The sequence below is a fragment of the Cinclus cinclus genome, chromosome Z (assembly GCF_963662255.1).
Source record: "Cinclus cinclus chromosome Z, bCinCin1.1, whole genome shotgun sequence".
Lineage (NCBI taxonomy): Eukaryota > Metazoa > Chordata > Aves > Passeriformes > Cinclidae > Cinclus > Cinclus cinclus.
Window position 1 is genome coordinate 720,422 of NC_085084.1, and position 121,896 is coordinate 842,317.

General features: G+C 42.1%; 1 protein-coding gene across 2 annotated transcripts; it reads left to right on the forward strand.

Annotated features, from left to right (window-relative positions):
• The first annotated feature begins 7,016 nt into the window (after positions 1-7,016).
• On the forward strand, positions 7,017-119,814 carry RASGRF2 (Ras protein specific guanine nucleotide releasing factor 2). 2 transcript variants are annotated; one of them, XM_062513113.1, is made up of 27 exons: positions 7,017-7,301; positions 42,433-42,539; positions 52,254-52,401; positions 53,421-53,510; positions 54,688-54,941; positions 55,824-55,903; positions 56,353-56,546; positions 57,729-57,838; positions 60,842-60,960; positions 65,563-65,723; positions 66,699-66,765; positions 67,590-67,726; positions 70,491-70,573; positions 72,974-73,222; positions 74,309-74,697; positions 81,378-81,506; positions 82,771-82,860; positions 98,139-98,245; positions 107,732-107,844; positions 112,604-112,664; positions 113,170-113,273; positions 114,330-114,414; positions 115,028-115,225; positions 116,782-116,861; positions 117,856-117,973; positions 118,986-119,054; positions 119,722-119,814. In XM_062513113.1, exons 1-27 carry the CDS (start codon positions 7,017-7,019, stop codon positions 119,812-119,814), a joined length of 3,720 nt encoding a protein of 1,239 aa, XP_062369097.1. The 2 variants fall into 2 exon arrangements, with proteins under 2 accessions (XP_062369097.1, XP_062369098.1); XM_062513114.1 differs by having other exon boundaries at positions 81,381-81,506.
• Positions 119,815-121,896: the final 2,082 nt, after the last annotated feature.

The following is a 121,896-nucleotide window of genomic DNA, read 5'->3' on the forward strand; positions in this document are numbered from 1 at the left end:
GTCAACATTTGAAACAGTACATGCAACCCAAATCTTAAAAAAACCCATAACAATAAAGGGGTGAAGATAATTTTTTTAAAATTTTCTGGTAAAATTATTTTTATTTTATATTCTTACTGTCCATTCTGTGGGAACCTACTTGTAAAACAAACTCTATTTATGCATTAAAAGGACCAAGTGTACTTTGATGTGGACTCAGGCCTTTGCTCATTTTAGAATGTAGCAGCAGTGGCTTTGTGACAAGTAGAATAAATGTTTAGTTTTGCATTCTGTTTAAAATAGATGTATGCATGAATTTGAAGTACAATTATTACACCTACCCCCAGGAAATCATTCCACTACAAAGTTTATGGAAGTTGCTGATACATTTGCAGATGGGTATTGTTGATTTTATTTTTTTCAAATTATATTTCTCTCAGCCATTTTTTTTTCACTTTTTTCGTGGTTTTTTTCCTTCCCCCACAGAAAATTACAACCCACACCTCCCAAGCAGTTACCAAACTTCCCAGCTGAGAATGTGAACAGAAACATGGACCAGGAGGAATGCACATTATCAAGAGTGGGTCAGCAATTACAGACACCTGCTGTGCACTTCCCACCTGCCCAAAAATCCCCAAATAAGCAGCAGGGACTGATGTTCAGCTCAATGTCTTTGCTCTTGTTTTACAAGATGTTGTTTGGTGTATCTTTTCTTGCATGTGAGGGGTGAAAACATTGGCTCAGATCACTGTTGTCAGGGCTGCTCTGCCTACAGCCTTTTAAGATTATTTTTTTCCCTGCTGTTACACACATTTTCTCCAGGCGTTTGTACAGTCCCAGCTGCATTTGAACAGATTCATTAAAATGATTTTCAGTATATTGCATCTGTACCAAGACCAAAAAGCAGAGTTATCCTGTGAGGGCATTGTCTCAGAATGCTCACACCACCCTGGGAGGATGTGGGTGCCCTGCAGGGTTTGGCTTCTGTGGCTCCCATTTGCCACAAACCCATTTTTAGGGTCTGTGGGTCTGCCTGCCCTCCAAGCTGGGTGCAGGGAGAAGCTGCTCAGCTGCACAAGACATTAAATATCTCTTCCAAGGCTCCTGCAGGGAATGCAACTTGTAGATTATCAAACCTGCTTCTATGGAATTATGCACCCCTGTGGCAGATTATTTGCAGGCTTCATGCCAGATGGAGAGAATTCTCAGTATCAGCATCAGGCCTTGTAAACATCACCATTTCTTCCCAGGGCTACTTACTTATTCCAGATGGCACCCGCTGCACTCTCTGTATCTTTCTTCCAATCTGTGGGGCTTACTTTTTCCCAAGAAACGAAAGTGCTTTAATATTTTACACATTTTTCCTATTTCTGTGCCAATATCTGAGAGTATCTTGACAGAATAAGCAGAGAGTGATTTGCATTTGTACTTGGTTCACATGGAATAAGGGAGAAAAAAAAAAAAAAACACCCAAAAAAAAAAAAAAAAAAAAAAAAAAGAAAGGAAATGTTATCCTGCTATGCCTTTTAAATCCTGAAGTCATTTTCCCAGTTACCAAGAGCTTTCTGAAAGTGAGAGCAATCACAGCCCAGTGTCTGCTGATCCCCTTGCTCTCAGGGGCTCAGCCCTCACATTCCCTCTCCCGACTCACATTTGGAGAACGTTGTGAAATCTGTGTTAGGACACGCCAAAGCCTTTGGAACACTGAGAGCACTAATTTGAGATATCTCCCCAGAACGTCGGGACAGTTTCATACTTTAGCAATTTGTGAGCTGTAGGACAATACCCTTCTTAAGGACACCACACTAATCACAGGGTCTGTGAAATTCTCATTACACAGCTCCCAGAGCAGGGGAAAAGGGAGTAATCTCTACCAGCTTTAAAAGTCAGGGCTCAGCTCTGACAGTCATATTTCCAACGAGTGAGTGTGTGTCTCTGTATGAAAATTATAGGCATGTGAAGAAAGTTTTGCAGTAGTGTTGTCACTATATTTTGCATTTTGTGCTTAGCTAATGGTCATTGCATCTGTATTAAATAAAATAGTCCTGGAACTGTTAATTAACACGTCTGGTCAACAAGCTGAATCCTGGCTCTTCCCTTTTAATCCCAGCTGGCAAACCTTTGCTGAAAAGGAACCAGTTGAAAACAGGCTTAAGGAGAAAAGCTGCTGTCTTTTCTTCCCCACGTGATTATTTTAGTGCTGATTTGGACTATCAGCATTTCCACATTTGAAATGCCACTTTCTTTCCCAGCATTACCCTCGACCTAATCCTTTCACTCGATTCACTGTGCTGCCCTGACCCTACACGACCCTCCTGTTTCTCCCCCACCGACCTCTCCTTTGCCCAGGTGTTGGCCTCTTCTTGTCCTGTCCAGAGTCCTGCTCTCACCCCCAGAAATCCCAGGGGGTTTTCCAGCTCTTTCTTACCCCTGCTCCAGCCCTGCCAAGCACCCAGCACTCTCCTGGCATTGCTGCTTTGTTTTCTCCACGACTCCCAGCCCACCTTTCCAGTTCCCCCCTGCCCTGCCCTGGTTCTGTCTCCAGCTCACTCCGTTTCCTTTCCCTCTGCTCTTTGCCCACCACTCATTCCCATCCCTCTGCCAGCCAGGCTCAATTCTCCCTCAGCCCACTTGCCTTTGCCTCCTGCCTAACTAGTGCTATTTCTCCAGTTTAATTGAGTCCCTTGATTCCACCTTTTCTCTCTTTTTTTTTTTCTCCTGCTTTTGATTTTCTCCAGCCTGTGAGACACCTTCTGCCATGCATTTATTTTTCTCATTTCTTTTCAGCAGTCCTTTGTATTTTCTCATGCTGTCCTTGACCACAGGCTAGAACTCACCAATGGATTCTGCAGACACACCAAACTGTTTCTTTCAAAAGTTGCTCTACAACCTTATTTAGCTATTCTTCTCCCAAAATACCAGCAGGGAATCTGCCAGCTGCGTGCTGGGGATGCTGCCTGTCACAAAGGGCAGCACTTAGTCACTGTGCTTCTTTTTTAGCCTCTAGGCTTCTGACCTTGTGCTTAGACTAAGGGGCTCCTGGCTTGGATGGTTTTCCTGTGGTTTTGCAACATTTTTGCACTAAGAGGTTAAGGCATGATCTTTAAAAAACAAAGATGATGTTGTTGATGATGATGATGATATCCTCACCTGCACACCAGGTGATTTTCAGGTGTCTGCCTTCTGCTGGAGCTCCCACTGAGAACTGGCCTGAGATTCCTGAAGGAGGGAATGTCATGGACACCTGTGCTCACACCACTGAGCAACCACAAGCAAACCCATGACGAATGAATTACCACTGTGGTATACAAAGTGACTTAAAATTGATTTAACCAGAAAACTCCCCCCAAAAATATCTCCACACAACAGGAGTAGTAACTCTCAAACGACATCATCAGCTGTATTTAAACCCAAAATTGTTTGCAAGAGATTCAGGACTTGGAATGGAAATGATGTTTAGTGTGTATTTCAAAACTTCCCTGCTTTATCAGATGACTGAATCTTAGCTGAATATTACAAATACCTTTCAAGTAGCCAAGTTATGCTCTGTGCCTCGAAGAGTAAACAATTAGATCACCAAAAGTGAGTAAAATCACAGAGAAGAGACTGGTTCAGTTGTGCCTCTCAAACAATTTGCAAGAGGAGACACGGAGGTGCATTCTCAGTGAAACTGGGTTTTTCTTCCCATAAGTTATTGCAGCAGTTCTTCAACAGCTTTACTAAATTGCTTTGTGTTTGATACGTTACCTTGATATGAAAACAGAAATAGTGATTTAGTGACAAATAAACATATAACAGCATGGAGCATGTGTATAGAAACAGACATAAAAACATTAGTGTAACAACTTCTCCTCCATTGCTTTAGTCAGCTTTTATTACCTTTACACTGACAGTACTTTTCCTGAAGTGTTCTTTAGAGCAGAGGCCTAAATTTTGCATGATTTCTAAGATGGATTTCCCAGAGGGTTGACAGCTCACTGCCCTGGCTCCCAAATCCCCAGGGATCACTTCTGGGTCTGGGATTCAGCAATCCCACTGCTGTGGGACACAACACTTGGTATTTCCCCCCTTAGGACATCTTTGAACTCCTTGCACTGGACTGGTTCCCAAAGGAAAATTCAGGTTAAATGTAGGCTAATTGGGTCAATTTATCACTTTAGGCCCACCACTTTCCACTGCAGATCTACAGCAAGGTCCTCAGAGCCTGTCCTGGCAACACTTGGCCATGTGCTTTTATAAATGAGTCCCCCAGAACTGAGATACAATAAAATGAAGGTTAGGATATAAAATAAAGTAAAACATTGTGCTTATCTGTATGTTCTTTTCCTCAGAGTCCTATGGAATAAATTACATCCATGTATTCCTTTACATCTGTTTGCACATATAACTTGATCGTGTTCATACATATGAATTTGGCCTAGAATTCCTTTTTTTTAAAACGCACAAACAAGCCTGTCTTTACTGTCAATAATTCAGAATTTTTAAAAATAATCCCATGCAGATAGATACATTTAGATGTATTAGATAGTATACACATTCATATGTACACTGTTGACATTTAAAGCAAAAAAAAATAGTTTGTCCTTGTAGAAGAATGGTCAAGTAATAAAGATAATATCATGGAGAGAATTAAATCATGCTTGAACAATAAAGGACAAACTGATGGTTACACAAATAGCATTCACTGCAGTGAACAGGAATATTAGACTCCTTTTAGTTCCTATAGATTGCTGTGCAATGACATATTCAACATTTTCAACTTAGGAAAAAGGCCTGCATGTCTAAGAGAAAATGATGTAGTCAAAAGAAAATATTTTCTTTCTTTCTTTCTTTCTTTCTTTCTTTCCTTCTTTCTTTCTTTCTTTCTTTCTTTCTTTCTTTCTTTCTTTCTTTCTTTCTTTCTTTCTTTCTTTCTTTCTTTCTTCTTTCTTTCCTTTCTTTCTTTTCTTTCTTTCTTTCTTTCTTTTTCTTTCTTTCTTTCTTTCTTTCTTTCTTTCTTTCTTTCTTTCTTTCTTTCTTTCTTTCTTTCTTTCTTTCTTTCTTTCTTTCTTTCTTTCTTTCTTTCTTTCTTTCTTTCTTTCTTTCTTTCTTTCTTTCTTTCTTTCTTTCTTTCTCCCTTTCTTTCTTTCTTTCTTTCTCCCTTTCTTTCTCCCTTTCTTTCCTTTCTTTCCCCTGTAATTTTATTTTTTTCCCTGTGTGTCTCAGGTGACCTGGTGGAACAGATGATGTATGAAGGTTCGTGATTTATGCAAAAGCTTTATTAAAATCACGTAAGCTGGGACAAGAGCCTGTAACTTTATCTTGGCAAAGAGGGGTCCTTGCTGTAGGATTTCACAGTGATGTATGATGTGCTTGTTCTGGAAAGCTCCAGCTCCTCACTGAGTGGCAGGCTGCTCTTCTCCCTGCCTTGCCTTTCTTTTGCTTCCACCCAAGGACACAAGATTCCAGGGAATTTTACACACGGAGCTGATTCCCTGAGCCAGCACTGGGCTGGGAGGGACCCAGGCAAGGACAGGGGCAGGTGAGGATGGCTGGACACGAGTCCTGCCACATTCTGCAGCCACCCAGGTGCTGTCCAAGCCCTGCCCAAAGCCTGGAATTCCCTGGGTGATGTGCTGGGCTCAGATTTCACTGTGTGGAGACTCAAACGATTCCAGTCACAGCAGGATTTGTGTATCTATTTGTTTTTTTTTTTTTTTTCTAATACAAAACTGTCTGTTGACAAGATGAGAGCCTTGCAGCCCTGCACGGGCCCATAGTTCCTGCAAATAATATGCAAAACCACAGGTGCTGACACAGATCACACGGGAAATATTTTCTAACTTGTTCTGTGCATTATACTGCAGTACTGAATATTGTAACTTCCACATTTCTATTCTTCTTTTTTTCCTTTTCTACTCATGAGACGCAGTAAAGCAAGAGAGAGAGAGCTGTACATGCAAAATACGTTTTCAAATGAAAGAATTCCAAGGCTTTTCCTGAAAGAGCCCTAAGAGGAAGTTTAAGTTGCTAAATTAAAGGCATAGCGTGGTATGAAATTTGGTAGTTGGTAGAAATTTCCATACTGGTGTGCTTCATGTAAAACAATTCTGGACGCCAGCTCCCTCGCCAAAGTTTATGTGCTGTAACTAAGGTGTGCGGGCTCCACTGTGCCAGGGGCAGGAACCAGACCGCACCTGCTGCCATCCTCGCTGCCCCGGTGTGAGAACACACCTGGCAGGTTTTCTTTTCGGCAGGTGCGAGCCTCCCCGTGCTGCGGCCGCCAGTGGGGGTGTGTGAATGGTCCGAGTTTGGGATGTGTGAATGGTCCCATTTGGGGTCTGTGAATGGTCCCGTTCGCGGCAGCGCAGCCCCACATCTCCCCGCACCTCCCTGCACTGCCCAAGGTCAATGCGGGGCTGGGGTGACACCTGGGACGCTCCCCCGCGCCTTTATCGGCGTGAACATCGGGTTACAAGTAACGGGTTTTTTGGTGATTCTCCCGGGTTTCTCTGCTGCCTTTTGCTTTAATTCTTTCGGCACAGCTCGAGAGCGAAGTTACCGGCTCCGGGGCAGCGCTCGCCCGGCCCTGCCGCTTTCCAAGGTTTTCGCTCCAAGAATGGAAAAGGCAGAAACTATCGAGAAACCACGGGGCAGACCCACATCTCCCCGCGGATCCCGGCCCGGCCCGGCCCGGCCCGGCCCGGGATGGAGGGGATGGAGGGGAATGGAGGGGATTGGGGGATGGAGGGGATGGGGGGAAGGGTGCGGGGGGGGGGCAGGGACCCGGGCGCTGCGGCGGCGGCGACTTTGCTCTTTAAATCGCTCTCCAAAGCGGATTTACGGCTGATCCCCCACGTCAGCGCCCGGGGGCCCGCTCGCCGCCGCCGGCGGGGCCTGGGGCGGTGGGAGGCGGCGCGGGGCGGGGCGGGGCGGGGGCCGGGGGACACTCGGGCGGGGCGCGGGGCCGGGGCCGCCCCGTCCGTGCGTGCCGGAGCCCATGAATTGCTCCGTGAGCGCCCGGCGAGGCTGCGCCGCGGCCGCGGGCTCCGGGCACGATGCAGAAGAGCGTGCGGTACAACGAGGGGCACGCCCTGTACCTGGCGCTGCTGGCCCGCAAGGAGGGCACCAAGCGCGGCTACCTCAGCAAGAAGACGGCGGAGACCAACCGCTGGCACGAGAAGTGGTTCGCCCTCTACCAAAACGTGCTCTTCTACTTCGAGGGCGAGCAGAGCGCCCGCCCCGCCGGCATGTACATGCTGGAGGGATGCAACTGCGAGCGGGTGGCCGCTCCCAAGGGATGCGCGGCGGGCAGCGCCAGGGATGCGGCGCTGGACAAGCAGGTACCGCCCCACGCGTGCAGGGTGGAGGGCAGCGGGGAGGGACGGCCGGGCCCTCGGGCCGCCCCCTCGCACCCCCGGGGGCGCCGCCCCCGGCCCGGCCCCTCCAGGAGCTCCCGGGGAGCTGCAGGCGCTCGCCAGGTGGCCCAGCCGCTGGTTTTTGAGTCCTCGCCGAGGAGTCCTCGTTGCTCCCTGACTCTTTGCGTTTGCACACACACCCCCACCCCCCCCAACCCCCCCGTGACGGCCGGATTTCGGGGAGGTGCCCGCAGAGTAGCATCTCACCGAGCAGGTGCCCGGTCACCCCGCCGGGCAGCGAGCTGCTCGTTCCTCAGCAAACTCAGCGCAGGGGCAGGGTGTGGAGAGCCCCAGTCCCCCGGAACAGCTCGGGGACGCTCTGAGCCCTTCCCTGTGGGGCTGGCATCTCCCAGGGATGCTCTGGGGAAAACAGGCTCTCCGCTCGCCCTCGGTGTGGCAGCCCAGAACTGCAGCCCGCGGCATCCCAGGGCGGTGGGGAGCTCCTGGCCAGCCAGGTGCTGCCAGGGATGGGGATGTGGTGGTCCAGAGCCCGAGCCGGGTCCCGCCGTGGGGCGAGCAGCGCTGGAGGCTCCGGTGGGATTCCTCCCCCACTGACAGCCCGGGAATGCCAAATTCCTGCTGGCCCTGCCCTGGCGGCCCGGCTGATCCTGCCCGAGGCTGATGTGTTCGACGCAGAGCTTGTGTCAGAGCACAGGGTGGTTAAATGCTCCCGTGGATTGCATAACCGAGGAGCAAAGGGCGCTCGAGTTGCTCGGCGTGCGCTGAGATCGCAAATCTTCAACCGCACACCTCCGGCTGCCTCCGCCGAGTTCTTGGTCCGGTTCGAAACGTGTTCGGGTCCGGCCCTGGCGTGCCCTGGTGCTGTTCTCCCCGGCGGTGTCGGGCAGGTTTGGGAAGTTCGGGTGGCTGTAGTAGCCAGGTTTTGGGCTGGCTGCAGGTGTTTCCTCACGCCTGTGTGAGAAAGTGACACGGACCACAGCCAGGTTCTGAAACCCAGCACATCCCCTGGGGTGGTGAACTTTGCAAGGAGAGCTCAGAGCCGGGTTTTCTATTTTTTTTTTAGATTTTATTTTTATTTTTTTTCCTCCACCTATAAATAATCCTGGTGTGCCCAGGCAGGCTCTGGATGTTTTGTGGTTGAGCAGGTGAATTTTGGGGAGCTGGGATGTTGTAGCTATGCCATGTTCACCCTCCAGTCCTTGCACATTGCTCTCAGGTAGGATTTTACAGCGTTATGAACGGAGTACTGGAGGATCCCCAGATGATGTTGAACATGGAATGTTGCCCTGCCTTCTTTACATTGGTTTACTACTCTTGTTTATCAGTGGTGGTGTTAAATTACAGTTTGACTAACAGAACCGCCTGAAAATAAATCCCTTCCCTGCCTGTTCTTCGGGAGCCCTAAGTTGTGCTTTTATAGTGATGAATGAGTTGTTCATAATTACATCTAGTAATAATTACAGGGCAGGAAGCTGAGCTTTTATTGCTTCACACATCAACTATTTGGGTGTTTTAAAGATTAGCAGACTGCTAGGAAAGAGGCAGAAGAACGCTTTGGGTTTTTGTTTTCTTTTTTTTTTTCATGGGATGCTAGTTTGAATTTTCAGGAGAGATCATCATGAAATATCCTTTCCTGCTCACCTTTTGCTTGATCCCAGTCTTTATTCAAAGCTTTTGTGCATTAGTAGCTTTCACAGATGTTTGCTCATTAAAGTGCACCCTTGTTTGTAAATACACATAGAGACACAAATCTTTGCTAGAGTGTACAGGAAATTCCCTGAGTGACTGAAACTGATCCATCACAAGGAAAAAAAAAATCAAAAATTAAGCAGTCTTTTTCATTTAAAAAATGTGTTCATGTTCTTAAAGGTGTAAAGCAATTAACCATGAACCTTCAGTCTGTTAACAGAGGCAGGCAAACTAACTTCAATCAGATGATAATGAAAAGTCAATATTGCACATTCTGACTCCTGGCAGTGAAAAAATACTGCATAGATTTAATTTGCTTTGATTTCACCACACAGATGTATTAATGGAATAGGAAAACCAAAACCAAAATCAAACAAACAAAACAAGAGGGGCTCTATGGCAGTTTCTGAAGAATCAGATCTCCCTTCTGCAAAGGAAGGGCAAAAAGCAAGAGTTATCTCCTTTAGTCTGGGTTTTATTTACCTGAGTAACTTAGACATTAGACTGATAAGGGCTATAGAATTACACAAATGAAGGAGGGAAAGAAGAATTATAATCACATGAGAAAGCTTCATCAGCATACCTTCAGTGGATATTTGAAAAAGCAATGCATTTTCTCCAAGTTACGTAATAAAGATTATGGAAAGTGCTTGTGGGACAAATAGATTTGTTTTCCTCAGCTTGCAGACCTTTTCAGTGTCAGTTTTCAGTGTTTTTGGGCATTGATTGTCAGGTCGTGCGCCAGGTGAAACTCTCTGTTGTCAGAGCTGAGTGGGACAAGTGCTGGGCTGTGCTGTCCTGCACAGGACACAGAATTTTGGGCACCAGATGTGTCCAGGTGTGCTGCCCATGTCCCACAGCCATCCCAGGGTGACCTGTTTCCCCTCTGCTGGGGACATTGAAGAGTTACAGGAGCCACCATTCCTTGGAAGATGCCAAATGCCTTCATGAGATTTGTTCCAATGTTGCAGCATTAAGGGTTTGAAAAACAATTGCCACAGCAGAATGCACTTATTTAGCCTTTTCCATTTACACTTCAGTCTGTTTTTTTTTTTTTTTTTCTTCTTTTCAGAGGGGTATTTGCTACAAAGTAAAATCAGTTGAAAGTACAGAACCTGTCCTAACAATGAGTGTATAAAGAGTGAATCAACTGATATTCTGGAAATGTGTGGTCAGGTTGAGTATGCTGCATGTACTAAATTATCTGCAGAGGGAATTCTTGTTTTTAAAGAAAAGTGTGTTGATCTCCCTCAGATTTTGGAGGAGTTTTCATAGACACCAAACAGGTGTTGCTGTACACTCTGATTTAACATTTCAGGAAAAAAAAAAAAAACCCAACAAAAAACCCCACAGATTTATTGAAGGAATAGCAGTGTGGAATATGCTGAGTTTCTAAACAGCAAATTAGGACATGTAAATACCACATGCAGAATAGTTTCTGGTTTTAGTTAAACTGCTTCTACCCAGGGGAACTGGGGGTTGTAAACAAGTGCAGCTCCCAGCGAGTCCTCTGCTGTGGCACTAAGAGTCCTGATGAAAATACAGTTCAGCTTTTCTTTCAAACCCTCTGGAAAGAGAATGGCTGGCTCTATCTCAGTGAGGGGTCAGTCTCTCTCAAAAATAAAGCAAAATGCCCCAAATCTTGATTTTTGCAGTGCCTCACAGAAGGCTGGCTCTTGTTTTCCAGCAAGTTTACAGATAACATTTTTTTTTTTTTAATAATAGTGGAAGCAGGTGATTAGAGGAATGTAAATATTAACATTATTGTTATTATCCACATTGGGAGGAGGCCCATGTGTTTAGTTTCTTTCATAACTGTGCATTGAATACATGGAAATGTTCTGATACTGTTATTAATAACTTTCTCAGAGTATTTGAGGTTGTAGATATCACATGATTGGAGAAGAGATATTCTTTGTGTCTTGCCTGGAATAATCTTCCTCCCACTTAGCAATATTAAATGCAGTATTAGGTACATCTCCCCACAGATTAACAGAATCCAATCATTTGAATTTTTTTTTCTGCCTACTGCACTTCTGGTTTTATTGTTTTGTGGTGTTTCTGTGGTGTAAAACTCCCTTTTTTACACTTATTCCTTGGCACATGGCACCAACAGCTTGGCTGTACCTCTCAGCTACTTTAACATTTGTTTAGCAACAGCACGTACAGGGTGGTTTTTAATGAAGATGAAACTAATTAAAAGTTACTAATTTTTTTTTTTTTTTTTGGCGAACACCCCCCCGCCCCCCCCTGCGTTGCTCAGTACCCTGTGCCTGTTTGGTGCTGTACATGGCTGAGGAGCTTTTTTGGGTTTTTTTGGCACCTTCAGGATTAGTATTTCCATAAATCTTACTGCTTGCACGTGGGCAGGGAGCTCCCTGTGATGTTCCAGTGAAAGGTAGCCCAGAGACCACCATGTTTGAGAAACTTCCAGGAGAAATTAAAAAATACCAGATGAGTTTTTCTTCTCTGCATCTCACGAGAAATAAAAGGATGTGTTGTGCTTCTGTTTTCTCCATTTATTTATTTTTTTTTTTAATGGATTACCTTCAACAGAAGTGAATTTACAGTGTCCCCTGTGACCTAAGGCAACAGTGGGAAATAAATAGTAATAATTAAAAAAACAAAAAACAAAAAAACCCCCCAAATCCACAAACTAAAGAGAGCCCAACCCAAAATTCAACCACACAGACAAACACAAACTCCCCTGAGATCTATCCAGGGAATGATCTCTGCTCTTTGATAAATGTTTTGTGTTTTCTTACTAGTGAGCACAATTTGTAAACAAAGAGAAGAACAGGAAAATCTCACAGCCATATTTGTTGCAGTTTTGCCGAAATTTAGGCATTTCCTCCTAACTCCTGAGAATGTATTTTTTTTTTCTGTTGTGCTGCTGTTTGTAACTGTGCCCGTGTGGGGAACCTACAGAGCTGATAACTGAGTTACAGGTAGGGTGTGGTTTATTTTTTACATGCCTTCCTCCTGAAAGGCCAGTGGAATCCACGCAGACATGGATTGGAGAGTACTGATGACATTTAATATTTTATTATTAAACTTTTCATCCACATCAAATGGGTTTGGGCAGGAACCTGGCCCCCATGCATTTTGCTTTCTGTTTTTGACTTTTGGTCACCCTTGAGGGTGAAAGGCAGCAAGAGACCCCACCTGAATGTCTGAGAGTAATTGAAAGGACTGATGGTAATAAGACCAGATTTTGGTGAGACGAGGTTTTATTGGATAGAAACCATGGATTGAAGCCCTCAGATTTTCCCTGCAAGGCATTGCAAGGTCCTGAAATATTGCAACGGGCTCTAACAGAAGTGCAGAATCTGTAATTAAATTATTGGATGATAATTAGATCCCAAGGCAAATGACATTTGGCAGGGGTTTGTTTGTGGAGCTGCTGGGAGATGCTTTTAGCCAGCAGGTGAAATGTCAGACTGGGTGACTGCAAGCACAGGTCAGACCTCGCTGGAAATGCAAAAATCCCAGAGCCCAAAGACCAAAAATGTTCCCAGTCACGGAGTGGGAGTGATGTGTGCCACAGTCCCCAGCTCGTGGTGGGGATGAGAACACCAAAATAAACCCCAAATACAGCACTCCTACCTGTTCAACACAAATCCCATTCTTCCACCTTCCTTACAGCCAGTGCTGCTGCTCATTCCACTCTGTCTCCTTTATTGATGGAGCTGCATCTACTTGACCTTACCTGTTTGGTCCCTCAGATGTACCAGGATATCTGTGGAAAGCAAACTCTGAGCACAAGAACAGCAACTCAGTCCCTAAATTACTGAATAATTGTACTTCATTTACCTTCATTCACTCTGATTTGACTTTTAAACTTGATTTTTTTTTTCTTTTTCCCTGCTGTTTTTTTTTTTTTTTTGGCAGGGTTTGTCCAGGTGGAGAGCAGTGCTGGGTCAGCAGCTCCCTGTCCCTGCAGGATCAGGAGATTTTAGGCAGCACCTCTTCCCAGCTCTTTCTGTGTACCAGTCATTACTGACTGAGGGATGGGATTTTTTAACACTGTGCCTCTGCACTAAATGTGTAGGAACATATGCTTCCATTTGAATTTCCAGGGTTTTTTTTTTTGGTTTTTTTTTTTTTTTTGGTTTGCCAATCCCATAAGGTCTTCTGTTTGAGATACAGAATCAGTATTTATAGAAGCAGAGGCTTCCCCAAGTCAGTCCAGCCATTTCAGTATCTTTTGGTGTTTGCCATGAGCTCAGAACCAACTGAGTTTTTTTGGGAAGTGTTTATAAGCTGCCAATTCTGAACTGAGCTATGTTATAATTTTTAATTTTTCTTCTGGAAGTGTTTTTTTTTTTTTTTTTTTTTTTGGTAGATCTGATCAGCTCCACCACACACATGGAAAAAAAAAAGGATTGTGTTTTAAGAGGTAAATGCTATAACTATTGGAAAAAAAAAAAAAGGAATTTAGTCTCTCCTTTTGTTCTCATGGTGCTGTGGAACTGTCCATTTTGTGGGTTCTGAGATTTTTAAGTGTGATAAAATGTCTGAGTGACAGAAATTATCTGAATAATTATTCTGCAGGCTCCAACTAGTGTGACTCAAGTTGTTGAATTACTGCAACATTTCCATTGCACTGCAGTGTGCCCTTTGCAATTGCTCAAGCTCAGCAAGCTCATTGAATTGCTGTAATTCATTGTACTTATTTCACTATGTTGCATTTTTAAGATGCTGTGCCTCTATTTGGCAATCTGCATTAGGGGCTTTATATATTATTTATTCTGTATTATGAGCTGTCTGTAGGTGTCTTCACCTGTGCAGATGGGAGATGCAGGACAGGTGCTGCTGGCAGGATTTTGGGAGCCCCACCTGAGCTGGATCCTGGGGCAGACAGAAAAGTCCTGGCCAGTGGGGGAATTGGTCACCCCATGCCAAAGTGGATGTTTGCATCTGCTCTGACATTTCCCATGCTTTTTCCCCATGTCTCAAACACAGCTCACTGTTGGTGTTTTCCCTCTGGTGCCTCAGGACTAGGCTGGCTCCTCCCCTCTTGGACATTGAGGATGGCTGCAGGTGATCCCTGGGTCTGTTCCATTCTGATTTCTCCTCACTTCCTCTGCCTTGCTCAGGTTGTTTCTCCTGTTTCAGCAAACGCTGAAGATTTTATATGAGGACTTTATACTCTTCTCTGAAGTTGTGGGGATCATGGGGACCTTTGGCAGGACGTCTCTGACATCCTCCAGAAGGGAATCACAATTTGTAATTAACCCTCTGCATTCATGGAGGATCAGGCATGGCAAGAAGACTGCAACCTTCTTTTCCACCAGTCAGGTTCTCTTCGATCTGGTGCTCAGAACAATTCTAGTGAACTATGAAAAATGCTTCCTCCTAATAGATCTGTTGGGTGTAGACGAAATGCAGAGCTCTCCTGAGAGAATGGGGGGAGAGGAAGTGATGGAGGGTTCCAGCAGGGAAACCTGTGCAGCATCACCACTGCCATGCAGGTGTTGTGTGTGCAGGTGAAGGGGACAGCAGTGCTCCTGGCCCTGGGGTGATACCCCATGGATAATCAGTTGCATGTGAAACCTGATATCTGATTTGATATCTGACCTGTTTGCTGTTCTGAGAGCTTGATCAGGAACATCTGGCAAAGGCAGATGGGGTGGAGCTGAGCCCTGAGTGTGATCTTCCAGATTTTTGTGTTGATTTTGTGTCACTGAGGTCTTGCAGTTGTGCTTTCCTGGCCCAACAAGTATGTGATGGCTGAGAGAAGTAGCAGGGCTTCCTTTCTTGTGAAGTACTCAGAAAAGATTTGTGACTGTGAGTAATAATGGTAAATAATCCTTGTTTTGGGGACCCAGCTTGGCTCTGGAGGTAGGCTTGCTGGGAGGCAGAGCAATCTCTGTGAATGTAGTGGTTAAAATACAAAAGTGCCACTCAGACAACAAAGATCATTGGTTTTATCTCACCAGGCATCCAAACTGAGTTCCATCAGACCTGCTGGGGTTTGTGCTGACCATTGCTGCAGTAATTCCTTCTTACCCCACTGTGAAAATAAATGTGTTAATTGTAGGGGAGCATCTGGATGATGCAAGGAGAGGGTCACAGGACATGGGGTGAGGAGTTTCTGAGCTCTGCTGGTCAGTGTGCAGGAGATGTGCATGCAAGCATCAGATCATGTCTCACCTGTGGCTGAGCCAGGATCTGCTGAGAGGGGCATGCTCTGAAAAATGCTCTGCAGTTTGAAAAAGGCGTGTGTTTGCACACCTGGGACTGAATTCACACACAGTGCTGTTCCTCACCTCTCTGTACCTGGCTTTGCAGCCTAAAGCCAAAAACTAAAAAAAAAAAAAAAACAAACAAAAAAAACCAAACCATAAAAAAAAGAAAACCAAAACCACAACCCAGTGAAAACCCCAAGTCAACATGAAACTGCCATACTAAACCTGAAATGGAGCTCTTTGACTCATGACTTCAGCTGTGGAAACAGCCACACAGAGGCAATCCAGGTGCAGAGATCCTGCTGTGAAGGGTGCCAGCTTGCAGGACTTGAGTGAGGGATTTTTGCTCCTTTCTTTGCTGCCTGATGCAGATGGGAGTTTGATCAGAGCATCACTTGCTGCCCCAAGAGCAGCCCTGGGTCACTGGTGTCCAATGATTCCAGCCCCAAATGTGCAGTGACCTGAGAGAGCTCTGCTGCCAGCAGGGCCAGAGGGGCTGCACACCTGCCAGAGCTCTGGGATGGTGCTGAAATGATTTAGAGAGAAGGATCCTGCTTGGATGCTGCTCTGCATCCCTGTGGCTGAGGCACGGCAGCCACTCTGAGACACCTTGATGCACTGGGATTTTAGCTTTTTATATTGTCCATACATTTGTAACCCTGCAATTCTTTGGTGTGTAAGTCTAAACTCCACAGCCAGTGTGAGCTCTGCTCTCCCAGTTTGGGCACACACAACAATTCCTCTCCAGGCTGGGAATCAAGGACCCCTCACTGCCTCAGCCCTGAGATGGAAACTAAAGTGAGCTGGGGGAGCAGGCTGGGGGTAAATGACTTCATTACCTGAAGCTGTCATTGGGAGATTAACCCCAACCTGCAAATGGAGCAAACTTGTAAAAGTGTGAAACCCTGTGAGCCATTGTCCATTTTGGGTGCAGCCCCAAGGGGTTTTGTCTGCCCGAAATATATCTGAATATTTTCAATAAATAGAACTGCTTTTTGTTCTCTTAATGTTGTCTGGCCTCTCTTTTTAGGTATCCCAAAAAGTCATCAACCTAACAAACTGACAGTGATTCCAGGTGGTTCTGCATGAGGTCAATAAAGATATTTACCTCCCATGGAAAGGAGGGGGGAAAAAAATAAAGTATCTTCCCAGCACTGATTTCAAGCATGTTTTCCTAAAGCTCAGTGATTTTTCTGCAAACGTGTCTTGGATTATTTCATTTTGCTTTTACCTTTTTTGAGGGTGTTTGAATGTGTTTCTTACATGTGTTCATTACCGGGGTGACACGGAGCAGCAGGATGCTTGTCTGGGCTATCTGTGTCCTGGGCTACTTGCCTCTTGAGCCCCTCTCACCCTGTGGCCTCCTGGTGAACCAGTTTCCTGTCTGCTGTGACTTCTGCAGGCACAAACCAGCCTAATGGGTGGATTTCCATCCCATCTGCTGGCACCTGTGTGCCACCATCTGCATGGGGAGGTTTGTTTACCCTTGCAGCCTTCCCAGCCGTGGCTGCACTGGTGGCACTGGAGGGGATCCCACCAGGTGTCACCTGCAACTTTCATTACACAGCACGGCCTGAGAGGTGCCAGGTCCCCAGTCCTGTGTCTGGGCTGTTCCTCCTCTAATTCATGGCTTCATTTCCCTCTGGCACCTGTTGGGTGCATCTTGCAGGTTTGTCCTTCCAGGCAGATCCTGCTGATCCCAGTTGTGCCACGTTCCTTCAGGCAGATGGGTTCTGATGCACTTGGCTGAAAATGGAAAGAGTTTCTATTCCTAGTATTTCTTTTGTGAGCAAGTTATTTGTAATTGCAGCAAGTCCCCTTAATACCACTTGCATTAGAAGGGTGAATCTATGAGTTTTTAAATAAATGACATTCATTACCAGTGAAATATCACATTTTGCTCCCTCTTTGTGGAGTCTCCCTCTTTGACCCTTTCCCTCCAGCATTTGTTTTGCCTCATGTAAATTTAAATCTGCTTTTGATTTATGTTTCTACCCCACAGATGTTAGTGGTGGTGCTTCCAGGCTGCCTCATGTGCAGTGCTGGGAGCTCTGGGGGAGCTTGGTCAGTCCAAGCTGACTGAAAATGACAGAAAGTTACTCCAGGTGTGAGCAGGAACAGAGCAAGAACCTGTGCAGGACTGAGTTCATCATTTGTGTCCTTTCCTGTGGGTTCTCCAGCTCACTGTGTCCCACCTGTGCAGCTGCTCCAGCAGCTTCCAGGGCAACCACATTTTATTTCTTGCTGTGAACATCTCTTCCTCTCCTGGCTGAGACATCCTGACTTTCTGCTGCAGTTTTTAAGGTGGGGGAGAATTGTAAGCAACCAAGTCCTCTTATTCTGAGCAGTGTAAGGCATTTCATCTTTGTGAATTGTGTTTCTTCATCTTTCCTAATACATTTTGATATTTATACTTTCCCACTTCACAATAATGTCAGCATTTGACAGTTAAAATTTTTCTACAAATTACTGTGCTGTAATACAGAAATTTGTAATTTTTGACCTTCTTGAGTGACTCAGGACCACAGACCCGTTGGGCTTTGAGTCCATCCACATTCTTCAGTGGTTTCCTGATGCAGTCCAGTGGCACCCAGACTTTTTGCTTGAGTGAACCTTGAGTGGTCACAGTGACTGGGAGAAGTTCCTGAGGACTGGGAGAGAGCAGATATCCCTCATATCTTCAGGGGCACCAGCACACTGTTAGCTTAAAACAATTTTCTTATACACTTTTAATTGCATCGGTTTAATGCATATTAATGAGGGTTATACATATCCAAAAAGTCCTGTAGGTTTATGTGTTCTGGGAATTCTTTTGCTTGGTTTTAACCATTGACTCCTCTGTGTGCCACCCTGTAGATTAAATCAATACATTTAATTTCTTCTCCATGCTCCATTCTGTTGTTTTGACACTACCTGATAAGCAGAGAGTCAGTAATACAATTTTCTCTTGGTGTCGTGGTTCTTGTCACTGCCATCAATCAGACAAGCTGATCCACAAATGCATTGAATCCACATAGCTGTTCCACACCATTATCTGAATCAGTTACACAAATCAAAGTATTTAGCAGCACATAGTCTCTATTTTAATATTATGCCAAGATCTAAGCTCTGTTTATCACACTACTATTTATGTATGGTAAATGGTGCATACAGAAGCTGACAGGTTATATAGGTTATACTATATCAAAAGGCAGTTAAAAGGGATTGCAAACTGTATTAGATCAGAATCTTTGTGATCAATAATATCTGGCAAAAGCCAGTATATAAAGGGGAATGCCAATAACTATTTATAACAGTCATGTTATAAATATATATATAAATATACTAAATAAATGTAAATAATAAATATAAAATAAATAATAAAAATAAATAAATAAATACATAACAAGCCATTTGTAGCAGTCCTCCTGGAAAGCCTTTCCAAACCCATGAGGGTGGGGAGGTGATTTTGGGGTGCCCAGTGGGGATCCACAGAGGGGAAATCACCCTTGACCATCAGTGCCTTCAGCAGTGATGTGGATTGAAGCTCCCTGAAGGGCCAGCCCTGAGGACTAGTGAAAGATGATACTGAACCTTCACCCAGGACATTTAGTTCTAAGATGGGACTCCTGGCACAAATAGTAGGAATTTCTTTAATAAGGAAAACCAGCAAGGCTTCTCACTCTGCTTTCTTAAATTTTCCTCTCTGCTTGTTGTCAGGAAGTGGAGTCACGTGTGAAAAGAAATATATATGCCAGGACATTGTTTCAAGTTGCTGTACAGTGATCAGTGTTGTCTTCTTTCTGGAAGAAATTTGCTATTGGCTCAGAACCATAAGAAAGAAAAATCAGAATTCTTAAGAGTTTACTGCGAAATAAAAAGATAAAAACTCTTTCTGTCTTTTTGTGCTTTTGATGTGTTTTTTTTTTTTCCTTTAATGCATGTGTTAGTGCACCATGTATGTGGCATGTATTTTCTATTTAATTTTTGTTTGTTTGTTCGTTTTTGTTTTTATTTTTTTTTTCTGGGGTAGTGAAAGAGGTTGTTTTCTTTTTAATCGCTTCCCATCTGATTTAAATTTGAAGTAGTCATTCTGGTTTGGATCACGTTTAAGTTGTGGCAGGAAAAAATTGTGCAACTACAATAAACCTAACTTTAAACTTCTTTTGTGCTAATGAATAGAATGTGATATAACTGCTGCTAACTCAAGCTGAAGCCTTTTTTCCCCTTGTCTTGAGTTTCTTGGAATATATCTGTAATTTGGTGGTTTTCTGCCTTTTGTGTTCTCCTTGTGCTGAGCAGTAACAGCGTTTTCAAAAATACTTAGTTTTGCTGCCCTGGGAAATGTACAATAAATTATTTGGGCTGTGTTTTAACAGGTAAAGCACAGAGAGGGACATGGTTCTGCTTCATGATGTTCCAGAGCAGTCAGGACTCACCTTGGCTCCAGTGTGTGTCACTTACTTCTTTACCCATTTTTCAGATTTTCCCCTTGCTCTTTCCTTCTTCCTGTTGTTCACTCAGGTGGGTTTTTTTTTATTTAATCTCCTCCCCCTGGGGTATATTTGGGGAATCTCTGCCTGGCACTGCAGGTGCATCACAAATAAGCCTGGGATACCCCCTAGCACAGCCCAGCATTGTGAGGGTTCATTTATTCCTACTCCACTTAGTGCCATAAAAATACATAAATGCTACTTCTTGCATCAAAGACATAAATTAAATGTCTGTCCTTTGCCTGATGTAATTTCACAGCAGTGGATTATTTAATCTAAGTGTCGTCAGTAGACTTTTCTAAATATATCAAGTGGGACCAGGTGCCTGATCTGCTTTAATACCATGTACCTTTTATTAAGGGTTGATCAGCTGCCATTTCCATTTATATTTCCTGGTGTTCTTTCTTGATTCAAAGTTATTTTTAAGTCACCCAGGTCAGGAAGGATATGAGTGGGGTGGAGTGCTGAGGGAAGTGTGGATAATTAATGGGAAACATATTTAAAAGGGAGTTTTGAGAGCTTCCAAAGAGCAGTATTCAAACGTAATTGACTCATTTGATTAAAAACACTTATTAGATTCAGGTTGCTCCCTTTGCCCTCTTAACACCCCCTGAATCATGAGCCCATCAAATTAATTATTACTGAATAATACTTACATCAGTAGCAGTACCCAGTTCTGCTTGTATTTTATGTATAACCTGCAGCTTCTATTGTAGATTACTCATGTAGTGAAAATATCGGTGTGTGTTCATTTTTAGTTGTTGTTTGGGAAACTGGAGTGTGTTAAATGTGCTTAGAGCACCAGCAGTTTCCATGAACTATTTGAGGCAAGCACAGGGCTGCTGAGATAAAATTATGGAAAGTTTCAGCCTGGAATTATTGGCACCCTGTTTTGTTTTCAACAGGATTTCAATGGGATTGCAATGTGGCACAATGGAGTATGTCATAACATTGTTTTTGGGGTTGGTTTTTTTTTTTTTTCCTCCTTTTTTTTTTAAAGAAAGTACTTAAAGGAGAACAACTAATTTAGTGAGATACTGGAAACTCACTTTGTCAGTGAGGGTGGGCTTAGTTGTTGGCAGTGGTGATACTGAGCAGGAGCTGTCTCCTGGAATAAATTCTTATGGCTATAACTGTCAGTAGGCTACAGTCTCCTCCTCTACCAGCAAAGAGTCCCAAAGCCTCTCCTATTTTCTTTGTATGCCCCTTGTCCTCTGTCAGGTGGCCGTGCTGGAAATCTTTGGTCTCTCCCTGCCTTCATAAAGTTCTCCTTCACAGGAGGAGCTGCAGGTGGGTGTGCAGTTTTTTGGCTTTTTTTTTTTTTTTAATTGTGCAGCTGGGTGTTCCTGCAGCTGCCTGGATTGGTGAGAGAGGAAATTTGGGATGTTGTAAAGTCCCTGCAGTGCGTGGGTCACAGCTGTGCCACCCTGTGCTGCTCTGGTGTCCCTTTGGGCACCCGTGGGCTCAGCCCTGCTGCTGGCCACCAAAACCACCCTGGGCCACCAAAACCAGGAGCAGCAAATCCCTGCAGCAGGCTGGGTGTGCTCAAACCCCCACCTGGGAGCACAGACAGGCTCAGCCCATCTCCGTGCCCCCTGCTCAGCCCTCGGGGAGGCGAATTTGGGAGATGCTGCTCGTGCAGCAGCTGGTGGAGGAGGCAGAGCCGTGTGGCTGTGGGTGTCTGGGAGCTGGGCACGCTGAGCTTGCCATACATAGGCACAGGGAGATGCAGCAGACATTCCAGATTGGATCAAGTGGAAGTGTTGGCACCTGCTAGCATAACAAACACGGAGCAGACAGCACGAGTCCTGTGATCCCCAGCATGGAATACCCAGCATGGGCTCAGGGGGATGCAGAGATGCACGTTTTCTCTTGTTGGTGTTGGTGCTGAAATCTGCTCTGAGGGTGTCCTTAAGCCTAGCAGTTGAAATGTTTGTTTTAAAAACTCATGTTGGGTTTTTTTTCTTATGTACTGGTTAGGCAGCATGGGCTTCATTTCTGGAAAGGTTTGTTGATGCTCACCTGTGGGGCCCATAGGGGAGGTATTCACTCACAAAAAATGGTATTTTTTATCTTATTAAATATTACATAACATTTTATATATTTTGTATTATTAAATATTATATTTATTAACTTCAAGAGTGTGGCAGAGTATCCCAAATCTCTGGAAAATTTGTAAGTTAAGTTTCCAAAGTAAGCCCATTTAACCCTCTGTCATCACCTGGAAGAGCTCCTTCTTGCAGTCCTGAAATTGTACTAATTGTACTAAGTACTAATTGTACTTAGTTAAATGTATTTTATGAAGTGTGTCTACATAACTCCTATCATCAAGGTCCACCAAATGTGGCAGGAATAATTCTTTCCTACTGTACTTGGCACCCATCACACACTTAGTGTTGCCCTGTGTTTTTTAAATTTTTGTGTAACTTCCACGTCCCTAACATGGGCTGTATTTTTAAAAATAATGCTTGCACATCTCCTGTAGGGTTACCCAGATCAACAGGCCCAGAATTTCTGGTTTTCCAGAATCAGTTGACAACCAGCAGGAATATTTTTGTTTTAAGTATATGCTGTCATCTCCTCTATTTAAAAAAAAAAAAAAAAAAAGGAAAAATACTATTGAAAACTAGCACTAGAATTGGTCTCCTAGCCAGGCACCCAAACTCAGATCTGGAAACTGATGATGGTGTCAGGTCTGAGCTGTTCTGATGGCTGCAGAACATGAGATCACTGACAGTGACAGTGCTGTTGCCAGGCCCACCATTTCACCTTGAAGAACAAATCTCTGATTTATTCTTTTTGTTTCCCAGTGGCTGTGTTCCACTGCTTGTCTTTGCATGGAGGAGCTCTGCTGCCTTCTCCTAGCTCATGGCTGTTTCCTTGGGGCAGTGCTGATGTCCAGGACGTTGAGGTTTGGAGCCTGCAATTTGTTTGAGAGCCTCTCAACACTTTCATATGGCTGGAGACCTTTCATTTAGGGCATTTTTCAGGCTGAATAAAAAAAAAAGGGATTTTGCAGTGCTCCTGCAGTGATGCCATGCCTTGCAGCTTCTTTCTTAGCAGACAGTGTTTGCCTCCTGACATCCTGCCCTGAAAGATGAGTGAGGCCAAAAATACCTCAGTTTTGGAGGCCAAAAAAGCTCATTTGTGTTTGCACAGCCCCAGGCAGGGCTGTGGGAGGGTGTGGTGGGGCACAGAGCAGCTCTGAGAGGATGTTCAGGGGCACAGAGCACCAGACAGCTCCTGCAGAGCTGGCACAAGCACTGGGAGTGCCAGCCCTGAGCTACTGTAAGTCATTAATTAGTGCCATTCATAATTGTTGTGTAATTCGTGTGGGATGATTCCAGCCTGGTTCTTGCAGCAGATTGTGGATTATGTGAAAGCGAGCTTCACCACCACATACCAAGGGTTTGGTTTTCACTCTCTCCTGGGCTCAGCAACTGATGGCTGGGTAGGGTTTTCCAGGGAATTACATGAATTGGAGACATTGCATGCCATGGAAATTTGCCAAAAAAAGAGAAAATTTGTAAGCAATTATTGTCCCACAGCACGCCTTAATCATACACAATAATTTCACAGCAAAAGAGGACAATAATTTTCGAGGAAAATCAGTTTCTCTGGGTGTGTGTACAATACATTTAGCCTTTCTTTTACTTAAGAAAATCTATGGGAAACTACATGGTAGCAGCTTTCCTATTTAGCAGTGAGAGCTTTCTTTTGTGGTTCAGGAAATGTTCACATTGGACTTCTGCCAAATTTTGTTGTATGCCTTAAGTACATGAGGTATATGGAATGGCCACCTGTAATAAAAGTAGGCAAGTATAAATTGGCAATGAATGACTTCCCAGGCAGTTAAGTCACACAAAATCCAGTGAATTTTTTGACTGGATTGCCACCTGAGCTGGAATTAGCAGAAGTCAGGAGAAGGGCTCGAGGTCACCTGGTGCTGTGGGAGTAGGGCACAGGTTATGGGAAGAAGGGAAGAGCTTTCAGGGCTGCACAGGACTTGCTGTGGGAACCTAAGGCAGGGAAAGGGATGAGTACACGTGGAAAAATAATGGAATAAGCTAATTAAAGAGACCAGTCTGGCATGTACACCTGCCTGTCCAGGTGTGTGCTCACCACAGTGGGTCCTGTCCTTGCCCTGAGCTCCAAGGTGCAGGACACTGATCAGCCCTGAGTAGCACAGCACTGAGGTGCTGATCCAAAACCAAAAGGTGTTTCTTTCTGGTAGTGTTTCCTTGGGATTTTAGTTTTTTATATTTTCCATACACCTGCAATTCTTTGGTGTGTAAGTCTAAACTCCACAGCCAGTGTGAGCTCTGCTCTCCCAGTTTGGGCACACACAACAATTCCTCTCCAGGCTGGGAATCAAGGACCCCTCACTGCCTCAGCCCTGAGATGGAAACTAAAGTGAGCTGGGGGAGCAGGCTGGGGGTAAATGACTTCATTACCTGAAGCTGTCATTGGGAGATTAACCCCAACCTGCAAATGGAGCAAACTTGTAAAAGTGTGAAACCCTGTGAGCCATTGTCCATTTTGGGTGCAGCCCCAAGGGGTTTTGTCTGCCTGAAATATATCTGAATATTTTCAATAAATAGAACTGCTTTTTGTTCTCTTAATGTTGTCTGGCCTCTGTTTTATGTGGCCCAAAAAGGCATCAATGGCCTGTAGTGAGCTGGGAACAGCCACTGGGGACTTCTGAAATTGGTAGGTAGGGATGCAAAAACAAAAAAACCCAACCAACCAAAAAACCCCCAACCAACAACAACAACAACAAAAAAACAAAACCAAAAACAACAAAAACAAAACAAAACAAAACAAACAAAAAAAACAAACAAAAAAACACCAAAAAACCAAAAAAAACACAAAAAAACCCCCACAAACAAACAAAAAAACCACCAAAAAAACAACAACACAAACCAACACCCAAAAAAGCCACAAAAAATAAGCCAAAACCAAACCAAAAAGCATTTGGCAAGGTCTGAGGAGGAAAATGGCTATGGACAGCTCTTTAAAAGTGTATCTGAATTGTGCCTACAAAAATCTTCCCAAAGGGACGCTAAACTTTTTTTCCAACTCTTTGATTTGTTTTATGTGATCCTGCTTGATATGTAGTATATGGTGTTTATTTTCTTTAATATTAAAGGATGGAAAAGAGTTAGGATAGCAGACAGAAAATGCAAATTTTCTATTCCTCAGGTACCTGCATCATAATGGTAACGTTTGCTGGTCTGTGTTTGCATCTGTTTTATGCTTTGTGGTTTCTTTTTTTTTTTTTCAGAGGTAATTGATAAAAAGTTTAGTACATTGTAATAAGGTTCCTTTCTCTTCCTTGTACTGAATGAACAAGGTCTGGTAGGTTTTGGTTGTCTCTGTTGAGTTTTTGCGAGGTGCAGGTGATGTGAACTGCTGCTCCTCACTCCTGCACAGAGGACAGTGAAAAATCTGAAGTGAGGGCAGTGAGCAGTGGGGATGGAACACAGGAGGGGCTGAGCAAAAAGAACCAGGAATTTCTGCATGTGGTGTGTTTTCAGTGCCTAGAAACTTGGCTGGGAGACAGTGCAGGAGGGAAAAGCAGTGGGAGTACTGGGTTGGAATTGGATTTGCACCTTTTTAACCTCAGTGAGGTCAGTCAGAGTCCTCTGCATTTAGGTGAAGCCTTGCATTTATTTTGTTGATTAGAAGGTTCCAGCGTGGTGGTCCCAATTCAGCCAGCTAAATGAGAGGACACATTGCTGGGAGTTAAACACCCACTATCCTTAATTATTGTGGTGGTGCTGGTTGACAGAAGCACATTGAAAATCTTCATCCCAGCTCTCCACCCAGCAGTGTAAATAGCTGTATTTGGATGACTGACCTTCTTAGCAGGACATGGTATTTCTCCTGCACACAGGCCCCAAATTATATGGGGACATCTGTCACTTTGCTAGGCTGCAGAATTGCCTGCAGCTGGCTTTATTAGGACTCTGCTGCATAACCCCTTTAGCTGAATGACATTGTCACTGCACTGCACAGAAGAATTGTGAGCAAGTTGCTGTTCAGTGTGTCACATTTAAATGGTAGTCATTTAGCTGGAGCAGTGGCATAGATCAGCACTTGGGGAAATTTAAAGAATTATCTGATATAAATATTTACAAGATACGGGTTTCCCTGGTAACTTGAAATATCTAAAAGGCAAACCTGTAAAAATGTAGGGAGCTGTGGCACGTCTCTTAGTGTTAAGATTTGTTCAAGATGGTGTTGTACTAGAAAACCATCATTTTTTTGGAGAAGTAAACTTGGTTAGTTTACTGCAAGACAAAATTTGGTTGATACCTCTTACAAAAAGAATAAGCTCCTTGCAGCACTGGCAGTGCAAGTAAAGCATTTGCCTGCTGTGTTCTATAATAGCAGCACGTGGCTTCATTTTAAAATCATTAGAAAGAGAATAACCCTGGCATCTCAGTCACACAGTAGCTGCTGAGAGCAGCCCCTAAAAGTTGTGGTTTGGAGATTTTATGGCCCGTCATTGGGAACACTCTGCTCTTACCCTGTTCTCTGGATCATTTAAGGACTAGCAAGTGGCTGTGGCCACAGAGAGCATAGCTGGTGGCTAATTTGTACACATTAAAATATTTTATAACATATAAATGGTATAAATTATTTTATAACTCTGTTATATATGTGGTTCTACTCAGCAGCTCTCGAGACACCTGTAGCTCGTGTTCATGGAGCTAACAATCTTCTGTTGTAAAGAAAAGGTGTGGGAGGATATTAAAAACAATCCCGTGGGTCTTGTCAGCTGAGTTTACAATGGCTTTTGTGCTTTTTGGAGTTCCTCTGAGGTGGAGGATGAGAAAGAAGCCCTGACATGTCAGAGTGGCACTGGAGCTGTTTGCCTGGAGCACCTCGTTCCCAGGGTCACACAAAGCCTGGGGCTCTGGCTCTGCACCAGAGTTTGGGTTGAAGGTTGGGACTGATGGTCCTGGGGGCATTTCCAGCCCTGTTGGGTCTGTGGTTCTCTGTGTAACAGCCCTGCCTCCTCCACAGCAGCCAGGGTCTGATGCACATCTAAAGGTTTCACTCCCAAATTGCCAAAATCAGAGCATCACCTTTGCTGTGGGTTGGTTCTCTGTGGCTGGATCCCACAGAGCTCCCCCCACAAACTTCCTGGTGGAAATTTGTCTGCATATGATGACAGTGATGGCAATGCCACTTCACAGCTAGAACTTGGTTAAACAGTATTCTTCTTCTTCTCATTTTTCTCCCTTATTGCATCTGGCTACATCAGTTGTGTTTTAGAGCAGGCAAGTAAATTAATGTGCTACATATATATATTTTATTATTATTGTTATTATTATTTTTTTTTTTTTTTTTTTTTACCATGGGGATACACAACTGGGATGTTGCAAGGCAGTTTGTTTGCCCAGTTCTGTTCAAAGCGTGAACTTTGAAACTTCTTCTTTAGTTATCAAAAGTACTTCTGCATTGCTTTGTCTTTGGTAAAGATAATTTTAAGGGCTTGATAGGGATTGCTTTGTGGGTTTCTTTTTCCTCTCTAAGAAGCCTGAATGAGGTTATCTTTCTGACACCATGTCAAGCAGTAGGATGGCAATCTCCATAATTACTACAACTCCTGCAGTAGTAGTAGTAGTATCTCATTTTATGGAACTGCTAGAACAAAGAAGTTTATTAATGTTTTACATTACAAAAGTTAGGGAGGAGGTGTCAGAAATAGAATTCTAAGAATGAAGGCAAAACAGGGGGAATCCAGGGAGGGTGTCCCTGCTTGCTGCTCTTCACCTTCTTGTTAGAATTACTTTGCATGAAAATGGCAGTTTCAAAAGACCTGGGGGAGGAAAGGTCATCGAATTCACTGCCTTTTTTTTTCCTGTCCCGTGTGTGGTTGAGTACTTGGTGTGATGAACACACCTGGAGCTGCATCACCATCCATCCCCCTGAGGCACACACAGCTCCTGGTGGGACAGGTTGGTCCTCACAATTGGTTCAATCAACACAAAGTGCTTTGTTTTTTGATTTGATTTTGTATTTCCAAACAATTGTTGATACAGAGAAGCATTTAAATTTACTTTGGGATAGAAAGGTGTGGGGTTTTTAACCTCTTGCCACCACTCAACCTTTCCCTTGCCCAACTTTGGTGTAAGTCAAAGCAGAAGATTTCAGTAGAATTTTTCCTCTTGTTAGAAATAGTCTTCAAGAAAAGGAATATTTAATCTGTTGCTGCAGAAAAAACCCATGTTTCCAGCAGGAAAGTGATCGAGGCATTTAACTGACCTGAAAGCTGCAGCTGAATTCTACTGTATTTTTTACATTATTCCCTGTATGTCTGCTAATGCAAAAAAATTATGTTCTCTATGGTTTCCCTTTCTTGTTATCAGCAGCAAAACTGGGTAGCTTTTCCATCCTTACACACTGCTGTGTGGTTCTCTGCCTTTGAAAAGGGTAATATTCACGTGGGCTACAAAGCCCTGAAAAATGAGAGGATTTTGAGAAGAGAAATTGAATTTCTGACATAGTCTTCCCACAATACATTCCAGTGAGTTAAGAACAAAAAGCAACAGAAACTGTTTGTATTTAGATGCAGCTGTGAGTAATAAATTGCTTCTCAGATGTTTTGATGGAAGCTGATGGCTTAAGGATGGGGTGTTCTTCTGTATTTAACAACAACAACAACAACAAAAGATCAATTTTGCTTAAAATTAGAAGAAAAATCAGGCGGTGTAGTTTGCTTGACAGGATGAGGGATTTCAGTTAAAACCAAGACTTTTATGTGCAGATGGAAAAAAAGAAATGTGAGGCAAATTGAATTTCAATGCTTGCCATGTGAATACTTCTTTGATCACTCAGGCTGTACTATTACATGATATGTGAATCTTTAGTATATTTTATCAAAACTCCAGTAGAGGGGAAGAAATCGCAACTTCTAAAACTTGGTAACAGCAGCACTAAAAGAAAGTGCAATAGCATCCCCCAAAATAATTCCGTTTGGATTCAAGCTGAAGCTGGTTTTGCCACTTGACTTCATTTGCTGTTCCAGATTTTTCTGCAATTTGTTACGAAAAAGACTGTGAAACACACACAGTGGAAAGCAGAGCTTACTTAAAAGTTTCTTTGACTGTATGGCAAGTTCAAGACTTAATGAACTGCAGCTATCAAACACAACTGTCAAACTGGCAAGAAATAATAAATTTGGCCTTTTTCCTGCCAGAGAGGAGAGATGAGGATGCTGCTCTGCACTTCTCAAGCCAGGGCTTCACAGGATTTATTGTGGAAGGGCAACAATGGGAAGGCTTTCCTGCTCGAAGATTATGTCCCCTGGGAGCCCAGAATCTCTGTATTTATTCAGGTTAGCTTGAGAAAGCTTTGCTGCTGGGGATGTGTATTGACATAGAAAGCAAAATTTGAGGTTGCGTAAGAAGGAGGAACATAAAATATTCTCTTTGTGGGAAATGAACAGAAAATCCCATTGTTCTGCATACAATTTACTCTCTTCTGGGAGAGAAAAAGTGATGCCTGTGCTTCTCTGCCCCCACTTCTCAATCTTTCTGTAACTCTGTCCTCTCCTGAATGATGTTGCCCACTTAGGATTGCTCTTGGTTGCCACTGCCACTTGTGCCTTGCAAGGAGGTGACATTCTCAAATGAATTCCAGGTTCTCAAATGTGTGAGGATTGAGATTCCCAAATGCCCGGTGTGTGCACAGCAGGCTCAGGCTCTGCTCTGCCCAGGACAGCCCTGACAGCAGAGTCACCTGTGAGGTGACAGGAGCAGGGTCCCTGAGCCTGGGGACACCCAGGGCCCTTGGGCACAGAGCTCTGGTCAGCTCTGGGGTGGATCTGCCCTGGGAGGGGCTCGGTGCAGTGCAGAAAGTGTTCCACAAAATCTGTGAAAGAAAATGACGTTGGATAACAGCAACCAAACCCCGTTATTTAAATGCATGTGATGTGAAATGTGCCAGGGAGGTGCCCTGCTGAGAGACCCAAACCGTGCTGCATTCACCTGGTCCTTGGTGACAGAGCACAGAGGAGCTGGCAGTGACAAACCCAAATGTTGCTGTTACACAGGAGCTGTGGAACATCTGGAAACCTCTGTTATCAGAAAGGTACTTCCAGAAGTCAGGATTAACTAATCCTGCCAGAATCTGCTTCAATAAACAGGTTCTTCAACTTTTCTATCACAAATCCTTCTGTAAATTTCATGCAAAAAGAGAGCACCTCTTTGCTAAACATCCAGAACTGCCACGGCTCTGGGGGGAAAGAGTCCATGAAGGGCATCCTCAGGTACTGGGTGTTTGAAAGGAGCTCAGCAATGGAGCTGGGAAGGGGCTGGAGAATTCCTGAGAGAGCTGGAGAGGGGCTGAGCCTGGAGAAAAGGAGACTCAGGGGGGATCTTGTGGCTCTGCACAACTCCCTGACAGGAGGGGACAGCCAGGGGGATTTGGGATCTGCTCCAGGGAACAGGGACAGGAGCAGAGGGAACGGCCTCAGGCTGCTGTTATCCAACGTCATTTTCTTTCACAGATTTTGTGGAACACTTTCTGCACTGCACCGAGCCCCTCCCAGGGCAGATCCACCCCAGAGCTGACCAGAGCTCTGTGCCCAAGGGCCCTGGGTGTCCCCAGGCTCAGGGACCCTGCTCCTGTCACCTCACAGGTGACTCTGCTGTCAGGGCTGTCCTGGGCAGAGCAGAGCCTGAGCCTGCTGTGCACACACCGGGCATTTGGGAATCTCAATCCTCACACATTTGAGAACCTGGAATTCGTTTGAGAATGACACCTCCCTGCAAGGCACAAGTGGCAGTGGCAACCAAGAGCAATCCTAAGTGGGCAATAAATTGAGGTTTAGGGTGGATTTTTGGGAAATTCCTTCCTGGAATTTGCTGTGCAGCCCTGGCACAGCTGCTCAGGATAGAGATGGAGTCCCCATCCCTGGAGGAATTTCAAAGGTGTGAGCATGTGGCACTTGGGGACACGGCTAGAGGTGGCTGTGGCAGTGCTGGGGAAGGGTTGGGCTCTGATCTTTGAGGGCTTTTCTGACCTAAACAATTCCATGATTCTGTGAGTGTGATTCTGTGGCTCCCTCTGGTCTGTTTGGTTTAAGCCCTTTCCCCTTTTTTGGTGGGTGGGAGGTTCTGCCATGGAGTGAGAACAGCAAAATGAGTGCATTGAGTGAGAAAGGGATTATACTTTCTGCCATGAGTAATTTACCTCTTGTACAAACTTTGCTGTTTGATTAATAGTGCTGGAATTACAGGTGTGGCTGAAACCAGAGCATCCATAACCAATTTGTGGGGGAACAGAAATCCAGGCACTCTCTGTAAGATGTGAAAATTTCTACCCTGTTATCAGGCAATATGAGTAATTGTTGAATTACTTAAACAGCAAACTTCAACGTGTCCTTTGCTATATCATGACACTAATTTGGGTGAATATTAGGTATATTGTCTCTATGTTTAAAGTATTTCACACTGGAAAACCTTCAAACTGGATCAACTCCAAAATCTCTGTTACTAAGCTATTTGAATGTAGCAGAGTTAACATAACTGGGGACATACTAGTAAAAACCTGAAAAGAAATCATGTGCTGTAGTTCCAGTTGGGAAAATTGTTCAAAACTGAATATATGCCTAAGTGGGTCTTTGACAGTAAATATTATAAAATGTGGATTCTATCTGTAATGTTATTGGTTTTACAGCCTGAACATAATTTTGTTTGACACAAAGCCTGAACACATTTCAGCTATCTCCACACAAATTTTGAAAACTTAATTTTCAGCTCATGGTTGGTGTAGTGCAACTCAGTTCTTACCCTTCTTACAAAACACTGGTGGCTGTGTGGCTGCGACCCTTGTCAGTGTGAGATTTTTTGCTATATTTGCAAGGTGGAGTATTGGAGTATTTACTGTTACAACATGTCCAAATAATGTCACACATTTAAGGAAATTGCAGACAATCTTTGTGGCAAACCTGAAGTTGAAAATGGACAGTCAGAAGTCCTGGGGATTAGGGAAGGATTGTCATGTGATGGAATCATCTTAATTGTTGCTTGGCCAAGGTGCTCTTTTTTCTTTTTTTTTTTTTGGCTAGTTTTGGTTGTTTGGGTTTTTTTATTGCAAATTTGGAGAATTCAAAGGACAGTAGATAGAAGAATGTGTGCAGAAATGTCATGGAAACTTCATCCAAATTTCTTTATGGGTGAGACAAGACAGGACTCAATCACTGGATCCTTGATGTCCTGAGGTGAGGTCGATGTTTTATCTCCCTGAGTGAGCCCCATCTGCTCAGAGGGATCTCAGACCATCTCCTGGGGGTCTGGAATGTCCAGGTGTGCCAAGAGAGGCAGTCACATCTTCCCTAAACAGGAACTTTTCCACTCACAGTCCTTGGGGGCGAGTTTGGGAAATGTAATTTTGCTGAAGAACCTGTTTGTCTGAGAGCTGTGGTGAGAGCAGCTCTGTGTTCTGCTCTGTGGCTTCTGGAATGCCATTCCCTGCCCTCCTGGGTTTGATCCAGGTGGCCAGACCAGCCAGTGTTCCAGTGGTGGGACTGTGAGTAAATTGAAGGTGGAGGTCAAGGCAGAGTCTGTCACTTTCCTTGTCAATTGTTTTACAAGGTTGTAATGAGGCTCTGACCCTTCAGGCCTGCTTAACCACAGAGTGTGGCTGTCAGAGAGCATGGTGCCAACAAAAAGATGTTTTCCACTGCCATAAAATCATTCAAGTGTCATGAAAACCTTGTACTTGGCTCTTTGCAGTGGTCTTTGATTTTCCATCAGGGCCCTGTCAGTCTCTGGTGTTGGTGTGTGACTGTATCAGTCTTGTCCCTCATCTCACAGAAAACTGCAGTTGCTTGAAATTTCAAGTGTTTGGTATTTTTTCTGAAAATGTTTATAGATAGAAATTATTATATATAACAGGAGTGTAACAAGGTCTGAGATGTGCTGACTTCTTATTCTTGCCTCCCTATCGTGTGTTGGCTCACTTCAGGGAGAGGAGCTCTGTTTATAGCAATCTGGAGTTGAACTCTTTTACAGCAGATCTATATTTGGGCATCTTTGCACATATCCTTCTGTCTAAAATGGGCACCATAATTCTTACCTTGTAGAGGAGTTCGGAGATTAGTTACTGTCTGTAAAGAGCTTTTAAAATGTCAAATCCTGTGTTTGCATATTTTCAGAATACAATTAGAAGACAGTCAATTAATCTGCTTCTTGTAAATTAATACATCAAAAATGTTTGCTCTGTAGAAATTGCTTGTGTGGGTGCTTTGGGGTGGATTTATCTTTTTTCCTTTTTATTTTTGGTACATGTGTGATGACGGTGTTGCTGAGGAGGCCAGGCTCCACTCTTGCACTGCACAATGTAGGAATGCAATCCTCAAAATCCAGGCTTTTAACATAATTTCATTATTTACCTGCCTGCTCGTTCTTTAAAATGAGGCTGCATGTTTTCAGCAGTGAGGATAATTTATTACATAGAAAAATTTAGTTTGGGCTCAGGAGGGTTTTTCATTACTTTCTGTGTTAGGATTAATGAAGCAGGGTGTGTGTCTCATCTTGATCCTGTATGTTTGATGCAGGAGCTCTCTGGAGAGATTTTTTTCTGGTCCATATTACATAAGTAATCAAAATAGCAGGTTATAAATGTTCCTTCTGGCCTTTAAAGTCTGATCTTTTAATTAAAACACAGGGATGTCTTCTGCAGGGCAAACCAAATGCTGAGGTTTGTGTCAGCATTGGTGTGGAGGAGCTTTCAGCACTGTCAGGTTTCAGAGGAAAGGGCTGGAGAGCTGTGGCTGCTGTCAGTACAAGGAGAAAGGTTAAGGTTGTGACAAATGGTGAACAAATGAGACAGGGTGGAAAAAAAAGAGCAAAACACAGAAAGCTCTGAGTCCTGAAAAAAATGTTTAACACTGCAACTGATTATCATACTTCCTTTTGTCTGTTTCTGTCTGTTTACCCCATCTGTCCTTGCTGTGTCAGTTTGAACATCACATTTTTCTACTCATACATCTACATTCCTACTGATACTGCTCTATTTCTGCTAGTTTAGTTGGATTTCTACTACTTTATTTGTATTGTGCTTAGTTACATGATAGGGTTGTAGTCTTGGTTCACTTCTGTGCCATGCTTGAAGAGGGACCAAAATTTGGACTGAGCTGATTGTTGATTCCCTCCAGTTTGGGCCAAATGGAAGCTGCTGGAACCCTGAAATGGGGGCAGGGACAAGGAGTGAGGGGCTGTACCTCCAGCCCACCTGGGCTGGGCTGGGTCATCCGTAGGGAAAAAGAGATTTCTGTGCTCATTCTCCATCACTTGCACGGCAAACATTTTCACTGCTGTGACCCCCACAGGTACCTGCCCATGTGTTGAACCCTCCACATGAATGGGTGTGTCCTGAAAACATCTGAAATTGCCATTACAACCAACACTTTCCAAGAAAGTGGCTGTTCCTTTGCCAGCATAAGGAATATATATTACAGAGGAACTGAAGACTGGGAGGGATCAGAGGCAGCAGGTGGTAGCTAGAATGTTATGTGTTCAACTGTGAGCTGCAGCTCTGAGTGCTGTGTCCTTTCCCCAGAGCTTGGGAGGATCAGACTCCTGGGAATGGGGTTGAGGGTGAGCACAGGGCTGGCTGTGTCCACCACCAGGTCTTTGGGGCAATTCTGTCTCTGCCTCTGGGCTTGAGCAGGTCGGATTTGGCAGTGCTTTGTAGGACTGACTCTCCACTTTTCAGGAATTCAGCCTGTAGGAGTATCCTCAGCCATCAGACAGCCACAGCCTCAGCCACCTGGGGAAATGAGATGCAGGGATGTGTCAGTGGCAGCCCCAGGAGCCCTGGTGCTTGTGGGAGGGGAGGCAGCAGGGCTGTGAGTGTTTACTAGTGACTGTGCTGTCACTGCCAGGCAGCTCTCGGGTCCCTGGGAACCAAGGCTTGTGGTTTCTGGCAGGAAATTCCCACTGGACTGTGTCAAATGCACTTTGAGATGAAGGCACCCGGGCTCAGTTTATTATTAGTGAATAATTCAGCTGCACTTACTTGCTGGACCCATTCCTGTAGGTTTTACTTGTTAAAATTTCCTCTTATGTGGCAGGATTTTTCCTTGTTGATAAACTGCTGCTGAAGTAGAAATGGTCTGCATTGAAAATAGAGCAGATGGGGCCATATTAGCCTGGTTCTCTCATCCATGAAAACAAATGCTATAACCATTGTAATTTGGTGTAATTTCAATGCAAGTCAACAGAGTTGCAGGAGAGTTTAGGTCCTCAGTGACCTTTGTGTATTCCTTGACTTCTCTTTACATGCAAGCTGGGCACGGTGTTTTCTAATTGACAGAGTAAGAGTTTATAACACAGGGTGCATTTATGTGTAATTTCCCTAATTGGAAAAACTGTTGATTGCACCATTACATATAATTACCTCAGTTGTTCTTGGCCAGACAATATTTGCAGGATGGCTCAGGAAGGCAGTTCACTGTCAGATGCCAGAATAGATTTTATGGGGTAGGTTGGCACTCAATTAATTCAATACTGGTTGAAGAAAGGAGACATGAAGCCACCCCAACCCCTACCCAGTGCAAGGTACTTTGTATTTGTCCAGTTTGAAGCTAAACCTGGAGCAGATACCACAGCCTGAATATCCTCAGTGTGGGAGATCCAAATCAGTATCTTCTAATGTGCTCTTGGCAGATAAAAGCCCTATTCTCATTTACTTCTAGATTTTTATTTTTTTCCTCTGCAGTTCTGTTCAATATCAGATGTCTACCAGTCAGGGATGATGAAGTAATACTAAAATGGTAGAGAAACCTCCTGGAAATCCACCAGAAAGAAAAAACACAGAACCTGAAATACTCCACTGTCTCTCTACCAGGTTTGCAAATGACTCCTTTATTTTTTTAAAGAATCAAAATCAGCAAGAAAAGCCCCAGGAAACTTGTAAGAGACAGCACTTCCTGAAGCACATCTCGTTTATAATCGGGTGCAAAGCAATCTGAAGGATGCAGAAGACTCCCATGCCACCAAGGGAAGTTTTAATTAGCCCCTCTAGGACTATGAGAAAGGCTTCAACCAAAGTTCCAACTTCTCTAATTACTTGTCCCACATGGTGCCCATGAGGACATACTGGGGAAGGCATCAATTTAATACTTGTTTTACTTTCCCCTTCCCCTCTCTTCTGAAATGACTTTCCAGTTATTTTCAACTTCAGGACAGTTTGCATTCCAAAGAAGTGAATTCCATGTGTTTGCTAGCCCAGAAAATCTGCACAGTGAACCCTCTACTCTCCCTGCATATCACTGCCCCTGCATTTACCACTTCCTTTGTCACAGAGCACCAGGCTATCACCATTTCTGTGAAGAACCACTTTTTTCTGTTTGTTTTGAAGCTGTTTTCTCTGACCTTCATCTAATAGATTTTATTTTATTTGCAATTGGAAAAGAAATAGACCTGTGACACCCTATTCATCCACTTTGTACACCTCCTGGTTTTGTGGACCCCTGTTGTATCCCCAAAGTTGCCCCTTTCACGGAATTACAGAACATTTTGGTTGGACAGGGCCTTTTATGGGTTTCCTAGTCCAACCCTCCCTGCAATGAGCTGTGACATCTTCACCTTGACCAGGTGAGTCAGAGCCCTGTCCAGTCTGACCTTGAATGTCTCCAGGGATGGGGCACCCTCCTCCTCCTGGGCAGCCTGTGCAGGGCCTCACCACCCTCATGGAAAAGTACTCCTTCCTTATATCCAGTCTAAACTGGCCTCTTTCATCTCAAAACCATCCTCTCTTGTCCTTTGCACTGCTGAGTCTCAGGTTAAGTTTTTACTTACCCAGCTGGGACATACTCAACCCTTTCCACACCACTTCTGTCCTTTTCTGGACCTTTCCCAATTTATGTCTAGAAGTACCCACGGTATTCAGGATGTTTCATACTGTTCACGTATTCATTTTGTTCTGTTTCTTTCCCAGTCAGCCCTGTACTCTGATTTGCTTCTTTTGGCATTGCTGAGCATTGGGATGGTGTTTCCATGGAACTTTTCCTGGGATCTTGCTCCTGAGTGGTGGTACCAACCACAAAGTCCATCTTTCGATGTGTGAAGCTTGCAGTTTTTTTCCTCACGTAGTGGCTTTGCATTTGTGACAATTAATTCCATCTGCTGTCTTGCTGTCTGGTAACCCAGGCCTGTTGAAGTTCTTAATAATAGATTCTCATCATTGCTACCTAAATAATGTACAAACCTTATCATCCTTTGTGATGCCTGTCCCAGCCCTTAACAGAATTCCCTGATGAAGTCCTCTGATGACTTTGTTTCATTCTAAGAGTTGGCAGATTGATCAGTATTCCAACCCTGTTTCCTAGCTTTTGATCAGATTTTTTTTTTTTTTCATCTGTGGAGTGACTTTTTTCTTTTAAGTCCTAGATGCTGAAGCATTTCCCTAGATATGTATCAAAATCATAGCAAAAACTGTTTTTGTTGCAATCCAAACACCTGTTGAGGCCTTCTGAGAGCTCCTCTGTGTTTGCAGGAGATGCCATCCTTGCACGAAGACCATCTGACTGTTCCCGAGTACATCGTGTTAATTCTGGTGTCCACTAATCCTGTTCTCATTACAGCTTCTACCAATTGGTGTGATGCAAGCATGAAATGTGTTGGCTCACTAGATTTCCCTGGAAACTTCAAAATGAATTCTCAGTCTTGCTGTTATTCCGCTCTCATGATAATTTAACAGCAATGGGATGTGGATTTCCTGCCAGGAGTGGTGGCACAGCAAGTCCCAGCATGGGGGAATCTTCCCTGGCAGAGGAGAACCCTCTCCTGCCCACCAGCATGCTGCTGGCAGAGATATGGAATTACAGGATGGTTTGGGTTGGAAGGGACCCCAAATCCCATCCATTCCCACCCCCTCCATATCAGGGACACCTCCCACTGTCCCAGGTGCTCCAGCCCCAGTGTCCAACGTGGCCTTGGGCACTGCCAGGGATCCAGGGGCAGCCACAGCTGCTCTGGGAATTCCACCCTGTGCCAGCCCTGCCCACCCTGCCAGGGAACAATTCCTTCCCAGTACCCCATGTCCCCTCCTCTTGCTGAAACCAATTCCCCTTGTCCTGACACCACACATTGCTGTAAGTTATCTCTGTGAGGGATTGCTGCCTTCTCCCCAGACATTCCCCCCACCCCACACATGCATCCTTGCCCACTAATTCCCTTCTAGAGATGCTGCCTTCTTCCCAACATTTCCCCTTCTTTTCCTTCCATTTCCCCAGGATGTGAGAAATACAGAATACACATTTTGTTTTGTGCTTCAGAGGCTGGGCAAAATACTGTCAGTAGAACACATCTGAAAACTTCATGAGTTAATGTGTCCTTGGACAGCATAAGCTGCTTTGATTTAGGCTGCAATTTGCTGCTTTTCCTTCTGGGATTACTGAGGAGTTTTCAGTTGCTGCAGTGATTGTTCTCTTTTGCTCAGTAATTTACTTGCATTTCAGGTTGCACACAGGCTTCCAGATTCTGAAATGAAAATGTCTTTAGAAGTCAAGAACAAGAAATGTTTTTAGCTTGTCTTGTTAAATTTCAATTAATCACCTCTGCCACCTTTCTCAGCATCAAAGGTTTGCAACACACCTTGCAAACATCAGGCAGTGAATATAAGCCTTAAATACGTGGAAAATGATTAAGCTTTTGAAGACATTGAAGACAGGGTTTTGTTAGGGCTTTTAATGTTTTGGTAGCAGTTTTGGTACACGGATAATTTTTCTGTCATTGTTTTTCATCTCTGGTTTCCATTCTCATCAATACTGATGCCTGTAATATTCTTTTTAACTTGGTGGCAGTGTCCTGGCTTGAATAGTTAAACCAGGACTGCAATAAGTCAGTGAAAAATTAGGAAATAGCACCTCGCAAGACCTTGGCACAACTAAGTTTTAAAATGGCAATTTTGCAGTTCAATATTATAAATTATTTTTATGTTTAATAAGGAAAACTTAGAGAAGGGCAGACCATGGACCATTTCAAAATCCACAGGACAGTGTGGTGTCACCTTGCTGCTCTGTGGAGCATGATGTACTTGTTGGCTCGCCCTGCTGATGGGAGGGTGGGATCTCAAAAGCACTGCTGGTTCTTCCATCGTTTCCCCAGAGTGAGCTTTACCTCCTGGTCAGGCAAAGATGGCTGAATTTACAAGGAGCTGAAGGCAGGAGCTCACGGTGGAATTGCCAGGTGACATTCCCGGGGGCAGCAGCTGCTCTGCCTCTGTGGGAATCCTCATTCCTCTGGGTGCCTCAGTGCTTCAGTCATGGGGCTGTTTGGGGCATCACCACTAATGGACCTCAGTGGTCTTAAAAGCAGGATTTCTGTTACAGGGCATGTATTATTTGGGCTAAATTTTTTGATGGGCTTTTTTGGGGGTTGGTTTTTGGATTTTGGTTTTTTTGGGTGTTTGCTTCATTTGTATTTTTTGTTTGCTTGCTTGCTTGCTGTGTTTATTTATTTATTTATTTTTTTTTCCTTTGGTGAGAGTTTGTTTGACTGATTTTCTTGTAATCAGAACAATGGTTCTTTTCCCCCCTCTGGAGGGGATCTGTTGGCAGCTGTGGAGGTTTTGCTGCCTTGTTTTGAGCTCTGCCACCACTTGGGCAGTTTTGTCAGGGCAGAGCTGTGCTGAGTCCAGCTCTGGTGCAGGAATTCCTCACCCTGAGCCTGGCTCCAATCTTGTCTCCATCAGGCACCCATCAGTTCTATCCTCATTTCTCCTTTTTCCTGCAGGGAGAAACACTAGTTAGCCCCAGGTATGGTGACACACAGCAGTGCTCCTGATGTCCCTTAGCTTTCCTTGGCTGTCACTCATGCCTTCATACCTGTTCCAGGTACCTGAAGCTTTCCCTCCTCTTTTTTTCTCAACCTTTCCTTGAAGAACTCTGACAAAGGTGTCTTTTGTACAAATGAAGCCTTGGCATGTCACTTGTGTGCCCCTGAATGCTGGAAAGACACCTTGGAATGAAATTACTTGTTTTATGTCAAAACACAAATTGTTCGTATTAACTTCCATGAGCTCTGTGGTTTTCAGAATAAAGATAAGCAACAAAATTGTCCAGCAGAACTTGAAGCACAAGTGCATTCCTGGTATCCAGCAGATGGGATAATGATGGTGATGAGGGTAGTTGATGTCAATATGTGCTACAGTGCTTAAATATTTACTGTTTTCCCTTCAGGAAAAGGACAGTGTGTATGTAGAAGGATATTTTTTACCTGTACTGTGCTGCAGAGATGTACAAGCTGAACTGTTTGGCATTGAATGGCAATGCTAAAATTATATTGTCTCTGTGTAATTATATATACAGGCCCACTCACATACATCATTTACTGGAGAATGTAATAGGGCATCACAGATACCATCTTATTTTCTTGTAGTAAATTATTTCTTTAAATAAGCAGTATTTATTTTGAAAAGAGAATTCAAAGATGACTTTGAGATTCTTTTTGGAGGCATGTTACGATATTTTCCTTGCACTTTGCTTGCTCTAGTGTTGACTATTCCTGGATAAATGAAGTGAGAGCTGATGCTGAGTCTGGAATGCAATATGCCTGTTGAGGGGCTGACAGATGTAGGTGATTTCAAAACAAATGCCTTCTGTGTTTTAGCTTTAGTTGCCGTTGGGTCCGTCCATACTGTGGCTGCCCTCTAAGTTAGTTTAAATGTAGGCATTTTCTTGGTCTAACTGTGTGTTTCTGGCGTGCCTGTCACCATGGTAACTGCACACCTCCGAGTTTAAATTCTGTGTCATGAGATCACTGCAAGTCTTGCTTTAAAGAGGTCTGAGTTGCTGCACTTCAAAAGTAGGGAGGGCTCTGATATTGTCTCTCCCTTTACCTTGAATCCCCACACAATGGGATTAAATTCAGTGCTTGTCTGCACTTGTGTCTTTATTCTAATTTTATATGTAACAGCTTTATGAAACACGAATAACTTGTTACATAATACGCAGTGCTGAACAGTGTGATTTGTCTTTAAATATGCTTTTTAAAATAGACTATTCCACTCTATAAACAGAGCATATTTGTGTGTAATCTTGCTGCACTTTTCACTGTGCTGTAGGTTATTTTCAACTGTGCTGTATTGTTGTAAAAGTTCTTATCTTTCACAGCTATGGAGAATCCTATGGACCTGATTAAATGTTTTTTTCTTTCCTATTCATGGCATTCAGGTTTAAGTGATATGTTCTGATGAAACCCCACAGGTTATAAGATTGTCCTTTTACTCATTTGTCAATCCTCATTTGGGATCTGGAGCTGTTAAATTTCTGAAACTTAATAGATCTGAGCCTGAACTTCCTGTAGTTAAAACCTGTTAAATGTGAATGCTGCTTCTGGTTTGGCCTCATTTCTGTGGTGTTTGTCTGTAATGCTGCAGTTCTAGTGGTCTTCTGCATGAAGAGTGCATTAATTAATAAATTAATGCAATGCACAAATGAATAATTTCTCCCCATGGAATGCTGGGGTTTTTTTTTTTTTTTTTTTTTTTTGTGCTCATGTTACCCAAAAAGAAGCCAAATGCTGGAGTTTGGCTGTTGGAGCCCAGAAGCCGAGACAGGAATTTCTGTTCCCTGTGTACAGGTGTGGAGGTGGATGAGGGATAGGGGAGTTCTGGGCAGTGAGGACAGTGGAGGGATCCAGAGAAGTTCAGTCAGAATTGCTCCTGAATGACCTCTGACCCAAGCCCGGATGTTTTTATGACCCTCACTGGTCCTGCTGCCTGTGAAACATCTGGATATCTAAAGGGTGCATTTGAGGCAGCTGTGGAAATTAAAGGTGTGTGTTGTTAAAGGTGGGATATTTTCTGACCTGTTTTCGTCTGAGCTGGAAGAAGTCTGTTTATTGCCCGGCTGCAAGTTGGTGCACAAGCTGAGAGAAATAAGGTTGTAAATCACTATCCCTGTAGGAAATGGGAGCTAAGGTAGATCCCTGGTGGCTATCCCCTTCCCACTCGCTGAATCTGTTAATGCTACATTCTGAGAGTAGCAAAAACCTCCCTGAAAGTTCTGTGGAACACAGGTGGGCAATGCCCTTCACACAAGAAATGCCAGTGGGAGTATGACAGCTTTTGGGTGAATAGCATTTTCTGGTGAAAAAGGCAGCTGCGATGCAGTTATGGGTGAGGCTTCTTGAGACAGGGGCAAACGTGTTTTTGGGAGTGTGATGGATGAGAAGGGTTCTTGTTCCTCTGGGAAGGTGGAGAATAAGCTAGAGCCAGTGCATGGTCTGCATTCTTTAGAGGAGGCTGGGGGGATTCCAGGCTTGAGTCCCCATGCTGGCTTGTCATCAAAGTTTTAGGTTAAAAGATGTGAGAGAGAACTACAGACATGCCACTGTAGTTCTGTTATTGTACTTGGCTGTAGGAGCTCTTTAGGGAACTGTATTTTGTTGTCTTGGATGTGGAAGTGGAAGAACAATAACTTAGCAATAAGTACATGAAAGCTATTACCTTGATACACATGGGAATATTTTCAGGGTAGTTTTAACTACATCTTGAAACATCCATGTTTCAAGACTAAAAGTTAAAACACGTCTTCCTTGGGCTGGCAGCACATTGGGCTGAGTATAGAAAGTGTTATGTTCGTTTTTATTTGCTGGGTGGGATGTTTTATGTGGTTTGTATTTTTTTGTTTGCTCGCTTTTTGTTTATTTTACGAATTTTATATTTATATTTAATTTAAAACTCTCTGAGCTTTTCCTTTGTTCTAATTTGCAGCATTACTTTACTGTTCTCTTTGGCCATGAGGGGCAGAAGCCACTGGAGTTGCGTTGTGAAGATGAGGTTGATGGAGATGAGTGGGTAGAAGCTATTCACCAAGCAAGGTATGAAACTTGATTTGTGACCCTCTGATCCATTTTATTACAGATAAACAGATAGCATTTTGAAAATCTAAACCCACATTCCAAACAGAAATAAATGTTAACATGTTGTGTGTTTTTCCCAATTCATGAGTATGTTGTAGGAGAAAAAGACCTTTAACATTCAATGCTTATTACACTGTCTTTTATCTTTTGTAAGCAATTATGCTGCAGTTGAAATTAGTTCAGGAAGAATATTATTTTATTAGGAAGAATGCCCTAGGATTAGTTCTCTGTTAGAGACAAGTGCGTTATGTGAATGAGGAAATTAATGATATGACAGGTGAATAAATGAGTTTTCCTTAAAAACTCTTACAGAGAAAGAAGTGTAAGAGAGAGGAAGTCAAGCCACTAAGGATGATGAAGTGTGACAAATAGAATTTTGACTTCGAAACTGAAATCCTGAACCTCCTGAACCACAGTTCTGTTGAAAGGGACATGGTAGGACCTTGAGCCATGCAGTAGTCTGTGCTTGAGGAGAGGTCTGTGTGGCAAGGAGCCACGGTTTAGGTGTAACTTGAATGAAAGTAATCTCACTGAAGGCCTGAGGAGTGGTGTGTAGAGACAAAGCTGCTGCTGAAATGCACTTTCCGCAGCCTCCACCCATCCACGCTCACCCCAGCGAGCCTGCAGTGCCATGGTAACGCACAAGGAGCCAGGCAGCTCCCGAATTGCTTAGGACATGAGCCATGTAAACACAAGCGGTTCTGCTTCAGAACTAAAATTGAACATGGGCAGCCCGTAGATTTTAGTTTAGAGCTGGTGAGATGAGGCCCTGGTGCAGGCCCCGTGCGGCCTGGTCAGCTCTGGGGCCTGCAGGCTCCGGAGCAGGCCCGTGCTGGGCCAGGACGGCCCTGCGGCCTGGGCAGGTCAGACTGCGTCAGCCTGGAGCCCGTGGTGCCTGGAGAGGCTCTCTGGAGCACAGGCCACACAGAGTAATCAGGGTATTATTAAAGGAGTAACACAGGTACTTATTAAAAGCCCTTCCAAGGATTCACCTTGGGCAGTACAAGAGCCTGGCCAAGGCTACACCCAAGGTGGATCCCAGTCGTGAGTTCTCACACTTTTGTTATAAATGAGAAACAAAGTCTCGATATTTAGCAAAATTTAGATTGCTTTATTTGATACAGAGGGAGGAAGCAGCACGGGGGAACATGAGGGGTCAGCACCCACTCCACGCTCTGTGGAACCTTGGTTTGCAGCTCCTTTATATAGGATGGTTTTCCTTCTTCAGACAGTCTTCAGTAGTCTTCAGACAGTTTGTCAAGGTCTGGTCTTAACAGATAAGTTGCTATTGATTGCACCTAGGCAGGAAATCTGGTTTGGCAAAGATCTTTCGGGTTGCAATTGATTATACAAAGGCAGGAAATCTGATTTTGCAGTATCTTTCAGGCTGTGGAAAACCCCCCTTTTACAAACTGGTATCAAATACAATTTACTAAAAACCGCAATATTCATAACAGGGGGATTTAAACAGAATGATTTAATCATATATATTTTTCTCTATCTAATGTCCATGCTTCATTTCAGACCTAAGTATTCTGGTTTATACAAACCCCAATAATTTTATGATTAACACGAATTTTTTATCAATTACAAATTTTGGTCCATTCCCATATTGGGTTCAGTGTCCCATCCCAGCTCCAGGCTCTGCAGTCCCACCCTCCCAGATTCTCCCCTCAATTCTCTGCTGTTTGCACTTTCTGGGGCTGGAGCTGCAGCGGTGTCCTTGGCTGTGGGGCTGGAAAAGGATTGTTTTGTGTGACTGAGCTGTGAGGGGAGCTTGGGACACTTTGTATGGAGTTTAGAGTCACACACCAGTGCAGTGCAGAATCTGGAAAATGCACAACCTAAACCTTAAGGCATCACCCTCTGGGTGACCACCTCATTCCATGGCTTGGGGTCCCTGGACTCAGGGTTCAGTCGTGCCCCTCGCATGGCAGCCACAGCCCTGTGCTGCTGCAGGGCTTGTCCCTGGGCTGGGACAGCTTTTGCTGTGGAGTGCTTGATGCCTTGGAGTGGCTGCCTGGAACAGAGGCTAGACAAGATTGAGAGAGTAAAATCAGGTATTTGTTAATGGCCTTTAACAGATACACCTTTGGCAGAAGCCTCCCAGAGGCTACACCCAAGATGGACAATGGTCACAAGTTCTTCAGACAGTTAATCGTTTGGTCTATTTACATATCAGGGGTTAATTCTGCAATTACAGCTTCAGGTAATGAAGTTATTTACCCTCAGTTTGCTTCCCCACAATTCACTTTTGTTTGTACATTTGGGGCTGAGGTTGTATGGTGTCCTTGAGTCTCAGGCCCAGTGAGATAGATTTGTGTGACCAAAAGTGAAGACAGTAACTGACACTGTATATGGAGTTTAGAGTTATACACTAAAGCAGTACAGGATTTGAAAACTCTTAAAGCTAAAATCCTAGGGCACCCTACTGACAGTGTGTGAAGAAAGGAGCAGGGCTTTTTGCCTCATGCTTGTGGCATTCAGGGACAGCAGCATCCTGGGGTTCTCTCTTTGCAGCATCAGTTTGGTTTTGGCACAATCTTTCCCTGAGAGGAGGGGACAGCCGTGGGGATTTGGGATCTGCTCCAGGGAACTGGGACAGGAGCAGAGGGAACGGCCTCGGGCTGGGCTGGGGGAGCTCAGGGTGGACAGCAGCAGGAATTTCCCCATGGAAAGGGTGCTCAGGGATTGGAAGTACCCAGGGAGGGTTTGAGTGCCCATCCCTGGAGGTGTCCCAGGAATTCCTGGAGGTGGCACCCAGAGCTCTGGGCTGGGGACAGGGTGGGGACTGGGCACAGCTGGGACTCAGTGTCTGAGAGGGATTTTCCACCTTTGGTGATCCTGGGATCCTGGGATTCTTTTCCATTGCCTGGTATAAAAGGCATGTAAGCAAGAAAAGCTTTGTAACATGAGGTAATTTTTTTTGAGGTAGTTCAGTCTGTAAATCTGTCATACATTAATTTTCAAGGTAGAACTGACACAGAATGAGGGTGGTGATAAACAATACACAACTGAAAATATTGAGAGCTTGGGAAGAAGTTGGTGTGACATTCAGGGTCAGGGCAGCTGGCTTGTGACTCCACCAGGAAGGTGTAATTGCAGGCTTTACAGGACAGCTGGGTCTCTGAGGTAGCTAGGATCAATGTTTTTATCTCCATCCCTTTTGCTATTTGGCTGCTTCTACTTTGTTTGAGTCTCATGACATTCAGCTATGGACATCTTCATGATGGACAGTATCTGGTCCTATGCCATTTGAGGGATTTTTTTAATCACCTTTTCTGCATAAATTTAAATGGGGACTAAATTTAAATTTCTTGGGGAAGTTTCCTGTGGATACATGTATGGCTTTCTTGTCATTTCTTGGACAAAATTCCAATAAGCAACAAAAACAATTGTAAAATTTAGCTGGCAAACATGGAGTGTCATTCCCTATTGTGGGTTACCTCCTTGCTCTGATGATTTTCTACATAACTGGAAGCTGCTTTTGTTTGTTTGGCATTGTGTTGAGCTGAACAACCTAGAGTTTCTAATTAGTTACTAAACCATTGGGTCTTTTGCTGAAGATACATAAAAGGAGGCTAAAGTAATAATTTTATAGTGTTGTGTAAGACTTTTCTTGCCACCTTAATTGAACAAAATAGCACAGATTTTCTTTAGGGTTTGAATTTTTCCTGTGTCATGATCTAGACCCTTTCCCTGGAGTTTATATGTATTTTTTGACAAGTGGGAGAAGTTTTGGCAACTTCTTAAGTGCCGCTGTTGGTTTGAACCTAACTTAAGGTTTTTGTTGGGAACAGATGAATGGCATTTGATGTAGCACTTTGAAGATACTTTTTTGTACTCTCTGTCTCAGGTGTCTTGGTTACAAATTGTAGGAGGCATTGAGAAGATTGCCTCTGCTCTTACATTGAAAACAGACCTGGGAACATCTTGTTCTGTGTGAATATGCTGCTATTTGAGTAAGAGAAGTATGTAATTGGTTTCCAGAGGGTCTTATCTTCACAAGGACCTGTGGTAATCTCTGTATTAGCTGAGACAATGCAACTGAGGTAGTTGAGGCTTTTTGTTTTCTGAGATTGACATATAGAAAATCTAATTTTGGACTGCTTTTCATGATTTCTTTTCCTTCCCCAGTACATGTTTGTAGCCATCAGAATTTCTTCCGTGTCTTATTTGCTTTGTCAGTTATAAACAGAGTGTTGAAAAAGGATGCTCCAATCTCAGTGAACCCCATGGTCCACTCTGGGTAAATAAGAGTTTTATTTGGATGCCAGCATGTAATTAAAGGATCTTTTCTGTGATGTTGTCCATTGTTTCTGTCCATAGAGCCATCTCCTCACATGGGGGATTGTTTGGCTTCTGAGCAATAAGTGGGATATTTAATCCAGTATATTTTAGTGGAACATCATTATCAGCTCCACATCAGTACTTGCTTTTCTTCTCCTTCCTTTTTATTTGAATTTTCACTATTTTGGTTTCTCAATAATATCCAGGGTGGTAGAGCATGGTTTGCTTCTTCTGAGCTACATTTTTGGGCGGGAGGATTTATTCCTGGCAAATCCTAATTCCTCTGCTCTTGACTGCATCTGAAAGTCCTGTTTTTGGCTTTGTTCCAGAACTTGTTCTCTTATGAAAAAATCTGTGTCATCCTCAATACCCTAAGGTGTACTTATCACTTTCTCTTACAAAAATCTTCTATAATTTAAGGCTTTTTTTGCATTTAGCTCAAAAACTCTTAGGCTTTTTTTTTTTCTTTCCCCTATGGATGGAGTATTAATAAAATTTATTTGACTTTTCTACTTCAGCTTATTCCGAAGACTTGAATTCACTGTGTGTGGGAATTAAAACCCTTCTTTCATGCAGGCTCAACTATGAACTTAATTGAGAAACTGATTTGAAAAGGAAATATGCTTTTTAAATTTATTGCCAGCTTAGTTTTAATCAATCTCATTCCTCCAGGTCTGCTCACTGCACAGGTGATGTGGGAGAAGAGCAGGGAGGAAAATGCTTCTTTCACATGGGTCACTGTTTAAAGTGTATGAGGAGCTACTGCCCTCTAACAGGCAATTTAAAATTAAAAAACAAACAGAAGCAAAAGGCTTTTGCTCAGATTTGCAAGAACACTTTGCTATGTATTTTACACAGTGTTTTGCAGGAGGTTGTAAGATAAGTGTGGCAGCTCAGAGCTGTCTTGTACTGATGCCTTGCTGTCAGTGAAGCTGTATTAGCTGAGGCCTGGCTTTTAGCCCGTAATTCCCATGATTTTGTGGTTTCTGGTGGGCTGGAAGTGAGGCAGGGGGGGTGCATCCAGTACATACACCCAGTGTGGGCCCCCCAGAAATCACTGAGCTGTGCAGCTCTCCAGGACCTGCTCCTGGACCTCCATCTCCTTGGAGTGGCTACCTAGAACAGAGGCTAGACAGAGTTAAAAGAATAAAGTGGGTGTTTATTAAAGACCTTCTATAGATACACCTTGGGCTGTCAAAACCTCCCAGAGGCTACACCCAAGATGGATGGTGGTCATGAGTTTTTCACACAATTATAAGTTTGGACCATTTGCATATCAGGGGTTAATTCTGCAATTACATCTTCAGGTAGTTAAATCATTTACCCCCAGTTTGCTTCCTCACAATTCACTTTTGCTTATACATTTGGGGCTGAGGTTGTATGGTGTCCTTGAGTCTCAGGCCCAGAGAGATAGATTTGTGTGACCAAAAGTGAAGACAGTAACTGACACTGTATATGGAGTTTAGAGTTATACACTAAAGCAGTACAGGATTTGAAAACTCTTAAAGCTAAAATCCTAGGGCACCCTACTGACAGTGTGTGAAGAAGGGAGCAGGGCTTTTTGCCTCATGCTTGTGGCATTCAGGGACAGCAGCATCCTGGGGTTCTCTCTTTGCAGCATCAGTTTGGTTTTGGCACAATCTTTCCCTGAGAGGAGGGGACAGCCGTGGGGATTTGGGATCTGCTCCAGGGAACTGGGACAGGAGGCTGAGCAGCTTCAGTGCAATTAGTATGGAGTGCTCCTGGTCTCATTTTGGGACAAAACTCTAAAACTTTGCTGGTAGCACTACTGGAACGTCTATCCTGGCTTGCTGCCAGAACAAAGAGATTTTAGTAATGAGTCCATGGTTAAGCTTTCTCCAGTTTTCCTATGTTTTCTGAGCGTGTCAGCACAAATGGTGCATCATCTTTTCTCAGGGCTTATATTAATATCTTCTTCTCTCCATGTGGTAGGTGATGGTCAATCAGAGCTTCTTGAAATACCCAGTTTGAATCTCTACAGGTTATGGTAGTAGACAGGTTCAGCCTTAGTTTTCAGGATGTTTTGTCTATACTGGGCTTTATGGAATTGCTTCCTTCAATAAAATATTACTATAAATTCATATAAGCTGTGGTTTGCAGCAGTTGTTTCTTTCTTTTAAATGATACCCCAGACAGAATACCAGACCTAGGCTGGCTGCATGCATGTTGTTTTATGTATTTTTCTGTGTTCCTTAGACATCTGTACATTTCGGTACAATTTTCTCTTTTTTCTGCACATGCATTTTTTTATACATATGTGTTCATGTCAGTATTGATACGCTGTCCTCTTGTAAGGCTCCTGGGATTACTCTGGGTATTCAGATTAACATGTTTGGACATGGTGATCTCTACTCAGGCATGCAGAGAGATGGATGGAAAGGGCTGTTAGAAGTATGTGAAATTTATTCCAAATGCCCCTGATTTTTCCTTTCCCAGCAGTAGTTTCGAGAAACAAAATGGATTTAGCCTGTTGTAAATTAGTGTAGGTGTACACAGGCTTTCCTAACTAACTCTTCTTCGAACTGCTAATTATGGGAGTGAAGGAGATGTTGCTTGGCTTCCAGGCTGAGCCTGACATTTTAGACAGTCAAAGCCACCCTGCTGAATTGCTCTAAGAGCATCTCAAAAGAACAAAACCTTCAGTCTTCCTGAGCAAAGTTTCTTGTTCCCCAGTAAAACAAAGCTGTGGAAGTCCAGCTTAATGCATTTAAAGAATCCAGTAAATGTACATAAATTTCTTCCCCTAAAGGAGGAAACAAAGAAATGAAAGAGAAGCACTGTACGTAGCAGTATCTTGTCCCCTACTTCAGCAGTTTATCCTTTGTGAGTCTGTGTCCTACTGTTTTCCTACCGTTTTCCTCAGTTAGAGTAAAACAGAAATGAATCCTGTCAAATTCTTTATTGAAAACAATTGGTAGCAAAACTTCTACAACATTTTGAAAAGGATAAATGTAAAAGGAGGGTGTTTCACCTGTCTGGATTAGGCAGGAAAGACTATTTATAAATGTATATCAAAACATTTTATGTGTGTTACGTATGTATCTTAAGATCCTCGTAAAATAATTAGTGCTAATTCAGACACTATTAGTGCTTTGAATTCAGACACTTTTTACAAGGTACAAATGCCTTTTTAGGGTGCAGAGAGATTCAGTACTCTAATTTCTGAAAAAAAAACAGAATTCTTGCAAAACAAAAGAAATTATCATTGAAAAATTGTAAAGAATGGATCTCATACTTCACTGCTGTTCCTTGCACAGCTGAGTGATAAGAGGATTGCTTCGTGACAGATTTATTTATGTATGTTTTTTACTTCTTGGAAGAGGTGCCCCGACCTTCATTTTTCCAGTGTATTGTTTACTTCTTCTGTAGCCAAATATAACAGCAAATGTAATAGAATTAAATTCACTTTTTATTATTTTTATGATCAGTACAAGGAGGAAAAACTTGTACTTCATGATAGCTGTGGGAACTTATTCTAATTATTTTAAATCCAAGCTTGTTTTCCAGGTTAGATTTCAATAGCTGTGCTTAATATTGGCCCCCTCCAGTGTGTAAGTGCAATAACACTGATTGAAATACAAGTAAATATTTACAGGAAAACCATACTGTAGAGGATGCACATTACAATTTTAAGAGTCTCACAGTATTTAATAGCAAATGTTCATTGTATTATGAGTGCTATAACAAGCGGGAAGAAATTTAAAAGGAAGAGATTTGCAATCCGAAAGTTCCTTCTGTTAAATCCTGTGCTCAAACTCAACAATAGAAAAAGATGTGATATCAAATAGTGAGGGATCCCTTGCCAATGATTCAGGGCCTCCATTCTGCTGTGTTTTGTTTGGTCTTTATCTTGTAAATTTACCCAACTCTCAGAGGAACAACCTTCCTGAAACCTGAGGTAAGAGGCAGCAAAGTGTTTTGATTTTGTGACTTTCAGGGTCAACCTGGTGAAGATGTTGCACGGGGAGAAATTGATTTCTCCTCTACCTGGTGCTGAGAAGCATTTCTGACATGGTGCTCTGACTGTGCCATCTAATTGCCTTCGGGATATTGTCCCTTTTCAGGGAAAACTGCCCAAGAGCTAAAAGAAATACTGATACCATGGTTCCTGATATTGGTTAAGTTAAAGGCATTTATTTCAGTAATCTTAAAACAGCCTAAAGAATAAAATGTGTTAGTACAGTAAAATGACAGTTTTGATGGGAATTCTTCCATAAAGAGATCTGGCAGATGGACAGAAATAGTTCTAATGAAGTGCTACATGCTCCCCCAAGTCCTCCCAAAAGAAGGGAAAACATCAAGACCTTAAATAAAAGAAATTGAATTTACTGAATTGTTTGGTTTAGTGTGAGAATTAGAAGCTCATAAAAAGTGCAGCTATCTTGCTCTCAGTAGCTGGATACTGTGAGACTGGGTACTGTGTCTAAAAGAGGATATTAAACTCCTTCAGTTTGGATGATTTGGTGGTTAAAATTTGGGTGATTTATGATCAAGCTGCACATTATAACTTAGGCCAAACAAAGGTGGCTTTGCAGGTTTATTGCCATTGTCGCTGTGTTATCTGTCCATGTTCTATGGGGGGGTTCTGGTGCCTGGAGAGGCTCCCTGGAGCAGAGGCTGGGCAGAGGGATTTATTAAAAAGCAGGGATTTATTAAAAACCCTTCCAAGGGTTCACCTTGGGCAGTGCATGAGCCAAGGCTACACCCTGGATGGATCCCAGTCATGAGTTCTCACACTTTTATCAGTTTTGCTCCATTCCCATATTGGGTTCATTGTCCCATCCCAGCTCCAGGCTCTGCAGTCCCACCCTCCCAGATTCTCCCCTCAATTCTCTGCTGTTTGCACTTTCTGGGCTGGAGCTGCAGCGGTGTCCTTGGTTGTGGGGCTGGAAAAGGATTGTTTTGTGTGACTGAGCTGTGAGGGGAGCTTGGGACACTTTGTTTGGAGTTCAGAGTCACACACCAGTGCAGTGCAGAGCTGGGAAATAGGAAAGCTAAACCTTAAGGCATCATTTCCGCCTTTAGAGGCTTGACAAGGCCTCTAACTTGTTGAGTCTCTATTCTAAGTAGCTACTAAACATAGATATTTAATAATAGATAAATATCTAACAGTTGTAAATTTCTAACAATAGTAAATATATAACAGTAGTAATGTTTTGCTTTGCACAGTCAGGTGTCATGCAGAGAAGAATGATTATTATGAACAGTTCTTTAGGCATGGAAGAGGAATAATTTAAAACATGTTCTCGTCTACATCAGTTCCTGTTTTTTCAGATGCTTCAGGAGCAGAAGCCTTCTTAAACTAAAACCACTAAAATCCAGTGTCTAGCTATTTTTAGTGACCTGAGCTTTCTCTGGCAGCTACTCGGACATCCTGATAGAGCGGGAGGTGCTGATGCAGAAGTACATCCACCTGGTGCAGATTGTGGAGACCGAGAAGGTGGCGGCCAACCAGCTCCGGCACCAGCTGGAGGACCAGGACACAGAGATCGAGAGGCTCAAGTCAGAGGTGAGTGCCAGAGCCACCAGGCAGCCACTGGTTAGAGTTTTCTGCTGGGTGCATGGCTGGGGCGATGCCTGGAGAGGCTCCCTGGAGCAGATTTAAAGGAATAAAGCAGGATTTATTAAAAACCCTTCCAAGGGTTCACCTTGGGCAGTGCATGAGCCAAGGCTACACCCTGGATGGATCCCAGTCATGGGTTCTCACACTTTTATCAGTTTTGCTCCATTCCCATATTGGGTTCATTGTCCCATCCCAGCTCCAGGCTCTGCAGTCCCACCCTCCCAGATTCTCCCCTCAATTCTCTGCTGTTTGCACTTTCTGGGGCTGGAGCTGCAGCAGTGTCCTTGGTTGTGGGGCTGGAAAAGGATTTTTTTGTGTGACTGAGCTGTGAGGAGAGCTTGGGACACTTTGTTTGGAGTTCAGAGTCACACACCAGTGCAGTGCAGAGCTGGGAAATGCACAACCTAAACCTTAAGGCTTCAGTGGTATTCAGTATTTCTGTAGTATTCTGTGGAAATGGCAGAACCCAGTAAGGTTGATATGTTGCAGTCCCCCAGTGATTCCTTGGATAAATAACTTTCTTTGAAATATGAGTTTCTGTTGGGCTGATTGGGTTACTTTTCCTGTCAGAGCATTTAAGATGATACACTGCTTTGCGGAGTTGGTGGCACTGATTGCATTGTTTCCTCCCTGACTTCAGGTTTGATTTTGGCTGTTGGGGTGTTAAGGACTGTTCCAGATTGCTCTGATTCCCTGGCTGTTGTTAAAAACCTTGCCTAAGTCCCAGACTGATAAAGCCCAAAAGGCACAGTTAGTTCTGAGGGCAGAACCTGCTCGTTTTGGGTCCCCCTTCCAGCAGGACAGGGATCTGTACTGATCTGAAGTGCTCCAGTCCCTGTCCTCAAATGTGTCATTCTGTGCCCCTTCTACAGGCTGGGCCGAGGGGAAATTGTTGTTCAGTTAGCTCTCCAACCAAGGTTTTCATTGACTCAAGGAAGCATTTAATGACTGTTTGGTTTTTTCAGATTGTAGCACTGAATAAAACAAAGGAAAAAATGCGACCTTATCAAGGCAACCAGGAAGATGAAGATCCAGATATCAAAAAAATTAAGAAGGTAAACATGAAGTCTTTTGTGCTTAAAGGGAGAAGGGTGGGATGAGGGGTGTACTTCTGTATTTTGGTCTGTCTAGTTTTATTTATTATTTTTAAAATATAGTCAAATAGCAAGTCTTCCTTCACCCTGCCCTTCCTTAAATCTCTTCAATTATATATATTTTAGTGCCACATTTAATCTTGTATTTGCATAAAATCCATTATGGAACATGTCTAATTTCTATCTTTTTTTCTGCACTACTGTGTGTAGTTTGAGCCAGGGTCAGCACTAAGCTGGTAACTTGGTGTGAGTTTTCCTTTTCATGTAGATTAGCCATTGTTGCAGAATCTGGGAATGCCCCTTTTAGTAGCAGGAGAGTTTTGATTCTGTAGGTAATTCACTGCATTCTGCATCTTGGTCATTTTGACAGTTGCGCCCCTGGGTTTCCTAAAGTTGTTTTTTCAGAGCAAGCTGATACCAGTGAATTTCTGCACTTCTCTTTCAAGATGAATGATCTTCACATCAAGATCAGGGCGCAAACATAATGAAATTTCCTGTGACCAGATGCAGACCTCTTCTGTAATCTTTGATCCACTTGCAACTTCAATAGATATGCTTAGTTAGATTTTTCCATGACACAGAGGTGCTTTTTAAGGATGCCAGAAATCTGTCTTTTTGAATACCATGTTTGCTGCCTTGGTGTCTGATACCAAGCAATGTATTGATACATAGCTTTAAATACACATGCCAAATGTTATCTGTTCAAAATGGAAAGCAAACTGAGCTTAAAAAGTCATTTAAGAGTTCTGCCAGTAATGATGTTGAGTCTGTGTTGGAATGTTTTACCTGGAGGTATTGTGGGCTACCTTTGGGGTATAAGAGAAATGTTTTAGGGGGAGGAAGAAGGATCTGCACTTCTGCTGATGGGAAGGGGACAGCACTCCAGCTTGCAGTGCAAGATTCCCTTCTTTGTATGCTATATTTTACAGTCTGTTTCCTGGCAACAATTATGACCCTTAACAAACAGAAATGTAAAATATATTTAATTACAGAACAATTGTATCTCAATAAGGGAACATTTTTATTTGTGAGCAAAGACTTTTAATTTTGAGAGTTATTTCTACAGCGAAGAGCTTATGATAAGCAATGCAGGTTCTTTCTTAGTTTCTTTTTCTTTTTCTGTATGATCCCTTTTTAGGTTCAGAGCTTTATGCGGGGCTGGTTGTGCAGAAGAAAATGGAAAACCATTGTGCAAGATTATATTTGTTCTCCTCATGCAGAGAGCATGAGGAAGAGGAACCAGATAGTTTTCAACATGGTGGAGGCTGAGTCTGAGTATGTGCACCAGCTTTATGTCCTGGTGAACTGTTTCCTGCGGCCCCTCAGGATGGCCGCAAGCTCCAAGAAGCCACCCATCAGCCACGACGACGTCAGTAGCATTTTCCTCAACAGGTATAGGGTTTTATGTATTTTTTTTTGTTGTTTGTTTGTTTGTTTGTTTGTTTTTGTGGGTTTTCCTGACTGCTTGTTCCCATTCTGGTTCAGCTGAAGGCAGAGTCCTGACCCTTGTTCTGGCTCTGGTGGTGTCACTGAGCCAGACGTGTTTCCAGGGCTGAAAGGCAAAGGTGCTGCAGGTGATGTTGTTGGAAACCAGCATGACCTCTTTACCTTCCTACATTCTGTGTCTTCCTCTTCTAGAAGGAAAAAAAGGGACAGATGGTGCCTCTTGGGGCAGTTCTCATAATTTTCTGTCACCACTTCTACTTCTTCTTTTCTCTTGAGAGATCAGAACTGGACTTAGTGGCCTCATATGATCTCAATAAGACCTCGAGGATGAGAATGTCAAAGCTTCTATTTTCTATTGTCCTGCCTAAGGAGTCTCCTTCCTTCTCACTTGTCTTTTCATATCCTGCACAAAAAAAAAAAAAAGAATTGCTCTTTCATTAGGCATCCAAGTACTGCTGTAATGAGCATGTTCAAATAGCCCAGGAGGCATCTAATGGTAGATACAGGGTTGGGATTGCATCCAAGCCTGCCCCAAACTTCTGAGAAATAGAATATGTTCCTTTAGTCATGAGGCAGGTTTCCTTTTCCTTGTCAGAATATGAATACAATGTTAGAATATTTTTATTGAATACTACGAGTTTTTAGAAGCACCAAGCTAGTATTTTTAAACAATGCAGTGAAAGGAAGTACTTATTTCCATAACAATAACTGTCTTCTGTTTTTTTTTCTAGCAGAGTGCAAAAGAGGAAGAGATGTTTCTCTATGAATTATTAATCAGAAAATAAAACCAGAATTGTTTTTTTGTTTGTTTAAATACTTGTTTTTCAGTGAAACAATCATGTTTCTTCATGAGATATTTCACCAGGGCTTAAAAGCAAGAATAGCTAACTGGCCTACCTTAATTCTAGGTAAGTTACTTTATTTTCTGTGGAGGTATAACTTCCATTTTTATTTTTGGAAATTCAGTAGGGATTTTTTTTTTCTTTTTATCTAAAGACATATCTTCTTAAAAGTCCTTTTTGAAGGAAATGCATTTGCAAAGTTAAAACCACAAGATCAGGTGAAGTGGGAATCCCACGTGGGCAGTAATGGTCTGTATATAAGAATTCCTCTGCCCAAAGCCTTGATTAAACTTGTATTTTTGGTAATACTATCTGACCATTAAGTAATCAGAACAACCATCACTGGGCAGGTGAAAGAGCTATGTTTAATTTTTCTAAATTGTCAATATTTTGAAAACAGAACTGATTATAGTAATTCACTTCTGGAGAAAACACTGCTTTTTAAAAAATGCATTTTCAATATGTGGGTAGGAAATGTATGGGGGGGAAAATGGCATTTTCTCTGCTTTTTCTAGCTGACTTATTTGACATTCTGCTGCCAATGCTGAACATATATCAAGAATTTGTTCGGAATCATCAGTATAGCCTACAAGTGCTGGCAAACTGTAAGCAAAACAGAGATTTTGACAAACTCTTGAAGCAATATGAGGCTAACCCAGCATGTGAGGGCCGAATGCTGGAAACTTTCCTCACCTACCCCATGTTCCAGGTACTCCCTGTGTATTTTTTTGTGTATATTTGGTTTTACTGGTCGGTTGATTCACTTGATGCTACTGACATTGCAATTGATCAAAGGCTCATCTTGCTTAAATATAAATACTGTCCTGAAAATTAGTTTAGCTTAAATAATTTTGTAGTCACACCAAGACTCTGCCTGTAGATATATCTTCTCCAGCTGTGCTGGCTCATCTTTGTTCAGTCAAGAATGTTGAGGGGGAGTGTGGGATGAGGATGGCACCAAAGAAAATTGACAGGGAGCAGTTCCTTGACCTGTTAAAGTCCCTGGTTATTAAAGTCCAGAGAGAGGTGATATTCAGCGACTTAGAGCAGCCATAAGCACATTACTGGGAATCCACTTTCTCCCTGCTTTTTTCTTAAGTTACTTGGTCTTTAAAAAATGAAAAATGAACTGTAAAAATTTTGAAAACTGTAGTCACCCTCCTGATATTTTACTGTGATCTGCCTGGGGTAGACAGTTTGCAGCTGTTTTAAGATATCTGTGGAGTACTGGCCTGAGAATTTTGTGTCTTTTCCATTTAACCTGGCATTTTACTCATCAGAGAAATAGTGAACCTCCTCAGTTTGTGCAGTTTTTGGCAAGCCAGATAGAGAAAAAAAAATTTAAAAGGCACATCAGTGACACTTGTATAAGTGGTAGTTGCTCATATTAGCCTAAGGAACCTTTAGCACCTGCAACAATACTGTTTTAATTTTTGAAGTAGTATATTTAAAAGTTTTTATGGAGTTGGGTTTCTTTGGGTTGAGTTGAAACCAGGTCAGGGGAGGTAAAGAGATTGTCCTGTTCCTGTGTGAAGAGGAATGTTATTATGTCATTGCTGATGACTTTCCACATGAGCATAATTTTGCTTCTCCTCTTACATAAATCTTGTTGTTCAGACTAGTTATGCTGCTCCACCACTTCTGGTTAAAAGCTCTGAAGAGTCCTTCTTTCTGTGGTTAAAAGCTCTGAAGAGTCCTTGTTACCCTGTAGCCTTTAATAGTCAAATACTGGACATTCTTCCATCTCCTTTTGTGCAACATGAATTTTCTCTGAATGAAGGCAGGTCACCTGGTATTTTCAATGTCAAAAGAAATTTACATACTCATAATGTATTAAAATTAAGGGAAGGTATATATGGATTTACTGATATTATACCTTATTGGTTTCAAGATTCCCAGATATATTATAACACTTCATGAACTTTTGGCTCACACACCACACGAGCACGTTGAGAGAAAAAGCCTTGAATTTGCTAAATCTAAACTAGAAGAACTTTCAAGGTAAGATTTTTCTACCTTATGTCTGATAATTTTGAATGAAAGATTTTGGAAAGAAAAGCCAGTTTTTCTTTATTTGTATTTGTTTTTGCTCTTTTTAAAAAAATATATATATTTTAAAGAAAAGGATCAAACCCAAAACAGAAGATAATGAAAAATAACAAAAAAATCTCAGTGTAATATTTTGTCTGTTCTATTTTTTGTTCTTTTATGAATTTAAGTCCAAGAAGTGTCTCATTGTATTTTGGTTAGGGAAGAATAGAAATCACTATAGAATCAACCTACTCCTGGGCTATGAACAGAGCAGTTTTCTTTACATAAAGAAATTTTATTTTTTCTCAATTTTCTCTCAAGAGAGAAAAGGGCATTTTAAATAAGCATGGTCTTAGAAAGTACTTAGTTCTCTGTAGTGTTACAACTTCTGTGTGCTAATGTGAAAATTGACTTTCATATATGCTTCAAATAATGCCAAATAAGCAGGAAGTAAAGACATATTCTGGGAACTGATGCTTCCTGTGGAAACCTGCAAAATGAAGCTCTTCCCTGAACCCCCAGACCTTTCTCAGATGTTCCTCTCATCAGCCCAGTGAGAAATGTGGTTCTCCTCTCTGGGAAATGCAGTTTTCTGCTGTGAGCAGAGACCACAAGTGAACTCCAGGATATAAATACTCAGTGTCTGGAGTATTCACTAAAGATGAGCTTGGAGAACATTTAGTTGTAAAAGATGTGCATGAGCAGATGAATCAGCTTTGGGCTGGCTTCATCTCATAAGTCAGAGTTCATTGCTGATCAAACTGATTCATCAGTGAATATTCAGACTGTAGTCTGAGTCTGACTGATCCTCTCTGCTCATAAAGTCAATAAATATAAATATAAATATAAATATAAATATAAATATAAATATAAATATAAATATAAATATAAATATAAATATAAATATAACAAAGGCACTCATTTCCATCTTTCCAATGCAGTTCTGAGGGAGGAGGAGATTCCAGAAAGTGCAGTCCCATCCCACTCTAGGAAAATATCATTACAAGATCATATAAACTCCTGGTTTATATGGTTTCAACATTGGAAAAAAAAAAGAAAAAGAAATTCTTAATTTTTCTCTGTAAGGGGAGGATGCTTATTAAAAAATCAGTAAGACAAAAGAAATGTTGAAATATCAAGGTTGTGGTTGTTGAGGGAGAGAAAGGGAAGGAAAGTTTAGGAAAGGAAAGTTTAGGAAAGGGAAAGGAAAGAGGAAAGGAAAGAGGAAAGGAAAGAGGAAAGGAAAGGAAAGGAAAGGAAAGGAAAGGAAAGGAAAGGAAAGGAAAGGAAAGGAAAGGAAAGGAAAGGAAAGGAAAGGAAAGGAAAGGAAAGGAAAGGAAAGGAAAGGAAAGGAAAGGAAAGGAAAGTTTCAGGAAAGTTTCAGGAAAGGAAAGGAAAGGAAAGGAAAGGAAAGGAAAGGAAAGTTTCAGGAAAGGAAAGGAAAGTTTCAGGAAAGTTTCAGGAAAGTTTCAGGAAAGTTTCAGGAAAGGAAAGGAAAGGAAAGGAAAGGAAAGGAAAGTTTCAGGAAAGTTTCAGGAAAGGAAAGGAAAGGAAAGGAAAGTTTCAGGAAAGTTTCAGGAAAGTTTCAGGAAAGTTTCAGGAAAGTTTCAGGAAAGTTTCAGGAAAGTTTCAGGAAAGGAAAGTTTCAGGAAAGGAAAGTTTCAGGAAAGGAAAGTTTCAGGAAAGGAAAGTTTCAGGAAAGGAAAGTTTCAGGAAAGGAAAGGAAAGGAAAGGAAAGGAAAGGAAAGGAAAGGAAAGGAAAGGAAAGGAAAGGAAAGGAAAGGAAAGGAAAGGAAAGGAAAGGAAAGGAAAGGAAAGGAAAGGAAAGGAAAGGAAAGGAAAGGAAAGGAAAGGAAAGGAAAGGAAAGGAAAGGAAAGTTTCAGGAAAGGAAAGGAAAGGAAAGGAAAGGAAAGGAAAGGAAAGGAAAGGAAAGGAAAGGAAAGGAAAGTTTCAGGAAAGGAAAGGAAAGGAAAGGAAAGGAAAGGAAAGGAAAGTTTCAGGAAAGGAAAGGAAAGGAAAGGAAAGGAAAGGAAAGGAAAGGAAAGGAAAGGAAAGGAAAGGAAAGGAAAGGAAAGGAAAGGAAAGGAAAGGAAAGGAAAGGAAAGGAAAGGAAAGGAAAGTTTCAGGAAAGTTTCAGGAAAGGAAAGGAAAGGAAAGGAAAGGAAAGTTTCAGGAAAGGAAAGGAAAGGAAAGGAAAGGAAAGGAAAGGAAAGGAAAGGAAAGGAAAGGAAAGGAAAGGAAAGGAAAGGAAAGGAAAGGAAAGGAAAGGAAAGGAAAGGAAAGGGGCAAGGAAAGGGGCAAGGAAAGGGGCAAGGAAAGGGGCAAGGAAAGGGGCAAGGAAAGGGGCAAGGAAAGGGGCAAGGAAAGGGGAAAGGAAAGGGGAAAGGAAAGGAAAGGAAAGGAAAGGAAAGGAAAGGAAAGGAAAGGAAAGGAAAGGAAAGGAAAGGAAAGGAAAGGAAAGGAAAGGAAAGGAAAGGAAAGGAAAGGAAAGGAAAGGAAAGGAAAGGAAAGGAAAGGAAAGGAAAGGAAAGGAAAGGATCCTTTCAAGACTGAGATGTAAAGATGAAGCAGGGACAGAATGGTATCCTACAGCCATGGAAAGGAAATCTACAATGTGCCCCATACAATTGTAGGCAACCCTTCCCTGTCTGTGGCAGCCCAGCCCATTAACGTTCAGGTTCTCTTCAATCAGCTGTGAAGCAGCTCGGTGGCATCTGCCAGATGTGTTCAGGAACAGCCACTAAACTAGTCTGGCAAAATTGGATTCACTGCTGAAAAATCGAAAGGATCATGAGAATGATTTGAAAAGAAGAGGAAAAAAGGCAAGGGACCTGCTCTAGAGTGATGAGGCACTGGGTGGGTAGATGTGTTCTGCAGAGGGTGGTGAAGGGCATGCACTTTGTCTTCACAGACACAGCAGGTGTGAGGCACGTTCTGGGGAGATAAAGTGCATTTTGCTGTGTCCTCAACAGAGTGATGCACGACGAGGTGAGTGACACGGAGAACATCCGGAAGAACCTGGCCATAGAGAGGACCATAGTGGAGGGCTGTGACATATTGCTAGATACCAGCCAAACCTTTATACGCCAAGGTAAGGCATTCCTCTGCAAAACTGCCCAGTAATCATGAAAAAAACTGCCCTAAAGGCAGCAGGGCTCGCGCTGCCATTGTCAGGCTGGGCACTGCACTGGGGACTTGTCAGCATCCTGAGCCTGCCCCCACTCCCTGCAGGGTGAGTCACAAAATGCTCTGAAAACAGGTGATTTTGGGCTGTGGTTACACCTCAGTCCTGTGCTGTTTTCTTCAGGAACTATGAAAATCAGCAGCACATGAGTGGCAAAGCCACCATAAGACTTTCAGTAATTCACAATCTGCCTGGGCTGTGGTCCCAAGGGGATGGAGCAGAGGAAGAACAGCACTCTTTTCCTTCTTGTCTATTGATGGTAGTTTTGGAAACTCTTTCTGTTGTAAATTAGTTACAACAGAGGTGGAGTTTGTTGTTAAGTTCCAGAAAAACTGTGCTATAATAACATTTCCATTTCAAACAAGGGACAGTTTTTGCCAGGAACTGCAAATTAGTTACAATTCTTTCTTGGTGGTGTTTATTTTAACTGCTTATTTTTCTCCCATTTATATTTTACTTGTGGATCTCTTAAAGCAACTTACTGGGTTTCTACACAGTAACTACAGATCTCTAGAGCAGGATTGTGACAGGTTTTGCTCCTTTGTGCTGAAAAGCATTAAATGTACTCAGGAAAGGTTAGGAATATAATTTAGGTGCATCCCTTCATGAAACCTTTTCCAGATAACCTCAGCAGAACATGTTGTATTTGATGGGACCATATTGCACCTGGTAATTAATAGGCTTTCTGTACATTTTGAAATTAATTTTGTGCTGCTTCTGTAGTTATGTGGCTAAACTATGAATTTTTTTGTAATAACTTCCAGTATTATTTTTACAATACACTAACAATATTGTTTTTACAAACCCTGTTCAATTACTTGATTCTTCATTAAATGTATTCATTTGTTATCTGTGAGGTGTTTTTAAGAGTTATGAATATGGCTTTAAGAGAAAAAACTAATTGTTTTGCACCCACAGCCAAAAAATTATAATACTTTGATTATCCTAGGTTGTGTAATGAAATGTACCGTGAAATCTAATTAAATTTTATAATGTTTTTTCAAGATTGTTACAATATATAATGTAAATATGTATTTTTATTTATTGGTGTTTTCCCATTAAGACTGTCTGATAATGTTTTGTCTGTGTACCCACTGCTTTATCAGTAAAACTTAGATTTGTTTTTCCTGTGGGAACCAGCCTGAACAAATTACTGTTGACATGTTAGGCCCAGGCCAAACCCTGTAAGTAAATTAAATTCAGATTTATTTCTAGGCACACAGTCAGAGGACAGTGGGCAGGAGTGTGTGTTACAGAAGGTTGTATCAGATAATCTGGTGGAACATCCACTGCCTGTGATTCTGAGCAAAGGCAGAAATCTGAATAAAGCAAATGAAGTAATGGACCCCATTTTCCTTTTACATCCGACAGTGGGATCACTTTGGCAGTGATGTCCATCTCCTCTGGATTCAGTTAGGCTTCTATTTGTTGCGTTGATTACTGTAGATGGGCACAGGAGCCTCTTTTTCAGCTTAAAACAGGAGAGGTGCCACTACCTTTGTTTAGGCTTTTTTGGTGGACGTTAATTACAACATCTTTATGTGTTACAGACTCTAAATTTTTAATAAGAGATTGATTTTGTTGAGCTGTAAGTGTTGAGACCACAGGAACTGTCCCTGGCAGTGTTTTGCTGTTGTGAATTCTCCTTTGAGTTTCTTGGGGTCTGATTTTCCCTGCCTCTTACTTAGGTACAGATTTTATAGTCAAGCACACAAACAAGTGAGGAACACTTTCTTTATGAGGCTAAAGGACACTCAGGGAGTCTCAAATCTGTTGACATCCAAACAGCTGGGCACCTTGAGCCCCTCCGGTGCCTTCAAACACTCTGATGTTTCTGCCATCAGCTGCTGTGGATTTACCTTCATTGATAAAGATATCATAACCACAAAATCATGCAATAGCTGGAGTTGGAAGGGACTTTGGAAATCAGCAAGTCCAGTCTCAAAGCAGCACCAGCTGGAGGAGGTTGCTTTCTGCCATGTCCAGTCAGTATTTTGCTGTTACCAAGGACAGGGACTCCACAGCCTTCCTGAATGAGCAACCTCTTCCAGGGTTTAACCCTCTGAGAAGTAAAAACAAACAACAGAAAAGAGAAAAAAGAAAAGTTTTAAAACCCCCCAAACAACAGAAAAGAGTAAAGTAAAAGTCTGGCTTTCCAGTACGGGGAAAGCCAGACTGAGGTGGTAAATCGGACATCTCAATGTAGACTTCTGAATGTTTGGGTTTGTTTATAAATACAGCCTTTTATATTCCTTGGATTGAGCCAAGGCTGAGAGTGTGGCTGTTGAACTTCTCAAGTGCTGGAAGTGCTTAGGCCTGTGGCTGGATAAAAATTCACAGGATTACACTATTGTCCAAACTATAATGTTAGTGGATGTTCCAAAATTAGCTTCACTTGCTCATTGCATCTGTACATTGGCCAGTTGTGACCATTTTTTTCCTTAAGAGGAAATCTGTGCTAGAGCCAATGCCCAGTTTTGTAAATTACTAAAGCCTGATGGGAATGGCCAAGGTCTTGCTTGGTGTCAGCCATGCAGAATGTGCAGGAGATGTGCTCCTCTCTGCAAGTTTGAAAGAGGGAAAATACAGTCTCAGTTTTCTGCTTTTAGAGAGACGTTTGCTCTGTTTTACCTTATTAAATGGTATTTCAGCTCTGTGCAAGAACACTGCTTAACCTTCAGCCCATTATGGCAGAACAGAGTATGTCAGTCCTGAAAACATTCTAATGAAAATAAATACAAATAAATAAACAAAAGTCACTTGTAAACTTACTTCAGTAAGCATATCATGTTTATAGGTGTTATCCCTCTGCTAAGCAAAGCAGGAATAAAATGTACAGATCGAATATTGCTACCATAAATGTATAGATGGAATTTAAGGACTAAAAGTACCCTTGGAATTTTGTCTGGGAGTTGTTTTGAACATGCTGGCCTTGCAATGTGGCTTGAGGGACAGTCAGTGTAACATGGAAAAGTCACTGTTCCCACACATGGAAATGATCTCCTCCCTCTCTCCTGCAGCTGAGGCAGGTTGGCTGTTTGTCCAGGGGAAATGCACAACAGCCAATAAATATTATTTGGGTTTGGATTAGAATGTAAGTGAATCTGAAATGTTCCAAATTCCTTTGCAGAATTCTAGAGCACTCCACTTTTCTGTTTTGGTGACACAAATTGTGTCATACACATTTAGTCTAAATGTGAAATGTCTGCCAGAGAACACTGTTCTCTGGCAAATTTAGCACTGTGTGTTTTCCCATGTTAGTAGAAGTTCACATATTAATAACTTAAGGCTACTCAAATATGTATAGAGAGCTAAGTGTAGAAGAAATGTAGATAAATAGCAGCTTTCTTTGGTTGCTGCAATTTCTGTTAATTTAAGATTGCGTATGTGAACTTTGAGAAAGATAATTCTTTAGACAACACAGAGTAAGAATTGCTAATCTAATATTTAATGGATAACTCTGTCAGGCTGGCACTGTGTCAGGATGCTGCCACTACTTTGAGCTTTGATGCAGCTGTGCTAGCTCTTATCTGGAAGAGGCAGGACAAAGCCTTCTCCTCCTGCTTGTTCTGCTGTGGCCTTGCTCCTGTCAGGGAGCTAAGCCAGCTGCCTCTTCCCAGCATTATTTTCCTTCTGGTTTAGCTGTATTAGTGATGCTGGAACCAGACACAAGCCAGTGTAAAGGTAATAGTGAGGAGAGATGTGTGGGAATGAGATTAGGAGGTCTCTTGGCTGCCCTGTCTGCTAACAGCAAGTTGTACGGTAGAAATCTTTCTGTTTAATCTACAGAGGAGTTGCACTTCACCACCAAATTTAACTCCTGCTCCAAATTTGGAGGTGATACACATGGTGGGATCAATCTGGAAAAGTTGGTCACAGACTGAGATGTGAAACAGCAGAGGAGCAGAGCTGTCCCCAGCCTGGAGCTCTGAAAAGCAAAATTCAGAGTTATGTAAGCAGGTTCAATTTAGTTCAGGAGTGTTTTACTGGTAACACATTTCAGATGAGCTGTGGAGCACTGACAATTATGCAGCACAAGATTAGAAGAAATGTGTTTCATTTGCATCTCTCTCAAACACGGGCACACACACAAACTCTTTTCCATCAAAAAGAGCTTTTCCACGTTCCTTCCATTCTCTGTTTCTTTGGTTTGGAAGTGCCTTGTCTTTTGCAGATGTAGTGGCTGTCAAAGTGGTGTTTGCTGTTCAGCCACATTTCCTGATCAGTGGCCTCTCAGTGTGTTTAATGGCCTAATCAGCCCTAGATCTAATCCTGCCATGTACACAAGTGTTAGTCTAGACTGTACTTGAGTGTATTTATGATAAGAAACAAAGGGAACTTGTTCAGTGAAAAAGGGATTGACTTGTGCTTAAAGGAGACCCTGATACACCTTGATACTGGAATGAACAGTTGCATTAATTAATGTAATGGTATTCAGTGAGTTAACAACTTGAGCCCTTCCTACTAAACATTACTGTAATACAGTGAATTTTGCACTTTCATTACCAGGTTCCCTTATCCAGGTCCCCTCAGTTGAGAGGGGAAAGCTGAGTAAAGTTCGCCTGGGCTCACTGTCTTTGAAGAAAGAAGGAGAAAGACAATGTTTCTTGTTTACAAAGCACTTTTTAATTTGTACAAGAAGTTCAGGAGGAAAACTGCATCTTCTTAAGGTATGGACTTTATATTATAATTTCATTTCCGAAATGAAAACACAACTTTGGTGAACTGTCAGCATTTTGCTGTTTTATGGCTTTCACTTGAGCTTTGCATTAGTGGTTATGAACAAAAGTGGGTGGTGCACAGTGTTTAACTGCTTTTGCTTTTCATTGCAAACAATAGAATTCAGCCAATTTTCTTTTTTTATACCCAGTTAATTCTAGTAAACTGGGAATTTAGAAACAAGGCATTAATGCATCTATTTGTTTGAAGTAGTGAATAAATTCAGTGTATGTAGCACTAAATTTAAGTCAGTTTTCAGTGCATAAATCAGTCAGTACAACCCTGCAGAATTGCCAAAGAACATTTTCCACAGTCCTAATAAAATTAATTTTCAAAGTCAGTTCTGTTTTCCTGAACAACGTGTTCTCTTAAACTAAAATATCATCTAGGAACAATCTAGTTATATCTATTGAGAATCAGGCTTTCGTGGTGCTGACTTTTGGGTAAAGAGATGTTGGTAGTTCAAGGAATGGATTATGTTGAATAGAATTTTAATTTGGCATACCAAGAGGTCATTAAGGTTCATGCGCTTTCTCACTTTGCACCTCTTAAATAGTTCAAGTACTTAAGCAAAATAAATACAGTCTAATACCTTTAAAAAACCTTGTATGTATTTAGCTTAAATTCAGAGGATGAAATTCTAGTTACCTTTCCTGGAACTTGTGTACAAGTCTGTGTGTGCCATAAATTACAGTGTGGTAAATGTGAAAGAAGTTTTATACATGATACTATTGATCTGTTGGATTAAGAAGATTTAATATGTTTGGGTTTAGTTCTTTGAGGGAAAAAATGTGCGTCATGAAATGTGTCTTCCTTAGAGCTCTGAGTAATGTAAAATGTTAAAGTAAGGCATGTCAACATTTAAAAAAAACCTGTGACAAATGGGAATAAATAACATTTGTGTGAAATGTGCTTTGTTTCCACAGACAGGAGGTGTTCTGTCTCTAATAGAGTGCACACTGGTCGAGGAGACAGAAGTGAGTGATGATGATTGTAAGTTAAATTCAGCTGTCAGTAGTAAGTACAGTTTCTAGTTTCCTAAAATTAGTACCCTTTTTTTTTTTTTTAAGAGCAAATAGATATGTTTTTATGAATCCAGTAGAATACAGTGTAAAACTGATTCAGTAGTATGGCTGTTCCAGTAATGGACATGCTGGCTGGGATGGAAAGTTGTTTTGTTGTATATGTTCCTGCTGTTAACACCCCTTAATGGATTTACAAGAGGGCTGGCTGGAGAAATCTGGCAAATTATTCACTGACTTTTGTATTCAAGTTCATCCAGGGCACCTTGGAAAATAAAAATTTAAAAAATAAAATTAAAAAGGAAAACAGCCTTAAATGAACAGCAGATAGTTAGTTTTCTGAAATACATGGGGATTGAGTGATTTTGAATTAATGGTAAGTTTTTTATCTTGGGCTCCCCACAAGTCTGAATGGCAAGCTGGTTCAAATGGAATTACAAAATACAGTCTCAGACTAATTGTACTGTTACTTATTTTGGCTTCCACCCTGCAGTTTACCAAGTTTTGCACTTGAATTGTGAAAGTAGTTTAATTAATTTGAGTGATGCCTGTAGTATGGTGAGCACATATTAGCATACCTGTGTTATAAGAAACTTTATATTGAAGAGCGAATCCCAGCACTTTTGTGTTTGGCATACTTGAACAGCAAAACGAATTGTTGGATACCTAATTGTATTTGCTCTTTATCAGAAGATGTTTTAAAGCAATTTCCATTGTAAATGAAACCGCTGTTTTCTCCATCTTAAACTCTGACGTTTCACACTGTGACTTTTCCCTCCCCTTTTGGCTGTAAAGCAAAAGGTTCTGGGCAGGTGTTTGGACACCTGGATTTCAAGCTCATAGTGGAGCCCACGGATGCTCCTCCTTTCACTGTTGTCCTTTTGGCCCCATCACGGCAGGAGAAAGCTGCATGGACCAGTGACATCAGCCAGGTAGCTCGCTGCTTTTCTCACCTGGTTTTACTGAGGTCTTCCTTCTCTCTGTGCTTCTGGAAATCAGCCTGGCACGGGGCTGCTGAGTATCTTTGATTTGCTATGTTATGTATGAAAAACCTCTTAGTGCTGCCTGTTCTCCTCCAAATTCTGCTGTTGCATTTGAGTCACCAGGGAAGTGTCTTTCTCAAAATCAGAGATAGGGGATAAATTTCAAAAGTTGTCCACAGGCAAACACAGTGGCAAGCATTTTTATGTCTTAAGGACAGCCCATCCAGATTCATATTTTGATTTAAGAAGAAGGATGCTATTGGTTTATTCATGATTTGCATGCAGATCAAAAACCACCTGAGAGTCCTAGTGTGAAAATGATACTGTATCACATCAATAATGAAGTAAGAAAATGGGATAAACTCTTTCTTTGCCTTCAAAAAGGAATACTAACAAACCCTTATAAATAATTGCAGATCATTTTGACAGTGTGCAGGAACAGTCTCTGTTGTTGTGATTGAAGAAAAAGGCAAAAAGGGTAGTTAAACATTTTCAAATGTCAGGGATAAGTTGGTGTTTTTTTAAAATTGCTTTTAGTTAAAAACATAATAGACAAACTTCATCATGATCTATTTGTGGAAAGAAGCTGAGTGCAATCAAAAAAGAAACCTGAACTTCCAGCTAACCAGAGCTAAATCAAGGCTATTTGTGTTTTGTTTTTGCAATGAACACGAACATAGATCTCTTGTTGTTCTGAATTCAGGTCCTATCCTGTATTAATTTAGAGAGAAATAGCTGATTAGAGCTATATCAGCATGGAATGTCATGCATTTCCAAAGTTGTTATCATTGCTGGCAACATCTCCAGATGAATCATCATCACAATGAGTAGAAATTGCTTAAAAATAAGAATTCTGACTTAATTTGTGCTGGATTAACATTTTTGAAAGAACAAAAATAGGAAAATAAAAATCCCAAAGTACAGTGTGAGCTACAACTTGCTGTCTTACAGAAAAGACCTGGTTGAAGAATTTCTTTGCAAAACAGATTATCAGGGAATTATGTTGTTCCATTGACATGTAAAGTTATTGGAGTTATTTGCTGGCATGGAAAAGACCATTTAAGAACATGAGTAAGTCCATTCTTAGCCTAAATTATAATAATTTTTAAAGTTTTCTGATACCATGATTGGTGCTGAGGGCTTCTTTGAAACACTTCAAGGTCAAATAGAGGAAATACAAGTATTTCTATTAAACATGTTTCTCACTGCTTTTAGGTAATGATTTGAGAAAATCATACTGTGAATTACTGCAGCTGCAGTTTCCAAATGCTTTTAAAATCCTGAATTGAAACCCACATATATAACTACATAGATGATATTTTAAATTTATAGCTATAGATGGAATCTATACCTGAAGAGGCCTGTGACTATCAGATTTCACCAATCCAATATCAATCACTGCTCTGCTACAAAATGTTCCAAAGCCTGAAGGCTACATGCATTCTTGAAGTCAAGAATAATGTGTGTGATAATTTTTGAAACTCCTTTTCACTCATATAAGAAAATTGTCCATATATATATATATGTATTTTTGTATATAGGTATATATAAATAAAAGTAGATAGAAAGTATTATGAAGACAAGAGCCCTGCAGGGTTTGGTAGCAGGTACTTTTTGCAGATCATATAAATCTGATGCTCTGTCAGACTCGTGAATTCCAGGGGCAAGGCTTGCAGTGCTGAGTTATCCCAGAATCCCGAGATCACTGAAGTTGGAAAATCCCTCCAAGGTCACCAAGTCCCAGCTGTTCCCAATGCCCACCCTGTCCCCAGCCCAGAGCTCTGGGTGCCACCTCCAGGAATTCCTGGGACACCTCCAGGGATGGGCACTCCAACCCTCCCTGGGCACTTCCAGTCCCTGAGCACCCTTTCCATGGGGAAATTCCTGCTGCTGTCCACCCTGAGCTCCCCCGGCCCAGCCCGAGGCCGTTCCCTCTGCTCCTGTCCCTGTTCCCTGGAGCAGATCCCAAATCCCCCCGGCTGTCCCCTCCTGTCAGGGAGTTGTGCAGAGCCACAGGATCCCCCCTGCTCCCCCTTTTCTCCAGGCTCAGCCCCTTTCCCAGCTCCCTCAGCCCCTCCTGGGGCTCCAGACCCTTTCCCAGCCCCATTCCCTTCCCTGGGCTCATCTGAGCTACATAAAAGTGCACATGAAAATCCCTCCTAACTCCCAGCCTGAAACATTTATACAAGAGTTTGCATGGAACAGCTTGGACAACTTCTTCACAGCTGTGTTTCACAAGGAGCACCACTTGAATTTGTTTTTACAAGTGCATTTCTGGAAGCTTTTTATATTCCCTTCTGGTCTTTTGCACAGAGTAAAGGTTAAGGTATTACTGCATCCCTCGCAGTATAAACCATCCCAACTTTCTTGTGGTCTCAATTTCTCAAGCTTATGCTCTTTCAGGAGATAATAGAAATAATGAGTTTTGTTCCTTTCCAAAGAAGCTTCAAAGGAAATATCACTTCCAACTCAAAATACTTAATCATGTGGAAAAAAAAGGTTGCTGAGCAGAATACTCTTGAGAGGCAAAGGCTAGAGCAGCATGTCGACTCTAATTCTTGCATCACTGCTTTTCATCTGAGAAAATACCTTGTCTTAATCAGCCCATACCTTGCAAGAGCTGTGCTTCAAGCTTATGGGGATATGAGAAATATAGCAGTGTCTCCCTACCCTGTGTTTTGATTTTAACAGTTTTCAGTGTTTGTTTTCACAGTGCATTGATAATATAAGGTGCAATGGATTAATGACAATAGTGTTTGAAGAAAACTCCAAAGTCACAGTGCCACATATGATCAAGTAAGTGCAAAAGAGAACAAAATAGATTGTTGCTGTTTCTTCGATAAAAATTTTTAACAAGAGAAAGCATGTGTTTATAAAATGAAAACCTTTAATTTTGTTTTCCTCCCATTTTGATTGAATGGAACTGATTCTATATCCCAAAACATACATTTTCAAATCCCTCTCTTGGAATGGTAGGGATCACTCAGAGGGGTGAACTCTCAATTCACAGTGTTGGATCACAACTTACGTTTTTCTAGGTTGGATTCAGTTATGCCTCAGATGAATAATTTTGTTCTCAGTTAGCTTTTCCTTGTCATCTCATAATTTTAACGGAGATTTTTAAAAATATCTTCAGAATTCATGTGGCTGCAGACAAATACCATTTCCAAAAGTACTTTGTTATATTAGCCGAAGTTTATCTTCTCTATATTTCTCTTACAAAATTGTTTTCTCTCATGACTTTAACTGATCACATCAAAGAATGTCATTGTTTATGAGGCTGCTTCCCGTACCTTTGGATTCTCTCAGTGATTTATTATAATAATTGGTTTTTGTTACTAGTGAGGTATTTTCGATATATGATTCCAAATTTTTAACACAACTTGAATCCTCTACATACCTCAGTTTAAAGGATTTTACTTATTAGTATCCAATGAATTTATAAGTGAATGAAACATAGGGATAGACATAAAACCATTTCTTTCTCACTATTATCTGTCACATCTCTCGGTTTCTCAAATGCCTCTTCTGTAGCTGTTTCCTCTCCTCTCTTTGGGCTTAGAAATAGGAGAGAGAAAACATCTGGGAATGCACTGTTAGGGTGAATACCTTTGATCCCTGGAAATAAGGCATTTTATTTGTCTTTAGCTTTATTCCAGGAACTCTCAGGTGCATGAACACTTCTGTCACCTGCTGAGTTTTAAAAGTACATCTGTCTTCTTTCAAAGTACGGCAGGACCTCAGTCCCAGTGCCAACAGAAAGGAATATTAACTCTAAAGAACATACAGGGCCTTCACAACAGACACAAATTTGGTGTTCTCCTCCTTAAATTTTACCTGCCTGATTTGCAGCACAGTTTGACATTCAGAGTCAGGTGTCACTGGATGATACAACAAAAAATTGCCACTTTTTGGAGGCCCAGGTTAAGGAGCAAGATTTTTTCTTGTTGTTCCTTTTATGTAATACAGTGTACAGTTGTGTGTTATATCCTGATCTTCAGAGAAAATCCAATGTTTTTTAACAAAAAGGTAGGATAAACTGAAAGATGCTTTACTTAGTATTACAAACTAAACAAAACATAATTTGAGGGGAAAGAACCCCCATTACAGGCAGGGTTATGTAAATGATTCTTTTTTCTTTTTGATGTTCAAGCAAATTTGTGTTTTGTTTTTGTTTTGTTTTGTTGGTTTCTTCACTAAAACAAAGATTCTTCTTGGTTTCTGCTTTGAAATTTGAGATGTTTTGTGCTGTTCCCTCTTTCCTCTTTTAAAACAAAAGGTAATTTTTGGAGCTGAAGGCAGGTGTTAATTTGCAGGTAAGCCTTAAACCTAGCTAAAGGGTTAATTTTTGCTGGATTTTTTTTAGCATCCATTACTTAATTTTAGATAAAGCTTGCTCCCAGCAGAACACATGGCAATAAATTATTCCATAGTGGGATTTTACTAATATTGTGACCTATGGGCCGCAATAACCTGAAAGAGACAAGAGGGGACAGTTCTGTCACTTCGTCCATTTCAGAAATTTAAGCATGGTTCACACAGTTTCTTAGGATTTGAAGTGTAAAGCATTTGCCAAAAATAAAATTTAAGTTCCCTTAGTTATGGAAGCAGGTATCACCACAAATTAAATATTTTCTTGTGCTGATGAAACACAATAGTGCATAAATGTTTGGTGCTTCTATGTTGACAGGAGCAGCTAAAGGGGAGCCACTCATTTTATTTCTAGGGAGGCTCCCTGGAGAAGAGGCTGGACAGAGTTAAAGGAATTAAGCAGGGATTTATTAAAAACCCTTCCAAGGATTCACCTTGGGCAGTGCATGAGCCAAGGCTACACCCTGGATGGATCCCAGTCATGGGTTCTCACACTTTTATCAGTTTTGCTCCATTCCCATATTGGGTTCATTGTCCCATCCCAGCTCCAGGCTCTGCAGTCCCACCCTCCCAGATTCTCCCCTCAATTCTCTGCTGTTTGCACTTTCTGGGGCTGGAGCTGCAGCAGTGTCCTTGGTTGTGGGGCTGGAAAAGGATTGTTTTGTGTGACTGAGCTGTGAGGAGAGCTTGGGACACTTTGTATGGAGTTCAGAGTCACACACCAGTGCAGTGCAGAACCTGGAAAATGTGAAAGCTAAACATGAAGTCATCACCTTAGCCATGACCACTCATTAATAAAGCGTTCTAAATTTGACTTCTGTGCAGATCCGATGCCCGTCTTCACAGAGATGACATCGACATTTGCTTCAGCAAAACTCTGAACTCCTGCAAGGTCCCCCAGATCCGCTACGCGAGCGTGGAGCGGCTGCTGGAGCGGCTGACGGACCTGCGCTTCCTGAGCATCGACTTCCTCAACACCTTCCTGCACACCTACCGCATCTTCACCACCGCCGCCGTGGTGCTGGAGAAGCTCTCCGACATCTACAGGCGGCCCTTCACCTCCATCCCCGTCAGGTGGGCAAGGGGTGCCACCTTCCTGCCACCTTCCTGTCGCGGCTTCCTGGGAGAGATCCGCGGCCTCCCTCGTTGTTTGTTCCGTGGGCGTTTTTCCTCATTGTTTTCTGCTGGTGAATAGTCTAAGGAAAAGGTTCTTACTGCAAGAAGCAGCACTCAGTCTTTAAAAGTTGTAAGAGTTTAATAAGGGACAAAAGTAAGCAGTGCTGGGTGCTTGCTGAATTGCCAGAGGCACGCCAGCTAGTTTAAAACAATTTCCTTATATACTTTTTCATTTTATTGGTTAAATGCATATTCATGATGGTTATACATATTCAAATACTCAATTGAGTTTACATGTTCTGGGAGACCTTTTGCTTGGTTCAACCTTTGACCCATCCTCTTAAAGTACTACAGATGAAATTCATATTTTTTCTTCACAAAGCCACTGTTTCATGGTTTGACAGTTCTTGATAGCCAGAGGGTCAGTAGTGAATTCCTCTTTGCATTCTTTCTTTCAGTGTTTTATTTGCATGGTTCTTTACAATAATATCATTCAGATAATATACTTCATCAGTACACAAAATCAACATAGCTATTTCACAAAATTATCTGAGTTATTCTTACCATTGTCAGTTACAGAAATAAAGGCATTTAACATTCCAATGCACAATGCATAGTCTCTATTTTAATACTTTGCAAAAGTCTAAGCTATATTATGTCTTTATCACACTAATATTTAAGCTACATAGGCCAGGGCATTGGCCAAAAAAAAAACCCTGTTTTTTTTAGGAGTTAAAAAGTGATTACAAAATGTACTATATCAAAATTGTTGTGATTAATAACAATTTGCAAAAGTCAATACATAATAGTGAAAGCCAACAGCTACAGAGTTATTTGTAACTATTTAGTTATAAATAACCAGTTATTAGTGTGTAAACAGGATGTCAGTTTTAAGGAGGGTCTGTCTCAGCTATGTGCCCAAGCTTTGAGGACTAAGTGTCACACAGATTTCACAGTGCCATGCGGATTCGCTCAAAATTTAAGTGTTTTCACTTAAATCTGTTTGAGCCACCATGTTGTTCTTTTCGTGTTTCTGACTCTCAGGTCTTTGGAGCTGTTCTTTGCCACCAGCCAGAACAACAGAGGGGAGTACCTGGCTGATGGGAAATCTCCACATCTCTGCCGCAAGTTCTCCTCTCCTCCTCCCCTGTCACTCTCCAGGACCTCCTCACCGGCCAGGACCCGAAAACTGTCCTTGACCTCCCCACTCAACTCCAGGATCGGAGCCCTCGACCTCTCGGCGTCGTCTGTGGCCAGCAGTCCTACCTCAAGCTACAGCCCAGCCACGTCCCCACCACCCACGGGCAGCAAGGCGCCTCTGGACCTGAGCCGGGGGCTGTCGTCCCCCGAGCAGAGCCCGGGCTCGGCTGAGGACAGCCTGGAGAACCCACGCCTGGACCTCTGCAACAAGCTCAGGAGGAGCATCCGCAGAGGTATTCCATACCCACAGAACACTGGAGTCCACCCTGCTGCTCGCTGCTTGTTATTAATACATCTAGGGGTTTAGATTAGTCCCTGCCCTTTGCCCAGGCATCTGTAGCAGGCAGGAGCTTTACTGAGGTGGCCAGCACCCCAAAAATCCCCTCTGGTTGACAAGGTCTTTAGTAATGGCTGATTTGGTCTATTGCAGAATGAATTATTTATTTAATAGACACAAAACTTAACAGACGTAAGACTTAAACTAATACTGCACAGGAATAAAGACAAAAAGAAAACATTAGTAGGTGTATACAGCACAGGGTGAAAGGTACCTCTTAATGTCACAGCTAGGGAAGAAATAATAGAACTTAGGATTCAATGGTTCTGACTATCCAGTTGTTGGTGGGGTCTGACATGGAGATCCTTTCCCACAGTCGCCGGGGATGTAACCACAGAATCTGTGTCCAAACTACAGGGAGAAGTCTCCAACACTTTCAGGGTGTAGGAGGCCTCTGCCTCTGTGATAACTTGTGTGTCTTCTATAGTTTGTAGAGCAGTGTGTCTCAGTTGGGAATATTTCTTTTATCTCTCCCCACATCTGCTCTCCAGACTAAGATGTTGATTCTCAGCTGATTCCTGAGCCCTTTTGGTGTGAGAAATGGCCCTTGCTGGGTTCCAGCCCCTGGGTTACCTGTCCCATAACTGCACCAGCTGTCTGTGGTAGAGAGGGGAGGACAGTCTTGCCACTCTGCTGCTCCTCTGGTCCAGGTTGTGATGTCCTCTCTGTTCCCAGTACTTTTCTGCTTCTTCCCAGAAGCAGCAGCATGGCAAAGTCATAGGAGCACAGAATGGTCTGGGTGGGAAGGGACCTTGAGGCTCATCTTGTTCCAGCCCACAGCACCTTGTCTGTTTTCACTTCAGTGCAGTGTTAATGGGAAAGGCAGAAGAGAATAACTGATGCCAGTTGTGTTTGCTAAGATGAGAGATTTTTGAGTTTTACCATGTACTACAAGAAGTGAAATATTAAGTTAAAAAGAAAGACCTAACAGCTTTAACATGTTTGCATAGAGGGCTGGTTTTCCAGGAAGATTTCATCACTAATCCAAATAATAATGCCTGTGACGTGCTCACTGCATTGGTGACATTCGTACCAGGTGGTATGAATGTCACCTGGTTATCCCTCCAGAAGGTACAAGTCTAAAATAGATTAATTGCTCTTAAGCAAATGCCTGTTTCCTCTCTGAATTTAGTAAGGCACCTTGGAATAGGTTTTACTTCCAGAGGGCTGAAGCTGGTTGATAAAAACCTCTAAGATTGGGAGCACTGTAGTTAGAGATGGCAAAGCAAGAAAGTAGCTCCAGTCTCATAGGAAACAGAAGTGGATATTATTTTTCCTTTGGGGACTCCTTTGGGAATGATCTTCTGAATTGGAATAGAAGTTTGCAGTAATCTTTTTTTTTTATATATTGTTGTTACACTAAACAGAAAATTATGTAATTTTAAATTATTTTTTTTATTCCTAAAATTAATATTTAAAATGGTTGTACATGGCCCGGCTTACAGTCTGAGGAATTTGATCTGTAAATCTGAGCAAAATGTAGCTCAATTTTAATTGTTAGTACTATAATAACAACAAATTAATGAGAGGAAAGAAGAAAAGGATTACCAAATGCAAAGTAAGACAAATTGAAAAGTCATGTCTGCTCCCTACTGATGAATTAGCAGCGCCCTGCTAATAAATTAGATGTTTCATTATGCTGAGGGATTGTTTTTACAGAATGTTGCCTATTGTTTAACAAGAAATCCCTTTTTAACAGGCATATTATCCACTGTGGCATCCTAGAGTCTGGCAATCAAGAGCAGGGGCTGGTGTCATCAGAATGACGTTGGGTTTTTTGACCATGGGATGGTCTGTACAACACCTGATCTGCTGACACTTGGTGGGATGCACCTCTCAGAAGGGAAAAAGGTTTCTATCATAGGAACTAGGAGGACTTGTTGATAGAGCTTTAAACTAGTTTGGAAGGGGGAAGGGATAAAACCAGGCTGGGCAGTGAGAGACAGTGGGGTGATGCACTAAAATTTGAGGGACTGAGCACTGGTGGGAGGTGTTGGCTACAACAGACAGCAGCTGAGATATTTCTGTTCCAACACACAGCATGAAGATCGAACAAGAGGAGCTTGGATCCTTGGGCCAGTGATTTGACATTAGTGGCATAAGTGAAACCTTACTGGGATGAGTCCTGTGATTGAAGTGCCCTATTGAACAGTTACAGACTCTTTGGAAGAGCAGGCAGAGCAGATGAGGCAGAGGGAGGCATTGTATGTAGCAGAAGGGTTAGAATGTAGAGAGGTCACAACTGGCAGTGACACAGCTGAGAGCCTCTGGTAAGAATCAAAGGGCAGCAAAAGGATGCAGATGTCTCTGTGGGAGTCTACTACAGACCACCAATGGAACTAAGGGATGCATCCCAGCCAACTGCCCTTGTCCTTCTGGGATAGTTCAGCCTGTTATAAAACAACTGGGAGCAGCACACAGTTGATACAATCCAGGCCAGATGATTACTAAAACACCTGGATGACAACTTCATATACAAGTATTAGGAGAGCTGACTGGGAAAGATGCCCTCCTTGATATGTTGTTTGTTAACAGAGAGGGTTGCATGAATGACATGATTACAGGCTATCTTTGCTACCGCAGCCACAAAGTGATTGAGTTTAAAATCTCTGTTGCAAGGAGGAAAAGTGTCAGAAAATTTTCACCCTTGGACATGAGTACAGCAGACTTCAGGCTGCTCAGGAAAAGAATGATCACGATCCCTGGGAAAATTCTTCCTAAGGTGCTGGGGTCCATTAAAGTGGGACACTTTTTAGGCATCACCTCCTAAGGGCACACGAAGAGGCAATTCCAAAATGTTGAAAGTCAAACAGATGAGACAGAAGGCTGGCTTGGCAAACAGGGATCTTCTTTTGGAGGTAAAGCAGAAAAGGAAGGTGTATGCCCAGCAGGACAAGGTTGGGTGAAATGGTAGGAACACAGAGATGGTGCTCTGCAGGGAGAAAATTTTTGCAGCCAAAGCTTAACTAGAGTTGAAACTTGTCAGAACTTGGGTGGGGGGTGGAAATGATAAAAAGAGGGTTTTAAAATACATTGGCAAAAAACAGTGCAGAAATTACATTGGCTCATTCCAGAATGAGGGTGGTCACCTCACAAATAGGGAGTCTGACAAGACAGGGATATATATTGTTTTCCTTACCTCTCTTCAGCATGTTCTGCGTGAGTCCCAGTGCCCTGAGCTGAATGACCATGGCTTGAGAATGATAAACTCACAGTTGATTCTGAAGTTGTAGGGATCTGCTGCACCAGCTGGATCCCTATAAATCTATGGGGCATGATGGGATTTATCAGAATACTCAAAGAGCTGGCTGATGTCATTGTGAGGCTTCTCTCAATATTTGAATGGCCTTGGCAATCTGGAGAGGTCCCAGTTGAGTGGAAGCTGGTGAACATTGTCCCAGTTTTCAAAAAGCGCAGGAAGGGTGATCCCGGAAACTACAGGCCCATTAGTCTCACTTCAGTGCTTGGTAAGGTCATGGAGAAAGTTATCCTGGGAGGTATAGAAAAACACCTGGAGGCATTGTGTTGCTGAGGAGTGGACAAAAGCTCCTTAAAGCATTGCAGCATGAAGCAGCAGCCATTCTTCATCCATCTGGAGCCATGAGGGGTTGTCTCCTCTGAAATACTGTGCATGCTGACCACAGGACAGGCTCCTGTTCCCACGCTGTTTTATGTGCATGCTCACAGGTTTTCCCAGAACAAACATCTATATGGCAATCATTCCCCCAAAGTCATCAACGTGTGCTCCTTGCCTTCTCACATGAGTTTGTTTATCTCAGGGGTCTATGCAGTGGTCTCTGGTGGTTGACAGCCCTCAAGTGACACTTGACTGCCCTATGAGTTTGGTGTTACTTTCCCAACTCTGGAGCTGAGTTGTCAAAACCAATGTAGTTCATTATTTTGGAGATGAAAGTGTATTCTCCTGCTCCTCTTCTTGGTTGATGTTTAACGTGATCCCCATTATGCAGTTCCACAGGCCAGTGATTTTACAAAATAATCATTGTCTTCTCCCTACCAGCTGAGCAAACAGGTATTCATCTGGCAACAATAGGTCAGCACAGCCTCACAAGGGGAAGGCCCTGCTGGTCACACCTGAGTTCCTTCTGTGACAGGGTGACACACCTGGGTGACCCAGGAGAGGCAGTAATGTGATCTTTTTGGATTTCATCAAAACCTTTGATGCAGTCTCTCCCAGGATCCATCTGGACAAACTGTCCAGCCCACAGATAGATAAAAACATCATGGGTAATGGGCTTGTGGGGTGGGCACAGAGGTGGCAGTGACTGGGATGACACCAGACTGGCACTGGTCACTGCTGGGCTTCCATGGCTCTGTCCTCAGCTCTGTGCTCTTCAACATCTTCATTAGCTGCCTGGACACTGGACTCTAAGGAGTACTAAGTAAGTTTTCTGATGACCCTAAATTGGGAGGAACTGTCAACTCCCTCCAGGATAGAGAGCTCAGCAAATTAGGGGTGAGAAATCACCAGCTGTGTGGGATTTAACGAGGAATTCTGCACCTGGGGTGGGCACCCCTGGCTGTGTGGATGGACTGGAGAACGAGGGGCTGGATAGCAGCTGTGGGATGGGACCTGGGGGTCCTGGTCCATGTCCAGGAGTCAGGAGGCACATCCCTGTCCTGGGGGTACCTGGCCCAGCATCACTTGCTGGTGCAGCCTCATCTCGAGTCTTAGGGACTGTTTTGGGCACCATTGTGTCAGAAAGAGCTGAAGCTGTTAGAGGGTGTCTGAAAGAGAGACATGGGGGTGGTAAAAGGTCTGGAGCAGCTGACTGGCACTTGTTGTGTTCAGCTGGAGCAGAGAAGCCTGGGGGCAGAGCTGATCCCAAGGGACAGCTCCCATCTCTGCTCCCTGTGACAGGGACAGCACTCCAGGGAATGGCCTGAGGTTGTGTCAGGGCAGGGTCAGGCTGGACTTTAGGGAAAAGTTCTTCCCTGCTCCAGGGAGTGCTGGGCACTGCCCAGGCTCCCCAGGGAATGGGCACAGCCCCGAGGCTGCCAGAGCTCCAGGAGGGTTTGGACAGCACTGCCAGGGATGCTCAGGGTGGGATTTTGGGGTTTCTGTGCAGGGACAGGGGTGGGACTGATGATCCTGTGGGTCCCTTCCAGCCCAGGATATTCTGTGATTCTGTGATCTTTGCTCATGCTTTACACTTTCAAAAAGTACTAGTTAGCTGTTGTGCATAATCATAGATATTTTATAGCCAGTATGCTGGATGTTTTTACATTAATTACATAACAGACTACTTATATATATATATATATGTAATAGAACTTTCTCAATGCAAAGTTGAGCTAATTCTTCTTTAGCCGTATTCAAACCAATGTGATGGTAGCTCAGCATATCCCAAAATATAAATATGCATTTTAATATGCATTAAAATTAATTGCAGACAGGTAACTGCTTTCTTACCTCTAACATTTTTTCTAGACATTGTAAAGTGAGCTGATAAAGAGCAGGCTGTTCTGGCCAGGTGTAGGCAGTGGCCACTGTAGGAGATTTATTCATGTTTCTCATTGTGGTCTGTCAAAGCTGCAAGTGTTACCTGGACAACATGAGGACAGTTTGGAAATGGCCAATAGCCAGAAGTCCATAAAACAGTTAAATTGCTGTCAGTGCAGTCTCCTACCCCTTTGGGGATCTCCTGCTAAACAGCTTGCACTTGTTGTGGAGGAATTTGCAAGTAGAGAGCTCTGTCCTGCAGTCCTTTTGTTGCCCAGCTGCATGCAGCATGTTGAGGAAGATGAGTAAGTTTTAAAAGAAATATCATAAGGGAGATGGAAATAGGTAGTCCTGTTGCTTTGATACTGCCCAAGTTACAAAAAAACAGCCCTGGCTTACTCGAAGTCCAGTACAACTGCATGAATTCTGTTTCCTAGGACATATTATTATGGTGATTGCTGTTCTCTGTGATTCTTGTCCATTTACAGGCTGGGATTTTCACCTTCTTTGCCTACTTTCAAAGTTGTTTGCTTTCAGAGTTTTTTGTTTTCCAAAGTTTTTGTTTATATTTAGCTTGGTATCCACAATGCTTATGCTGCAGGCAGAGCTGTCATTCACATCAGATGCAGGATGTATTTTATTAGCTTATTTTCCCTCATTTTGGAAGTAGTGTTTATCCTATTCCTTTTTTTAATTCTTCTGATAAAGGAACTCCACTGTGGACTAGTCTGCTCTCCAGTGCTGTTTGGCAATTTTATTGGACAGATTATGATTACACTTTGTTATTCAACAGGGATTATTTTGCCTACTTGAACCTATGAATTCAAGCACCCTTATTATGTGTGCATGTCACTGCATATTCTCCTGATTGAAAGTGTAGTTTTATCCAACATACTTTGAAACTGACAACTTGCTGGTTTTCACCAGGTTCTTTATTTATGAGCTTTTGTGTCATTGGTACAAGACTTTCCCACTCCTGTAACTGCATCCAGAGGATAATTATTGCTGAGTGAATGCTGAAATCTCACGGCAAGTTACAGGAGCGGCACTGTTTTAAACAGCTGTAAAACAAATGCTGCATGACCATCAGTACTGACATTTATTCCCCTTTAAAGCAGCAGTTCTGGAATCTGTGTCAGTGGACAGGACCATTCCTGAGAGCACCTCGGTGGTGGACACTGCAGAGCTGTCCCCTTGCAGGTCCCCTTCGACGCCTCGTCACCTCCGCTACCGCCAGCCAGGAGGTGAGAGCTGACCCACCCTGGCTCTGCCAGGCACTTCAAACACAGCTTAATCACCTGTGATCCGTGCAGGACAGCAGGAAGCAGTCATAATGTTTGAATCATCTGGTTTGCTTGTGTTTTTCTTGTTTCTCAGATGTTAAAAATAATTTTTAAAAAGCCATTAAAATGTGAAGTGTGCCTGTTAAATTTGAGCAGCAATAATGAGGCGTGGAAGCATGTTGAGGCTTCAGTATGATTCAGTGCTCTGAAATAGCTCAAGCAGGATGTGCCCAAGTTCAAGACTAATATTGAATCAGTCCTGTTCTCACAGAACTCTCAAGACTGTAACATATTTTTTTCATCTGATGAGGGGACGTATTTTGGGCACCATCTGTAATCATGAAACACAGAACACCCATTGTTGTCAATGGGGAGTGACTGTGTCTGTTTCTTTGTGTGGCACTGAACATTTACAGATGGTCTCACATTATTCATTCCAAAATTTGAAAAAGCTGCTCAATTGAAGAGGAAAATTGAGAGCTGGAACTCCTCAAATAGCTCTCATGTGGCTCTTTGAAATCATTAGCAGGGCTGTGAGCTGCGTCCATGAACACTTAAAATGCTGCCAGCTCCTGCAGACCAGATTTCTGGGCAGGTGTTTCATACCTGGGACTAAAACAAAAGCAGAGCAGAGTCTTCTCACCTGGGGTAGTAATTTGCCAGAACACTTTAAACAGACAGTAATTTTCTGTGCTCGGGCACACTTGTGGCAAGAAGGCAAGACTTTGGAGCTGGAAACTGTAGGCAGTGTCAAATTATCTGAGTCCCAGTTAGAGACAATGTTCACAGCACTCCCTGTAGAGAAAGTTTGATAAAATCTGCAAAACTCTGCTCATCCTGGGCAGTGACCTGGGAAAATGTATGAGTCCAGTGATGGTGAATATGCTTAATTCTCTGACATAATATTTTGTTTAGGTTGACTTTCTATGTCATTGTTTATTTGTATCTCTCTGTTTTTTTCCCCCTCCTATTTGGTCAATATGTTGTTCTTCACCTTGGCAATGTCTTAGATGTTTTTTCTATAGCAACATTAATTATTCTGATGTGCAAATATGAACCATAAATATGAATATGATACTCTGTTGTCCTTCACAGAAAATCATCTGACAATGTTAATAAATACAATGTTCACAAAGTTACAAACATTACTGAAGATTCCCAGTCTTGTTGTTGGTTGATAAAAAGTTTGCAGAAGTTAATTTTTTCCTGTCTTTCCCCTTTACAGTGCAGACTGCTGACAACAGCCACTGCTCAGTGTCTCCTGCTTCTGCTTTTGCCATTGCCACAGCTGCAGCTGGGCACGGGAGCCCACCAGGTGAGGGGTGGGCTGGGCACAGACAGGTGACACACAGGTTCCCAAGAGGTGAACGTTCCTCAAGAATACACCTCTGTGTTCTCATGAGCAAATGCTCAGGTTGGATGGGCCTTGGAGTAACCTGGTCTAGTGGAAGGTGGTATTTTTAAGGCCCTTTTCCAGCCCTATTGGTTGATTTCTTAATGTTTCTAATCCAGACTATTACTGGAAGATTAATATTTGTCATGTATGTGATCTGCTAAGCATCCAGATAATGTCTGTCTTTTCTGGATTTTTTTATTCGCTTGCATTTTAAGATTATAGTTTTTAAAAAAGACATTTTTCTTTGTCCAAAGGTGGTATGCGGTTTTACTTATTGTGAGTGTATACAGTGTATTCCTTGGAAAGCAACTGAAGGCAACTTAAAATACGTGATTTAAATTTTGAATGTGCTGCTTATCCTGCTGTGTACCCTTTGACATACTGATATCTTCCACTAACAGGGTCCTCTCATAGCTCGTGTTGCAAATAAACAACAGTTTTTTTAAAATCTACAAAATCAATTTCCCTTTGGCTTGACATGCTCAAATCCACAGTTTATTTTGATTATGTGTGACAAATCACGATCCAGCTGTACACTCACATTTGCTTCTTTCCCACTGCAATGTCAAGAAACTGCTTTAAAGAACCCAGTCTCAAAATCACCTGTGAAAATCTGTAAGACAGTAAATGATCCCTGTGGATCTTGTAGTGGATTTTGTATCCACTATGTCTAGAGCTCTGGTCATTGACTGGTGGGTGAGAAGACATCAGAAGAAAACAATTTCTGCATGAGCATGGATCACTGCTCCTCTTAGTGTTGTGTACTTCCCATGCTCTTTAAATTACAAGACAGTGATGTTTAGTGGTAGAAACTTTATAGAGAAGCATTTAAACTGGAAAATCCCTCCCAGATCATCAGTGTGACTGCCCATCATCATCATCATCACCTGTGACTGACCCCCTGCCTTGTCCCCAGCCCAGAGCTCTGAGTGCCACCCCCAGGAATTCCTGGGACACCTCCAGGGATGGGCACTCCAACCCTCCCTGGGCACTTCCAATCCCTGAGCACCCTTTCCATGGGGAAATTCCTGCTGCTGTCCACCCTGAGCTCCCTCGGCCCAGCCCGAGGCCGTTCCCTCTGCTCCTGTCCCTGTTCCCTGGAGCAGATCCCAAATCCCCCCGGCTGTCCCCTCCTGTCAGGGAGTTGTGCAGTGCCACAGGATCCCCCCTGCTGCCCCTTTTCTCCATGCTGAGCCCCTCGCCAGCTCCCTTGGGAATTCTCCAGCCCCTGGACTCTCCAGCCCCTCAAGGTCCTGCCTGAACTGAGGGGCCAGAGCTGGACACATCCTCGAGATGGAGCCTCAGCAGTGCCAGCACAGGGACAGTCGCTGCCCTGCCCTGCTGGCCACACTACCCCTGATACAGCCCCGGGGCTCAAACTTCTATTTAGCAGTTTTTGGTTGAATTAAGAATATTCACTGCCTTTGGAATCAGATTCTGCATGAAGCCACTGACACAATTTGCTTTATGAATTAACCTGGTATGTTTACACATTGTTTAAGAAAGCAAAGTAAGGGTGAAAAATACTGGGTTTTCCCACTAGGAGCTAAATAAATTTTAAAAATACTGCTTCTGTATTGTTAAAATCACTGCTTTTCAATATTCATAATACTCAGGTATGAGAGAAAGTACAGTCTTCAATTATGCAGTCATTAGAAGTAGCATCAAAGCTTGGGAATGTTGAAAGGGAAAAACAACATTCCTAACATTTATAAGTTTTTTTTCGTGTTGCTGTTTAAGCAAGCTCTTCATTAAAGGTGATTCTCCCAAGTGATACAATAAACAGAATGCTGTGCAGCAGATTTGACAAGAAAATGTGTGGTTTTGAGTCTCAGGAGTAGCATTTCAGTGCCTACCTGTAATGGTGGAGAACTGAAGGTTACAAACCAGACCTTACGCCATGGAATCACGTTTTGGTGCAATTATTCATGGTGGAGGTAGTACTAAACTTGCAGAGTAATGATGTTCAAATTTGGCTAAACCAAATTTTATTTATTTCCCATGTCTGTGCTATCATGACTGTGAGATTTTGAAAAAATACCTTTCTTTTTCCCAGTGGTTTCTGGTATTGTTTGTTTTGTAGGATGGACATGATCAGTCAGTGAATCAGTTCTGGGCAGTGAATGGCATTGGTGAGGTTTTTTTGTTTTCTGTTCAGTCATTCCTTGGCTTCCCTGCTGCAGAGACAGCAATGTGTGTCATTTACAATACTCCTACGTGGAGATGAGTAGACTGGCAGATGAAATCCAGTGTTGATTAATACCAAGTGATGCACATGAGGCAAAACAGTCTGAGCTCTGCACCTGCAAGGACTGGCTCAGGACTGAGGATGAGAACAGGTTATTTCCTGAAGTGATCTTGGTGCTCAGTGAGCCAGAAAGGGAAAGAAAACATCAAGAATTGTATGGAAAGGAACAGGAAAGATTACTATGGTGCCACAGTACAAATGCACATTTTGCACAAATATTGAAGGGTATGTACAGTCCTGGTTGAGTTGAGGGAGTGAGAGCTGGAAAAGGTTGGGAGTTTGCAGTCAAGGATGAGGTGAGGTAAGAAATTACTCTGTGCACGTGAAGTTTAGAGAAGAGAGGGTTAGAGAGTTGATGAGGACAATCTGCAGGAGGCTGGATGCCAGAGAAGGGCAGCAGCAGTGGTGAGCACAGTGACGTGGGTAAAGAGCAGTACTCAGTGCTCTAGAAGTCCTTTCCAACCCTATCAGTTCTATAGTTCTGTGATTGTCTGCCTTTTCTGATGCAAGATGTAGGACACATCAGATGGTTTTCATGGGGCCAGGTTTCAGAATGAGCAGGAGTTTGTGACTCTTTGTGCAATCAGTATAAGTTCAATGAGGTTCTGCTGAGGGACACTCCAAAGGGAACAGACTCACCTGGGTCCACACAGTGGAAAGTTACCTACAAGCAGGGGTCATTGAAGGTTACCAGACTGGCATAGTAGAACAAGACCAGCAGCTGAAATCAGTTAGAGTTTGTGGGGGAATGTTGGGAGGTACAAGTCACATGTGTGTATTCTGTCCTCACTGTTCCCTGAAGCCTTCTGGTCATTTTGTGTTTTGCTGTTGTTTTAAAAACTTTATGTATTAGTTTTTTTAGTTATTTATTTTAATTTTGAGGATCTTTGGGGTTTGCTGCTGGTTGTTTCACTTTGTTTTCCTGGGGTATGAGGCCTCAGCTCTTCTCCCCTTCCCATCTCCCAATTTTGACTGGGATGCACTGAGACAAACTGGCTGACAGACTCACATCAAGGGCCTGTGCTCACACACTCTTTCAGAACCACAGCCATCAAGGACATGCAAATATCTTCTGTGGAGAGTTCTGGCCACAGCATTTCAGCATTACTGTCCCCATGCAACAACAACTTTATGAACTGATAAGTATGCAAAGCCCTGGACAGCTCTCAGGTGATGTAAATTGGCTCTACCTCTCTTCAGAGAAGCACCTAGAGGACCCCTGCCTGTGGTGGCCCTGAGCTGTGACTGAAACCTTTCTCTAAATCAGCATGATTCCAGTTCTCATGCCTTTCAGCAGGTGTTTTTTTTTTAACTTACTGATTTTATTGCTATTATTTCCACTTATTTTGCAGTTAACTGCTTTGATGATGCCAACCAGGCCGTGCCACTTCTCCTATTGTTAATTCATCTGCTTGGTTAAATATTAATCTCTACCTATCCTAAACATATTTCTTCTGTTTTCTTTGAGAAAACTTGCTTCTTAAATGTTTATTTTAACATCATCATAAGGATAAAAAACATGAAGTGAAAGTACAGAAAGTTAAATAAGGCACCCCAGGTGCACAGCTTGGGACCTGTGTGGGTGACAATATTCACAGTGGGGATAAATAGAATAGGTTCTGTCTTTTACTTGCCATTCCTCTTTTGAGGGATGGCTCATGGCTTGTGCTCTCTTACCATTAATTGGCTGTTGCACACGTTATTCCTTTCCCAATTTAAAAGAATAGTATAGCAGCATTAACAGATTATAACATGGGAATGGGCTTCAGCATTTTTTTCTCCCTCTGTTTATACACCTCTATAAAACTGATTTCTGCTTTAATCACTGACAAAATCCACATGGAAGTTCTTTAGATCTGCTCCCACATCTGCCCTATAATAAGGAAAAGTCCTTAGAAAAATTTGAATGCGAGTGGTGTCATCTTAGCAGGTATCCTGCTAATCCTTTGTTTTAGCTTTGCCAGGAACATTCATCTCCTCAGAAGTGAATTCCTCCCCTCTCCAAGTCTGTCACACAGCCAGTGTCAAAACAAGCAGTGAGACTGGAAACGTGGGAGAGGAACCTCCTGCCAAAATACTCAACAATCATCTGTAGTCTTGCTGCAGAAATCCTACAGATGTTACAGCAGTTAAGCAACAGCAGTGTAATCTACACAGCACCCCCACAAATCCTGGCACTAGATAAAAACAATTTACATGGAGAATAATTTCTTCCACCCGTGGCTTCTAGAACTTGTGAATTTCCCTGGTTTATTTTTGTACAATTCTTTGAAACATGTTGGCTTTTTTTTTTTTCACTCCTTAGCTTTTTATTTACATCTGCTCTGTGCAAAATCAGTGCCAACATAAGTAAGATACCATGCACTGATTTTTGAAGAAAAAGCCCCTTTTGGTGTTCTTTTACCAAAAGTGCTCTTTCTGCAGGTCCTCCTAGTTGTTAATGCTCACAGGGTGTGAAGGTGTTTTCTGCGACTTGAGGAGATTCAAGTTTTATTTAAAATCTCTGAACAGTTGTATGGGTGAAGCCAAGTTAGCAAAACAATGCCATTTTTGTTAACAATTAATAAAGTAGGAATTAGCTGCATAAGCACAGGGAGCATACAGATTTCTTCTCTTCTGAGAATGTCTAACACAACTTGATGAAAAGTCATTGATCCCACAATCAGTAATTTTGTTTTGAAATGGTTCTGCTGAACATGAGCTTCAAGGAGACTGTTTTACAAAAAATCTTGAATTTAAGATCTAAACTAATCTAGGGTGTTTTTTCTTTAACAGACAGGTTGAAATAACTTTGAGAAGCTTCTGTCTTCCTCAGCTGAAGCTGGAGGGTAAAGATCTCTCCACACAGACAATTCACATTAGACAAGAAGCAAATACTTTCACCCAAACAAACGAGCTGTTCCCTAATGAACACAGTGGCTTTATTTCAACAGCACTGTCACACGATTTTAGCTGGTATATTGAATTTCCAGCATGCCTCAAAGCTGCCTTCCTCCTCCTCCTCCTCCAGGTCCCAATTCTCACCAAAAAAAGGTGACATTATGGGACAGGATGGGAGTGGGATGGGAGCTGTGGTTGGCAGGAGGGCCTGGCTTCCTCAGTACAAGCATTTGTTTTTTAAAGCACATGTGAGAGGCAGAGGGTGCGAAAAATGCAGGGGGAAAAAGAGTTTTTGGGGGAGTATCTCTGACAAATAATGATCTACACAGGAAAATCTGCCCTGGGCTAGTAAGAAGGACAGACAGGTTTAATATCTCTCATTTAAGTGATTTAAAGGAGTGATTAAAATGACAACCTGAAGCTGCTACACAAAAATGAATTGTATATATATGACCACTTTCAATTAACTGACTGCACACATCTCTGGTGCTAAATTACCTTTGGCTTGAGTTACTTACCTCCTTCTCTTTTCACAAAGAAGAAATCTTAATCTAAATTGCCGTCAGTTTTAGGCTGGAAAAACTGATCTGTCTGTTGACTAGACTGTTTCTTGGCATCCTCTGCTTTTGCATAGCTCTCACAGTCTGCCTGCAGAAGCAGCCAGACCTTTCCAGCTGCAGCAGATTCTCTCTGAAGTCAGTGCAAAGCCTGCTCTGTTCATTTGCTGCAGGTGCTAAATGCAAGTGCTATTCATCCTTCAGAGCAATTCAATATTCCTTGGGACTCAGAAGTCCCTCCTGGTGCTGCTGCCATGTGCTCCCAATATCTGTCTGCCCTTTGGACAAGGCTTTGTCACAGCCTGTGGGCTCTGGATTGATGGACCTGCCTTTGTGTCACTGTCAACGGAGGGGATCGAGTTCCTTTCTGAATCTAAAACTTCATTTAACAAGGTAGTTATAGGCTACATTCCATTGATTTTTAGTGCATTAGTTCTGTGTATAACCTGTGCATTCGTGAAAGAGGAGATGTACAAGGGGAAGTGTGTAATCCTTTTGCATTGTAAATGTCTGATTTATTTTGAGCTGGCTATTACTGTATTCCTGATAGCTGCCTGAGGTGAAACACCGCAGGCCCTTTCAGTACTTTCTGGGATGTAGAGCTCCCATACCTCAATCTTAGAGCAGCTGAATGCAAGATAAGCAGTGTAGAAATACTTTTGTGAAACTGCCAACTTGGGTAGCCTCTGGAATGGGCATGGAAAGTTCTCTCCTCAGAGGTTCTGTAGGAGTTTGTCAGCTGCAACATAACCCAACTGTAACAGCAAGAGCAAATAATAGAAATGGACCTTTGTCAATTACAGCTGTGGTTTCCAGAATGAAAAATCTCTAGAAAGCTATCTAAGCACTGAGGTTGAGCCAGATGAGTCCCGTGAGCTCTCAGTCTGACACACTTTAGCCCTGCTTGATTACTCTCACAATATTAGAGGGACGAAAACTAGCTGGAAGTAGTAATTCACGTTTCATAGAGATCCACAGTGGGTCTTGTGTGGGTCTTTCCAATCTGTTAAATCAGGCACAGCTCGATTAAGGCTGTTTATTTTAAAACACCTAAATTATAAGGAGAAAGTTTCATGAAAGTTTATAAGGAGAGCTGCTCAGCTTATTTTGGGTTGTGACCAGGAGACCTTGTTCTGCAGTCATTTGAACAACTTGCCAGCTCCCAGTGCGACAATATTTTTGTTTTGTTTGTTCTGGCAGAGGCACTAATTGGAGTAATGGAACGACAGAGCCTGTGCCAAGTGATGGCAGGGAGCTCAGGCCCCGTGTGTGCTGGGAGGGGACACGGTGGCTGCTCCTGCTGCTGCCAGGTGCACTCAGCCTTCAGCTCAGAGCTGGCACTTGGAGGGGCTGCACTGACACCCACAGTGGGATCCTGCTGGGCCCCAGATGGAAAACTGTGTGCAAACACACATGATGCTTTAAACAGATGCAGAACTGCCTTGGCTGTCACTGTCTTGCACACAGAGACCTATATATGGTTCTGCTTTCAAGGGTATCAGCTGTCCTGTTCAGGGAGGATTTCCCTGATTCTGAACAAAGGAGTAACAAAGTGGCTTTACACCATGGTGTGTCCTGGGCTGAAGATTCTGGTGTATGCAGCTGAGTTAGTATGGGGTTTGCCAAAGACTGGAATTAAGCGAGGCTTGTAAGGGAAATATTTGCTTTCTTTTTTTCATTGTGAGAGATTTCCTTGTTACGTGAAAGGCAAGCAAACTGTATCTGATGTGATTTTGAGCTGGGTTCTACATTATGTGCCTGGCTGCGTAATCCAGTCCTGTGCTGTGCTAAATGCCTCAAATTGCATCAGTAGCTACATGCTGACCTTTGGAGACATGTGTATTTCTTCCTGAGTTTGTATAAAAGCATCCATGTCTGAAGCAAAACCAGAAATTGTGTGTCATTTTTTAGTTGGTTTTCAGTGTGGTGCCATAAACATTGCTATTTATAATAGTAATTCTGCACTCCAGTAATTTTCTGGGCTATACCATCTCATTCCTGTACTGGGAAGGCTTTGTGCAACTTCCTCCTTCTGACTCCAGGCATGGAAGAAAACAATTTTGATGGTGATATCCCAAGTAAAGATTAAGATGGTAGTTTATCTAAGCAGTTGGTAGAAGACTGTAATTTTATCTGCTCTTCCTCGGGTTGAGAGTTCTCATGAGAAACTCCAGGGTAGAGCCTGGGGGCACTTCATCTGCTGTCAGAGAGACAGGATGCCATCAAATTGTGTCCTGCTTACAAATCCTGCTTGTGTTCTGACTCTCCCAGTGCCCTGCTTCTGCCAGGGATTTAACATGTTTAATTCCCAGAAAATAAAGTTGTAGGATCTGTTAACCTCCCCATGTTCTTTGCACAGGTCAACCAAATCTTTTTCCTTGTCATTTTTTGTGTAACTAATGGCTCTAGGCAGGAACTGGGGAAGTGAGCACTTGTTCCCTCTTGGGGATGCATTTTGATGAGTTTCCCAGACCCACTGCTGCAGATTCACAGAGGCACTGATGCCTGCACATTGAACTTCCTTGAAGTTCCCATCTCAATTAAAAAACTTCTGTGTGGGAAATATTCACTGAGTAAGTCCACAGCCGACACTGTTCCCTGCTGAAAATGGTTGTGTGACCAAAAAAAAAAAGAAATTTTAGCCCCAAGCAGTGTCCCTTTCTGATGCTGCAGGGCTGTCATGAGCTGCCATGGGTTTGTTTCCAAAGCAGACTGGCCAGGGCTGTGCTGGACATGGGGTCTCTGAGGGCTTGGGGTCATTGGGGGCGGGTGGCCATGCCCTGGCAGGGATCCCTGTTCCAGGCTGCTCATTCATAAATTTTAACAAAAATTGTTGCTTTGCGACTTTAGATAATTTGTTAAACAGTCATTTGCAGTTTTCTTGGACAATGGCTCGAAAATTAAAGTTTTGCTTCAAGTGATCCCTGCTCTGGTAATTAAGGAAATAGGAGAAAATGATGACTTTTTCCCCCTCCAGTTCAGCAGAAACTTAGCATCTTCTTTCTTTACTTATGCATGCCTTTATTTTGAATTAATATCTTACTCTAATTTGTTGGAGGAGCTGGCTACTCAGCTGAAATAAATATTTTCACTGGACATTTCCTGAGTTTCAGAGCTGTGAAACATTTGTTTCCTGACCTATTGCAGTAAATCCTGAGCAGCTGCAGTGGTGAGGGAAGAGAAGTTTGGGAAGGATTTTTATGCCTTTTTTCTTTCATTTCATTTCCCCTGTGCCCAAGTGTGGCATGCATAAATAATATTCATTTAAGCTTAATATTCATAAGCCATTATGACCCAGGTCTGGAAGCTGCTTGTGAGATGGACATTTTGTTCAGACATTTTTTGGTGACTGGTGTGCATCCTGCCAGCTTTTGTTTTTCATGACAGTCAACTCTCTGTTCACAGATGGTCTGAAAAATGATACATTTGTCTCCTTGCAATTATCGCCTCCTTTCCATTTAACCTTTATTGCTATTGACATTATAAAAACATGAATAATCTCACAAACTACTTCCTTCAACTTTAATGAACTAAAGGTAAAAATTCCAAAAACCATTTAATGTGATTTTCTCTTTTTATCTGTACATTATCACATTGTTGTTAACTTTTTTTCTTTGTGGTATGGCACACTGAGCACTTTAAGCATCTGAAAGCTTCCTTTGAATAGTTCTTGAAAAGACTGTGAACATTATGCAATAAATATCTGCTGTACTCCTCTTCATATCGATGATATAGCAAGTTACTAGTGTAGATGAAGTGTCATTAAGGAAATCAAGAGCTAGGGATCATTTGAAATGCAGAAAAACATCAATAGGTATAAATTGCTTATCTTCTCCCAGAAAGATAAGAGATGTAGCAGGAGCACAAGCAAATGTATGAATTCAAAGAAATATCAGCTGCAGTGTTGCCATTCTTGTCACTGTTCATAGCAGATAATTCAAACCTTATTGCAGTGAAAAAAAGAAGTCTAAGGTCTACTAAAGATTTGCCAGTATAATTGCTAAGGGTTGTTCAGAAAGGCTCTTCTTTGTCAGTTGTTCCCTATAGTTTTTTATGTAAGTCGTAGGGAAAAAAAAAAAAACCTGCTGTCACATTGCACATTTGTCATGGTGTTCAGAAACCTGAGAACACAATTGGCAGCAGCAACCTTGGAAATTCAGGATCTTCTCCTTCCTACAGATACATCTATGAACAAAGGCACAAGGTTTGGGTGGTTTTGTGTAAGGCTTCACCAGAAAAAATGGGGAAAACTCACCTAAAAATGAGTTTATCTATGGATGCACACACAAACATTTTCTGTGTTCAAATAAATGTGGTTTTGGAGATGTATGCAAGTGGTTTTGGTTATGACATTAACCCCTTGTTGTCTCTCTTTGCTGGTGCTAGAAGAAGAGGACGGGATATTCTTGTGTTGCTGCTGGGTTTTAGCTTACCAAAACATGCACAGTATTTGGTTATTTTACTTTGAGATGAGTTATTGATTTTAAATAATAAATTGTGTAACTCACAATGGCAAGTATGTTCTCAGTGTTGAGCAATTTTTAAAGATATATTTTTCAAGAGTGAGACTGATGTGCTCTCCCGAGAGAATGTTTCTATTAAAAACCCCAGCAATCTCAAGAGTGTGTGCAAATTATAGCTATAGCAGCAACCTTATTTTTAAGGATTTTTGAAGGACGAATCTTCAAATCTCAATATTTCTTTAAGTTTAAAGGAATATCTTTCATTATTTGTGGTAGTTATGTTTTAAGCATATAATCTCATAGAATATAATAATTCTCAGAGCAACCTTTGAGTTATTACGAGGAGATAAAACACGGTCTTGATCTTGAAGGTATTCTTTAGCCACTTACCTTTCCCTCCCATCCATTAAACTAAAATGATTTTGCAGGACTGATGTATTTTTAGGCTTCTGGATTTAGTCCAAGTTTGCTGCATAATCTTGACATGACTGCTTTATCTCAATGCTGTGTTCTTTAAATTTCTCTGATTAGAAAAAGCCTTTCTAAATCAAGGGTCATTTAAATATAGTTTACCAACCTTTCCCTTAAATATTTTGCAGAAATCAAACACAGTCACTAGGTCTCTATCTGTGTTACAGTATTGTACATCAGCTGGTCCATGTGAATCACTGGGATTTACCTTGCTAAAACCATAATCCCTTGACTTGATTTGATAGTTAGATTGTATGTGTGGCAGAGGCTTTAGGCAGAAGAATCAAATACATACTTGGAATTATTTCTGACGTGGGTGGTTGCAACAGGGATTTTCAGTGGCATATTTCTTAGAACAAAATGATTTCATATGTTCCAAGGACCAGTGAAAGTGCAATTAAATGCCTGAAATGTGTTGGATTCAGGATTGCTCCTGGTTCTTGACAGTCAGTTCTGATGCTGAATTAGTTTGTAACCCTTTGTGGAACAAGCTTGAAGGCTAGCATAGTGAATGATTAAATATACCTCTCTTATAACCTGAGGTAACCAAAAGACTGTGGCTAAATGTCACAGTTAGTGCTCTCAAGCCTCAGATTGCTCATCTAAAAACCCACAGAATGGGTTAGGTAGGGAAAGAAGTCTAAGATAATTTGGTTTCCTTTTCCAGTTTTGCCATTCTTTGGCTGGCTAATGCATGACAGCCGATATCATAAATAAACAAATAAATGGAGGAAGGCAGGATCACTGACAGTTTAGATTTCTTTCCAATGCTAAAATAGTAATTTTCTGTCTTGTCTCTGTGAAGATGTGTGAAACCCCTTTACTTGCTTGAGAACGTATAACCAGTAAGGATGGTAATCTATAAACACTCATCCAAACTTTTGTCCAGTTAAAAAAAAATACAATCCCTTTTTGGGGGTTCCCTGTGCACTGGGGAAGCCTTTTCTTTTGTCCCGCATATATTGGAGAGGCTTTTTCAGTTTCAGTCTGTGGGTGAAAGGTGCTGTGCCCCAGGCCTGGGGTTTGTAGTTGTTTTTTATGCAGGTCAGAAAGCAGCACAGTGATTGCTAAGGTGCCAGGATTCAAGCCAGGCTGAGTGGTGAAGCTGCCCTACAGATCTGGGGAGCATCCATCAGTTTTGATTAATTGTGATGTGCCTGGCGGGCCCTGAATGTTCTCCTTCCACATCCCTGGGACTCTGTGGGGCTGGCTGGGATCTCCCCAGAGTCTGAAGTGTGATTTCTCCCACTGCTGGGTGCTAACACTCCTTCGGTGTGAGATGCCAGGGTAGTTCATGGAATCTGGCACATCAAATAAGCCTCTGAAATGAAGATTTTTGCTGAGAAAGACACCAGGAACTTCATGACTCTGAACAACTCGCACCAGTTCTTGTGAACAGACTTCCCTTTGTGTAGATAAACCCTTAAAAGTGGATATTATTATTATACCATCAAAACTTTGGACAAGTTAATTACTATGGTCAGGAATCATGTGCTGTTATATTAATCTCAGACTAATCTTAGAATGGTTTAGTTTGGAAGGAACCCTAATGACATCTTGTTCCAGCCCCCTGCCATGGGCAGGGACACCTATTGGATGCAGAAATGCTGCAACTGGAGTGAGAGTTTCCAACTTCTTAACTGAAATAGACGAGAAAATGTGCATGTTTAATTTCTTTAAAGTATATGGTGCAGAATTTACCATGATACAAACGTTCCTCTAGGGTGAGGTGGATTTTAAATACTGTAATTTACTTCTCAATCCAGCCCTTACTTTTTAAATCTTTGGTGATAGTGGAAGCTATATAAAAGCTATAGAAGTATTAGCTTTTTAATGAAGTGTTTAATGTGGAGATCTCTGTCTATTCAGCACCCATTTTCTTTTAATCCTTGTTAATAGAGAAAACTATAAAACGTTTTTATTGAAGTGTACAAAATAAAACATATGAAGGTGAGACTGGATGTTTTGCATAACACAATCTGAAGACAAATACATGAACAGAGTGATTAGATAGTATTGAAAGAAGTAATTCAGTGAAATAGCAATGCTGTCAGATTAACTTTGTGTTTGACAGCCTGTGGTAAAAGTTCTGCATCACCATTATGTGAAGATACTATTTGTGGAACCAGTACATATTAATTTCAGCAGATAATGGTGAAAAAACATTACTTGAAAGTAGCACTCACTGAGGCAGCTGCCCACTTAGATGATTAATAATTAGAAATACTGCTGGCATTTCTGATGTGGAAAGATTGCTTCCTCCAGGAGAGAAACAGATATTTACCATGTTTCAGGTAATTTTACCATGGGGTATGGATGTGGGCAGGTCCATCCAGAATCCTAATTAAATTATTTGTTCTTGTCAGTGTGCAGATCCAGATTTGTAGAGGTGTGAAGGGAGCTGGGACAGGGTCTCAGCCTGGAGAAAAGGAGCTCAGGGGGGACCTTGTGGCTCTGCACAACTCCCTGACAGGAGGGGACAGCTGTGCTCACCTCAGGTCTTCTCTCCCACAAATGGAGATCTCCATTTATTGGTTCAACACATCAGCATTAAGTGTGGAAATGTGGGTCTGGGTTAATGTGTTACTTGTTCTCTGCACTGAGCTAATTACTGCTTAAAAACTGATGAAATTCTGAGGAACACACAGGTTTGCTGAAGTGATCTCTGCAGGCTTCAATTTTTTCCTTCCCTTTTTATATATATTTTTTTTTTTTTGTAGCTCACTGAAAACTGTCTCTGTAGGCTTCTTCCTCTTTCCCTCAGCTTACTGAACTTCTTTTCCTTAATGTTACCTTGGTAAAGACTTCGCTGCTTTAATATATAATTTTCATTGTGACTTTCATTGCTGCAATTAAGTGGCTAATTGAACAGTTTATAACATCTGCTCCTAATTGCTTCTGCCACAGGTTAACTCTGAAAGGCACAGAAAAATAACACACAAAACACTGCCTGTGTTACTTTTTGTTGAGAAAAACCTCAGAGATTTTCTCTTTATGGGCAAATGAGACTGCTTGAATAGCTTCAATATTAAACTTCCTTTGATACTGTATCTTAGATGCCATCTACAGTGTAATATGCTGTAGTTTAAAAATGCCCATGAAATGTAAGTGTAGATAGAAAATACATTTGGGGGTTGTGGTCTAACCTGCAGTAAAAGATGTGAAAGTGCAGTTAAACTTCCTGTCTTGCTTATCCTGCTAAAAATACAGAGCAGCAATTTGGACTTTCTGGATTGTCTGTTGTAAGAATAGAGCAAAACTAATATAAGCCTCTACAAAACCCTCCAATGGGTTTATCACAGAATAAATAGAAGTTTAATCTGCCTGTGCTATTTATAATAAAACATAGGCTTTCCAGCAGCTTTTATTAAAAAAACCAAACAACAAAACAGTAAAGTACTGGTCATATGGGAGAGTGTTCCCAGCTGTTCCTGGACTCTGCATTGAATGGAATGGAGTGAAGTACAGTGCAAGAGCAAATCTGACAGAAACTTAGGAAAATGAAAGATTCTCAAGTCTATCTTCAGAGTTATTGTTTTTAAAAAGACATTCAGGGGATTAGTGTAGCAATTTAATTATTATTAAAATAATAATATAATCCTCATTTTAGCATACAAATTTTATTTCTGATAAAGCTACAGCACAATGAAAAGAGAAGCATTAATATGAATGTAGGGAGAAAGTTTCTTGTTTGTTATTAAAACTTAATTCTTTGTAAGTAAATATTGCTCACAATTTTTTTAAAATATACATACATACATATATATATATATATATATATATATATATTGCCCATTAAAAATGAGTGGAGAAATGCTGCATCTGGAAAATCTTAGTTTTCAGGCAGCTGGGTCTATAAATGTATTTCCACAGATCTTCTCATTTTCTTGTCATCCCAGTGGTTCAAAAAAAAAACAAGTGATTTGAAGTGATGATTACTAGAGCCTTCAGTATACTGCTCTTGTGAAGGAAGATTTCTTGTGCTGACCTTTTTCTCCTTCATGTTTAAGCTATTCTCCTCCCCTTGTTCTTTACCGGTTCTGAAATTTACCTGTTTCCCTTTCCTAAATCATGCTGACTTCTCAAATCTGCTTGATTACAGGCCTAGCTTTGGTATGGTTCTTTTCTTTGCTGTAAATTTCTTCCATACTGAAAAAGTTTTTAAAATTGTTCTTTGGTTTTGGGTTTATTTTATTCACTTTTTTATTCTTCCATGCTGAAGGGAGGCCTTGAAATTTAATTGCACAGGGAATTATTCTTCGTCTTTCTAAAGCTGAGTTGTTCAGCTTCAGAAAAGTGAGTTTTTCAGCTTCATTTTTCTAAAGCTGACACCGGGAGGTGTCTGTGCTGTGATGGGCAAAGTTGTGTTGCACTGATGCTGCAAAAAATTTCTTTTGTCCAGATGTTCGTATTTTGCTGTCTGTCGCGCACCTTTCCTTTTATTTCACAGAAATACCCTATAACCCTTCAGTTTACCCACATCACCTCTGTGGCATTCAGTTTGTTTGGTTTTTTTTTTTTTTTTTTTAAGTTTGTGATTTTCCCCATCGTGCTGACTGCAGGTTTGTTGGTGTGCAGGGTTCAACAACTCGGAGCGCACGTGCGACAAGGAGTTCATCATCCGCAGGGCCGCCACCAACCGCGTCCTCAACGTCCTGCGCCACTGGGTCTCCAAACACTCACAGGTATCCCCCCTGGGGGTGGGTCTTCTGGCTATTATCGTGGGGTTTGTGCATTATACACGCAGCAATCACGGGGCAGTCTTAGAGCTTTTATCCCATCAGTGTCATGGGCCTCGTTTTACAGAGTGAGACGCAGGAGATGGTGAGAGCGCCCACCCTGACAACAGCTAAAATGCTCTCGGTTATGTCAGGAAAATTAAGCCACCAACACCAGAGGTTTATGTCCGAAAAGGAGACAGGGGAGTCCTTTTACTTTATTCGAATAAAGGGAGAGGCCATGGGGTATTCTCCTGGGATCTCTCAATTCTTTGGAGGTTGCAGCCTCCTTTTTATCCCAATTTCCCATCCACATTTCCCTCTCTTTGCCCATGGGCTGAGGTACTGGAGAGGCACAGACTTCCCAGAATGACTGATACCCGAGATTCCTCTCTAATGTACAACCCTCCCTTTTCCTTTTTAATTCTTATGGAATTCATGGGTTTTCCCCATTGCTTCTTTCATCTTTCAATATCCAGTGTCATTGATCAGCAAACCTGCAGTTTGTTTGTAAAGGCAAATATCTTTGTCCATCCATCAATCAGTGGAATCCTTCCCATTGTTCCTTTTATCTCTCAGTGCTGGTTTTATCTACCCACAGCTTGTTTGTAAAGACAAATCTATCACCTCCTCTCAAAAGTTACAAAGCCTTTTAACAACTTTCTAGCCAATTAGCAGAATATTAAAAGCTGACAAGCATTTGCTCAGCCCAATTAATAAAGCTACAGGTACCTCTTGTTTTGAACAATGCTTGCTTGTAATACTTTAAAACAATGGATAAACAGTATTAAACTTACATATTTCTTGCTGTCTTGCTATCTACCTCGCTTAACATATTCCTCAGGCCTATCTCTACACTGCTCACAGCCCTGTTGTTTTTTCTCCTTGCATCTTCAGCATTCTTGCATTTCTCCATCCTAAGATTTGCTTTCACACAGCTTTCTGAGAATTTTATCCCTTTTTTTTTCTCTTTCCCTGGAGCACACAGGAATCAATATCTCACTCTGCTTGTGCCACAGCCAGCCCAGCCCAGCTGCTCTGCTTGTGTTAAAGTGCTCATGTTCTCATGCAGAAGTTTATTCATTTATTGTCATTTATTTTCATTTATTTATTCATGGTGAATCATGCACAGGAAACCATGACCATGGGCCTGGCAGCACTGGGGTCTGGTTTGTGGTGGCAAAATGGAGTTGGCAGAGGAGGGAGGGGAAGAAATCCAAGTGTTTTGTGCAATATCATAGATAAAAAGCACCCTTTGGGCTGACAGGTGGGAAATGTGCTTGGTGAATTCAACATGGATGTGGAAGAGTATTGAAAATGGGAAAAGGGAAGGGGAAGGGGAAGGGGAAAGTTTAGGAAAGTTGGAAAGGAAAGGAAAGGAAAGGAAAGGAAAGGAAAGGAAAGGAAAGGAAAGGAAAGGAAAGGAAAGGAAAGGAAAGGAAAGGAAAGGAAAGGAAAGGAAAGGAAAGGAAAGGAAAGGAAAGGAAAGGAAAGGAAAGGAAAGGAAAGGAAAGGAAAGGAAAGGAAAGGAAAGGAAAGGAAAGGAAAGGAAAGGAAAGCTGAGAGATTTCTGTACACCTTGTGCAGATGCTGCTTCATGGCACTTACAGACTGCTTTGTCACTTCATGCTGCTAATAAAGGATACTTCATCTCAAAAGCTAACTGCAGCAATGTCAAGCTGTGTGAAATCAATTCCCTTTTTCCCATGTGAAGGGTTTAATTTTCATAGAGGCTAAGTTTGCTAGAGAATTAACTCAGTAAAAGATGTAAGTGGGAAAACTGGTTTGTTTGGAAAGCTGAACAGCCCAGAAGAGATCACTAAAATCTCTCTTGCTATCACAGGAGTTATTAATGATTTCAAGTTACTGGGAACAGCCTATGTACACCAAGTTTTGACTCCCTGTTAAATTAAAGTCAGAATCAAGCAAATACGGAGCTGAAGTAGAAGTGGCAGCAGACTGTTATTACAGTTTTGTGTTACTCTAGGTACTTATTGTGTTCCAGTTCATATTAAATATCTTCTATGACATGAGTTGATCCTCTATGCTAATTAAAATTTATGTGATTGTGGAAATGTGGAAATTTCTCTCTACATTAGGCAATATCTACAGGTAGTTTCACTGATTTCTTTTGCAGTTGCTTTTTCATCATGTTAACAATTGGTATTGTAAAAATACCAATAAATATGTGAAGAGGACAAAGGTAATGAGTAATACATCATGGTGCATTTTGAAAGTGGAAGCTGTTACCTGCACTCCCTGGCCTCTCACTGCCATTTATTTTTTCCATGGCAGAGGTGTCAAATGTTAATTCTTTAGCTCTCCTAGTCCATTGCTCTTCCAATATAGCAATTAATTTAAAATGCAAGGGCTTTGGCATGGAAAGTAAGAAATGCTACAGCAGCAGAGCATATAATCAGCTTTTTGTGTTGTTTACTTATGAGACCAGGGAGAGAGAAAGGACAGGCCCAAACAAACAGAGAAGTCTGACTAGTTGGTGCCAAAAAATATGGGACAGGACTACTTTAAGGAGGACTAGTGAAGAATTACTGTCTGGCCAAACGATGTGAAATGTTTGCAGTAAAGATGTAGATGGGAGTGCAGTAGCTCCAAGCTTATTTTACAGTTTCAGCACAAACTGCAGATCCTGAGCCACCTGTGTCTGGTGAGGAAATCCTTATTCAATTTCCAAAATGACAAAGCAATATAAGCATTGGAATTCTTTAAGAACAACAGACCTGCCAAAAATTTTTGCATATTTTAAGGTATTTGCATTATTCTCTGGATACTCAGCAACCTTGGCTGAGACATCCTTCATCTTTGTGAGCAGCCAAGAGCAGGTTTGGTTCTCAAAAGAAATGGCAGGTTTTATTCTAAAAAAACTCCAAACAAAATTAAACCCCCATCTTACAAAGTAAGTGAAAATAAGTTGATGTCTGGAAAGATAAATGTGCAATCTTGGTATTTTTTTCCCTCTACCTGGCTTTGAATTTGTTTTTGCTGCAAAAACTCCCAGCACCAAGTGGGCAGCTTTTCTTTGTCCAGAGACTGTTCTCCTTCAGTGTCCTGAGATCTTTGTGGTCATCAACAGCCCACACCACTCCAGAAGCTGACCAACCACACACCCTCCTTTATGGCAAAATGTCATTTCCTCACCACTGGCTGCAAAGAGAATCAGAGTCAATAGATGTGTGAAGTTCCTTTCTCTGTCAGCTGTGAGATGCTGCAGACCTGCTTCAGTGATGCAGCTCCTGAGCGATTCTGCAGCACACCCAGCTCTGTCTTGGTGCTCTCTGACTCACCGGTGCCTAAACTGTTGTCCTGATGCTTTGTGCACGGGTGCAAGGCTCACAGACAGCCATCTGTCCCAGGGCTCTGGCCCTGCACTGTTCCCTACCCTTCCTGCCTCCCTCTGGAGCCCTTTGGCTGCCTTAGCCTGCTGCTCTCCTGCATGCAAGACCATGGGTCAGGGTTAGTGCACGAACCAAGGGATGCAGGAGTCATCCAAACAAATGGTTCGGGGCCCTGTGCTTGCTCACTTTGCTCTAGAAAATCCTTGGCTGCGATTTGGAAGGTCTGTGCTGGGCTCTGGAATCAATTAGCTTCCACTGTCTTGCAGCTGTGTCAAAACCACACTTAGGGATGGTTTAATGTTGCTCTACTTTTTTATTTTCTTTATTTTCTTTTTTGTTTTAATTTATCTAAGCATGGGCAGCATTTAATATGTAGAATTGTCTTTGAGCAGAAAACAGAATCATTAAAATTAATGAATCAGCCTATTCAGTGTGGAGGGGCTTTCATAAAGTGGTTTTGCTATCTTGAAATCATGCTAAACAACTCTTTAAAAAGAATTAATTACTCTTAAAACTTGGGTCATACACTGCAGAGGCCTCACTTGAATTTCAAGTAAATGTACACGTGGTAGTGCCAGATCTGCAGTCCTGCAGTGTGGAGGGCACAAGGAGCTAATGAATGTCCTGAGGAGCTATCAAGGCACAGATAGGTTTGGGAACAAGCCATCCCCAGGTGAGGTGGCACATGCTTCCCTGTTTTTACCACCCTGTTTTTAGGAGCAAGCCAAATCTGTGCTGCTCATCAGCCAAAACCAGCACAGTATGAAAGGTAACTTTAGGTATTCCAGATTGTTTTGTTTACATTTCTGTTCTTTTTATTCCATACCCCTCCTTTTTTTTTTTGTTCCCTTTCAGACCTGCAAGCCAGCAAAGCTTTCTTTTTGCCTTAAATAAAAGCAGAATAAATAAACAGCAGAATGCTCGTGTTTACATTTTGGTTTTGAAATGGGACTGAGAGGAGCAGAGCAGGATTCTCCTGTTGTGAGCAATGAACACACAGATGATGAGGTAGAGAACCACTGGAATCAGGAGTGTTGGTGGGGACAGAAAGGGCTCACCAAAATAAAATTAACACTGGCTCCTGCAGTGGTGGAAAAAATAGGAAGGCAAAGGGGACCAGGGGCAGAAAGTCTCAGGATGACTTTCATTATCCTTGTTTTATTTAACAATACTTCCTTGCCTCTTCTCTGAACACTCACGTAGCAAAGTGAAGCTCTTTCTGCTCCTTTGGGCAAACAGATTGAAGTGGAGCTTGCCCAAAGGAGGAAACTTTCACATCTGGGCTCTCCAGTCCCCCAGCTCTGAATGACAGCTGAGGGCTTGTTCCCACTGCATTCTTATTGCTTTTAATTTTTTTTTTTTTTTTTTTTTGTTAGGGTTAGGATTAAAAGCACGAGAGATGGAGTTTTGTGTTTGGACTTAGATATTTATAAATTCTTATTTATGTTACAATGAGTGCTACAGCACTTCTAGCTAACAAGGTAAAAGTTGTGAAATGGCAATCTATTTTTCTTGTTACAAGGTTTTTTAAACTAAAACTGTCTAATTAAGAATTAACACCTAAATTATTTTTATTTTTGACCTAATAAACAGACACCCATGACCTTAAGTGAGGCATTTTCTACCCAATTAAACAAGATCCTACTTACACCCACGAAGAAGAAGGTGAAGGAGAAAGAAAACCTCTACCCTAAAACCTTCATCTTACTTCATACTTATTACTGTATTTTAAAACTCCAAACTTCAAGTCCTTCACTGTGTGATGCTAAACGCTTCTACTCAAACTACAGAGCAGCGATTCTAGTTCTATCAATTAATTAGTGTATTAATTTTGGAAGCCTTCTCCAAGGCCCCTCAGGTCAAAAGCAGTGTTCTCTTGAGGGTCAGTGTGCCCAACAGCACAGAAAACCCAAAACTCTCAGTGTCCAGGGTTCCAACACCTTCTCTGCAGATCTCAGCTGGAGCAGCTCTCTTGGCTGCTGGACAGTGTCCCCGAGTTATGGACTGACCACAGAACCATGGCTTCAGGTTTGGGAATGTAGGTCATGACATGTGCCCCAAGCCTGCCCAGCTCCAGCTGTGACAGCATCTGCAGCTGTCTTGGCCATTCCCTGGGGCTCTGCTTCCAGCAGCAGGAATGCCACAGGGAGTTACTGACAGCACCTGGGGACTGGGGAGAACACCTGGAGACAGAGCCTTGTCTAAGAAAAGATTATTTTAGTTAGTTAAAAAACAGCTCACGTGGATTGGCCAATTCAATTTCTTTCCATTGCATTGGAAAAAAAAAAATAGATATAAAAATCCTTTACATGAGCCTCACTTAGCTCATATTGAATGGTATAAAGCAATGAATAAGGTACCTGGTGAGTTTATACTAAGGTAATTTTAGAAATATGAACAAGCTACACTTAAGCTGCACTTAGCAAGATACACTCTGTATTTTGACTACATTGCAAATTGACCCCCAGCACCTGTGGCCCTTGCCCTGAAACAGCTTTTTATCTTGAAGTAAGCCAGACTTATTTCAAGTTCACGGATGAGTTTTCCTCAAAGCCAGTTATAATTCCATTTATCTCTGCCTTCCACCTGTGTCAAGGTTTTGTTGCATGTGAATTTACACAGATTTTGCTCAACACAATTGTGTGTGGCAGGTGAAGTGTGTTTTTATGCTTCAAAATTAAATGCTGTAGTAGAGGACTGCAGCAGTGGAGTAACTTCACTAAACTCTCATAGTGTTTGATCTGTTGTGCACGAGATTAAGACACACACATCTGCTGCCACTGAAATAATTACCTGATTTTTTTTTTGGCATGACAGCAGATACATGAAAAACTGCAAGGCAATCCCCATCTACCTGCAAATATTCCAAATTCCTTGCAAAATTCTTCCAGTAGACCTCTCCCTTTCTGCCTCTTTCTTCCCTCCCTGATGTCCTTTTGTAGTTCTTGTCACTGGCCTACTCAAACATAAATCATGTTCCCATGTTTTAGCTTGATTTTACTTGTCTGGATTATTCAGTGCTCCCCACATTGTTAAGATGCAGAATGTTTCCTCTCACTGAGGAGCATTTAAAGAAAGGGGACAGGAAAAGCTTCTGGGGTTTCACTGAGCTCGTGTCAAATCTTGAAAATATATTCTCTGGATAAACCACCAACAGTAAATCTAGTGCTTTTAGTTTGAAAAGGTCAAGCCTTTTTTCCTGGCTTTCTGCTGCCTCTGCTGCACTCTTTTTTCTTTTGGCCAGTGATTCCAAATCTGAATAATACTCACAAATCTTTAGGCTACTGTAAACCCTAAACTATATTAGAGGTATGTGACCTTCTCATGAAGAACTGAACCACTGTCAGATTGAAATGTGCCTGCTGGAAAATTGAAAGATTCTTGTCTGACCAACTGTATTCCTTCTCTGATATGTAAATTAGAGCTAGAAGTCAAAAAAGTGGTGTAAAATTATGTAGAGAGCTGTTATGCACATATATCTAGGGCCATAAATAGCTACCTGTGGATCTAAGTGTCCTATAGTATAAACAGATAAATACTTATATGTGACACCCATGATGCAGATAGAGATAATCTGCATGTATTTAGAGTTATTTAGTTATTTTTAAATTATTTTTAGAATTGGTTGCTAAGTATTTTGGTGTTTTTATCATCGTTATATCAACCTTTCTCCGCAGAAGTTAAGTACATGTACATGTGTAAATGCAAAATTTTAAAAAAATATATTGCTCATTGCACTGGAATTTCAGTTCCACTTAGATAATGACCTTCACTAGAAAAAAGAGATTAGTTCTTCATTTCTCTTCTGATTCCCACCTTTTTTTCATAGTTTTCTTTCTCCTCATCACACTATGAGAAACAGATGACATTGCTTTAAAAAAGAAAACCATAATTTTGAGATTCCCCAGCACTGCAATCTTATGGAGATTACTCAGTAAAACAAGTTTTAATGTTAATGACCAAATTATTAATTCTTATTATTATAAGAATTAGTATGTAAACATGCAAAAACTGGAAATGATTTGGTTTGGCTGAATCTGATAATTATAGGCGAGGCTTTCCCATCCTATTTGTAAATGAAAGAACTTCTAAAATTCTAGACTTTTTTGGTCATAGGTTTGGTTTCAGTAAAACAAGACATCTTGAGAGAAAATACCTTGTAATGACAGTAATCGACCAGTTGTGGTTTGAAATCTGTGCTTGGAGGTAAAATCCTGACTGCAATGATGTGATTTTACCCAGCAATGCTTAATGAGGATGGGGGATGTGTCCTGCACACCTGTTCTGCACATTTGGGATATTTTTGTGGCACAGGTTGTGCAGGGACACCCCTCCTCTTTCATGCAGTGCCTGCCACTGAGGCACAGGGCAAACTCTGACATTAATTACACTGGTTGCTTAGGCTTGTGCAGACTCAAGGTTTCTCCTTTAACTAAGTTTTGATCGTTTTGTATTTCAAATTATTTTCTTTTCCTAATCACCAGAGTGCACTGCACTGTCATGTAGTTTAGTTACAATCCTTGTGTTTTCTTTAATTATTCCCATTTCCATACCTCAAAAATATGAAAAGGTTCTCTTGTCTTTCCTTGCAAACAGGCTAGAGCAGCTCCTAAGGGAAGAATTTCAGAGCGTAGCTGTACAAAATGTGTTTTAGAAAACAAACTGAGTGCAGTGCCCAGAAATCACTTTCACTTGGCTTTGAACTGAATATTTGATACCACATCCAAAGCTTGATGCTGCAGCTTCCTATTCTTCAGTACCCTCAAATACAGATAAACATCTCCAGAAAAACAAGGCACAGATATTAATCAGTTCCAGAGCATTAATTATCTGAGGCCCAGATGAGGAGAGTCTGGAGGAATGGAGAGGGAGTTCTGTAACAGGAGGGAAATGCCCAAGGCAGGTGATTTCTGAGCGCTGACACTGGAGCAGTAAAACCTTTCCCAAAACTGCTGCAGGGGTGGCTGTGGCACGTCCTGTGGTGGGCACTCATTCCCCTCCTGGTCTGAACTGTTCCCTCCCGTTTCCAAATTAGGCTCCCCCTGTCTTGGTGGCTATGGGAGTGCTCTGGTGCTCCTGCAGCATCCCGTGGGCTGCGCTCACCTGGGCTGGCTCTGCTGCTCCCAAAGCACCACATCTCCAGAGCCCCTCACCACAGGAGGGGCTGTGGGGGTTCTTTGGGAAGGAAACACAACTCTCTTGTGCCCAGCTGCCAAATATTCCCCATTTTCAGTTAACTTCGTGCCTCCTGTTGCCATGGAAACAAGAGGGAGCTCTGCACACTCGTGGTCCTGCTTGCAAGGAGCTGTGGGTTATCAGGGAAGGGCTGTGATGCACCTGAAGGGCTTGGGTTTAGTTTTCCTGTCAAAATTCTAGCTTTGAGCTGAACACAGGAATTTTTGGAGTCTACCCCAAGACTTGGCTGTGACTGCCCAGTTCAGAGCTTGTACATTCTGTGGTTGGAGAATGTCTAATGCTCTCTCATCATGGTTTCTTCAAATTAAGAGATCAGCATAAGTGGTTGTTGCATGTCCCTGAATTGCAAGCCTGTGTCAGAAAATTAAAATGCTGAAGCCCTTCAGTGCAGGACCAGCTTATTTAGTGAACTTTTTCGTTTGAGTACTGCACAAAAGTCAGACCTATCCAAGAGGCTGGATATGAGATAGAAACACCAGAGGGGAGACAGATGAACAGAGAAACTCAAGAATGCAGTGAGAGGAAGCCAAGGTTCCTGCCTGGCTGGGCAGTGATGCCAGAAGTGCAGTAAAACACAGAGGGGGAGAGAGGATGATGTGGGTCCTGGCCAGATGCATAATAGTTCAGGTGATAATTCAGAAAAAAAAGGTTACCTGATCATCCCTTCTTCACACAGCAGGTCAAAAAGGAGAAAAATCCCAGCCTTTGGGATATCCTGCTTTTGTGACCAGTTTCACTGTCACAGCTTTCTCTAAATACTTTCAAACATTGTAGTAAAAAAAAAAAAAAATCAAAGAATTCAAATTTAATTGAGACAAAAAGGCAAACCTATTAAAGTATATGGTTTCAATTGTTTGATCAATAATGTTAAGCCCAAAGGTAGTAAAACTTTTTTCTTTTTCAGGATTTTGAGCTGAACAACGAGCTGAAAATGAATGTGTTAAATTTGCTGGAGGAAGTTTTGAGAGACCCTGACCTTCTGCCACAGGAAAGGAAAGCTACTGCAAACATACTGAGGTAAAGCATCTCTAATTATTTGACATGTTAACTGTAGCACAGTGAGCTAGACTGTGTATCATAGAATTCACAGGGTCGGGTTTTCCTCCAGAGAATTTAATTTGGAAGGATTACTAAGTGCTTTATGAGCCATAGAGCAGAGTCTGGTTTAAGTTTCATTGATAAAAATACCTGTATTGGAAAGCTTTGCTGCAGAACAGCTGACAGCCATGAGTTCAGCCTTCAAGTATGAGTGAAAACAGCTTTGGCTACAGAGTGTGACTATTTTATGGCCGCTGATTTTCAAGTACATTGTTACACAATCCTGAGGAGCAGTAAACACTTAAAGACTGAGCAATGATTAAATAAATAGATAAATAAATTAGTTGCAACATTTACAGAGTAAGGAGTGATTAAAAATAAAACATCTTGAAAAACACAGATAAATATATGGTGTGCTTTTTAAACATTTATCTAAGTATTCTGCAGGTAAACCAATAGGTGTGCAATAAATAAGAGTGTGCCTGAATTTTGCAAGACCATTTTACAGGTTTCCAAAAGATGTATGAAAAAAATGGCTGAAAAAAAATCACTTGTGAGGATGAATACCAAACAAAATATAAGAAACACAGATAGGTTCTTATTAAAAGCACCCTTTTTCTTACATAAACAAAAAAAAATCCTCCTTTTAACAGTACGGTGTGTGCTGCTGTTCCAAGTAAAAACATGAAGTTTGTTTTATATGTTTCTTTGAAAGAGACAGCAAGTCAAAAGAGCAAGAAAGATGAGGATGACGTGGGTTTTGATAATGTGTGTGACAGCAAAGGTTCTACTCAGAGTGGATAAAATTACCTTAAAGCTTTCAGCTTCCTAAGGAAGTGTTTGAAAATAAGGTTGGGTTGACTGCTCGTGGCAGAGTAATGGATGGATTTATAGACCTCTACCATACAGGATGGTCAACAATTTCCTGTACCCAGTTTCAAATTCCACTAGCAGTTGCATCAAAACCCAGACCTTTGTATTTCTGTGTAAACGATTGTCTCTCTTTGCATCCTTTTACTGATGTTCTAGGAAATGGTTGTTATTGTTTCTCCTCTCTCCTCTCCTAAAACTGATTACTGAGCACACTGTCTAATGGTGAATACAGCTCATCAGATATTCCCATTTTTCCAAATTTTTCAAAAATTCAGACTGAATTTTTGACCGTTCTCTAAAATTTCATGTTAAATTTCCTTTTGCAAAGGAAAAAAGAAAGGAAAAGTGTGTTTTCTTTTAGCCTTGCCTGAAAACTCCTTTATTACTTTTTGAGACTGGCAGTGCTGCCAAACATACGTGGATGCTGGACAATGTGATGTGAAATATTTCAATGCTACTTCTATGTGAATTAATTTTCAATACAATTTCTTACCCTTTCAGTGGGAGGGGGAGATGTTCAGATCACCTTGGGGAAATGTCTGGTAGTTAACAGTGATTTCCAGAGTTTAGCAAACCACTGTAATTGCTGCTGGAGACACAGGCTCTCAGCAAGGCTATGGAGTTAACTGTGCAGTGTCACAGATAAAGTCACACACAAACAGCTGCAGATTATTCCTTGTGTCCTGTGAAGGGAATTCTCTGAATTTAGGCATCTTGGCTCTTTCTCCATGGACAATGACAGAACCCAGGCAGGGGCTTACTGTGAATCCCCTGGGATGTCCTAAAGACACCCAGGGTTTTGCAGAATGTGCAGAGATGCTCCCAGGGTTTGTGTTCCTCTCTTGGCTCCTGTTCCAGGGTCTGGCTTTGAGAAAAGCTGCTCAGCCTGTGCCCTGCTGCTTGGAGACATGTCATCTTCCTGTTTGCCTTCTGAACTGAGACCTGTCATCTAATAATACTCAGAGGGGAAATATGTATTACCTGGGACTGAAGGGCTTTTTTTTTTTTTTACTCTTGTTTTACTGAAACCAATTTGTTTGAAGATTTCTGACAGCATGCTTTTCATAAGAAAGCACAGATCTGTCGTAACTGGAAGTTTTGATGAAATTTTCATTCAAAAGGTTTCTCTGGCACAGGTTGAAAATGGGAAGAAGGAGTAATCCAGTTGATGTGCCCTTCATAAAAATAATCACTCACCCACTTGCTAAGTGAGTGCTATAAAATTTTGCTGTTCTGCAGAGGTGCTTGCTGCAGGCACTTTATCTAAAACATGTATTTTATCAGAATTCTAGGTTGCCTGTCAGCTGTCACTGTAGGCCCTGGCTTTCCCCACATCTCAGTTTTTGTAGTCTACTCTTGAGTCTGAAAAGTTGACAAATGCAGAATGGGCTTAGGACAAGCATTTCTTGTCAAAAATTCAATTTCAAACATTCATGAAAAAGTTCATGCTTTCTGAGGCTTAACATGGGTATTTTCTATGTCTCCTTGAAGGGTATTGAGTAAAAATATAACTTTTTACAAACTGCCCCAGCCTTTGCATGCATGCACATCTTTGGAAAATCCATCCCCTTGCTAGCAGAGATCAGAGGAGGAAAGGTTGGTTTGTTTTCCAAAGATACATCACAGTCAGCTCTGGAAAAGGCTCTGTTTAGAATATGAATGACAAGGAAAATGTTGATGTGAGATGCTGAGCTGCTTCATGCCTTGAGTCATCAAACAAAGCAGCTGGTATTTCTTGCATGATGGGATTTCTGTTGTGTGGACTGACAGAGTTTCTCTTCAGGGTAAAAAAAGCTTTTTTTTTTTTTTTTAATTCAGTATCTGTTCTGAAAGCTAGGCAAACCTCTCAATGTACATTTTGCTTAAGATTTTATCAGACTGGTTTACTAACCCCTGAAATCCAGATAAAATTTAATTGATAATGAAGTAGGAAGGTATACATTCAGACTGAACAGCAGTGAATAACTTCAATAGATAAACCTATCTGAGGAAAAACAGGTTGCTTCAAGAAACAGCTCCTCCTTCTTTTTCTTCAGACTAAACATAAATGAAATCGAGGGATGTGCAGATGTCAAAATGTGATGGATGAACAATTTTTCTGCCTTGTATGATCTCACCAAACAACACATTTCAGGCTGACTTGCACTAGATTTTAAGTATTTTTTATGCTCTGTGTACCACAAAGATAGGATGAGACACCTGCTAATGTTTTCAAGTAGAAAATTATCTTAATATTTGGCCTGGTCAGGCATGAAGAATGGTGAGACAGAGAGGGAGAGAATGAGAGAGAGAGAGAAAATCTTGACTGGTGATTCTAGGAATTAGAAAGATATTTCTTTTGTGTTTTTTCCCTTCATTTTTGAAGGTACTGGAGGAGTCACCTTAGTCCTCCCTAAGGGTGACCCTGCTCAGGACAGCTCTTCTGTGTCTTAGTTGAGTCTTGTGACTCTTTCCACAAGGATCTGCTTCTTCCCAGCTCCCAGGAGCTCTCCAGGGACTGCAGTGGGATTGTCCAAGCAGGGCTGGGCAGCTCAGTGAGTGTCCCCAGTCCTCTGCTGAAACTGGGTGTCCCAAGGCTGACAACAGCACAGACTGAAGTGGAAGCTGCTATTGATGCTGTAAAAACAAAAACAAAAACAAACAAACAAACAAACAAAAACAAAAAAAAACTTATACGCAGTCTACAGGTCTGTTGTCCTCTGCAGATTTCACTGAATAATCCTTATGGATAAAATGAGAGTTGTTTGGGTATTTTTCATGAGTCCAGTGTGCTAGGAAAAAAAGCATCTGTTTCGAATGACAGATTGAAAATCTGCATTAAACATGAGATGTCATGGTAGAGACTATCAGGAGGCAAAGGTGGGGAAAAGTTAATTGTTTTCAGTCTTTTAAGAATCCCATATTTCATACTTTATTTCATATCAAGCAGATACAACAATTTCTGTATCAAAGGCGAGAACCTGATCCAACACAAAGTTGTATTTAAGTAACTCATATGATGGATTTTACAAGATTGATGAGAATGCCTGGGGCAGAGGGACAGGGCCTGTGTGGCTTTCATTGCCATTCTTGTCACAGGGTGAACAACACCTTCCTGCAGACCCCAGGCATGAGGAGCAGCACAAAATAAGCTGCTCTGCAGGACAGATTGCCAGGCTATTTACAGGGACTGAGGCTGCATTCTGTTATTATCCGGGCAAGAGGCTTAGGGTTCTCCTGGAGAGGTAAACACGCCTTGCCCGTCAGACACAAGGTGTTTCCAGCCCTTATGGAAGAAAATAAAATAATAAAAAAAGTGTTCTGTGTGGATTTGGAAAGCTGCAAATGAAGGGAAGGAGGTGTGTGAGATCCTGTTGATGTGTGTCTGCATTAATTTTTAAGAAGTTGTAATTATGTGCCAATATGCTACATCAGGGTAGATGGTGTTTGATAAATACTTACTTTTGTCTAGTTAATTTTTGACCCATTACTCGGAAATGACCATAATAATCACAGGTTTTCTGCAGCAGAATTGAAAACATTCATTAACACTTTTATAACTGAAAGGAGTACAAGGAAAGGCTGCAGTTTGCTGTCCATTTCCACACTCTGAGCTCAGTGTGGGACACTGAACAGGACAATTGCCAGGATTCATTAGCTGAGAGATCTTAAACCTCCAAGGAAATATTTTACCTTACATGTCTCTGATGTTGTAACAGTTTGTAGACTTTTACCTAAAGCAAGATACTGCTTTTTAGGTTACAGATTTTTTTTTCTTTACCTCCTCAATTGCAGATTTAAGATGTATTTTAAATAAACTGTTTTACTGATCTATGATAAGGTTCTATGAAAACCTTGTGCAATGTTCTGCTACTTTATTTTTCAGGACCCTTTCTCAGGATGATCAAGATGATAACCATTTGAAAATAGAGGATATCATTCAGATGGTAAGCTTGTTTTGGAAGTTAAACATAAATACTCCTACACAGATAGTCATACAATATAGAAATGTTGTGTGTTTGGATCAATAAAATGCAACACAACTGCAACTTGTAAAGCATTTCTGGATGAATATACTATTCTTTTACACCAGGAATGTCCATTTCCATTTAGAGATTGTAATATTTTGGAGCCCATATCAAAAGTGAGCACGTTATAACTTTAGTACTTGGGTGAAATCTCAAGAATTAAAAAAGGGGCAAGATATTAATATATATGAAACTATAAGTACAGAATGTGGAGAGTTTAATTAACCTGCATTCACACTCCTGGCTGGTGTGTGCCTGTTTTATGAGTTCCCAGGCGGGTGTTTTTGTTTGTCTGTGATTGTTATTAATCCCTATTTCTCCTTACCCCGGAGTTAATTACAACCCTGTGTCGAAGGTTCCCAGGCAGCTGCTCATGCCCTGTGGCCCACAGGGAGACCCCTCAGTGTTCCCCTTGCTTTTGCAGCCAGACTGCCCCAAGCCTGAGTGCTTTGAGACGCTGTCGGCCATGGAGCTGGCGGAGCAGATCACCCTGCTGGACCACGTCGTGTTCCGCAGCATCCCCTACGAGTGAGTGTGCCACCAACCCATCTGGGGGGGCTTAGATTAGTCCCTGCCCTTTGCCCAGGCATCTGCAGCAGGCAGGAGCTTTACTGAGGTGGCCAGCACCCCAAAAATCCCCTCTGGTTGACAAGGTCTTTAGTAATGGCTGATTTGGTCTATTGCAGAATGAATTATTTATTTAATAGACACAAAACTTAACAGACGTAAGACTTAAACTAATACTGCACAGGAATAAAGACAAAAAGAAAACATTAGTAGGTGTATACAGCACAGGGTGAAAGGTACCTCTTAATGTCACAGCTAGGGAAGAAATAATAGAACTTAGGATTCAATGGTTCTGACTATCCAGTTGTTGGTGGGGTCTGACATGGAGATCCTTTCCCACAGTCCCCGGGGATGTAACCACAGAATCTGTGTCCAAACTACAGGGAGAAGTCTCCAACACTTTCAGGGTGTAGGAGGCCTCTGCCTCTGTGATAACTTGTGTGTCTTCTATAGTTTGTAGAGCAGTGTGTCTCAGTTGGGAATATTTCTTTTATCTCTCCCCACATCTGCTCTCCAGACTAAGATGTTGATTCTTAGCTGATTCCTGAGCCCTTTTGGTGTGAGAAATGGCCCTTGCTGGGTTCCAGCCCCTGGGTTACCTGTCCCATAACTGCACCAGCTGTCTGTGGTAGAGAGGGGAGGACAGTCCTGTCACAAGTGTCCCCTGGGGGAACAGAGGCCACCAGGCTGGGCCAGCCACCACACCCCAACACAGCCCTGACAAAAGGGTTTGCACACATAAAGGGATAACGTGGTGTAAATAGGGTCACCATGCTGGAAATTAGGATGCAGTGACGGGGGAGAGGGGATTTAGAGAGAAATAAATCTTCTTTACAATATTTACCATTTCAGACAGCATTAAAATGGTATACTGGGATGCTGGAATTAGTGTAAAGCTGTGTGATTAGCTTCCAGCAAACTGAGGTATCCTTGAAATCTGCTTAGGCTGTGGTTACAGACAGACTCTCTAGTATGTTTATGAACATGTTTGCTTTTTTCTCTCCCATCAATGTCTAGAGAGTTCCTTGGGCAGGGCTGGATGAAAATGGATAAAAATGAGAGAACACCCTATATTATGAAAACTAGCCAACATTTTAATGATGTAAGTACTCTCAAATACAGATTAACTTTCTAGGAACCCCATGGGCTGTCTCTGACCTCTGGAACAAAAATACTGGGTTTTGTTGCAGTGTGATGTAATGTGTTACCTATCAGTGACTGAATGCTTCAGCCTCTTTGTAATTAAGCATCTAAATCAAGCAGATGAAGATTCTTGTTTCAAATAACCAGTACTCAGCTTCTCCATGGAAATTTAGGAGAATAGAACATTTTAAACTGTAGCACAATGCCTTTCAGCAAGAAACTGCAATTTCTGCAGAGAGATACAACACCACTTCTCTTTAACACCTTGGTATCCCTAAACACATCTTTCTCCTTTGTCATTTTGCTTGATTTTCACTGGGACATTTCCCAATCAGGTTTGTGACTGATGGCTTGAAGACCTTCCCATTGCATCCTCAGCCCTTCTTCCCTGTCCCCATCCCCTCCACGTGCCTCGAGCTCTGTTCCCAATGTCCTTTCCCTGCGGTTTATGAAGAGCCATCATTTCTGTCATGCCCAGCTGGGGTGGGTGGTTTGCCTCATCCACCAATTCCTGACACGTTAGAAGGGGTTGTGCTTCAATTCCCTGAGCCCCTGCATCTCTCCGTGGCCAGATGAGCAACCTGGTGGCCTCTCAGATCATGAGCTACGCCGACGCGCCCTCGCGGGCTAGCGCCATCGAGAAGTGGGTGGCCGTGGCCGACATCTGCCGCTGCCTGCACAACTACAACGGCGTGCTGGAGATCACCTCGGCCCTCAACAGGAGTGCCATCTACAGGCTCAAGAAAACCTGGGCAAAGGTGTCCAAACAGGTGAGAGGACACGGGTTTGGTGTCCTTCCGGAACGGCCGCGGCAGGTGGTTCTAGATTCCGTCGCTCGCTGTGCCCAGGGGTTGGGACAGGACCCACCCCCCCTCCTGTGAATGTTTCTGATTTTTCACCACCTGGGACTGGCATTTCATGTCCAGGACTTCTCTGTGATTTTTTTTTTTTTTTTTAATGTGTGAACAAAATGTCGTTGACATAATTGGCGGGTGACAAAGACTGTTTTTCCTGAACTGCTGAAATGTTCAAGTAAACTACATTCAGGTATTTTCTAATAGACACATCTGGGTGGTTACAAGCTATGGTTAAAGTCTGGTCAGGTGCCTCAAATACAAACTGTGTGTGCAGAAAGCCTTTATAAAGGTCAGAACCTCTCAAATTCCTGAGATTTTTCTACCCAGAAAGAGACTGGCAATGTAAAGTCTTCTTTCTCATTTAGGAGCTCAAGTTTAGGTGCAGCAAACACCTCTCTTAAACCTTTACCTGGCTGCTGAGAATGTCAGCAAAATCTGTGAGGATTACTGCCAGCCACAAAAACAAGACACACACATGACAAGAAGGCCTGTCAGTATGAAGATAATCCAGACTTTATGTTCTGTGTTCTAAATAGTTCAGAGAAATGCAATTAAAATATATTCTGGCTGTACCACCTTCTCCAGTCAGCTTTTTCTCAGCTGCTTCACAGCTGGTGCTATGCTCTTCTATGTAAAAATCTGTTAAAAATTCTTTCAATAGAAACTTTTACAAGTGAGTTTACCTCCAAAAAGTTTTATGGACAGAATTTGCTTGATTTTTAAGCTTTTCAATTAAAAAAGAAGGAACCAAACCCACAGCAGATTGATGTTGTAGCACAGTCCTCTGGCACCTATTGGGAATGCAATCTGGGTTTTTCATCAGCCTGCTACATAGAAGAAAGTGACTCTGTCTGCCTACAGCTCTCTCTTAATTGGAAATTCAGTTTCAAATATGATGAATTTCTCATCATTCGCTACACTCAAGTCTCAAGTAGCATGAACAGGCTGAAAATCAAATTTATTTCACTTAAGAAGGAACCAGGTTCTGGTGGTGCCCTGACAGTGATTTGTGTAAGACATGACTATATTCTCATTTATATACTCAGCTTTTCTCTGGAACTTGGAGGCAAACTCAGGGCAAGGCAGTGACCTTCCCTGGCTGCCACCAACTTCAGGAAATGCAGCTGAGGGTCCTCAGCAGCACATAGGATCTGTTATATTCCTGTGTGCACTGAAGGCTGAATTCCAGACCATTAATGCAATAAATGTGTGGGTTTTCCTCCATTTCCAGGGTAATAATATTAGCATAAATGCAGGTTCTGTGTATCACTGATAGGGCAACTGTAATGCTGCCTAATCTCCATTTTCAGAAAGACAGGAGGAACTGCAGTAAAGCTGAATTCCTAATGCCTGTTGTACTACTCTTGAAAATGGGGTGGGGATGATAAGTGAATTACACCTTTGATAGAATCTAATTCCAATCATTTACGTGCTCCAGCAATGACATTTGTGATACATTTTCTTTCTAGACAAAAGCACTCATGGACAAGCTTCAAAAGACTGTGTCATCTGAAGGAAGATTTAAAAACCTGAGAGAAATGCTCAAAAAGTATGCCTGTCTACAGTATACAACTGTTTTTTGTTGTAAACAGTGGATAGTTCATGTTAAAGATTAATTTGCTTTGATTAAGTTTAATTTTTTTTTCCTAATAACCTTTTAAATTCTAGGTTGATTCTATTTGGCATTATTGTTTTGCTGAATATGCTGTGATTGAATACCCCTGATGGGTAAACATAGTAGCTCCAGAGAATTACTGAAACAAATTAAACTATTTTTCTGTGTGAATATTCCCTGTTAGGGTTTCACTTACACTGATAAACTTTTTCAATAAGTGTAGAGCCAGCTTTATAAATTAAAGTGTTTATGAAAAGCAGGATTATTCTAGCTAAGAATTTCAGGGCTTTGGGACTAAGCCTGTGTCAGGTCACAGACCCATGTGTATGACAATATATTATGTTTCTGACAGTAAATTGTGAGAGGGACAAAAAGACAGGACAAAGGCACAAGTATATTTCTTCTCCTGTGGCCTCCCAGCCTGCTGGAAAACAGCCTGTTTGTTTTTTTTTTTTGTGCAGCAGTCCTTGAATATTGTTTTCTCTAATTGATTTGCCAGATTGTGTTTGACATTCTGTAATTTGGGTTTGCAGGATATTCCATGTCAAGTGTTCTGCAATTTATGTACTGATTCCAGCTGCATAAAAAACTGATTTTTTGTGAGGTTTGTAATTGGAAGCAGGCTTTTCAGAATCGAGTGGCACAACTATCTCAAGTGATCTTAAGAGAAGCTGAGAACTGAACAGCCAGAATAATTAATGGTATATTTTTAAAATGGCATTAATATTAGACATTGGGCAGAATGCATTCAATTTATCTCAGGCAGATCAAACACAACTCAAGCAGAGCCAGTGGAGCTGTTTGTCCTGGAAAGGAATGCAAGCCATTGATTAGAACAGGGCAAAGTAATAAAGAGTTTGTGCAAGTTAGAAAAAAATGCATTTGCAAATGTAGCTGCAGGAAAATAAGCTGATTTGTTGGTTTACAGCTGTAACCCACCTGCTGTTCCCTACCTTGGGATGTACCTGACTGACCTGGCATTCATTGAGGAAGGAACACCCAACTTCACTGAAGAAGGCCTTGTTAATTTTTCCAAAATGAGAATGGTAATTTTCAGTTTCTTACATGCTTGGGCAGCAGGCGTTTAATTGTGTGAGTTAATTATTGATTTCATTGTGACTCCTCTGGATTTACCTTTGGAGAAGGTGCTGTGCAAGAGAGGCAGCAATTGGAGAGCAATTCCTCAGCCCAGTCTTCTATCACCACCTTCTGGCAGGCTGGGCATTTTCACAGGCTGAATTTGTCCCCACTTTACTTGCTCAGAAAGGACAGCAAAAGCAGCTGCCTGAAGCTCATGAAGGAGCAAGAAAAAGCTTTTTTACATAACCAGAATTACAGGAATGCAGTGAATCAGCAGGAAGCAGTAATCACAATGCTCTTTTCAGAGTGTCTGGCTCTGTTCTATCGGAAAAGCACTTTAAAGTTGATGCCTCTCCCACTGCCATGTAAAACTGTTTTGTAACAGCTCCTCTGAGTGAGGAGTGGAAATTTCTCCTCTAATCACAACTTAATGCCCATCTTAGGGCTACACTCCTCAGCAGTGACTCGAGGCAGAGAGCAGGGAGGTTTCATTATGGGCAGAGAATGATTTCACTCGGGGTGGCTGTTTGATTTGGGAAAGTAAAGTCCTGGGAAGTGGCTGGGAGATGATCCCTTCCCTTCCCTTCCCTTCCCTTCCCTTCCCTTCCCTTCCCTTCCCTTCCCTTCCCTTCCCTTCCCTTCCCTTCCCTTCCCTTCCCTTCCCTTCCCTTCCCTTCCCTTCCCTTCCCTTCCCTTCCCTTCCCTTCCCTTCCCTTCCCTTCCCTTCCCTTCCCTTCCCTTCCCTTCCCTTCCCTTCCCTTCCCTTCCCTTCCCTTCCCTTCCCTTCCCTTCCCTTCCCTTCCCTTCCCTTCCCTTCCCTTCCCTTCCCTTCCCTTCCCTTCCCTTCCCTTCCCTTCCCTTCCCTTCCCTTCCCTTCCGCCAGGTTAAGTGGAATAATTTGGTGCAGAATTCTTTCTTTGTGTGGCTCAGCTGAAGCCACACTGTGTTTGCACTGACATCCTTGTGTTCTTTTGGAAGATCTCACACATTATCAGGGAAATCCGGCAGTTCCAGCAGACCTCGTACCGCATCGAGCACCAGCAGAAGGTAAGGCTCCTGCCTGCCACTGCCACCAGGCTGTGCCAGCAAATCCTTCTGAGATACAGCTGGCACTGACAGCTGAAGGCGGTGTCTGCTGCTCCCACACATGGAGGAGAGCACAGACAGACACACGGACGGGTCCTTGGGGCGGTGAGACCCTCACCCTGCAGGGACTCTTTGTTTGATGCCTTGTAAAGAAATTTTTTGCTCCTTTGGAAGGTCTCTGGGGACTGCAGCCTTCGAGGGTGTGAGGGGTTCAGAGAGAGATGTGTTGTCCCTGCCCTGAGATCCTGGGATGAGGGTCAGGAGATGCCCCAAGCACCTGCTGAGGCATCCTGCAATTCTTTTTCCCTTCATCCTTCTTGGGAGTGATGCAGCTGTGACCAAAGCTGGTCAGTGCCTTCAGAGGAGACTCACCTCAGACTCCAGAAGAGCAGCTTGGGCTGAGGTAACCTGGCAAAGGATTTGCCTGTCCCTAAGAGTAATTGATCCTGATTAATTTCAGAGTGCTGCAGGTGCATCTTTATGCCAGCAGTATTTTGAGCAGCTGTTGGGTTTCCCAAGAAAACAACACCAGGCAGTCTCAGGATCCACAATGTGCTGAAAGGGAAAGACAGCTGGTAGATTTCTGTGTCAGTCACAATGCAGCCTGTCCCTCTGTGTTTCACCCCAGGTCACTCAGTACCTGCTGGACAAGACCCTCATCATCGACGAGGACACCTTGTACGAGCTGTCCCTGAAGATCGAGCCCCGGCTCCCCGCCTGAAGCACCCACCTGCACGGGGCCAGCAGGCAGCTCTGGGACACTGAACACAACCATGCATGCCTAAACACCACAAGAGAAACTCTGACAAGAATGCCAGCTCTCTTTTTCCAATAAGAGTTACAGGGTCTCACAGCCTTTCCCTCTCAGGCAACACAGAGTGTTGGAGGGGAAAGACAGACCCTTCCTACCCGGCTTAAGCAATTTCTTCTTTGCAAAGATCATGTTTGGCATTAGGGACCATGATTTCATGGAAAACAGGAGAGTTTCCTGTGAACAGGCACTCATTGCAGCCATCTCACATGGCAGTTCAAGGGTACAGATTTAAATGGTGGTAATATACTCAGGTGTGTTAGGATAAATAAGCAAAGTGAGGTGGCTGGGTTGATGGCTAACTATGTGTTCACTGAGGCAGTAATGGCTGTGGTGTTCTCACTGTGTTAATTTCCTTCAAAAATCAGAATTTTAGCACTCTTCTACTTTGGAGTGATATTAAGATAGCATGTAATAACTTCAGATCTGCAGTTGTTTGAAACACCTGCTGTACATTTAATGCTACTCTTCACAAAACATTTTCTGCTTTAAATGTCTCATCAGCCTTTTCTGAAGGTGACTGATTGTATCTATAAAAATTATTTGTAAATATATTTTTTACCAGTGAGAGTATTTACAGCACAGAGAGCACATGGGCTGGTGGAATAGTTGTAAATAGTTTGCCAGCTGGGAAGGTGAGGGACCCAGAGGGGTGGTGCAGGGGATGGAGACTCATGTTGCACACAGCCCTGGAAGAGGCACTTTATTTTCCTGCATCTCCTGCAGCTTGTCTGACAAGTCAGGCTACAGAGCAGTTTCTGACACACTGTGGAGAGAAAAGCACGTCTGTCTGGCAGCAGGTGGTGATCAGCAGTGAACCCTTGGAGCTGGAGTGACAATTTCATTTTATGTGGAATTGGTGGTTTGAAAAATGTCTGTTTTTTTTTTTCCTTTGGTTCAGCCATTTGGCACTGACTTACCTGCAAAATTGAACGTGTCAGTGGCAAACAGTGACTGCCAGCAAACACAAAGTATGTATTTTTATGGGAGCTGGTAGCTATCACTTGCATATATGTTTGAGCAAATGTGCTATTTGTAAATGTTTTCAGAGCCTCTGCTTTTGTGATGTACCAGGTAGATAGATGTCATTTCTACAGTAGTTGGTACTTCTTGTATTTTCCTCATCAAGAGTGGCCTGTTGTAGCTGCATGGGAAGTGAGCTCAAATGGTGTGAAAGGCATCATAGTAAAAAAACCGGTGTTAGCACTGTTGAAAACAAAAAATTGGCTGGAAAAGTGTCCTTTTCCAATGATACTCAGCCAGTTGAAGAAATAGGGCTATATCACCGAATACCTCCCTTAAATCCTCTCAGGGAGACAGATGTTTAGAATAGATTGTGACTTAGGCCTATTTGATCTGACATATCTCACACAGTCATGATGCTTCTGTAACGCTAGCAATGAAAAATGGACCTGCCTGGCTTGTGTTTTTTTGTCTTTATTTGCACTTTAATTACATTGCTGGCCCAGCCCAGATCTGCACAATGAGTTCCATTTGTTCTGTCTGAGTGTGACTGCCAGCATCTACAAATGTACCTTAGCAACTGTAAATTTCATTAAGGTCCTTCTCCACAAGGGCCATCTCCTTGTAAATAACTGCATGGGGAGGTGTCACAGATACTGGAAAATTCCTCCACTAGAAAAGCAGACAGCAGGAGAGATGGAAATGCTAGGAACACTTTAAGTAGTTCTGGCTAATGATTGCTGTAGAAATGTTACTTATAGAAGCTCTGTATTTTTAAAAATGTGTTTGTTTCTTTTGACTAATGATTGACAAGAAGCTGATTGCATCCCAATGCATGATATGAGGAGAAAAAAAAATCAAACATGGTTTGTTTGGACCACAAAACCAACTGACTGTGTATTTTCTGTACAGAAGCAGTTACCATTCAGTAGTTTCATAAAACACTTTGAAGTAACGGAGCAACAGGGAAAATGTGGTCCAAAAAAGTGATTTGTTATGTTGGTTTTATTGTTTCTTTGTTAACAAAAC

Bases quoted from the DNA above. Each gene is read 5' to 3' on its own strand.
- RASGRF2 (XM_062513113.1), top strand. From the start codon at position 7,017: ATGCAGAAGAGCGTGCGGTACAACGAGGGGCACGCCCTGTACCTGGCG. The intron at 42,540-52,253 runs GTATGAAACTTG...TTTCTCTGGCAG, and splicing joins GAAGCTATTCACCAAGCAAG to CTACTCGGACATCCTGATAG. The intron at 116,862-117,855 runs GTATGCCTGTCT...GTTGGTTTACAG, and splicing joins CTGAGAGAAATGCTCAAAAA to CTGTAACCCACCTGCTGTTC.